The 144179-nt window shown below is 46.3% G+C and overlaps 2 protein-coding genes across 2 annotated transcripts; both read left to right on the top strand.

The window, feature by feature from the left end:
* Nucleotides 1–9391: 9391 nt before the first annotated feature.
* On the top strand, nucleotides 9392–92846 carry DYRK4 (dual specificity tyrosine phosphorylation regulated kinase 4). Its single transcript, XM_030214822.1, is given in 15 exon segments — nucleotides 9392–9501; nucleotides 31153–31237; nucleotides 33519–33671; nucleotides 35430–35543; nucleotides 35545–35572; nucleotides 42585–42748; nucleotides 48418–48554; nucleotides 49234–49374; nucleotides 63418–63556; nucleotides 68698–68779; nucleotides 75701–75873; nucleotides 78317–78377; nucleotides 87015–87144; nucleotides 90049–90221; nucleotides 91373–92846. Coding segments are annotated over 15 exon segments (1959 nt in total). The 3' UTR covers nucleotides 91642–92846.
* A 3029-nt stretch (nucleotides 92847–95875) lies between these two features.
* NDUFA9 (NADH:ubiquinone oxidoreductase subunit A9) lies at nucleotides 95876–135656 on the top strand. The gene is made up of 11 exons (XM_030214580.1): nucleotides 95876–95982; nucleotides 103826–103987; nucleotides 109887–109984; nucleotides 113765–113856; nucleotides 114808–114949; nucleotides 116614–116716; nucleotides 119326–119393; nucleotides 119478–119554; nucleotides 123320–123415; nucleotides 129045–129111; nucleotides 135361–135656. Exons 1-11 carry the CDS (start codon nucleotides 95931–95933, stop codon nucleotides 135529–135531), a joined length of 1128 nt encoding a protein of 375 aa, XP_030070440.1. The 5' UTR covers nucleotides 95876–95930; the 3' UTR covers nucleotides 135532–135656.
* Nucleotides 135657–144179: the final 8523 nt, after the last annotated feature.

Below are 144179 nucleotides of genomic sequence, written 5' to 3' on the forward strand. Positions count from 1 at the left end.
ACATGCATCTCTGTGATACCTGCAAGAGGATTCTCACGAAGATCCATTCTTCTACTATCTGTGCTGTATTTCTGCTTTATGTATGTCAGTGTGATGTTTGAATTGAGGGAATGGGGGGGGGGGGTGGAGGGAGGGCTCTGATGTCAATCAGTACAGTAGCACCCCAAGTTAAGTATGTTGATTATGTAGGGAGAAGTTATGGTGGGTGAGGGAATGTTTCAAAACCTAAATGCTGTTATCTCTTTATCGAGGAAAAATCAGAATTATAAAAGATCTTAAGGGTTTGGATTCACTGGCAGCTGAATTATCTAAATCTGTTCTCTCTTTTTTTTTCTTTACCTAGATGTTATAGATTGTACAAAGATTAGGGGCTGCCTTGCAGTACTTTTTAAGGGTAATTTTAATAAAGTCATTGTAGTGTGTATGTAGAAATATATTTGCACTTAAAATAGCTCTGATAAAGATTTCAGCAGCTGTAAAAGTACACATGATAGCATGAACACATGTACTTTGGATGAATTACTGGGGGTGTGGTTTGGGCAGAGCATGTGCAGAGAGTCATGAAATATACTGTACATAGTAACATAGTAACATAGTAGATGACAGCAGAAAAAGACCTGCATGGTCCATCCAGTCTGCCCAAGACAAACTCATATGTGTATACCTTGCCTTGAATTTGTACCTGTTCTTTTCAGGGCACAGACCATTTAAGTCTGCCCAGCAGTATTTCCCGCCTCCCAACCACCAGTCCCGCCTCCCATCACCGGCTCTGGTACAGACCGTATAAGTCTGCCCTCCCCTATCCTCACCTCCCAACCACCACCCCCTCTTCCCCCCACCTGCTCTGCCACCCAATTTCAGCTAAGCTTCTGAGGATCCATTCCTTCTGCACAGGATTCCTCTATGCATATCCCACGCATGTTTGAACTTCGTTACCGTTTTCATCTCCACCACCTCCCGCGGGAGGGCATTCCAAGCATCCACCACCCTCTCCGTGAAAAAATACTTCCTGACATCTTTCCTGAGTCTGCCCCCCTTCAATCTCATTTCATGTCCTCTCGTTCTACCGCCTTCCCATCTCCGGAAAAGATTCGTTTGCGGATTAATACCTTTCAAATATTTGAACGTCTGTATCATATCACCCCTGTTCCTCCTTTCCTCCAGGGTGTACATGTTCAGGTCAGCAGGTGGGGGCATGAGTGATGGCATGAACGTGTACTTTTACTGTACGAATTTCTGAGCATGTGGTCTGGTTGAACACCAAAAACAGCGAAGGTGATGGACATAAACTGGAACAAAATCAAGGTGTAGTGCAGCTTTTATTAGCTGGCAAATCAAGACTCGACGCGAATTGTGCTTCGGCCGCAAGGCCTTCCATCAGAAGTCTAAAATAAAAACAAAATGCTTAAATAAATATGATACACACAAATAAATAAATAAAACCTCTGAATAAAATAAACACATCTGAATTAAAACAAACTATCAAAAACAAAACATAATCATACCGAATGTCCAAAAAAAGATTAAAATACAGACCTATAGGGTGAAATGACAACTAAAATATATATGACACTCAGAATATCAAAATATCAAAGTGTATAATGTGCTAACAAATGCCACAGGAATTCAAAACAAGTTAAAACCAGAAATTTTTATTTATTTATTTGTTACATTTGTATCCCACATTTTCCCACCTATTTGCAGGCTCATTGTGGCTTACATAGTACTGGAGATGCGATTGCAGACTCCGGTGTAGACAAATACAGAGTGATGTAGAGATAAGATAAAGTTCACGTGGTATTGCCACGTGAGATAAGGGTACGGTTCATGTGGTATAGCCATATAGGGGCGTCATACATGGAAGAGTTGTGTTGTGGCCATACCGTATTTTGGTTTTGTTGTGTTCCAGCGGTCAGGCATTTTAAAGAGGATGCTGAAACATGTACAAAACATATATAAATAGATGTATAGAAAACTTATGTATAAAACACATATAAATAGATTTATAAAAAAGGATCATGTTGTATTGTAGATCCATAAAATATCTATACTAATAAATATATATACATATAAACACTAGTAAAACATGCCTGTTTCTGACACAAATGAAACGGGCGCTAGCAAGGTTATCCTCCGAGTTCCAGCTTGGCACCCTCCCCCCCCCTCCTGTCCTCCGAGTTCCAGGCCCCCCTCCCTCCCTCCTTCTCCTCCCATCCCCACCCCTCTGAGTTCCATGCCCCCCTCTCCACTGGCTTCCAGACCCCCGTGCCTCCCTCCCTCTCTCTCTCTCCCCTCTGAGTGGCAGCCCGACCTGCGTTGCCCGCCCTCTTCTCCCAGTCCTCCACCTGCCCCTCGCCTTCCTGCGTGCCGCCCAGAATTTAAAAGTTCTTACCTCGTGGTCCGGCGGCAGCAGTGAAAGGCGAGTAGGCATGGCGCTTCAGCCTGGCTTCCCTTCTGTCTCAGCTCTGCCTCTGGTCCTGCCCTCATTTCCTGTTTCCAGAAGCCAAAATGTGACTATATAAGTTAAGATTATTTTAAAGTGGTTAGATTTGAGCTTGTGACATACGCGACTAACCTAACTTACCTAGTACTGGGAATGAACAATAGCTGGCTATGTCAGAAGCCTGTCCTAACTATACCTTCATGGGCACCAGTTTTTTTTTTGGCTGGATAAATTTAGGGCTTCTTTTACTAAGTCGCATTAGCGATTCTTGTGCGGCAAATGAGAGGAAGCCTTCCTCTCATTTGCTTCACGGGATTTGCTAGTCAGGCTTTATAAAAGAAGCCCTTAGTGTTGACAATTTTCTTTGAATTTAGGATCCAGCCCCAAAACATAGGAGCTAGCAGGTAAGAGCTGTCTTGCTGCCCCGTCCTCTGAAGTTTGTGGGGTGGCAAGAGAGGCATCTCCTCTGAGGTCTTCTGCAGCTCATTAGGGCCTGATTTAGGGCCTGTTTTATCAAAGCCGTGCTAACGTTTCCCACATGACAGTGCAGACAAAGCCCATTCAAAGCAGATGAGCTATGTTGGGATTACCACCCCAACCCCCGCCAGCCGAGGTCCTCTTCTTCCTTCGTTCTGTTTCTGAGTCTGACGTCGGACGTCAGACTCACAGAAACAGAACGAAGCCTTGCAGGACGTCAGACTCAGAAACAGAACGAAGGAAGAAGAGGACCTCGGCTGGCAGGGATTGGGGTCCCCCGCCAGCAAAGGTAGGCGGCGGGGGAGGGTTGGCGGCGGGAGGGGGAGTTGAGAGGGTCGTCGGCAGGGGGGAGTCAAAGTTGGTGATGGTGGTGGCGGCAGCGGCGAGGGGGGGGATCGGCAATGGCGGGAGGGGTCGGCGGTGCTGGGGGGGGGCTAAAATGTGCCCCCTCACCTCGGGCTCTGGACCCCCCTTCCTGCCGAAGTCTGGCTACGCCCCAGCTGTACAGCATTGGCAGAAACCAACAGTGGCTCAGACTCAGTCTGTCTGGGGGACATGAGAGAGAGAAAATGGCTGTCCTCAATTAATCTGCCCCTCTCTCACTATCTCCCTCTCCCAACCCTCAGCCAACTTACCTCTCTCTCTCTCTCTCTGCCTAGATTTTTTTTCCAGAAAATAATATGCATGGATATGAAAATCCAGTCTAAGTCACGGCCTCCTCCCTGCAAATGTCTCCCCCCCAAAACAGCTAGAAGCCTGCATATTGTTCTGCACAGCGAACTGATGCAAGAATTTGATTTAAGAAAATCCATTTTATTTCCTGATAGTGTAGCGGGTAATTTGCCAGATCCTTAGGTATAAGTTGATCTTTGCCCATATCAAATTGACTTCTCACAACGCTGTAGCTCTGAAATTGAATTGGTCTGTTGTCATTTGGAGCGGCTTCTTGGACTAAGGGGGGGGGGGGGGGGGGCGGGCTTGCGTTAACTTCTGGTCTCAGTGCAGAAATTGCTATAGGACCATTTTTGGTATTTCACAGAACCGTGGAAACGTGGAGGAGCAGGTTGTGGCATTCGGGTCCTTTGTTATTATTTGATTTTGTGTGGCATTGTCACTGTCCTTTGCTCTGAGAAAATGATTGTTTAGAAGCAAGCAATAACTGAGAGAAATAAGTAATCAGGTCGCTATTCCAGAGTTTTGTTTGGTAAACTTTGGGAGTTAGACAAAACTTGCTGTTTCATTCTTCCTGTCTGCTGACCAGCTACATCTCATCTAAATAAATCAAGCTGCACAAAATTTAAATGGACAGAGAGAGGTCACCCTGGCAGCATTCAGAGGAGAGAGTTAAACCAGGGCTGATATAAACCTACTTGTAGTTAACTCAGGCCAAATAGCAGGCCTAATGTTAACAGGTTAGCCCTTCTACCAGTGTTTATAAACCACAGCTGGCCAGCAGGGGAATTTGCCCTCCTACGTCAATGTCTGGGGAAAATAAAAAGGTATCCCAAGTCCCTTCCCTTCCCCTTCCTTAACAGCCTGTAGAAAACTGATTAAAACTAGCTGATTGTTTAACCCACTCAAGTGTTTTCAGTATTTGCCTCAGAATAAATATATCTTGAGCATGTTCTGTCCATTTTTCTGCCTGTAGTTCAATCCTTTAGTGGGTCATTACGATTATACTTGGGTTGACTTTCATGTGTATTAAGTCTGTCTCTACTGTCATAAACCAGATTGTATATCTGTGATGGGTTGAGGCACTTCAGCCCAGCCCACTGGAAAAATAATCTTGGTTGAAATGCTGGCTATGTGTGTGTAAGGTTAAAATTGAGGTCTCCCCATCATCAGATGCAGAAAATGGCATAAGTTAGTATTATTTTCTCTGTAATGTGGGGCTTTTTGCACACCAAGAGAACATTTATCTCCTCCCCAGCAATGCTACCACTTATGATCAAGTATAGGAGGAAATGTTTCCATGTATTACTGCCCAATGAAAGAAAAATATTTAACCCTATGATCAGTGGCATTCCTGGCCTGGATGGCACCCGGGGCGGAGCGCCAATGCGCCCCCCCCCCCCCCCCCGCTAAATGACACCTTCGCCCCCCTCCGGCGAAATGACACCCCCCTGGGTGCCCGCCGCTGGGGGGGGGGGTGCCGCAGCACGCGCCTGCTCCGAATTCGCTAAACTTCGCTTCGCTGCAGCTCCCTCTGCCCCGGAACAGGAAGTAACCTGTTTCAGGGCAGAGGGAGCTGCAGCGAACTAGCGACGAAATTTAGCGAACTCTGAGCAGGCGCGCGCCGCGGCACCCCCCCAGCGGTGTGCACCCGGGGCAGACCGCCCCCACCGCCCCCCCCTTGGTACGCCACTGCCTATGATCTGTGTCCCTATCCCTGACACTCTCTCAACTTAACCACTGTTCTTTCTGTTCCCAATACTCTCTCTGCTCTCTAAAGCCATCCCCACTTTTCTCTCTTCCAAGCTGTCCTCTCCAGTCTTCCCTCATCACTTCCCCACCATGCTTATCCCCCTCTTTCCTCACCAGAAGCAAGAGGAGTAGCCTAATGGTTAGTGCAGTGGCCTGATAACCCTGGTGAACTGGATTCAATTCCCACTGCAGCTCCTTGTGACTCTGGGCAAGTCACTTGACCCTCCATTGCTCCGGGTACAAAATAAGTACCTGAATATATGTAAACCGCTTTGAATGTAGTTGCAAAAACCTCAGAAAGGCAGTATATCAAGTCCCATTTCCCTTTCCCCCTTTCCCTTATGACATCACAATATCAGAAGTGAGCCAACTATCGGGCAATCAAGCCATTGTGACATCACAGATGAGGTTGGCTCTTATTGGTGGAATGAGTGGAGGCGTAGCCTAATGGTTAGTGCAGCAGACTCTGATTCTGGGGAACTGGGTTCGATTCCCACTGCAGCTCCTTGTGACTCTGGGCAAGTCACTTAACCCTCCATTGCCCCAGGTACAAAATAAATACATGAATATATGTAAACTGCTTTGAAATTAGTTGCAAAATACCACAGAAAGGCGGTATATCTTGGGGAACTGAGTTCAATTCCCACTGCAGCTCCTTGTGACTCTGGGCAAATCACTTAACCCTCCATTGCCCCTGGTACAAAATAAGTACCTGAATATATGTAAACCGCTTTGAATGTAGTTGCAAAAACCTCAGAAAGGCGGTATATCAAGTCCCATTTCCCTTTCCCTTATGACATCACAATATCAGAAGTGAGCCAAGTATCGGGCAATCAAGCCATTGTGACATCACTGATGACATTGGCTCTTATTAGTGGAATGAGTGGAGGAGTAGCCTAGTGGTTAGTGCAATGGACTTTAAGCCATTGTGACATCACTGATGAGGTTGGCTCTTATTGGTGGAATGAGTGGAGGAGTAGCCTAGTGGTTAGTGCAGTGGACTTTGATCCTGGGGAACTGAGTTCAATTCCCACTGCAGCTCCTTGTGACTCTGGGTAAGTCACTTAACCCTCCATTGCCCCTGGTACAAAATAAGTACCTGAATATATGTAAACCGCTTTGAATGTAGTTGCAAAAACCTCAGAAAGGTGGAATATCAAGTCCCATTTCCCTTCCCCCCTTTCCCTTATGACATCACAATATTAGAAGTGAGCCAACTATCGGGCAATCAAGCCATTGTGACATCACAGATGAGGTTGGCTCTTATTGGTGGAATGAGTTGAGTAGCCTAGTGGTTAGTGAAGTGGACTTTGATCCTAGGGAACTGGGTTCAATTCCCACTGCAGCTCCTTGTGCCTCTGGGCAAGTCACTTAACCCTCCATTGCCCCTGGTACAAAATAAGTACCTGAATATATGTAAACCGCTTTGAATGTAGTTGCAAAAACCTCAGAAAGGCTGTATATCAAGTCCCATTTCCCCCTTTCCCTTATGACATCACAATATCAGAAGTGAGCCAAGTATCGGGCAATCAAGCCATTGTGACATCACTGATGAGGTTGGCTCTTATTGGTGGAATGAGTGGAGGCGTAGCCTAATGGTTAGTGCAGCAGACTCTGATTCTGGGGAACTGGGTTCGATTCCCACTGCAGCTCCTTGTGACTCTGGGCAAGTCACTTAACCCTCCATTGCCCCAGGTACAAAATAAATACATGAATATATGTAAACTGCTTTGAAATTAGTTGCAAAATACCACAGAAAGGCGGTATATCTTGGGGAACTGAGTTCAATTCCCACTGCAGCTCCTTGTGACTCTGGGCAAGTCACTTAACCCTCCATTGCCCCTGGTACAAAATAAGTACCTGAATATATGTAAACTGCTTTGATTGTAAGCCCAGAAAGGCAGTATATCAAAATCTCAACCCCTTACCCTGCTCGTTTCCTTTCTCCAGAGACCCCCCCCCCCCCCCCCCCCCCCCCCCCCCCCCCCCGTTTCATGGAAAAATGTCAGATAAAGATCAGTCTGGCTCAGTGCTTTCTCCAGTACTCCATGCTGCTGCCTCTGATACATCTGTCACTTCTTTAATCTGGCTCTAGGCTGTCTCAGTACGGATGAGCCTTGCAATACCCATACCTCCTCTTGATGCCAGCACAAGCCCCCCCCAAAACAGCCCGGGAATGCTGGATTTACTGCTTTGTGGAGCCAGGTTAAAAACATCACTGTATACGTACCATAGGTGGCAGTGGAAACAGGAATGTGTGACCTGGTTCAGCTATTATTGGGTCACAAACCTAAGTTAGAAAGCCATGTGGTCAGTACTAGAGAGCAAGCCCTAGAATTACAGAGAGAAGAACATGCAATTCAGATCAGTGGCGTAGCTACGTGGGGCCTGAGGGGGCCCGCCCCCCCCCATGGATTTGGCCCTGGCCCCGGCCCCCTGCCCCACGATCCCCTTCAACCCCCCTCCCGCCACCAACTCTCCCCCACCGTCGCCGCAAATGATGCCTTTTTTGAAGAGAGACTTCCTTCCGCGCTCCAGTAGCGCCTTTCTTCAACGAAGTTCCGGGAATCAGCTGTTTCGACAACTGGTCGCCGGAACTTCGTTGAAGAAAGGCGCTACTCGAGCGCGGAAGGAAGTCTCTCTTCAAAAAAGGTATCATTTGCGGCGACGTAGCGGGCGGCGACGGCGGGGGAGAGATGATGGCGGGAGGGGGGTTGAAGGGGATTGTGGGCAGGCCGGCAGGGGGGATCCGATGTGGCGGCAGCGGCTTGGGGGGGCGGCTAAACAGTGCCACCCCACCTCGGGCTCTGGCCCCCCCCCCCCTCTCCTGGCAAGGTCTGGCTACGCCCCTGATTCAGATATTATTATTTTCTTATTCCTGCCCTTGGCAAATTCCCCTCTCAGCCACTATCCCTCTCCCTGATCCCCAGGAAAGGCTGCAGGGTGGTTGTCCTCCCCTACTGCCTCTTGGAAGAACTGTATTTAATCATTGTTGCCTGAGAGGGAGACTTCTCATTTCACTCTTAAAAGATCTGTGGCCATTGTGGGCCACCAGAGTAAGGTGTGGGGTGGAGAAGGGTGAGGGAAAGCAGGAAGAGAGGGGAGGAGAGAGATGACGAGATCAAAGGAGAATGAAAAGTGAGAATAGAAAGATGTTCGAAGGAGGGGGAGAACTGAAGAGTGAGTGAAAAGGGAGCAGAGAGGAAGAAGTGACTGATGAGAGAGGGAGAGAGAAAATGGGGAAAAAACAGAGGAAGGGGGGATTAGTGAGAAATAGGAGGTAATAGGGATTAGAAGAAGGGCAGCAGAGGAGAGAATATGAGAAGTGGGGAAGAACAGTGGGTCTAAGAACAGAGGAAGAAAAGGCAAATTACAGAAGGGCTGTGAGGTAGGAGGGGTTGGGGAGAAGATTAAAAGAAAGGGGGAGAGAGCTTTGGTGGAGGTTTTACAGATAGCCTGAAATTGCTGAAGGTTCCTATAAAGTTCAGTGGCGTACCAAGGTGGGGTGGTCTGCCCGGGGTGCACGCCGCTGGGGGGTGCCGCGGCACGCGCCTGCTCCGAGTTTGCTAACTTTGCTCATTCGCTGCAGCTCCATCTACCCCGGAACAGGTTACTTCCTGTTCCGGAGCTGAGGGAGCTGCAGCGAACGAGTGAAGTTAGCGAACTCAGAGAAGGTGCGCGCCGCGGCACCCCCCCCCAGTGGCGTGCACCCGGGGGGGGGTGTCATTTCGCCGGAGGGGGGGAGGTGTCATTTAGCGGGGGGGTGCGCGCTGCACCGGGGGGGGGGTGTCATTTTGCCGGAGGGGGGGAGGTGTCATTTAGCGGGGGGGGTGCGCGCTGCACCGGGGGGGGGGGGGCGCATCGGCGATCCGCCCCGGGTGCCATCCAGGCCAGGAACGCCACTGCTATAAAGTAGCCTTGGCTGCTGAGTATGCCAGAGACTGGAGCAGAACCGAGACAGTAGAAGTGTCAGAGACTTTAGCAAGGCTCAGGAGACTTGAAGGGCAGAGGGAGAAGGCTTCAGGGGGCAGAGAGAAAGCAAAAAGAATGAATAGCCAATACACTGCTGTAGGAAGGAGAGACAAAGAAGAGGCAGGACTGAAGCGGAAATGGAAGCGTGAGGAAGACGACCAGATACAGCTGAGCGAGAGAAAGAGGTGAAAGGGGATGGCAGCGAAACTGAACCAGAGAACAAGAAAAACCAGAGACACCTGGAACAAGAGAATAAAGGCAGATACAGCAAAGGTTGGAAAGTTATTTTAATTCTATAAAAGAGAATATTGCGTAACTGAGTAATGCAAAATATCATGGGAGCCTGCTCAATCTACCATGGCCCTCACTTGTCTCCCACGTGCTGAGTAAAGCTGAATATCATGGGCTGCTCCAACTTTAGTGCCTGATTCCCCTCTCTAGAGAAGAGACCTGTCATCCTTGATAGCTTGATTAGGTTCCCTAATATATATGATAATAAAATGTGCAGAATAAGGGACTTAGAGATTGCATGCTTTGATACTGAATTGCTAAGGTGATCTCTTGGCAATAATATCTCAGATCTTGTGTGTCCGGCCTTGCTGTCTACACATGTGTAAAATCTGGCATCCTTTTACATGTACAGTTATATTTTAGCTTATCTTTCATTCATTGGCGTAGCTAGGTGGGGCCACGGGGGCCTGGGCCCCCCAAATTTACTCTGGGCCCCTGATTGGCTGGTGGGGGTCCTCAGCCCCTGCCAGCTGAAGTCTTCAGCTGGTCTGCAGCGGCGCTGCCGCATTGCCTGCCCTGCTGTCTCTTCCCCTCAACGTTGGGCACGCTCCTTTTAATGAAATTGACAGTTTCTCTAAAAGGAGCGTGCCAGACATGAGGGGAAGAGAGAGCAGGGCAGGCAATGCGGCAGCACCGGAGACCAGCACTAGAAGAAGTCTTCAGCTGGCGGGGGCTGGTGACCCCCCACCAGCCAAGGTATTTGCGGCAGTTATGCATCAGCAGGTTGGGGCAGCGGCGGCGGGGGTCGGCGGCCATGGGGCGGTGCCCCCCCCCCACCTTGGGCTCTGACCCCCTCCCAGCTCAAGGTCTGGCTACGCTCCTGCTTTCATCTTCATTCACTCTGGGGCTTTCCTTATATCCTGATGTTCTTTCCTCCACATCTGATTTTCCTGCTCTGTCAGAACCTGCCGTAATCTCATTCACTATTGTCATTTTTGAATGGGGGGGGGGGGGGGGGAAGAGAGGCAGAAAAAGTTAGAAGCTTAGGTCCCAGAGGCCTACATTTTATATTTTTCCCTGATTAATCTGCAGCCCCCTTATGAACCTGGTGCACATTTTCCCTGAATCCTGTCTCTAGGGTCACACATCTGTAAGGAATAGGATTTCTTCCCCTCAAAGCTTTTGCTAGCCCAAAGAGGAGAAGATGCTAGCTTCAAGGGTTTGATCCATACTACAGTGCATGAAACCTCAAAATTAGATTCTATTCTATTCTGTTTTCAGCATTTATGTCCCGCTTGTATCAACAAGAAGTCTAACCAGCTTATTTTCAAAAGAGAAAAACGCCTATAGTTCGACCTAAATCGGGAGATAGACGTTTGTCTCGCAAAGGCGCCCAAATCGGTATAATCGAAAGCCGATTTTGGGCATTTCCAACTGCATTCCGTCGCGGAAACGAATAAAGTTGATGGGGGCGTGTCGGAGGCGTGGGGGGGGGCGGAACTGGGGCGTGGTTATAAGCTGAGGAGAGATGGGCGTCTTTAGCTGATAATCGAAAAAAAAAAGGCCTTTTTACCGCGATTTTGGGTCACTTTTTTTGGACCCTTTTTTTTTCACGAACAAGTCACAAAAAAGTGCTCCAACTGCCCAGATGACCACTGGAGGGAATCGGGGATGACCTCCCCGGACACCCCCAGTGGTCACTAACCCCCTCCCACCAAAAAAAACCCACTTTAAAAACTTTTTTTCCAGCCTCTATGCCAGCCTCAAATGCCGTACCCACCTCCATGACAGCAGAATGTGTTCAATCCTGTCACAGCCTTTCCCTGGGTCAGATGTGGCTCTCGGGTGCACTACAGGGTCACATCAGCATTGCATTGTGGTGGGTGTAGGGTATTGGGCTCCGTGATTTCATTAGCTTGTGTTACAGTCTCACGATGTTGGTAGTTGGTAGGCTCTTCTCCCATGGTGCTTTTCCCCCTGCCTACTGGGTCAGAGTGTGCCCTGTTGTGTTTCCGGTAGTCCATGTGGTAGTGGCCATTTTTGTTAGCCAGTTTTAGATCCCTTCCATGTGTTAGCCACGTTAGGGAACTTAGTTCTTACCTTGAATGTGGCTGAAAGAGGGCATTGTACAGCATTCTGCCAGCTCTGACCTGCTAATCTCACTACCAGGGAGACTCGTTGCCAGTGGTGGGGCACAACCTCTGATCTGCAGTTAACTGTGAGTAAGCGTGCTTATTCCAATAAAGGACGTTTTCGGAGAGATTAGTCTTCAGGTGTCAACTGGTGTGCCAATGGTATATAGGAGCAACCAGTCCTAGAGGCCTGCGTGTATGCAGGTCCCTGGAACACTTATAGTGGGTACCGCAGTGCACTTCAGCCAGGTGGCCCCAGGCCCATCCCCCCCCCCCACCTGTAACACTTGTGCTGGTAAATGGGAGGACTCCAAAACCCACTGTACCCACATGTAGGTGCCCCCTTCACCCCTAAGAGCTATGGTAGTGTTGTACATTTGTGGGTGGTGGGTTTTGGGGGAGGGGGGTTGGGAGCTCAGCACCCGTGGTAAGGGAGCTATGCATGTGGGAGCTTTTTCTGAAGTCCACCGCACTGACCTAGGTTGGCCAGTTGGTGTCCTGGCATATCAGGGGGGCGAGTGTACTACAAATCGTGGCCCCTCCCACGACCAAATGGCTCGGATTAGGACGTTTTTGAGCTGGGCGTTTTTAGTTTCCATTATCGCTAAAAAAAACAAACGCCCAGCTCAAAAACGTCAATTTTTTCGAAAATACGGTTCGGCCCGCCCCTTCACGGACCCGTTCTCGGAGATAAACGCCCATGGAGATAGGCGTTTCCATTCGATTATGCCCCTCCACGTGGATTACAAAGAAATTGAATATACAAAATCATAACATTAAATCACTAAATCACAAATTAAAACATTTGTTAAAAAGATAACGTTTTTAAGGCTTTTCGAAAAAGTAAATCTGTTGACGTCCGTATTTGGATTGGAATAGAGTTCCAGGTTTTGTCTGATTGATAAATAAACTATCATGAAAGCTTTTGTAGCGATAGTGAGATTTCTTAGGCTGTTAGATTGGAAAGATCCCAATATTCTTGAAGATGTCTCTGCCGGGAAAGCAGACGACATTCCCAGAAAGAGAAATGTTAATGCTTCTTCCCTCGATTCAGACACATCAGAGACACAGAGAGGTCTGATACGTCCTTTGTTTTCCAGGAATCGCCCAAGGATTCTGATGATGAATTGAATTAGCCATCCTCAGAAAGGTTCAACTCCAAAGGAAAGCCACCATGACCTAGTATGGATAGTGCTGAAGACTGATGGTCTTAAGGAGTCTGTCCTTAGTATGGAGGCTAAGAACAACAGTGAATTTGCCAGTAATAGACGAGTCACAAAGAATTTGAATAAGACCAAACTTCCAGTTTCAGCCTAACCTGGAGGACAAAGATCCTTTGGTCTTGTGAATGACCAGGTTCAGTCTAGGTGTCGGGTCCTCTGTGCAAGTTGTTCAATAAAACGTCCTCAATATCATCTCCCGAGTTGGTTTGTCCATCAGGCAGCCTCTACTCTCTTTAGTTTTGTCTTTTGGGCCTTAGCAGGTTTTTAAGACCAGTGTGTGAGGATGAGATTAATCAATGTGGCGATGGCAAGAAGATGTCACAGGAAGAGTCAAGATGCGGCATGGGTGAAAGAAAATATTGTCAAAGTGTAAGATCATAGGACCTGAGCAGGATCAGAGTTCAATACAGAGATCTTTAAGCATCTCTGTTCAGAGTTTAACCCTCTTGGATTTAGCCAGAAATAAGTCAGGCCACAACACAACGGTGCCGACAGATTTTCGGTCTCTTCAAGGATGACGGGTCGGTGGGCTTTGCGTTTGCCCAAGAACAGAGAGAAAAGATAAAATCTTGTAAAATAGGGGTAATCCTGGAGCTATGACATACGGAGATGACGTTTCTGAATACGGAAGAACCCCTCAGAAGTTAAAAGATTGAGGATTGTTATTTTGTTCTCTTGTTTGAATAACATTTTTGTAGTTACGTATGAAGTATGGATGCTTGCAGTTCAATTGTTATTATTATCGTTACAATTCGTTAGCTGCTTTCATGAAGAGATTTACCCAAGGCAGGCATATGGGTGGAGTGGGACATACATGTGTAGAGATCATGCAATATGGTAATGTACATGCATACTGGAAATGTCCATGCCTGCAAATGTAAGCAGGATTTCTGCCACTTGAGCTGGTATTTTATAAAGACAAGAAGGCGCCTGAAAAACTTGTTTTATGCTCACTTCTAAATAGCATTTCCGCACATATGTGCCAATATATGCATGTAAAATATCTCTTATAAGATAGGTAACTTTAATGTAGGCATTGTTCTTGGGCGGAATCACAATTTATACAACTTCTATACCTGCTTCTAAGCAGGGGTGTAGCCGGACCTCGATGGGAGGGGGGGCCAGAGCCCAAGTTGGGGGGGCACATTTTGGCCCGCTTCCCCCTCCCATTGCTACTGCTGCTTCCACCCCCTACTGCCACTGGAAGGTACCTTGGCTGGCGGGGCTCCCCAACCCCCGCCAGCTAAAGCATTTGTCCCGCTCTGGTCTCACATTGCCTGGCGTCCTGTCCTGTTTTCAGTGCCGTGCGTGCTCGTTTTAATGAAACCGAGCATGCGCGGGCATTCTCAGTTTCATTAAAACGAGCGTGCACGGAGCTGAAAACAGGACAGGACGCCAGGCATTGTAAGACCAGCGCGAGACAAACGCCTTAGCTGGTGGGGATTGGGGGTCCCGGAGCCAATTTGGGGGGGCCCAGGCCCCTGTGCCCCCCCCCCCCCCCCCCCCCCCCCCCGTAGCTACACCACTGCTTCTAAGCAGACATCCATGTCCATAGCTTCATTTTAGGCATGATTGCTGCAGGATTCATGGTGGTATTTTATAAAAGCACAAAGGTACCTATGCGTCCAGGGCAGGATAAAGAGACGTAAACAAATTAGGCATTTGCCTAGGGACAAGTGGTTCCCAAACCTGGCCCTGGAGGCACCCCAGCCTGTCTGGTTTTCAGGATACCCACCATGAATATTCATAAGCGAGATTTGCACGCACTGCCTCCACTGCTTGCAAATCTCTCTCATGAATATTCATTGTGGATATACTGAAAACCTGACTGGCTGGGGTGCCTCCAGGACCAGGTTTGGGAACCACTGGCCTAGAGCACAGAGGTATAGGAGGGTCCCTCTTACCTGTGCCAGTTCAGTGATACCCGTAGTAATTCAGCTTCTAGTAGAAAGAAGAATGCGTGGGAGAAGATAGGCCTCTCCATTCTCCCCAGCCCCCGTGCGTTGTCTTCAGCTAGCAGCTCTCCTTACCTGCTGCTTCCTCTTTCGCCATTCTTCCTCTGTAGTTAGAACCATGTGGCATCCCGTTTGTGGGTGTTTTTAAAATGTATTGTTTATTTATTTGGATTTATTTACAGCCAGGGCTTTTTTTTTTTAAGGAGGTTGTCAGGGTTACTGAGTACCTGGCACCTTTCCCATTACCTGCCAAAATTGACCCATGGTCCCCAAGTATTAATGAAAGAGCCCAGGTTCTGCACACCCGTGCTTCCTTTTTTATATATTCTGTAGCTGGTTGCAGGGTCCCTCTGTGATCACCCCACCCCTGATGAACGACCTGACATTTGAATACCATCACCGTTTTTGCTAGAAAGAAAAATGCATTGTTTACAGCCTTTATGAAGAGATTCACCCAAAGTGGGGTACAATTTTAGCTTCACATGGCTTATGTTGTTCTAACTGTGTGTTATGCTCACATTTGGTCATTTTATTATTGTCAATGTTGTTAATACAATCAAGTAAAACTAGGCAAATTAAATCCTAGTAATAGCAATAATGTGCACATTAATTTCCAAGTTCCGTTTATTATTTCATATACCACAAATCAGTGCAAAAATGTCTAAGCAGTTTACAGAATTAACCACAAAAAGAAAGGCACAGTAGAACATTCATGTAACAGAAATGTGATACATGACAGCAGAGTACAAATGATACACCATAATAGGTAAAACATTCATATAAACAGAGATATTTTCACAATATTAACATAATACAATGAAATATCTTAATAGGCACAGAGGTGACACGAGCAGTTTGGACATATGGACAACCAAGATGGTTAAGACAAAGGTAATTGGAATAAATAACTGGGTGGCTAGATTTACGGCAAAACTGTATGTGTAGTTAAAGAAGGGGTTGTGGAACTGATCTTAGTTACTGGCTGTGCCGTAAACTAGTCCAGCAGCGCAGTGAGTGGATAGTCAGTCGCCATAAACTTTCACTTGCTTCATGAAGGTAGAGGGTTGTTCTGGAGGTAGGCTTAGTCCTTCTTGGAGTGAGTTCCAAAGAGTGGGGGGCCACTCCTGAGAAGGCTTTGCTGGTGGGTGTCACGTTGCATGGTTTCCTTTGATGAGGGTGTAATTAGGGATGCTTCTTGAGAAGGCCTTAGAGGCCTGTGGTAACGTGGTTGAGGGCGTGGCCTGGAGCTGTCACAAGCATAGTCATACACACACAGGGTTTGCAAGCCAAAGGAAGTACTTCATTGCCCTAATTCAGCATTTGCATACCTATTACTTCACAGGCTTTAATCCAGCACTTCCTCTCGTAATATAGTCCCAGTCAATACCCTTCATGAAGCTGGCTCTTAGCCAGGCCCAAACACTGTGGCAATTAATACGGTCTCAGGTACCTTCTGGACACACACCAAATTCACATACTTCAGGAAATTTTGCAAGGTCTTTTCCTGCCTTGGTAGTCTTCTGTCCATGTGTAATCAACTTCTGGAGGTTGAAAATTAAACACAGTTTGCCACCCCAGGAAAACTACTGGGCTCTGGCTAGTTCTCTTCCCTGGCACTTCCCTCAGGTACTGTAGCCTCAGATGTCACTGTCTTGGAGACTTCTTGATTCAGGGCCTCCCTGATCTGCTCTATCTCGGGGCATTTAGCTACCTCCATGCGTGAGCCCCCGCCCTGTGACTCTGCAGGTGTAACGCCACCTACCCTAAAGTGGCTCCAAGGAAGTTTGAGAAAAAACAGAAGATGACAGGAGTGTGCTTCGTCCATTATCTGGGCTGAAGCCAGTAGGCAGAGCTTGTTGCCCTATCAGTTTCAATGTTTTGGGTGTACCAAGATGGCAGCAGCTGCATTGGGGAGAATGAAAACCTCACTGGGCTTCAGCTTGGTGATGCCACTCCATCTCCTGTTCTTTCTCCAACCTTCTTGGGTAACTCACTTTGTCTCAGTAAGGGAGTGATCTTATGGGAACCTGGCCATATACCATCCGCTCTCTCACAAGAACTAATCTGTTCTTTAGGTACTGTGGCCCATTTTGTCCGAAGGCCTTGAAAACCATAGATAGATAGAGTTGAGCCTGTAGGGCACTAGTAACCAGCACCGTTTATGCAGGAGAGATGTGATGTGGTCATGCCGCTTGCTTCAAATCCCCCCTCCCCCCCCCCAAAAAAAAAAAATCAGTCATACTGCAGAATTCTGAATGAATTGGAGCTGATGCAAACTCTTTGAGGTCTGACCAATATACACAGCATTACAGTAGTCTAGCTATTATGTTATTACAGCTTGAACCACTGTGATCAGACTTGTCTTAGTGATGCATGGAGAGAGATTTTGTAATTGCCGTTGGTGATAGCAATAGTTTTTAAAGATTGCCTGAATTGGCAGGATTCAAAGTAAGTGATGAATCCAGAAGGATCCGAAGATTCTTGACCTATGGTTTTAGAGGGAGTTCATAGTTCCCAAAAGGGGTTTTGAAGTCTGTGTTAGGAACCCACAAAATCTTTATTTCACTTGGGTTCAGGTACTTTGGGATTTTTATTTATTTATTTGCCCATTCCTGAGTTGCTGTTAGACAGGTGAGATAGGTTTGGTGGGTTTCAAGGTGGGGAGGTCAGGCGAGGGGCAGTGTTGAGGAACTGTATGTGATGAACATGAGAATGGGAGGGGGAAGGAGAAATTGAGTCTTACATGGGCTTGTATTATGCTTTTTCATTACCAGGAGGACAGGGGGTGGGGGGAGGGGGCGATTATGGGGTTGTTTTTTAACGTTTATGTACTGCTGGGAGGAAGATCACAGGTTGAGATCGTTTTGTTTTTAAGTTTATTCCTTGTCAGGAGAGAAATGAGACAGAGGAGAAATTGTGGGTGTTGCAGGTTCTTAACGCTTGTGAAATGCCAGCAGGGAGGGGCAAGGAGGGTTGTGGATCTAGCGGATTTTTTTTTAAGGCTTATCAGGTGCCAGGAGGGGATACCTCTTACCTCTATCAGTGTTCCTACTGACTTATCTGATCATCTGTCGTCTGCCGACCAGGGGCGTAGCTTTGGAGGGCTCTGGGCCCCCACAAATTTCATCCGGTCCCTGGTTTGGCTGGCGGGGTTCCCCAACCCCGCCAGCAAAGTATTTGTGTGTGAGGGGAAGCGGCGAGGTGGTGGGGGCGTGAGGTGCCCGGTTAACTTTAGCCCATAAAGTTAGAGCAGTCCTTTTGCTGTCCTAACTTTATTCAGTTCATTAGCCAGTTAGCGGATTGAAAATCATTGCTATTTGGCTAAGTAAGTGCTGCACTCACAGTCCATCCCCGGCTCACCTTTAACCTAACCGGTTAGGAGATGGCCGATTAGTGGCAATATTCAGTTGCTGTCCTGCCCGATTAAACCCATTTTGAATACCGTGCGGTTTATTTTTGGGGAGTTTACTGCTGCATTCTCTAGCAGATACGCTTCAGTCCAGTAAGTGCCGCAGCATGACACCATGTTGCACGGCAGCGTATGAAAGGACCGTATTACAATCTGCACGGCTTCAAACCGCTCGGACTCCATCTTGATAACATGGCAGTAAAGCGAAAACAGAGCCGTGATCCCCGTTTCAGCCCGTATTTCCCACAGAATTTTTCTTCTGATTATATAATTAGATTTTGGGTTTGCTGTTTGGGCACTCGGTCTCCGAAAGGTTCGCCATCACTGCCTTAAGTGCTACATCACATTCTTCTGTTCATCCATAATTGCACCTTTCCCACGCCAGCTTACATGTAGGATCTGAGGATCCCTTCTGAAGGAAGGGATCCTCAGAAGTTTAGCGGAGATTGGGTGGCAGAGCCGGTGGTGGGGGGGCGGGGCTAGTGCTGGGCAGACTTCTACGGTCTGTGCCGTGAGGATGGCAGATACTAATCAAGGTCAGGCATACACAAAAGGTAGCACATATGAGTTTATCTTGTTGGGCAGACTGGATGGACCGTGCGGGTCTTTCTCTGCCGTCATCTACTATGTTACTATGAGGCGTATTTTCAAAGCACTTAGACTTACAAAGTTACATAGGAACTTATGAAAGTTTGTAAGCCTACATGCTTTGAAAATGAGTACCTATGTATTTCTCATGCAGCCTGACTAATTTCACTTCCACCCTGTGACCACCTTGAATTTTCCAAGCAGCAGTATCCAAATCTGATGCTTTGTGCAGGGATACTGGCTCCAGCTGTCGGGGTCAGTAGAATTTCTGCTCTGCACTCTATAGCTTTCTGTTCATCTCTTGCACCAGGACACTAGCAGCACATTTGAGTTAATCACCGACCTTGAAGCTTCATATACCCTGCAGATGAAGAACATTTCTTTACTAGCTGCTTCAGCGGACTTGTGAAAGAAGAATCGGTGATTTGAAAAAACTCTGGAGATCCGTCTGTCAGTGTTAAAAGCTGGGGCTGACTCAATGGTGTGACTGTCTTTGATGCTAGTCTCCTGAGCTCCCCACTTAGTAGCTTCGCCGTGGTAGGCAGCCTTCAATTCTTCCTGACATCATGTGTGTCAGGATCAAACAGTTTTTGTCCCACAGATGTGATGGAATGATGACCTCACAAAGCCATTGTTGCCCTGGGCAGCATCACAATAGTGACTGGAGGAAGATTCTCATATGGCCCTTAATGCCACCATATGGGAACAAGTTTAAAGGGACACCAGCAAGTCTTGTCTGATAAGAAAGTTCTGAACAGGGTGGAGAACTGGAGTTGTGGTTTGGTGGAATCAGCCTCTCCAATTTTTATTGTGACTCGAGTCACAATTATTTAGCAACTGGAGAGTGCTAAAAATGATGCCAAAACACCCCCAAATAAGTGCGGTCCACTAAGCCTCAAGGACCATGTAGTCCAGTAGGCGAACACCCTCATTGGAAATGTAGGCCTTGGAACTACATTTCCCATGAGGCGAGCGGGAAACTTGATGAAGCACCAGGAATGCCTGGGATCCCGGCCCAGCCAGAAATGTTGCTGCCGACGATGCTGTTCCTTGTGTGAGGTGATACCATCAATCCCAAAACCATTGGATGTGCCACACCCTTCGTGGCTGCAGACTTCCAGGGGCCGACGCACCAAGCCCCGCCGAGCGGAACGTACGTTTGCCAGTCTCGCTCGTGGTGCCGGGCCGGGGCACCAAGATCACTCCAACTCTACCTGCTTTTACTGCGATCGACTGCCACAGCTCCCAGGGATTCAGGTAGAGAGAGGGGAAGGGGGGAAGGGAAGGAGCCAGTGATACAGGGAGGAAAGAGGAGAAGAGTAGGAAGTCATGAGAGAGAGAAAGGAAGAGGGATTGGAAACCAGTGAGAGAGAAGTAGGTAATGGAAGCCAGAAACACAGAAAGGTGTTGGCTGACTATAGTCGGGGGGGGGGGGGGGTAGGATGGAAACCAGGGTAAGAAGGGGGGTTATGAGAGCCAGGGAGAGGGAGATGATAATGCAGGGAGGAGAAGGGAGGAAAGTAGGCAATGATGCAGAAGGTCTGAGGAAGGAGAGTGACCTTTGGACAAGCCAATGCATATGGGAAGAATGGGTTGGCCGTTTGGGGTTGTGATAGACTGTACTAGTATGTATGTCTGAGTGTGTGTGTGTGTGTGCAGAGATAAATGCACGCAGGTGTTTATTTTACCAATTTATATGTGCCAGATGTGTGTGTGAGGGAGCCAGAAACAAAAATTGCTAATTTCCTTCACCCAAAGTCAGAGACAACCTCTGAAAACAGTTCAGATATTTGAGTATGATATGGTGACAGTTATTGAAAAGGAACTTTTTAAACCTTTTCCTTCTGTGCTGATTAAACAGCATAGCCTAAAAAAATGCCAATAATTAACATGATAAAATAATCTCCTTGTGTATTAGTGGACTTGTACATTTTTAAATCTACTTTATTCCGAGATTACAGACTCCATCATGCCCATCCTCCTACGACTCTTTCTATTGCTGTTTCTGTGTTCAGGATATGTGTGTGATACACACATTCAACAATATATACATTTCCAGATCTCGTGGTCCCAGGGCTTAGAGCCCTCTGTCTTCCCTTTGGATTGGCATAAGAGAGTGTTGAGAGAGTAAGGGTTCAGAAGGGAGAAGGGAAAAGATGGATGAATAAGACAATCTTGCCTCACCAATCTATTACATTTCTTTGAAGGGGTGAACGAACATGTGGATAAAGGTGAGGCAGTCGATATTGTGTATCTGGATTTTCAGAAGACATGAAAGACTCCAGAAGAAATTGGAGAGTCATGAGATAGGAGGTAGTGTCCTATTGTGGATTAAAAACTGGTTAAAAGACAGAAAACAGAGAGTAGGGTTAAATGGTCAGTATTCTCAATGGAGAAGGGTAGATAATGGGGTTCCCCAGTGAGGGGTCTGTGCTGGGACCGCTGCATTTTAATATATTTTTATAAATGATCTAGAGATGGGAGTAACTAGTAAAGTAATTAAATTTGCTGTTGACACCAAGTAATTCAAAGTTATTAAATCGCAAGAGGATTGTGAAAAATTGCAAGAAGACCTTACAAGACTGGGAGACTTGACGTCTGAATGGCAGATGACGTTTAATGTGAGCAAGTGCAAAGTGATGCATGTGGGAAAGAGGAACCCGAATTATAGCTGTGTCATGCAAGGTTCCACGTTAGGAGTCACGGACCAAGAAAGGGATCTAGGTGTCATCGTTGATGATACGTTGAAACCTTCTGCTGCGGCTAAGAAAGCAAATAGAATGTTAGGTATTATTAGGAAAGGAATGGAAAACAAAATGAGGATGTTATAATGCCTTTGTATTGCTCCATGGTGCCACCGCACCTTGAATATTGTGTTCAGTTCTGATCACCGCATCTCAAAAAAGATATAGCGGAATTAGAAAAGGTACAGAGAAGGGCGACGAAAATGATAAAAGGGATGGGACTACTTCCCTATGAGGAAAGGCTAAAGTGGCTAGGGCTCTTCAGCTTGGAGAAAAGATGGTTGAGGGCAGATATGATAGCGGTCTATAAAATACTGGGTGGAGTGGATCAGGTAGACGTGAATCTCTTGTTTACTCTTTCCAAAAATACTAGGACTAGGGGGCATGCAATGAAGCTACAAAGTAGTAAATTTAAAACGAATCAGAGAAAATATTTCTTCTTTCAACGTGTAATTAAACTCTGCGATTTGTTGCCAGAGAATGTGATAAAGCAGTTAGCTTAGCGGGTTTTAAAAAATGTTTGGATGGATGTATTAAAGTGGACTTGGGGAAAATCCACTGCTTATTTCTAGGATAAGCAGCATCAAATGTATTGTACTGTTTTGGGACCTTGCCAGGTATTTGTGACCTGGATTGACTACTGCTGGAAACAGGATGCTGGGCTTGATGGACCTTCGGTCTGTCCCAGTATGGCAACACTTATGTACCTGGGATTCTGAATGGAATGTTGCTACACTTTGAAATTCTGCATGGAATCTTGTTATTCTTTAGAATTCTGGAATCTTGCTACTCTTTGGGGTTCTACATGGAACGTTGCCACTATTTGGGTTTCTGCCAGGTATTTGTGACCTGGATTGGCCACTGTTGGAAACAGGATGCTGGGCTTGATGGACCTTCGGTCTGTCCCCGTATGGCAACACTTATGTACTTATGGAGGGAATCCCAGTAGCTGGAAGGAGTTGTGGTGTCTCCTAGGAACAGGGAAGGCAATAGGAGAAGGTTCCAGTTACTCCAAACCCTCTAACCACCAGTCAAAGGTTGAAGGGCCCCAAGGGATGCTGTGGACACAAAAGGCTCGCAGGGGTAGGTGGGTTATGTAGCCCAGGGCGAGTAGGACCCCAAAATAGATGCTTAACCAGGAAGCGGTGGAACAGGATATTGTAAGCCTCGGGAAGAAAGGGGGCCTGAGACAAACGGTGAGCAAAGAGCAGCCCAGAAGCTGAGGAGGAACTCGGCAAAGAAGCTAAGCTTGAATTGGACCTTTGGAAACCACCCTTATCCAGAAGGCAAGAACTGTATGTGTTTTGTTGATAAGGCAGCAGTGGGAGGGGACAGTGTGTGAAAGAAAACACGGAAAGGGAGGAGGCTGCCCCAGCCTTACGGCTGAAATGTAGAAGAGCCAGTGCGGCGGTTTGAGGGATTTGTTTTGGGACTTTTTGATAAGTGTGAAGAAGACTGGAGGGAACAACCTTGCTTCAGAACTGTGAGAGAGAAAAAGAAGAGGGTGTGTGGGTAGGGGGGAGAGCGAGGGCCCCAAAACCCTGATGGTGTCAGGCCTGGTGACCCAGGGCTTGCCTAAAGGAGAGGAAGCCCAAAGGTGTAAACTTGACTTGTATCCACTTCAGTTGGTATACTGTAAGGTTAATAGGGCAGGGGAAGCTAAGGCTGTGTTTGCATATTTGAAGCCCTAATAAAAGCCTAGTTACTCATAATATGGAGTGGCTCTTGAGAACTGTGTTTTATAGACGAAACAAAGGATGTTGAAGAGGTGGTCAATGGTGAAAGGCTGCTAATCGGCGTCAAAAGCACCCTTCCCAAAATGAATAGGCACTAAAGTCCCCAGTTTTTCACATTCCTAAGAATACCAGGTCCAGTATTCAAAGCTATTTATCTTGATAATGGCAACAGATAAATTCTGGAAAAATGCGTTAGCTGGTGCTGGCCCTGGGTAATCAGTGGCTCTATCTGGTGCATGAGTGGGACAGGATGGAGCTGATTGTTATCTGAAAAGTGGTAATATTCAGACAAAGTTAGAATCCAGCAAGATTGATGCTGTATTTATTCGGTTTGAATATTGTTGCTGTCTGGATAGTTGTGGCCTTTCCTGCCCTGCTCAGATATTCAGTTATTTATACCACAGTTTCTATAACGCTCTGTCTTGTATTCTAGGCAGTTTACAGCATATCACATCCATAAATGTAGAAATAAAATCTCACAACAACATAATTGAAAACCTTTCCTGCTCTGCTCAGGTTCAGAGCCACATGTTATCTGGATAGCTGTGGCCATGGGCAGACCTGACCGTTCGGGCAACCGGACAGTGCCTGATGGCCCAGAGGCTCTGCCCGGATGCCTGCAACACACTACAGCCCTCCCCGGCCCTACCTTTAAAGGTCTGCCGTTGGTGATCTAGTGACCTCTGCGGGAGGGGGAACATGTTCTGCCTGTCGTGCTGCCGCTATTCCCGTGCCCGGCACCGCTGTACTTTCAAAATGGCAGCCGAGTCTCCCTGTGAAGTCTCGCTGTTGAGACCCACAAGACTACCGTGGGAAGTCTTGGCCGCCATTTTGAAAACATGGTGGCGCTGGCAGGCAGGGGAATAGCGGCAGCGGAGCGGGCAGGAAACGTATTCCCCCCTCTACCCCCATGCAGAGACCACTAGACCACCAGGACTCTTCAGGTATGACTGGGGCAGAGGGGGTATCGGCTGTGGTGATGGTGGGTAAGGGGTGTGTCAGGCAGTGGCCGAGTAGGGGGCCCAGATCACTCTGCTCGGATTTTCAGTTCAACTTGTACTTTGGTTAGCTTTTGATAGTGACATAATGTGTGTGATTAGAACAGGCTGTCATAAAATGTATCATTTTTCTTTCTTTGTGACAACCGGTGCTATGGAGAAGGGGGAGGCCATTTTGAGGAGCCCTAGAAGCTTTGGATTAAAAATGGCCGCCGTGATTTCTAGTGGTAGTCTTGCAGGATCATTTGGAGGGGGGGGGGGGTGGTTCCCTTCTCCTCTTGGGGGCAAGAGAGGGACTATATTGCATGGAGGGTGGATCGGAGGGGGAATTGATTATTTTGCAGGGGAAGGGGCGGGCAGAGGACCAGCTTTGAATTATGTTGGTTCATCAGATGCTTTTAGCGTTTGACAGTCAGGTTTTCGGGAAGATCATGATGCAGAGACAGTTTTGGTCTCCCGTTTCAATGGGGTTTTTTTTAGCTTAATTTGACGGCTGCGTTTGACACTGTAAATCAGTGTTTCCCAAGTGCAGTCCTGGAGGTACCCCTTGCCATTCAGGTTTTCAGGATATCCACAATGAATATGCATGAAAGAGATTTGCATATAATGGAGGCAGTATATGCAAATCAAGTTCATGCATATTTATTTTGTGGATATCCTGAAAACCTGACTGGCAAAGGGGTACCTCCTGGACTAGGCTTGGGAAACATTGCTTAAATCATGCTGTTGTTGCAAAGACTGGTTGAATTAGGTTTTGGGGGAACTGTCGTTAGATGGATTCAGTCATTCCTTTCAGGAAGAACTCAACATGTCTTTTGGAATGGGCAAAAATCTGATGTTTGCCTGAAGCTGGAGTACTGTCACGGTTGTTCTTTAATTTGTGGCCTTGAATCCGTGCATAGCAGGATGTAGCCTGGTTGGGCCATCCCTTTGGAATGCCCTCCCACTGTACCTAGAGCTTTCCGAGCAGCCATTCCCATTCCATTCCTTGAAGCACACCTAGTCCTTTTGGGTTTTCAGGATAGCCACAATGAATATTCATGAGTAAGATTTACATACAGTTGAGGCAGTGCGTGGAAATCTATTTCATACATAAATGGACATCTGAAACCCCAATGGGACTAGGGGGCTCATTTTCAAAGTACTTAGACTTACAGAGTTCCATAGGTTAATATGTAACTTTGTAAATCTAAGTGCTTTGAAAATACGCTTCTAGATCTGCCCCAAGGACTGGGTTGGGATTGGCTGGCTTAAAGCACCGCCTTTCAAGCCTAAATACAACCTTCGCCTTGCCTTCGCTGGCTGGTTGTTGATTGAGTTCTGGGTATTTACTGGTCAATATTTTATCAGATGTCGTTTACATGTATGAAGGACTTGAGCAGGGACTTTCTTTTTGTGTTTGGTGTACAGCACTGCGTATGCCTTGTAGCGCTATAGAAATGATAAATATTAGTAGTAGTATTTAGCGCTGGTTGAGTTTGGATGTTTGTATGTGTTGTAGTTCCTTTGTTTTATCTTTTGGTTTTATTGTTTAATTTTTGGCATTCCTTTCTTAATGTCTATTTTTATTATTATGTTTTGTAAAACGCTCAGGTGCTCATTCCAATGGGCAGTATATCAAACCTAAAATAAACTTGGAAACTTGAGAAACTCTGTCCCTGGAACACCCCCTCTCCTACCTGGTTTTTAGATGTTCAGTTAGTGCAATATTGAACAGCACGGCCTGGTTAAATGCTCCTAATCTGTACCCTTCTCCTCCACTGCCAACTCCAGACTCCGTTCCTTTTATCTTGCTGCACTATATGACCAGAATAGACTTCTTGAGTCAGTACGTCAAGCTCCAGCTTTGGCCGTCTTCAAATCTAGTCTAAAAGGACTGCTTTGAACTCCTAACCCCTATTCACTTTTTCAGTACCCCTGTCTGTTTATCATTCCCACCTTAAATAATTCCCTTATCCTTTATTTGTCCTGTTTGTCTGTCCTGATTAGATTGTAAGCTCGTTGAGCACGGACTGTCTCTTCATGTTCAAGTGTACAGCGCTGCGTACGTCTAGTAGCGCTACAGAAATGATAAGTAGTAGTAGTAGTCTTTGGGATTCCGGAATCTTGCTACTCTTTGGGATTCCGGAATCTTGATATTCTTTGGGACTCCGGAATAGAGTTTTAAATTTAGCCCTGTATTGTACTGGTAGCCAATGAAGTTTTGGCAAAAATGGTGTGATGTGGTCATGTCGCTTGCAACCTTCTATGAGTCTTGCTGCTGCATTCTGAATCAACTGGAGCTGGTGCAGACCCTTTGTAGTCAGACCATTGTATAGTGCATTGCAGTAATCCAGTCTTGATGTTATCATGACATGCACAACTGGGGTAAGATTTACCTTCTCAATGTAAGGAGAGAGGCAGTGTAGCTGTCGCAAATAGTAGAAGCAGCTCTTGAAGGTTGCTTGGATTTGGGGAATCAGAGTAAGTGTTGAATCTAACTGTATTCCAAGGTTCCTGACTTGTGATTTGAGGGGGAGTTCATACTTTCCAAAAGGGATTTTGATGTCAGGTATGTATCCACTTGTGTTGGGGACCCAGAGAAGCTCGGTTTTACTTGGGTTCAGGCAAAGATTGTTGTGTTTAGCCCATTCCTGAATTGATGTTAGACAAGTAATCAGTTTATTCAAGGCTGTAGGTAAGTCAGGTTCAATGGGTATGAGTAGCTGCACATCATCCGGATTGATGTAGAACTGAGTGTCCATTGACCGAATCAGCTCAGCTGCTCTTGCTACTCTTTGGGATTCTGCACAGAATCTTGCTACTCTTTGGGATTTTGGAATCTTGCTACCCTTTGGGATCCCAGAATGTTGGTACTCTTTGGATTCCGGAATCTTGCTACCCTTTGGGATTCCAGAATGTTGTTACTCTTTGGATTCCGGAATCTTGCTACTCTTTGGGATTCCGCAATCTTGCTACACGTTATCCTTATCCTTTATTTGTCCTGTTTGACTTCCTGGTTAGATTGTAAGGTCTTTCGAGCAGGGACTGTCTCTTCATGTTCAAGTGTACAGCACTGCGTACGTCTAGTAGCACTTTAGAAATGATAAATAGTAGTAGTAGTGGTAAATATTGGTAGCCAGCTGAGCCTGATTGATAATGCAGGAATCTCTCCTCCCTGCTTAGAGTGCTTTGAATATTGGGCCCATTATCTATAAAAGCCAACCATACTTACATCGGAAGAAACTCCACAGTTAAAGGACCCACCAGTTCTGGTCTCTTTCAGCCATAAAGCTACCAAGGACGTAAATAAAAGCAGCAGTGCTGATTTCTCAGTGCTGCACAGCTCAGTTTGAATTAATGTATGCAAAAACGGCCGCAGCCATCTTAAAAATCCCAAGGAAAAGTAAAACTTAGATATGTAAACAGGGTCAGCTATAGAGCAGTATAAAATTAACTTTTTCGAAATCTTCTGCAACTAAAAATTGCTCTGGGAACAAAAGTAAAAACGCTTGCAGGGACTCTTTACAACACTGAAATTCCTCTTGATAGAGAGGTGGTTGACAGATGACCCCAAAACAGGGTCAACTACAAAAATGTTTAAAAATTGCTAGTTTTAACCTTTAAAATGCTCAATTAAAAAAAAAACACACACACAACGTGTGTACTGCACTTGTGCTGCACAAGAGAGATGCCGTCTGGACCTTAAGGAATCTGAGGATTAAACCTTTGCCCAATTCTTTTGAAGAAAGGCCAAAATCGTTTAAAAGGCGAATTCTTCTCAGCACTGTGATTCAAATCGTTGCCGCACTCCCTCTAATTCTGCATAGGTCTCTCAAATTTGGGTGTGCAAGTTTGAGCGTGAATCAGAGATCCATGCACAAATTAATTAGTCAGTTAGGTGATAAATCAATTATTGGCATTAGCAAGCACTTGTTTGGCAGTAATGAGCGGATCTGTCTTACGCCCTGTTCTTTAACATGCACTCTTAAATTTCATAGCACACAAGTCCAAAGGGGCTGTGACTGTGGGAGGGGCATAGGCAGGGCAGGGGCATTCCCAAAACTAGGCTTGATGTTATAGAATGCCTGCATTTGCACGAGCCTTTGGCAGGCGTAAATGCCCACGCCCAAAGTTAGGCGTGAAATGCGCACGCTAAGCTAATATTTTGTAAAGGTCATTTCGGGTACAGCATCCTTTACAGAATACTCAGAGAGCTGAATAATTGTATTCGGATCATGTGGGGGATACAAGTATCAAATAAATTACTTAAATAATACTAGCTTAGTGGGCATCAGAGCCACTGAGAGGAGGGGGCGGGGGGGGGGGGGAAATTCCCTGGGCCCAGGACTCCAAGGAGGACCCTGCACTGGGGTCTTTTGCCCTCTCCTGCTCCCAGGCCGCTGGCGCCGCAGTCTCCACCTACCTACCCTCAGCTCCCTTCTGTCTGCCATCCGATCACCTCATTTAAAAAAAAAAAATCTCAGCGCCTTCTGAGTGAAAACGGCAGGTCGCCTCGGGCGGGCCTTCCGGAGGGCGGGACACAGTGAGGGAAGGCTCGCCCGAGGCGATCTGCCGCTTTTACACAGAAGGCGCTGCCGATTTCAAGATTTTTTGTTTGTTTTTTTTAAATGAAGTTGGTTGGATGGCAGACAGAAGGGAGCTGAAGGTAGGTAGGTGGAGTCTGGGACTGCGGCGCTGGTGGCCTGGGAGCAGGAGAGGGACGGTGACAGCATTAGCGATTGGGGCGAGGCGGGGGAAGGGTGGCGGCGATCCTTGGGGGGGGGGGACTGGGGGCAGCCTTGCTCCAGGCCTGGCCTAGGCTCTCGGCGGCCCTGGTGGGCATCATTTTGGGGCTATTTACAGAGTCTAGCTCCCGAAGTAAAGAGCTTTCAGACCTTCAGCTCCGTGTCGCTGACATCTAGTAGTGGAAGACCTGATTTTGGAATTTACCTCTCTCATGGACCGAGCCATCAGATAGAGTGGAGATATGTCTTCCGTGAGTTTCAGACCCCAAAGTAACAATCCTCTGGGGATGCAAGAGTTTTCCTGCTCGAAGCCTCACAACTAGAGGCATCTGGGCCTTGGAAAAATTCCGCATTTTTAGGTATAACTTGTCTGGAATGTTTTTACGTTTGGGGAGCGTGCCAGGTGCCCTTGACCTGGATTGGCCACTGTCGGTGACAGGATGCTGGGCTAGATGGACCTTTGGTCTTTCCCAGTATGGCACTACTTATGTACTTATGTACTGGGCAGCAGAGGCAGTGCAGAATGTACAACACACACACACACACCCTTCCCAGAGCGCCTGAGACCAAAAGTAAGCCCAGCCCCCCCCCCCCCCCCCCCCCACACCACTCCATCAGTCAGGAAATACAGGAGTGTAGCCAGCAGCCCATTTGGGGGGACTCTGGGGCTCTGCTCTCTCTCTTCTCTCTGACTCCATTCCCCTTTCATTAAAAATGTTATCTTTCTTGGCGGGGATGCTCCTGCCCCGCCAAGCCAAATAGCTCCCGGCCCAACTTTCCCCGGTTTGAGGAAGTCGGCAGCATGCTTTCTAAGCACTGATGCTAGCGCTTCTCGCACATACTTAGTTCATGTGCGTGAACCGAGCATGCGTGGAACGCCGGCTGCTAGAAAGCATGTGCTGACTTCCTTACGCCAGGGAAGGTTCAGTCTTTGGAGGTGTTTGGCTGGCGGGGGCTTGGGCATCCCCACCAGCCATTCAAAGTACTGCAGCCGGGCAGGCCTGAGCCTAAAGTGGAGAGTCCTAGGCCCTCCATGCCACTTGGTCAGCTGGGCCCCCCCTTTGAGCCCAGGTCCATGAATCTTGCCCCCAACCCCTCCCCGGCAGGCCTGACTCTTCCTCTCGCTCTGTGTCTACCCTACAACAAGAAAGGGACAGCAGTGGACGTGCTGAAGGGCCAGGACCAGCTGAAGGGTTGCAGTGTCCCGAGACAACTTCTGTGTTTTCTTTTGACCAGTGTTGTGGTACGAGCCTCACAGATACGGGCAAATTTTCAGCCAGTGTGGTCACCAGCTCGAGTTAAACCTTGGTGCCCGAATAGGAATAGCAGAAGCAATGCAGCCCTCCCCACCCCTTCTGTCTGTCTGTCCTCTGTCCCACCACAGAATTGGGACTACAGAGGGTAGTGCAAGCTTCCCTCACACATTCTCGGCCAAGCTGCCTTGCCATGTTTTGGAGGGATCACCTGTAGTGAGCAACAGGATGATTGCGTGATTGCTCCTTCTCTTCCTGTTATTTATATAGTGCTACAAGAGGCGTGCGGCACTGTACTGACAGATGTAAGAGGCTGTCCTGCTCCGTGGAGCTTACAGTCTAGTTGAGACATACAGCATAGCATCTGGAAAAATGTTTTATTAAGACTGTTAAATTAAGGCGACCCTGATCAGGAGTGCTGGGGTTCAGTTATTAAAAGGTTGGAAGATAATGTATCGCTTCAGGAAGGCCATTCCAGGCATTGGATGCAGTGAAAGTGAAAAGCACAGAGTTGAGAGCTGGCTGTGGCAGAGAAGGACACAGATAAATTTGCTTGAAAGGGGTAACGGGGGCTGTAGAGTAAAAGCACAAAGTGTATTTTCCATACGGCTTGTGTTTGAAACCCACAAGCGAAATCACTGGATGTTGGGAAGTTTTTGTGTTCATCTGTTTCCAGTAGCACCAGCCTTGGTGGGTGTTTCAGAGCAACATGGGGCAGACTGGGGATGGAGTAGCCCATTAGCGTGGAATCCCGAGGGTGAATGTGATTTGAATAGAGTTGAATAATCCTTCTGCATAATCCCTGAAATTTAATCTGTTCTCTTTTTTTTTCTTTTTCAGCCTGTTCACACTGACGCCCTTTACTCATTCCCGACTGCCTCATCAGGAAAATGGTCACCAGGGCTTAACCAAATTCTATCGTCAGGTAGAGATGCTTTTTTTATCTGTTGAATCTGGCTCCTTTTGCCCTAGAACCCCGATACACCTTCTCTTCTGAGGTGCGGATTGGAAAAGAGAAACTATAGGATTTACCATAGATCCCTACACAGAAACCACATGCAGAACACAGACCATGACTGGATGGATCGAACAGGTCTTATCTGCCGTCATCTACTACTACTACTACTTAACATTTCTAGAGCGCTACTTGGGTTACGCAGCGCTGTACAGTTTAACAAAGAAGGACAGTCCCTGCTCAAAGGCACTTACAATCTAAAGGACGAAAGGTCAAGTTGGGGCAGTCTAGATTTCCTGAATAGAGGTATAGTGGTTAGGTGCCGAAGGTGACATTGAAGAGGTGGGCTTTGAGCAAGGATTTAATGATGAGCAGGGAGGGGGAACTGGCGTATGGGCTCAGGGAGTTTATTCCAAGCATGGGTTGAGGCGAGGCAGAAAGGGCGGAGTCTGGAGTTGGCGGTGGTGGAGAAGGGTACTGAAAGGAGGGATTTGTCTTGAGAGCGGAGGTTACGGGTAGGAACGTAAGGGGAGATGAGGGTAGAGAGGTAAGGAGGGGCTGCAGATCGAGTGCATTTGAAGGTTAGTAGGAGAAGCTTGAACTGTATGCGGTACCTGATCGGAAGCCAGTGAAGTGACTGATCATCTACTATGTTACTGGACGTGTTCACAGACTAGGAAATGTTTAGCCGATTGGGTTCAGCTATATATTCTCCTAAAGGTAACTACCTAAGTATCTACCCTCTCGGTGGGTCTTTCATTGTTGGCCTCTAGATTTTCGTAGTAAGGGGGGAAGTTATCAACATGGGCTACTATGAAGATGTGTTATTTTATTGTTAACCCCAGTTATAGTAATTAGGTCTCATGGTATAAAATGGAGCCTGTGCTAAAATAGTACAAGTTATTTGTACAATAAAACATCTTAACTATAGCCCATGTGGATAACTGCGCTCCTGAAAGAGGACAGATGAAGATCAAAATGGCCCATCCAGAGTGCTTAGTTGGAATTCATCCATTTTTTGGATAGATGCATATCTGAATTTCCATGTGCAACCTAACACCAGCTCCCCCTTCCCCCTATGCCCCACCCCTTCCCCCTATGCCCGCCCCTTCCTCCTATGCCCCACCCAGTGTTGCCAGGTGGGCGGTTTTACCGCCCAATTGGGCGGTTTTCCGCGACCCGCCGCGGGAAATTTTTGCCCGCGGCGGGTTGCGGTTTTTTGGGCTGCTTTTGGGTCGTTTGGGCGTTTTTTGGGCAGCTTTTTGCCTTTTTTTCGGCCGCGGGGGGCGGGGTTAGTGACGTTTTTGGGCGGGGTTAGTGACGTTTTGGGCGGGCCGATGACGTCGGAGGCGGGGCCGATGACATGGGAGGCGGGGCCGATGACGGGGAGGCGGGGGCCGGTGACGGGGGAGGGGGGCCGCGGGGACGGGGTTGATGACGGCGGGGGCGGGGGTGATGACGCGGGGGGGGGGGTGTCAGGGGCGGGGTTTGTGTTAGGGCGGGTTTTGGGCTGTTTTTTGGGCTGGATTGGGCGAGGAAAAAAATTTTCCACCTGGCAACCCTGGCCCCACCCCTTCCCTTTTCTCTTGAGCATTCTCAAATCTTTTCAAGTGCTGGCCTTCACCACCTCTGCCAGTAGACCGTCTTACACCTTGCCGTCTTCAAATTTGATTCTTAACAATCAATACATAAACCAGCAGCCAAGTAGATTCCCTTCCATGTCTTCCCACCAGGTTTTGCAGTGAACCTAACAGTTTCCAAAAACAGTGAGGCTGTTGTCCCAGAAGCTGTGGAATTGACCCTGCCTTGCTCTTAATCATGGTCCCTCTATGCAGGTTACCCCAGTTACTTTTTGGAAGTCTAATCCAGTCATACCACTGCTGTTAGGAGTACAAGCCTGACTCTTTTAAGTGGCTGTGTTTGGTTAAAGTGAAGCATAAATAAGTCACACGAGCTTCTCAAGGTCGCCTAGAAGGTCAGTGGCAGATCATGCGTTTAGAACTTACAAATCTATGGTGTTCTTTTGACTTGCACTTTTGTGTCCTCGTGCATTTGTGACTGGGCAGAGTCTCTTCCTCACAGTCACCTTAAGGGTGTTGAAATCTGCTGTCAGCCACTGGTCTCTCTTTCTTGTTTGTTATGCTTAACCAGCGGCCTTTTCTTATTGTCTGAAGGGCGTTGTCTGTTCCTGCTGTACCAGGTCGGAAGCAGTGTGTCGCACTACTGATTTCATGTACCAATTTTTCTTTAGAAATTCAATTCTACTGTTAAATCGCTTCCTCACCTGGAGGCTCCTTCCAAGCCCAATCTGGTCACCAATACGAAACCTCATGCTCATGAGAACATCTTCCCTCACATAACTAATCGGAATTTGCAGAATGTGTACGGACATGTAGTGACACAGGTAAGATAACTTTCATGCTTCTTGTTCCTCACAGTCTTAGATAGTAGAAATCCTTGAAACTCAAAAATGGGTGCAGAGAATTGGAGAGACCCCACTATTTATTATTTATTTTCTTAGGATTATTTAGCGCCTTTTTGAAGGAATTCACTCACTAGAGATGTAAAGTCACATGCAAACTGTCCCTGGTCATTAACCCAGCTGTTACACACCTGCTGAGTTGGGGTTTTGGAAAGGATTTCGTAATGCACGCTGCATTTCTTAATTAAATTTCATCCTGACCTTGTTTTTTCTGGTCCTTTGAGCTTCCAGCTGGATTGCAGGGTTGCCCCTCTTTTTTTTCTCCTCTTTCCAGTTACTGCAGTGACAGCCCTCAGCCCGTGCACCAGGGGCTTTCTCTGATACTCTGCCGTTGTGCATATTGACTAAAACTTCCCCTCCATTTCCCCCCCCCCCCCACTCAGGGGCTGTGAATGTGGCTACTGGAAAGTGAAAGCTGAGCCCACAAATCAAACCTGAGCCCTCCCGCTGATCCACTGGGCCAGCCTACAATGTTCGTTTTCTGCGGCCGAGCTGCCAGGTGTTGATGAAGTCCACTCTGTCACCGCTAATCTGTGCCCCTGTTCCTTTTTCAAGGATCATGTTGGCTCTGCCTTTTGAAGGCAGTTCAGACCAGCAGGAAACTAGTAGAACCTCAAATCCACATTTGAATATAGCAAAGAGGAAGAATCATTTTGTCTCCAGAGGTTTTTAATGCCATATCTTCAAACTGCGTGCATCAACAAAGCACCTTTTTTTCAAGTGTCACCTAAGAAGTGAATCTTCTAAAGAGTTTCAATTCAGTTGCATTTGGCAGTACCAGAAAACATAAACACAGAGAAAATCCCTACGGTGTGCTACAGAAAGCAGGAGTAGGGATGGGATGCTGAGCAACCGAAAAAAACATGTGTAAAAACCAGTGGTGTAGCTACGGGTGGGCCTGGGTGGGCACATGCCCACCCACCCTTTGCTCTGGTCTCCAAAATAGTTCAGCAGTGGCTGCCTCACTCCCCTCTCTCCCTCTCCCTCTCCTCCGGCCCCGGATCTGGCATTTGCTTCCCGCTTGCAACTCCACAGCATCTGCGTTCTCTGTTCTTCCTCAGCAGCAGCCGCGATGTATGTTTCTGTCACATTTAGATGCTTTCTTTTGCCCTTCCCTCACTTCCTACCTGTTAGGACGCGGCAGAGGGAAGCCTGCGGGGCTGGCCAGGCAGTGCATGTACATTGCTGTTGTCGAAAGTACTGAGGTATGAGGGTAGGTTCAGAGAGGGGGAAATGCTGGGCCTCGGGGAGGGGGGAATGCAGGATCTGGGAGTGGAGGAGAGGGAGAAAGATGCACGACAATGGAGGGGGGGGGGGGGGTTTGGAAGGCCCACCCAAAATGAAAGGTCTGGCTATGCCCCTGGTAAATACATGTGGTTTTTAGGTTGGCCAGCGTTCCATCCCTACTATTCCTGCTTTCAGTTCCAGAAAACACTATATAGAAAATCAGTTGAGGGTTAAAGTGTCTAGGATTTCTGTTTACATTAGTTGTGTCTTTGCGCTGAGGGTGAAAGGGAAAAGCAAAAATCCCAAACAAACATTCTTTCTGTATCCCATATTTGCTGATTCTTGTGCACTGATAAGATTGAATGGGATGTACATTCTGCAGCCGCTGTAATTATGCCTTTGATAAGGAATACAAAATCAAATGCACTTTTTTTTTTAAATTTGGGTTGGCAGGATAACAGACTCCCAGCCCAGCAACATCCTTTCCATCTGAATTCTTCAGACAATCTGCCAGAATCCAGCGCCAAAGTCCAGCCCGGCAGAACAGAGAGAGAGAAGACACTAGAAGGGGCATAAGCTGCCACTGACAGCTTCAGGTAGCCGCTGTGTACTGTGCCTAAGAGCAGAGTTTGCAGGGCGTCTCAGAGCCACAAGCCAGCAGCCCCGCTCTCAGTGGTGTTCCTAGGGGGGGCTGACACCCGGGGCGGATCGCCGATGCACCCCCCCCCCCCCCCCGCCGGGTGCAGCGCGACCCCCCCCCCCCCCCGCCGGGTGGCAGCGCGACCCCCCCCCCCCCCCCGGCGAAACACGACTATCCCCCCTCCCCTTACTCTGCTATCCCTGGTGGTCTAGAGGTACCTTTTCGTCTTCGGGGCAGGAAAGAGCCCCCTCTTTCCTGCCCGGAGCACTGCTGCTAGCTGCCCTGCATCCTGTCCTGTGGTGAGTCCAGCTCTCGGCGTTTCAAAATGGCCGCCGAGAGTTGAAGCAGCCTTGCGAGACTTCACCTCTCGGCGGCCATTTTGAAACGCCGAGAGCTGGACTCACCACAGGACAGGAGGATGCAGGGCAGCTAGCAGCTCCGGGCAGGAAAGAGGGGGCTCTTTCCTGCCCCAAAGAGGTACCTCTAGACCACCAGGGATAGCAGAGTAAGGGGAAGGGAGGAGAGAGATGACATGGGGGAGGTGAGGGCGTGGAAGGGGCGGGGCAGGGGATGTGAAAGGGGCAACTCCCCCCAGCGAAACGACACCCCCCCCCCCCCCGTGCATCTTTACCTGCTGGGGGGGGGGGGGGGTGGCGCGCGTCTGTCAGCAACGCTCGTTCCCTGCTCCCTCTGCCCCGTTACAGGAAATAATCCGTTCAGGGGCCAGAGGGAGCAGAGAACGAGCGTTGCCGACAGACACGCGGCACCCCCCCAGCGGCGTGCACCCGGGGCGGACCGCCCACCACCGCCCCCCCCCCCTTAGTACGCCACTGCCTGCTCTCATTATCAAGCTGTTCTGCAGGCAGTTTTTGTGTTAAAAAAAAAAAAGCCATTGACAGGGCCAGGGGCGTATCTGCGTGGGGCCACAGGGGCCTGGGCCCCCGCAGATTTCGCCCTGGCCCCCCTCCCCCGCCGTCACCCTCCCCGCTGCTTACTTTTGCTGGCGGGGGGCCCCAATGCGTGTATAACGTGCTGCGACGTCAGACTCCGAACTGGATTCAACGAATCAGCACTGCAGCGTTACTTCCTTGCAGCATGGCCACGGAGGAAGACGAAATATGGAGACTGCGGGTTGGACCTCGGTTGGCGGGGGTTGGGGCCCCCCGCCAGCAAAAGTAAGCAGCGGGGGAGGGTTGACGGCGGGGGGGGGGGGGAGGCAAAATGTGCCCCCCCTCTCTGGCTCCGGCCCCCCCTACCGCCGGATTCCAGATACGCCCCTGGACAGGGCTTGTCTAAATGCTTCTGAAACTCACCAGAACAGGAAGTATATTTTGAGGAACATTGCTCTTTCACTGTTATAACTTCGGCAGGTTTCCAATGCAGTGCTTGTATATCCACCTTAATCTGTAAATCACATTCAAATCGTGGTTATCCTGCTCCTTTGTAGAGGAATGCATTTTATTTATTAATTCAGATTTACATGGTTGCTTGTTTCTAAGAGAACTGCATGCAAGATGCAGCATAAAATTAATCAGATCAATATAAACTGCAGAGACCAGCATCTCTTGTAACCTCCCACCTGGACCACTGAATCATCTCTTCACCGCCGTCTGTTCCAAAATTGGTTGCACAACTTAACCTTCCTCTAGTGCTGTTCATAACCTTTGACCTCCTCTTTTCACATCATTACATCAGTTCCCCATCCACAGCTCAAGCACAGTGTTGCCAGGTGGGCGGTTTTCCGCGACCCGCCAGGGGAAATTTTTGCCCGCGGCGGGTTGCGTTTTTTTGGGCTTGTTTTGGGGTCTTTCGCGGGTTTTTTGCAGTTTTTCGGGCCGCGGGGACGGGGCTAGTGGCGTTTTGGGCGGGGTTAGTGACGTTTTGGGCGGGGTTAGTGATGTTCTGGGCGGGGCCGATGACGGGGAGGCGGGGCGGTTGACGGAGAGGTGGGGGCCGATGACAGCGGGGGGCGGGGTTGATGACGGCGGAGGTGGGGGTGTCAGGTGCGGGGTTTGACTTTAGGCGGGTTTTGGGCTGGTTTTGCGCTCGTTTGGGTGGGAAAAAAAATTTCCACCTGGCAACCCTGCTCAAGCATCTCCTACTCAACACAAGTACATTTATTCTGCAGCACCTCAGTACCTGCCTCTCTGATTCCCCCTCCCCCCTACACACCACCTAGTCATCTCCAGTCATCACACAAGCTGTACCTTTCTTCCATTCTCAGCACTGGGGGGCTCTGTGCTTCCCACTTTCTGCACCATGTGCTTGGAACAGCATTCCTGGTTTTATTCAGATCCCGTCTAAAAATCTACTGTTTGAGACCACTTTTAAATCTTGATCCTTAGCTCTCCCCTGACTACATCCCTGTGAACCATGTTTTCTAATAAACACAGAGGTAATATTCTGCCCTGGGGGGTGACCATTTTTTTAAACCCAGATACTCATGCTGGGCTCTGTCCAGACACCGCCATTGACTATCCAGATGAGTGGTAGTACCTGGAAGCTACGCGGGGTATAAGGCAGTATTCAGTGCCCTACCTGCATGGCTTACTGGGCAAAGTTAGGACTGATGTTTATGGTCCTTTTAGCTGTGCAGGGCACAGGCAGTATCTCAGCTCTGCCCCCAGAATGCCTCTCACCTGGCTGTTTTCAACATGGCCAGTTAGAGCCAGTATTCAGTGGAGTGGCCCGGTTAAGTGCCGCGGAAATCTGCGGATGGCCAGCTCAGTGGGGTTTAACCGAGCCTCTCCTGCCTAATTACGCCTATTTCAATATTGGCCCCTAGATTTCCAGAAAACTCCTATTTATCTTGACTAGACTGTAAGCTTTATGGGACAGGGACTTTCTCTAGCGGTAAAAGCGATATATCAAGAACCAAAAGTAAACATCAATGTACTATTCAGTGTTCCTGCCAAGGTGAGTGGGAGACTACAGATACCTTTATTCCTATCGGGCATGCTCCAACCATCCTAGTTGTATTAAGAAATAAAACATTTACATTACAGATAAGACGTAGAGAGTAACTTAAAAAGAATTAAACAGATAAACCAGGAGAGAATAGAAAACATCAAATGAAAACAGTCTATCCAGAACAAAGCTGCACGTTCCAACCTGAAAATCAGCAGGCCTCTGTAATCTCATACCATTCACCAAGATTAGTATGCCTATATTCAGTTATTATTTATCGGTGCCCTCCAAAATATTCCAGGCAAGAAACCATAGTAAACATAGTAACATAGTAGATAACGGCAGAAAAAGACCTGCACGGTCCATCCAGTCTGCCCAAGAAGATAAATTCATATGTGCTACTTTTTTATTTGTACTGTCCTCTTCAGTGCACAGACCGTATAAGTCTGGGCCAGCCCTCTCCCCGCCTCCCAACCACCAGCTCTGGCACAGACCCTATAGGTCTGCCCAGCACTATCCCCGCCTCCCAACCACCAGCCTCGCCTCCCACCACCAGCTCTGGCACAGACTGTATAAGTCTGCCCAGCACTATCCCCGCCTCCCAACTACCAGTCCCGCCTCCCACCACCAGCTCTGGCACAGACCGTATCCGTCTGCCCAGCACTAGTCCTAAGTTTTCTAGTTGCTAAGAACCCCTTTTATGGACATTACAAATCTCTTGGAGACATCAGATACTGAACAAGCCACTGCCGCAGCGTTAGTAGCCACGGTGGCCTTATTGCCAGACAAGCAATGGTTGTTGAAAATGTTTTTTTTTTTTTAAACACAAGGACAAACCATTTCTGGGTGTAAAGATACTTTTGTTCCCAGATGTCTCAAAAGAAACGCAAACAATTTTTGATACTGAAACCTGAAGTATTGCGACTAGGCGGAACATTTTATCTTCGGTTTCCTTGCAAATGTATAGTATCTTATAAAAATTGTAAATGTGTTTTCATGGATCCATCTCATTTAACAACATTTGTGGCAGGGGCGTAGCCAGACAACAGATTTTGGGTGGGCCTAGGCAAGAATTGGGTGGGCACCAATTGTTCTCCCTCTCCCCCCCCCCCCCCCCCCCCCCCCAAAAAAAAAATTTTAACTCAGCTGGTGGGAAAACGCTTCTTTCCACCTTGGCAGCAGGCATGCACTGAAAACTGAGCAGGTGCCGGTGTCATGGAGAGAAGCGTTTTCATTACCATCAGGGGAAAAAAATTCAGCTGGCGGAGCTTGGGATTCCCACTAAACATGTGCTACTGTTGGGTGGGCCTGAGCCATAAATGGGTGGGCCCTGACCCACCCAAGCCCACCTGTGGCTACGCCACTGATTTGTGGCTTCTAAGAAAGTTGAAGGAACGAAATAATATTAACCTTGCTAATTTCTCCTAGATGTTAAATATCCTTAAAAGTATATTTTTCTTCTAAACCCTCTTGTTTAACGGAAATCTCTCCAGTATAATGTGGACTTGAGTGTTTTGAAATACTTCGTATATATATATATTTTTTCTCTTCTTCTATTATATTAATATTTCCTAAACTAACACTTTCCAATCAAGTGTAATTTCTTGAAATAAATGTATATGTATACAAAAATTTTTTAAAAAAAACCCCTTTTGATTACCAGAGATAGTAGGAGATTTGCCAGGGCCCAATCTTTAGATGTTAAATGTTTGCACAAGACTTTTATCACATACAAAAAATCTGGGAAGATTCTTACAGTCACAGTGTAAAATATCTGTTACTAGCCGTTGAGCCCGTTAAAACGGGCTACTATTGGAATGGGGGCTTTCCAAGGCCCCCTCCCCCCCGAGGTCGCCGCTACTGGTACCCCCCCCCCCCCCCTGGAGTCACCGCCACCCCTCCACCCGGCCCGGGCCCTCTGTTCGCTATTAAGTCAACTTACATCGCCGCAGCACGCAGATCAGCTGAGCTCCCGTCGGCCTGGCCTTCCTTCTCTGCCTGTGTCCCGCCCTCGTGTGACGTACCGTCGGCAAGGGCGGGACACAGGCAGAGAAGGAAGGCCGACCGGCACTCAGCTGATCTATGTGCTGCAGCGATGTAAGTTGAATTAATTGTGATCAGAGGGCCCGGGCCGGGTGGAGGGTGGCGGCGGCGGCGGCGACTTGTGTGGGGGGGGGGGAGGCACAGTTTCCCTCTCTGTCCCGCCCCCGTCATCACGTATTGACGCGGGGGCGGGACAGAGAGGGAAGTTTCTACTGCGCATTTGCGAGTGAGTTCGGTCACTCGCCGTTTATATGTTTGATTGCTTTCCACACTTGTTGCAAGAAAACTTGGAAATTATTACAGTCAAAGAGCGTGTTCAAAATGTACAAGACCAGCATTGATCTGTTTTAACAGTTCCCGCCTTAAGTAACTTTAGGGGAGTCCAAAGTGCTGCAGGTGCAAACAGAAAACATTGGATTGGGGTTGTAGGAGCCAGTTCAACCCATGTGGCATCTCACAGTGTGCAGGAGTTGCTAGCCCTGAAAAGGTTAAACATCAAGACAGCTGGAATTTGTTTGCCAGGAAGCTGGTATCAGCAGCCTCATGGCAGAACATTGGTATTAGCAGGGCCGCCGAGAGGGGGGAGCAAATTCCCCGGGCCTGGGCCTCCAAGGGGGGCCCGGAGCCGGGGTCAGGCCGCTGGCGCTGCAGTCCCCGGTCTCACCTGCCTGCCTCCTCGGCTCCGGGCCCCCTTCATTCAAAGCGGCAGTCGAAGATTGCGTCTCTTCTAGCCTTCCCTCCCTGTGGTCCACCCTCGCGGAAACTGGAAGTTACATCAGATGAAGGGGGCCCGGAGCCGTGGAGGCAGGCAGGTAGGTGAGACCGCGGACTGCAGTGGCGGGGGTAGCAGTGGGGGGCGGCGGGGGGGGGGGGGGGGGGAGGCAGGGCGGCCTGGGCCCGGCCTAGTCTCTCGGCGGCCCTGGGTATTTGTAGTCTGGTCCAGTGAAGTCTGTGCAATTCCAGGTTGCAGTTCTTAAAGAAAACAGTTTTCTTTACATATTTCCCTGGTAAATGATCTGAAAGTGGCCCAGCTTGTACTTATAAGGATAATTAATACACATACTTTTCACCCAGGCGAAAAAGAAATAGGGTTACCATATGTCTGGATTTACCCGGACATGCCCTCTTTTTGAGGGCATGTCCGGGCAACCGGACGGGTTTTGCCAATCTGCCCGTTTGTCCGGATTTCTGGACAAACGGGCAGATTGCTAGCTTCCCCTCCCTTTACTTACTAGTGGTGGTCTAGTGACCTCTTCCGCCTTCGGGACAGGAAAGAGCCCCCTCTTTCCTGCCCGGAGCGCTGCCCTGCATGCATCCTTCCTGTTCGTGATCTCGGCGCCGATACAAAATGGCCACCGAGAGTTGAAGTGACCTTGCAAAACTTTAACTCTCGGCGGCCATTTTGACTCAGCGCCGAGGATCAGCAAGAGGAAGGATGCAAGCAGGGCAGCGCTCCGGGCAGGAAAGAGGGGTTCTCTTTCCTGCCCCAAAGAGGTCACTAGACCACCAGGGCAGTAGTAAGGTAAGGGGAGGGGGGGCGACGGGGTATGTGACAGGGGGGAGGGGAAAATGTGACAGGGGCGGAGCGAGGGTGTGACAGGGGGTGGAGTGAGGGTGTGACTGGGTGGGGCATGTGTCCTTCTTTTTGGGGGACAAAACATGGTAACCCTAAAAAGAAGGCAAGCCAGGGAGTGAAACTAAAACATCCATGTGTTATATTTATATGCATGCTATTTTCAAAGAAAACATTACCTTCAGAAAAAGCAGGGCACCTGCTCTCTGTGGATACTTAGTTTGCAAAGGAAGAGTCTGCTCATGTGTGTCCTGTGAGAACTGGTGTAAGGCCTCCAGGTGACATGTGCCTACAGATCTTGCATCAGGTACAGACACCTTTCGCACTTATCCCCAAAGAGTGTCTCTTAGTATGAACTGGGGCTTTTCAAAGATTTATGAGTAGTTGATGTTCTGTGTTTTTCCTTTTATCACCACTGCTTTTTTTTTTTTTAAATTCAATTCAGAGGCCCTGAAACATTTTAAAAACCGTCTTACTGCCTATGAGCAAGATGAAATTCTGAACTATTCGGAACTTTGGTTTCTGGGTCTTGATGCCAAGAAGATCGAAGGGATCCCTGGAACACAGAACAATAGCAGTTACGATGATGAACACGGAACCTACATAAAGGTGAGAGGAAAGAGACCCCTGTCGACATGCACAGGAAACCTACGTGCAAGCGAGAGGCGCTCTGACTGATCATTTCAGGTTAACAGGTCAGAGGAGAGGGACCCTACCGCAAGGGGAGGGGAGAGGGACATATCACAAGAAGCCTATATACAGGTGAGGGGCACTCTGATCATTTCAGATTAACAGGTCAGAGGAGAAGGAAGGGGAGGGGAGAGAGACCTGCCGTTGTGCGTAAGAAACCTACATAAAGGTGAGAGGAAAGAGACCCCTGTCGACATGCACAGGAAACCTACGTGCAAGCGAGAGGCGCTCTGACTGATCATTTCAGGTTAACAGGTCAGAGGAGAGGGACCCTACCGCAAGGGGAGGGGAGAGGGACATATCACAAGAAGCCTATATACAGGTGAGGGGCACTGCTTTTGCCTCCACACTCTTCATCAATATGCATGGATTTAAAAATTCAAAAGCAACCTTCTTTCCCTGTAAGGTAGTGTCTCCCAACTTGGGGTCCATGTTTGCTTAAATACTTTCCAAAAGGGAAAACAGAAAGGAAAAAGTAGAGGCAGACAATCTTCTTTCACACATCAAAGCAGTGGCGTAGCAAGGAGGGCTGCCACCCGGGGCGGTTCGCCGTTACACCCCCCCCCCCCCCCCGCCGGGTGCAGCACGATGACACCCCCCTCGGCGCATCAACACCCCCCCCCTCGACCCAGTGCCTACCCTCCTCAACTCCCTCCAACCAGCTCCCACACCCTACCTTTAAAGAAATTTCGGAAGCCATGGAGAGGCGAGGCGCAGCGCCTCGCGCCTGCGTGTAAAAAAAGCGTGGATCGTCATCGGGCCTTCCCTCACGCTGTCTGTCCCGCCCTCCGCTGACACAACTTCCTATTTCCGCAAGGGAGGGACAGACAGCATGAGGGAAGGCCCGATGACGATCCACGCTTTTTTTTACATGCAGGCGCGAGGCGCTGCGCCTCGCCTCTCCACGGCTTCCGAAATTTCTTTAAAGGTAGGATGCGGGAGCCGGAGGGAGCTGAGGAGGGTAGGCACTGGTCGGTGGGGAGTGTTGATGCGCCGAGGGGGGGGGAGCTGGCAGGGAGCACCCCCCCCCCCCGAGCTGACACCCAGGACGGACCGCCTCTCCCGCCCCCCCCTTGCTACGCCACTGCATCAAAGAAAGTTTATTCTAAAACCAGTTATGGTAAATGCACTACTGTGTCTTGCTGGTAAGAGACAATTGAAATACAAACGTAAATACAAAAAAGTAAAATCATGTATATAATTAATTAAATAAATAATTAAATTGTGTGTTTTTTGTGGGGGGGGCATTTTTCGTTTACAGGAACACACATATAAATAAATAAGCAATTACATTTAAAAGTCTAGATTGCAAGAACACACGTATGAATAAATAAATAGATAAGACCCTGAATTGGCAAAAACATGAACTGACGGATACCTATTATGTGTGTAAAATACATAATTATATAAAACATGCATAAAAAGTAAAAAAAATATATGTATATTAGCAAAATTAAAAACTTAGGGGTCCTTTTACAAAGCTGCGCTGAAAAATGGCTTGCGGTAGTGTAGGCGCGGGTTTTGGGCGCGCACCGATCCATTTTTTAGCGCACCTATAAAAAAAAGCCTTTTTAAATTTTTTTCCGAAAGTGGACGTGCAGCAAAATGAAAATTACCGCGTGTCCATTTTGGGTCTGAGACCTTACCGCCAGCCATTGACCTAGTGGTAAAGAGTCTTTAAACAACCATGAAAAATAATAATACAATCTTGTATTAAGGAATGGTTTCGTGGAATCTTAGCAGAGATTGGGTGGCAACGCCGGTAATTGGAAACAAAATGGGAGCTGGGCAGACTTCTACAGTCTACGCCTTGATCGTGACTGAATAGATAGGGATGGGCTGGAGTGTAAATTTTAAGGGGCTTCGACGTTAGCTTCAGAACTTAGTACAAGAACAGTACAGTACTTGGGAGACTTCTACGGTCTGTGCCCTGAGAATGGCAAGGACAAATCAAAGTCGGGTATGAAGTATCACATACCGTGTAAATGAGTTTATCTTGTTGGGCAGACTGGATGGACCATACAGTTATCTACCATCATTTACTATCCTACATAATAATTTGCACCTCCAACGTTGCATGTCTGGCTGCCTGGGTTCGTAACATCTCCTGAAGTCAGCCAGCCTCCAGCGTTCCATTCCCCCTCACTGTCCCGCCCTTGCGTCAAGATGTAATGACGTCAGAGGGCGGAACAGTGAGAGGGAAGGGAATGCTGGAGGCGATCTGACATCAGGAGGGATGTTACGAACGGAAGCCAGCTAGCCAGAGAACGTTCGGGTACAGATCGAGGGGAGGAGAGAATCGCGAGGCATTGAGGCGAAGGAGGGAGGAAGGGGAGGGGAGGGCAGATGAGAATTGATGGACATGGATGGGATGGGAGGACAGTAGAGGAGAGAATCGCGGGACACGGATGGGAGGGCAGGGAAGAGGAGAATTGCTGGACATGGAGGGGAGGGGAGGGAAGAATTGCTGGACATGGAAGGGAGGGGAGGGAAGAATTGCTGGACATGGAGGGGAGGGGAGGGAAGAATTGCTGGACATGGAGGGGAGGGCAGGGGAGCGAGAAAAAAGAGCTTACATGACAGCCTTCCTAGGGCCCGTTTCATTGTCTAATCTGCTCGTTTGGTCTCTTTCCTGTCGAGAATTGCAGTTCCGTTTCAGATTTTATGTTGATTCGTGTTTGTTTTATTGTAAACCGCTGTGATCAATTAATCTTGCAGTGGCGGTGTATCAAGTTCTCAGTGAACTATAAGCTGTAATATTGTGCTATATGGTTTAAACTTAACTGAGAAAAGCAATTCTAAAGACCTGAGACCTGGATGATATGATCAGAAGATTTAATAAAGTAGCTGAGGGATGATCAGCTCCTTTGCCAGCTAAATCGTAATACTAAATAGGTAGAGTTGTGCATTTTAGACTGAAATCAATATTCTGGTCTTATACAGGCAACCAGGGGCGTATCTGCGTGGGGCCTCAGGGGCCTGGGCCCCCGCAGATTTTGCCCTGGACCCCCCTACCGCCATCAACCCTCCCCCGCTGCCGTTCTTACTTTTGCTAGCGGGGGACCCCAGCCCCCGCCAGCCGAGGTCTGCTTCCACCTGCCGCTGCCGTAAAAACTTCTTCTTCAGCCGGCGGGGGACCCCAAACCCCCGCCAGCCGCCCCGCGGTGTTTAAAATTCATCTTCGGCCTCCGTGGCCGTGCTGCTGTGATAGGCGCTGTTGAAATCCACTTCGGAAGCAGACCTCGGCTGGCGGGGGTTGGGGTCCCCCGCCAGCAAAAGTAAGAACGGCAGCGGGGGAGGGTTGGCGGCGGGAGGGGGGTGGAGAGAGTCATTGGTGGCGGTGGGGGCTCGGCGGTGGGGGCTCGGCGGCGGCGGGGGGGGGGGGGCGCTAAAATGTGCCCCCTCCCTCTGGCTCTGGCCCCCCCTACCGCCGGAGTCCAGATACGCCCCTGCAGGCAACGATGCATTGACTGTATTGAAGAATACTGGCCATGTCCAAAAATAGTAGTGCTTTGGAACAAGTTTTTAGCAAGCATGAATACCAAATGAAATGCCATAAGAGTAAAATAATTTAAACAGAACTTCAACTGTAACCGCACTGCCTTGGTGTGCATGAAGGTGTGCAAACAGATGTGGCCTGCCCTTCAGGAGCAGTGTTACCTTTCTGTGTCCATCAGAGATGATGTCATCCACAAGCACCAGGAAATGAAGCACAACACCAGCGTCACAGGCAAGTTGACTGCAGAGTAGGCAGATAAACCAGGTTAGGGTTACCATATGTCCGGGCAACCGGGCGGGTTTTGCCAGTCTGCCCGTTTCTCCGGATTTCCGGACAAACGGGCAGGCTGGCGGGCGGGCCTAATGGTGTCCTATCCTAGTCCCCTCCCCTTACCTTTACTGCCCTGGTGGTCTAGTGACCTCTTCGGGGCAGGAAAGAGCACTGTTCCCCTTGCTGACGGTCCCGGCGCCAATTCAAAATGGCCGCCGAGAGTGCCCATTTTGAATCGAGCCTGGGACCGTCAGCAAGGGGAACGGTATGCAGGCGATCCGGGCAGGAAAGAGGGGTCTCTTTCCTGCCCCGAAGAGGTCACTAGACCACCAGGGCAGTAGAGTAAGGTAAGGGGAGGGGAGGATAGGACACCCTTAGGGGGGTGTGATGGGGGGCCGGGTGTGTGTGAAAGGGGTGGAGCAATATGTGACAGGGTGGGGTGTGTGAAAGGGGGCGGGTTGGGTTGTGATAGGGGGCAGGGGCGGGGCATGTTTCCTCTTTTTGGGGGGACCAAATATGGTAACCCTAAACCAAGTTACAAGATGGTACTGAGCTCGGCAGCTTTTCACAGGCAGTGGCCCCTAAAGAAGGCTGGTCTCATCTATATCTGAGCATACATGCTCCAGATTTATTTATTTACTTATTTATTTAAAATATTTATTAACCACATTATCTTACAACCCTAGGCAGTGCACAAGACAACAAAAAAAACCCCCAAATCATTGTTATATTACTTATTAAAATAGAACAATCAGCAAAACAGTGAATGAATAAATAAACTGCCATGATTAAGTGAAGAAATGTGCTTTCAGCTGTTTTCTAAACTGTAGCATTGAATTAACACTTCGCAGCTCGTTTGGAAAGACATTACTGCGCAAGTGTGAAATCTGTTTTGGTGAAAAGGAAGTTCTAGTACAAGGGGCACAATATGAAGAAGCTATGAGGGAGCAATTTTAGGTGGGTCTGTTTGACAGGTGGCACATGCCTTGAGTCAATGCATTTTGCTGGTGCTGGTTCTGGTGCTGGTGGAGTGCCATGGGAAAGACCATAGTGTCCGGAGAAGACTGCATGTTTAGCTAACCTGTGTGCTGGTTTTGATGACTGTTTGGATTATTGTGGGAACCAGGAATGGCAAGCAAAGGGGGTCCACACCTTCCAGAAAACAACAAAAGCACAACACAGGGGTGGAAGCGAATGGGTGCCAAGTGACCAGCCCAAACGGGTAGTAAGAGCGTCAAAAGGAATTTTATTAGGACCCTACACTGTCTGTGTTTCGGCAAACAAGCCTTCCTCGGGTCAGAATACTTAAAAGTGCAAAAGCAATGCAGGAAACATATGAGCCTTTAAAAAGGCACAAAGATACGCACTGCATCAGTAAGATAACCGGTTCTATCATTGGTAGCTCGGACGTATTCATAAGAACGTAAGTGTTGTCATACTAGGACAGACCGAAGATCCATCAAGCCCAGCATCCTGTTTCCAACAGTGGCCAATCCAGGTTACACGTATCTGGCAAGATCCCAGAACAATATATCTTATGCTTCTTATCCTAGAAATAAGCAGTGGATTTTCCCCAAGTCCATCTTAATAATGGCTTATGGACTTTTCTTTTAGGAAGCTACCCAACCCTTTTTTAAACCCCGCTAAGCTAACTGCTTTTACTACATTCTCTGATAACGAATTCCAGAGTTTAATTCATACTCTACAGACAGAAATTATTGGGCATACTGGATGGATCACCTGGTCTTTTCTACCATCATATACTATTGTACTAGTTCCATATACTAATTTCTAACTGTTGTTGTGATTCCATTTGTAGGTACTTCACGATCACATAGCATACCGGTACGAAGTCTTGGAAATAATAGGTAAAGGATCCTTCGGACAAGTAGCAAAATGTTTGGACCATAAGACTAACGAGCTAGTAGCAATTAAAATAATACAGAACAAAAAGAGGTAAGGCAAGATGGATGTTGATTGAGTACCTGGGTAGTATGGTGGCATGAGTAGGCTTTTGTAGAGTCTGTACTCACAGTTACATGCCAGTTACATGCATGTTTCATTAGAATAGTGGCATATATGCACAGATGTGTACATGTATGTCCGCTTATGCACCAAGACATACACACGCCAGCGCTATGGCAGGTGTTACTGCTCAAGCCTAACTTATAGACACATAAATTCATGGTTACACTAACATTTTAGAAAGGAAAATTATGAAATAGGATCTCATTTTTTGGGTGCCCAGTTGTGCCCCCCGTGGCCCACATAGCTACACCACTGAGAGTGGTAGGAGAAAAAGTACACTGTTTGTAGCACTTCATTCGCTGCTAATCTGGTTAACAGCCCTGAAACCCACGTTTTAGTATGAAATCCTAGCCTTCTAATTGATCCAGTCCCAGCATTACCCAGTGACTGCAAGGACCTGATTTCCCCAAGACAAATCAAAATACATTTCAAGGCACCCGGGATCAGCCAGACCTGAAAGGGTTGTGCAAGTACATGCAATTCAGTCTGGTATCCTGGTTCAGGAGTGACCTCTTCTGGAAATGAATAGGGACCTGACAGTTGTGTTTAGCCTTTAAGCAGAGGAGGCGTTGACCCATGACATTGCTAATACTCTTGTTCTGCTCAGATTTCATCACCAGGCCTTAGTGGAACTGAAGATTTTAGATTTGCTTCGCAGAAAAGACAGAGACGGCACCAACAACATCGTGCACATGAAGGAGTATTTCTACTTCCGGAACCATCTGTGCATTTCCTTTGAGCTACTGGGGTAAGAGGCTATTGTACCAGTGAACATTGTCACTAATACTCAGTTTAGCAGAGCTTTCAAGTTATCCAGTTTCAGGAACTTCTGTCCCAAAGCAGTGGGTTATTTGTACTTCATGACATGAAATCAGTGTTATCGATCCCATGATGCATCAAGATGGGGATGTTATGAATCTAGGACTGGAAAACTGACTCCTGGATCTGGGTAGCTTGGTAGTTCTGCTTTGCACAAAACTCCAGGAGCAGCTGCATTCAGAGCTGTGCTATAATCTGCATCACGCAGTCTTGATTTGGTTGGATTTTGGGAGCATCTGCGTGATGTCATCACTGTATAGATCAAGCAGATTATTTCTTCTACATACAACTGCTTCCTGGGGTTATGTGGAGCTTCCAGGAAGCATTTCAAACAACATAAAAACTAACATCACAGGGCCCAATATTCAGAAAATGCTGAGCTTCTAAATTTTTTTTTTCTTTTTTGAAGCCCTGCTCCGCCGAACAAACCGCTAAAATTAAAACTGACCAAAATAAACGGAGGGAAGAGCAATAACCAGCCAAGAAAACTCCTCCAAATTACTGCTGCCTCTTTTTTTTTTTTTTTTTTAAACAGCTAGATAATATAGACACCCAAAACAGCAACCAGAACTGCCTGCTCGTTAAAGTAATGGGGAAAAACTCCGCTGAAGTGTAATAGAACAGAGAGGCGCAGTGCCCCCTTGGGTGCACGGAGCCGAAGATAACATGGCGCCGTGCACCGAGGGGGCATGCGCGCTCAGGCCAGCGGGGTGCCCAGGACAGGTACTAGGTGTTCGCGTGCCTGACGTGAAAAGGGCACCCCGCTGGGAGAAGGAGGAGAGAAAAACGGGGTATAAAAGCCCCAGGGAGGAGCCCGGACACCCTCTTTCGTGTCCAGGCTCCAGGTGCATCCAGGGCTCCGGCTCACCTGCATCGCGACCCTGCGACCAGGCTCTCCAACGATCCAGGCTCTCCTGCAGGTAGGGGAGCCGGCGACGACTACATTAAACAGCCGGCGACGACGAATAACACAGAGCTGCCTGCTCGTTAGAAGCCGGGGGATTTAGCTTGCTCTTTTAAATGCTTATAAGTTTTAACTTTCTATAGTGGCTGCCTCTCCCAAAGACATACACCTTTCTAAACAAAGGGTAGTCCTTCCCAGCTACGTATGGGAGATGGGGAGGAAGGGGGGAGGGACTCGGGGACACCCGAGTTTAACGCCCCCAGAGGCTGTAAAAAAAGAAACAAGAAAGGAAAAGAAATCCTATCAGTCCAATCCTGGTCCGGTCCGGAGGGACTAAAGGAAAGCAAATTAGCAGGTAAGATCTAATTTCTCCTTATGACCTGTTTTCAACCAAACTTAGAAGCATAACTTTTCAGCTGAAAATTCATCTTAATTTAGGAGCTTAAAAGTTTGTTTGCCTAAGTTATGAAGCTAGTGCTGAAAATCATGGCTAAGCTCCTAAATTCTTTTTTTTTTCCTGACCTAAATCCACCCCTGTTGCCTTCCACTTCTTATGCTCCTAAATTTAAGGGTTTAGTGAAATTTTGAGTACAACTTTATGCACTCAACGATAGTAAGTTTTCAAAGAGATCAATTTTATAAGCATAACTCTCAAAGTTAGGAGCATAAATCCTTTGAATAGCCCACAGGTTTTATGCAGGTAAATGTTTATTTAACTGCAGCAGAGAACCATGGAATGTAAGTAAAGAGCATGGACTCATTGTCAGCTGCATAAAAAAGTGGGTGTAGTTAGCACATGGGGCATTTATAAAGTACGTGGGTACTTTTGTGCTCAAGGTTGTGTTGCACCAGCCACAGTCCCATAAGTGCAACACACAAAGTGGCCGTGAGTCTCTTACGTTCTGTGAAGAAAAAGAAAATTACCCTCCTGAGCGTTAAAGGTAAAACTGTTTCTGACAGCACTGCAGAGTTGCCAAGTTACCCATTCCAGGAGGGAGACTTTTTGGCCAGTGTTTGGTATTTGTAATCCATGATTCTTTTTTTATATATATATATTTTTTTTTTATTAATTTCCATAAAGAACAAAATAACAGCAAGATCATCTCAACGACTGTAAGCTTCTTATACAAAACTTAATTCACTCTATTACAATTCCTTACCTCACCTCCCCCCTCTTCCTCCCATCTACGCTCCCAGCCCTCCCCCCATTTACCCTCCGATGACTCAGTTTTCAAGTTCAGTTACAGATGTGATATATCAGGAACAGTTCAAGCAGAGGACCACTTCTCATACAGTTCCTACATTTTATAATGCTGTATCAAATGTGTAATCCATAATTCTACCCATGTAATCAGTGCTGCAGGTCCCATAATGCACCAGGATGAGGTTGGCAGAAATCCAGGACTAGCCAAAAGGTCTCCCTCCTGGAATGGGTAACTTGGCAGCTCGCAGTGCCTAGCACAGACTCTTCTAGGGACACTGGGATGCGCTGTGTGCTGGACAGTGGTATAGCAAGGGGGGCTGCCACCCGGGGCGGTTCGCCGTTGCACCCCCCCCCCCCGGGTGCAGCACGATGACCTCCCCCCCCGGCACATCAACACCCCCCCCCCCCGACCCAGTGCCTACCCTCCTCAACTCTGTCCAACCAGCTCCCACACCCTACCTTTGAAGAAATCTCAAAAGCCATGGCGAGGGGAGGCGCAGCGCCTCGCGCCTGCATGTAAAAGAATTGTGGATCGTCTCATTGGGCCTTCCCTCACTCTGTCTGTCCCGCCCTTGCGGAAATAGGAAGTTGCGTCAGCAGAGGGCGGGACAGACAGAGTGAGGGAAGGCCCAATGAGACGATCCACAATTCTTTTAAATGCAGGCGCGAGGCGCTGCGCCTCGCCTCGCCACGGCTTCCAAGATTTCTTTAAAGGTAGGGTGTGGGAGCTGGTTGGACAGAGTTGAGGAGGGTAGGCACTGGGTCGGGGGGGATGTCATCATACTGCACCTGGGGGGGGGGGGGTGCAACGGCGAACCGCCCCGGGTGGCAGCTCCCCTTGCTATGCCACTGTCCAGCACACAGCGCATCCCAGTATCCCTAGAAGAGTCTGTGCTAGGCACTGCGAGCTGCCAAGTTACCCATTCCAGGAGGGAGACATTTTGGCCAGTCCTGGATTTCTGCCAACCTCATGCTGGTTGGATGGAGCTGAGGGTAGGCACTGGGTCTGGGAGTGTTGATGTGCCGAGGGGGGGAGGGGGTGTCATCGTGCTGAACCGGGGGGGGGGGGGGAGCTGGCAGGGAGCACCCCCTTGAGCTGACACCCGGGGTGGACCACCCCCCCACCCCCCTTGCTACGCCACTGGTGCTGGATTCATATCACCAGGAACCAGAATGGTGTGTTGGCTCCACAGCTTCTCCAGGCTCTTCCTGTGCATAGAGTCCTCAGCAGGCTGCAGATTCTGGTATCCTATCCAGACTGCCCCAACTTGACATTTCGTTCTTTAGATTGTAAGCTCCTTTGAGCAGGGACTGTCCTTTAGTAGCACTCTAGAAATGTTAAGTAGTAGTAGTAAGGCAGAATTGGTGTGTAGAGCCTGAGCTCTTTCATTAAAACTTGGGGTCCATAGGTCAATTTTAGCAGACAATGGAAAAGGTGCCGGTACTCAGTACCCCCAAGTACCCCGCTCAAAAAAAGCCCTGGTGCTGGCTGGCTGGTAACAGGGCACGGCTGAGGGTAGTGTTCCCGCAGGGCCTGAAGGGAAAGGAAGATAAACAGTAGCAGGGAATCCCGGGAGAGTCCAGCTAACAGTGTTCCATGGTTTGCGAAATTCCCTGTCCTGGAAACCAACTTGAACCAGAGAGAGAGAGGAAAGTATCACTGAATCTGAGGTGTCAAACTCTTCTCAATGTTGGGCTGCATTACAAAAAAATTGTGCTTCATTCAGGTTGTCCAATGTTGCAGCCAAACAGAAGTCCGGGATATGTGCATGTATTGGCATGTTAAGTTATGTAGATTTTAAATATACTTTTAAAATGGTGTTTTTCCGGCATTTCTTATATGTCTAATTTACTTCACTTGGCCCCTCTTTTGGGTGGAAAAATGACCAGTACTGTGAAGGAAGAAGGAAGATGTAGTCTATGGGAAGGGGAGGGGGGACTTAAAAGGAAGAGAGTGCAGAAACAGAAGAAGGAAAGGAAAAGGATTGGAGGAGGGGGAAGAGAAAAGGGAAGTCCTGGGTTGTGGGGGGGAGATCTGGGACCAGGGAAAAAAGGCCAGTTCACTCAAATCACACCTGTTATGTGATCCCCTCATTTATACCTTACAGCACTTCTAATCTTCTCAGTTACTCTCTCCCCATCCCCCCCACCCCCCGCAAAAAAAAGAAACAACTGCCCATCTGGTCCCCTCCACTCACCTCATTCATTGTCTTAGCCCCCACCCTCATTCTGCCCCGATACAAGGAAGACGGAGAACAGGGACAGCACAGACCCCTCCTCTCAGCTTCCCAGGGGCAGTATTGTGATTTGCCCCACATGAGACATCACAGTACTTTGTGATTCTAAGCGTGACACTTCGGACCTGACAGCAGAGAAGGATGCAGCCAGAGCCCGAGGTGGGAGAAGGGGCAATTTTGGTCTGCTGCCCCGCCCTGCCATCTCAACACGCCACCACCTCGCCTCTCCACACCCACTGCTGCAGCAAATACCTTGGCTCGCGAGGGTCTCCAACCCCCGCCACCTGAAGCCTTTTCCAGCGTCGGTCTCCGGCGCCACCGCATCGCCTGCCCTGCTCTCTCTTTTCCCCCTCATGTACTGATGTACTCACTAAAAGGAGCGTGCGGGATGTGAGAGGGAAGAAAGAGCAGGGCAGGCAACGCAGTGGTGCCAGACACCAGCATCAAAACCAGGGGCCCAGAGGAAATCTGAGGGGGCCCGGCCCCCGTGGCCCCACATAGCTGTGCCACTGATAGAGCCTGAGACACTGCAGCGCCTCTCTCCCCCTAAGAAAGCAAGATTGACAGGGTGAAGAGGCGGAAGAGGACTGCCATGCTTCCAGCCTCTGGGACCCAGCAAGAACGATTTGTGCTTCTGCTGTCGGAACGGACACAGGGTGAGAAGGACAACTGTGGCCTCTGACCTTGTGGGTCTGATGGAGGGACTTGATCTAGAAGCAGGCCCAGAGCCATTTGTTTGAATTGGGAATCTTAAGCCAGGTTTAGCTGTGTCTGTTGTCTGTGTCCTTGTATCAGAATTGTATTTAACAGCAGAAATATACTGGCGCTTACTCTGAGTGTTAGGAAAACTCCCAGCGGAAGACTAAATACCACCAGGAACCCGGAAGTGGGTTCGCTTCATTCACCATGTGCGGCCATGCTGGAGATGGGCTCTTCTGCACCTCAAGCCATTAGGGCAGGGGATGTGGCAGAGGGAATGCCAGCCATTGTGCTGTGGTGACATCTGCTGGTCAGACTTGTGTGCGCATGAGGGCTGGATTTCTGAGAGAGCAGCAGTTTCTGGCACTCTGCCTAGTGATGACTTGGGAAGGGGGAGTGGAGGAGTAGTTTAATGGTTAATGCAGTTCCTTGTGACCCTCCATTGCCCTAGGGACAAAACTTAGATTGTGAGCCCACTAGGGACAGAGGAAGTGCCTGCGTGTAATGTGTACAGTGCTGTGTACGTCTAGGGAGATTTAAATATAAAGGCTCCCAGGTAATTGCAGTGTAGGGGTTGGTTATGGGTGAGCTGAAGAGAACTTCTGGAGCCTGGAGTGTTTTATGACATTTTAAATTAAAAACTTTTTAAATTGCAGCGTGTTTGATATAAAGGCTCATTGTCTTCATGTAATCTTAATTTAAGTCCTTTAAAGTTTGATTCGGATCCTGGCAGATGATTCTGCTGCCCCAGACGGCGTATGCTTTGACCGCTGGGGGGGGGGGGGTGGGGACTGTTCAGAAGGGCGCAGTGCATCTCTCACATGTGACCCTGCGTGTCTCTGCAGGACTAAATTCTCTGAGCTCGGTGGGGGGACGTGCAGTCTTCTGCATACACTCTCTGTCCTGAGGTAAGCAAGAGCCCCCCTGGGGCCCATTAGAGGCAGAGACCAGGTCCTTGGAATGCCTGCAACATTGTTCGACTAAGGCTCGTGGCCATGGAGCACGTGCAGTGTTCACATCTTTCTGGAAAAATAATCTCTGGGTCTGCTGAGGAGGCAGTCCGTGTACAGCAGAAATCAGATCCATTCACACAACCTCCTTTTTCCCACAGAACCAGAAAAAGCACATTTTGGCAGTTTTACAGATTGTAGTGAAGAGGAAGAATTAACTCTTGCTGTCCACAGCGCCTTTAATGCAAACTGTTCTGTAAAAGAGCTGTACAGGCTGTATGTCAGGGCAGGAGAGAGGGCTTAGTAGAGGTTAAGCACAGTTTGTTTCTCCCCAAATGATGTCTTTAGGGGAATAGAGAAGGACTCAGTAGATGTGCCCAGTATGTTTTTCTCAGACACTGAGGGGTGATTTTCAAGCTTCAGGTCCCATCCTCCAGCTCTTCAGTAAACAAGATTACCTTTAATATACAGTGAAACCTCGGTTTTCGTTGACGTCGGATTTTGTCGTTTTCGGTTATCGTCGATCTTTTTCGCAAAATTTTTGTCTCGGTTTTCGTCGGTCGCCTCGGAATTCGTCGGTAAATGCCATGTTAAATGTTCATTTATTGCTAGTGATTTGAGGGCGTGCGCAGGAGGTGGGTGTGTTTTACATCATGTGCGTTAATTGCATTGGCTGGCTGTTGGTGTGGAAGGCGTGGGATATTTCTAGTGCCACTCCCCCCTTCCCCTTGTTCCTGTTTACATTTGTTTAGCGTTATTGAAGGGCAGTAGCAGGAGGTGGGTGTGTTTAAGTGTGTGGGATCGTTAGAGAGAGGCTGGTGGAGGAGGTGTGTGTTGGAGATCTGTGAGGGCGGGACGGGATAGCGATTTGCGGATGTGGTGCGTTGTAAGTAGTTGCTGGTTGGGGACATGCACTGGGGGGTAGGCGGAGGTAAGCGGGGCAGGGGAATCTGGAGTCCTCTTGATCGGGGCGCTGATTTGCCCTTAGTAGCTTGTTGGCGCTGTTGCAGCCTGTTATAATATCTGAAGCGTTGTGTGACGTGCCGCATCATTTATTTATTTTATTTATTTATTTATTGCATTTGTATCCCACATTTTCCCACCTTTTTGCGGGTTCAGTGTGGCTTACAATATGAGTTGAATGTTGGAAATACAATTTGTTACAGATAGTTAGGGATTATATTATGCAGGGTTAAGCGAAACAATTGAGGTGTCGTTAAGGGATGTAATAATGGAACATAGGTATTGCAACTTTGGAAGGAAACAATGGTAGCTTAGGGGCGATAAAAAGACATGAAGTCATATGGTATATAACTTTCTATGAGTAAAGGTATGAGTGATGTGATAATACGGGAGTGGGAGTTCTGAGATGAATGTACGATGCATTAGTGAACAGTAAGTATGGACTTTATGTGTTTTGTTTTTTTCCGTAGACTTGTTCGAAAAGATGGGTCTTCAATAATCTGCGGAAGGAAGCTTGCTCGTTGGCTTTATATAGTAGGATTAGTCTTTTTATTCATTTAAAAGAATTTAAAATAAATTGCCTCGGTTTTCGTTGATTATTTTCGGACGAATTATCGACAAAAACCGAGGTTTCACTGTATAGGAAATATGATAGAAACAGAGAAAAATGTAGGCAGCTAAAGACCGAATGGTCTATCCAGTCTGCCCCTCCATGCCACCCACTCGCCCTATCACTCCCTTAGAGATCCTATCCACCTTATAATTGAAAGAGAAAAACGCCTAGATTTCGACCCAAATCGGGAGATAGACGTTGTATCTCACAAAAACGAATAAATCGGTATAATGGAAAGCCGATTTTGGACGTTTTCAACTGCACTCCATCGCGGAAGCGTACAAAGTTGACGGGGGCGTGTCGGAGGCGTGGCAAAGGTGGAACTGGGGCGTGGTTATCGGCCGAGGAGAGATGGGCGCCTTTCGCCGATAATGGAAAAAAAGTATGCGTTTGTAGCTAGAATTTAGGGCACTTTTCCTGGACCCTGTTTTTTCACAAATAAGGCCCCAAAAAGTGCCCTAAATGACCAGATTACCACCAGAGGGAATCGGGGATGACCTCCCCTGACTCCCCCAGTGGTCACTAACCCCCTCCCACCACAAAACATGATGTTTCACAACTTTTTATTTTCACCCTCAAATGTCATACCCACCTCCCTGGCAGCAGTATGCAGGTCCCTGGAGCAGTTGTTAGGGGGTGCAGTGGACTTCAGGCAGGTGGACCCAGGCCCATCCCCCCTACCTGTTACAATTGTGCTGCTTAATGCTTATTAGTCGTCCAACCCCCCCAAACCCACTGTACCCACATGTAGGTGCCCCCCTTCACCCCTTAGGGCTATAGTAATGGTGTAGACTTGTGGGCAGTGGGTTTTGAGGGGGTGCCCGGTTGGTGTCCTGGCATGTGAGGGGGACCAGTGCACTACGACTCCTGGCCCCTCCCACGAACAAATGCCTTGGATTTATTCGTTTTTGAGCTGGGCGCTTTCATTTTCCATTATCACTGAAAAACAAAAACGCCCAGCTCACAAATTGTCGAATAAAACATGGACGTCTATTTTTTTCGAAAATACGGTTCAGTCCGCCCCTTCACGGACCCGTTCTCGGAGATAAATGCCCATGGAGATAGATGTTTTGGTTCAATTATGCCCCTCCACGTACTTTGTCCCAAACTCTCTTGAATTCAGATACTGTTTTTGTCTCCACCACTTCCACTGGAAAGACCATTCCACAAATTCACCACCCTTTCCGTGAAGACGTATTTCCTCAGGTTACTTCTGAGTCTTTTCCCTTTCCCCTTCATCCTATGCCCTCTCGTTCCAGAGTTTCCTTTCAATTGAAAGAGACTGGCTTCCTGTGCGTTTATGCAATGTGGAGGTATTTAAATGTCTCTATCAAATCTCCCCTCTCCCACTTTTCTTTCAGTGTATACATATTCAGATTTTTAAGTCTGTCCCTATACGCTTTATGACAAAGACCACTAACCATTTTAGTAACTGACCTCTGGACCAACTCCATCCTGTTTATATCTTTTTGAAGGTGTCAGTCTCCGAAATTGTACACAATATTCTAAATGAGATCTCACCAGAGTCTTATACAGGAGTATCATCACCTCCTTTTTCCTTCTGGCCATTCCTCTGCCTAATCACCCAGGCAATCCTTCTAGCTTTCTCCTTTGCTACCTGTTTGGCCACTTTAAGATCATCACATGCAGTCACTCCCAAGTTCCGCGTCTCTTTCCGCACAGTATGATTAGTGGTTTCTTTTTCTTTCCTCTGAGAGGAGCAGATTAAAAATAAAATACAAAGGACCTGTGTGATGAAACAGTGAGCTTTCAGGCCTGTGAACTGTAAATAAATAATTTCATGAAATTGTATTTCTTTTAATTGGCCAGCAGATGGCACTTGTTCTCAGTTTTAAAGCTGTTGCAGGACAGATTACTTTCTCTTTTCCAATTTAGCCTTGAGAAAAGGAGAACTTGCAGTACCATTGTCCAGATACTTTCAAAGGCTGGTGCTCTGGGCTATAATTGGTTCTGGATTTCAAATCTAGCCTGGAGGTACTGGATTTTTCTTTAGTCTCAGTGTGAGGGTACAGAGGAGAAACATCTCTGACCTGAGATCCTTTTCAAGGTTTGTGAACAGTTAAGTTCCTGAAATCCCCAAGTGCAACCCAGGTAGTAACAAATGTTTAGATAGTTTTATAGTTGATCCATATTCAGTTACCTGTTATTGTTTGCTGATTTCACCCTTTTCTATTCACTGTTCAAGTTCTGTGATAATAAACCTATGCTTTATTAGTTCTGCTGTCCTGGACTGACTAAGAATCCTGGTTTGTGTATTTTGGGTCTGTGGGTGCTTTCTAGCAGCTGTGAGACCTTCTGGAGTGTGGTCCCAGTATCCTAGAAATCATCGGGCAATAACCTGAGAGTGGGAGACTAGCCCAGAGGCAAGTGGAACCCCAGTTGGTGGGAGGAGGGTGCTAGTATAGAACATATGCCCAGGTGCAGGTGGGCCTGAGCAGTGCTACTACTACTACTATTTAGCATTTCTACAGCGCTACAAGGCGTACGCAGCGCTGCACAAACATAGAAGAAAGACAGTCCCTGCTCAAAGAGCTTACAATCTAATAGAACAGACCCTCCAGGTGGCTGCAGGGTTAACCCCAGGCAGGTGCTAGGCGTTCTGTGACAACCTGATTTTCAAAAATTACGTGTTTGTTGAGTGATTAGGTAAAGTGGTGTGGTGGCCATGTTAGTCCACTTCTAAAGGTAATAAATAGAAACAAAACAGAAAAGAAAAGAAAATAAGATGAAACATTTTTGATTGGACTAACATAATACAAATGTCTGTTCTGAAGAAGTTGTTACCTTCAAAAATTAATCAAAAAATGTATTAAGTTAGTCCAGTAAATCTTGGTCAGCAGTTCCTATTATTATTATTACTTTTGGGGGGGGGGGGGAGTGGGGATTGAGCATATTTTCCAGTGCCTAGGTTATTTGTAATATTGTACCAAAGAGTGATGGTATGATTTTTGTTTTAAATGGCACGTTTAAGTGTTATTTGTTGAAACTGCTGTGTTGTTCTGGTTTTTTTTTAAAAAGTCCGATAAAAAAGGTATCATCTTATTTTCTTTTCTCTGTTTTCTTTCATTTATATTTATTACCTTGATTGCTTTTGAAACTCTTTTGATATGAGCCTGGTGGTTCCACTCTGACAGTATACGATTAGCAGATTGGGAGCAGGCGCACCCAAAATTGATGCACTCATGATGTGACTGGCGGGGATCATCAAGCCCAACCAGCTGAAGACTACCACCTCCAGCGGCCAGAACTGCTTCCAAGCGGCAGTGCCAGCACCGGGCCTCCCTGCACATGCTCAGTTTCCATGCATGTTTGGTGGTGGCAGCCCAGGGGTCTTGCTGCTGACTTTCGAGGTTGGAAAGAGTTCTGGACACCAGAGGAGGTTTTCTTGCGTGGCGGAGCTTAGAGATCACACCCCCTGCTCAGGTATTTATAGTCTGAGTTGGAAGGGGGCGGTAGAGAGTCTACCCGTTCCACTGCACTCGTTTTATAGACTTCTATCAAATCTCTCCTCTCGCGTCTTTTGCCCAAGCTGAAGAGCTCCAGCCGCTTTAGCCTTTCCTCATAAGGAAATCGTCCCATCCCCTTTCTCATTTTCGTCGCCCTTCTCTGCACCTTTTCTAATTCCACTATATCTTTTTTGAGATGCGGCGACCAGAATTGAACACAATTGGAGACGCGATACAAAGGCATTATAACGTCCTCATTTTTGTTTTCCATTCCTTTCCTAATAATACCTAACATTCTATTTGCTTTCTTAGCCGCCGCCGCACACTGAGCAGAGTGATGAAATCCCCCTAATTTTATCAGGCAGAGAACACTAGGAAAAAGAATCAGATCTCAAAATGGGCTAAATGATGAAGATTAATTGAAGCAGAGACCACTTTGGGCTTGACTTTTATATCCGATGCTGATGTCAGAAGTCCACAGAGATGCCTATTTTTATGCCTAGATTATAAAGTTATATAGGCACTTTTGTGCCTTTATAAAAAATAGACTCCCAGAACCAACCCCCAACCGTTTGCGCAAATGCCGTCTCCTGTTCTCATTCTGATCTCCTTGGGTTTTCTTGGGGGAAGGTAAACAGCTGTAGTGCGGCAGACAGACACCACCTGCTGGCCAAACAGGGAAAATGTGTCATCAAGCAACATTACAAATCACAAGCATGAAAGTCCCCTGTTTTACCACAAAAAATGTTCAGATTGGCCTGCAAGGCCGTTTTTATCAATTGGAGAGAATTGGAGGCCCCCCCCCCTCCCCAATTTGACTCAGTGGTATAGTTTGTTATATACCATGAAGGTAATGGAATATTTGCGAGTGGGTCGCAGTCAGCTTGCAAGATTAAAAAGATGTCAGGCAATATGGGAGTCACTTTGATTGGCTATACCCCCTAGGGCAGTGATGGCGAACCTTTCAGAGACCGAGTGCCCAAACAGCAACCCAAAATCTAATTATTTATCGCAAAGTGCCAACAGGGCAATTTAACAGGTGGTGCATTCTCCCCTCCCTCTCCCCCCTGTCCCCCTCCCTCCGCCTCCGAGTTCCAGGCTCCCCTCCCTCCCTCTGCCTCTGAGTTCCAGGGCCCTCCTTCCCAGTTCCAGGGTCCCTCCTCCCTCCCTTCCAGTTCCAGGCCCCCTCCCTCCAAATTTTAAAAGTCATCTATCTTACCTCGTCGGGGTTAGGGCGGCAGCAGCGGTAAAAAGCATGCAGGAAACAGGAAATGAGGGCGGGACCAGAGCTGAGAGAGAGAAGGGAAAACGGAACTAAGCACCGACAAGGTAAAATAGATGACTTTTAAAATTTGGAGGGGGGGCCTGGAACTCGAAGGGAGGAGGGAATGAACTTCCGGTGGGTGAGGCGACGGCGCGCGTGCCAACAGAGAGGGCTCTGCTTGCTCTCTCTGGCATGCGTGCCATAGGTTCGCCATTGCTGCCCTAGGGCTTGTAGTTGGGTTCTCAATGTGAATCCATAAGTAACCTAACAACCCCTGGTGCCCATTTTCTGTTATTGCTTTGCCTGCTGTTTATATTCCTGGTTTGGGTGTAATTGACCACACCGAACTGGGATGTGGTAGTTAATTGCTCACTCACTTGAAGGTAAAGCACAGAGGGAGGGACAGAGTTGAAGGGGGAGTGGGGGATGGGGTACATAAAATAAAAGATACTTAAATTCAGTGTTGCCAGGTGGAAAATTTTTTTCCCACCCAAACGAGCCCAAATCCAGCCCAAAACCCGCCCAAACTCAAACCCCACCCCTGACACCCCCACCCCCGCGTCATCACCCCCGCCCCCGCCGTCATCAACCCCGCCCCCGCCGTCACCGGCCCCGCCCAACACGTCACTAACCCCGCCCAAAACGTCACTAACCTCGCCCCCCGCAGCCGAAAAAACCGCCCGAAAAACCGCGGAAAAGAAAAAAAAGAAGCCCAAAAAACCGCGACCCGCCGCGGGCAAAAATTTCCCGCGGCGGGTCGCGGAAAACTGCCCAATTGGGCGGTAAAACCGCCCACCTGGCAACACTGCTTAAATTGTTGTTTTCTACCCAGCTGTAAGTGCTGTTCTTAGCTGACACTGACATGATGTGGCTTTTTTTTTTAACATTGTACCTTATTTTCAATAAAAATAAAAATGTGTGGAGGAATAGTCTAATGGTTACTGTGGTGGCCTGAGAACCTGGGGACCTGGGTTCAATTCCCACTGGGGAAGGGGGTAGCCTAGTGGCTAATGCAGCGGACCTTGATCCTGGGGAACTGGGTTCAATTCCCACTGCAGCTCCCTGTGATTCTGGGCAAGTCACTTAACCTCCATTGCCCCAGGTACAGATAAGTACCTGTGTATACTATGTAAACTGCTTTGAATGTAGTTGCAAAAACCACAAAAAGGTGGTATATCAAGTCCCATTTCCCTTTCCCTATTTGAGATTCTACACAGAATGCTGTTAATGGAGGAGTAGCCTAGTGGTTAGTGCAGCTGACCCTGATCCTGGGGAACTGGGTTCAATTCCCACTGCAGCTCCCTGTGATCCTGGGCAAGTCACTTAACCACCATTGCCCCAGGTACACAAACAGATTGTGAGCCCAGTAGGGACAGAGAAAGTAACTGCATAGAATATGTAAACCAATGTGGTTGTACCACAGAAAGTCAGTATAATCCTTTAAAATGAAAAGAAAATGATCGCTGTAAAGATGTATTTATTGTTACCACATAAGGTGGAGTAGAAATTTTATAAAGAAATGAAGGAATGTTAACTTCCAGGAATGCAAAGACCCCCTTCTGCAGTATTTTCTTGCTCACACAGTTCTGGGTTAAACTCCCGAGATCTTTGAAATGCTAACAGCTCTCTCTCTCTCTCTCTGTCTCTCTCTTTCTTCCTGTGTTTCTGCAGCTTAAATCTGTATGAATTGATCAAAAAGAACAACTTCCAGGGTTTCAGCCTAGCGCTGGTTCGCAGATTCACCTACTCAATACTGAAGTGCTTACAACTGCTGTATCGAGAAAGAATCATCCACTGTGACCTGAAACCTGTGAGTTCAGTGTCTTGTGTGCCCCGCTGTGTGCTGGTCTTCCAACTTGCGCTCTCACATAAACCTGACAGAAACACCGTGTGGGACCTACATTTTTTTTTACTGTGCTATGTCTCAAGCAGTGCCTTCCTGAGGGTACTGTGGTGGCAGGTGCATCATCCTGTTGAATAGCCATAATTTGCTAGGGCTCACTTCAGTTGCAGTCCCGTTGACACAGTCATGCACTCCAGATTGTTGGGTTATGCTCGTCTACAGGCAGAAGGAGACTGGAATGGATCAAATTGGGGGGGGGGGGTGCGCTATATTTTAAAGAGAGAATTGAGTCAAACAAAATAAACATTCTGTATGAAACAAATTGCAGCTTAGAATCCTTATGGATAGAAATTCCATGTGTGAAGGGAAGGAGTATTCTGGTAGGGCTCTACTACCATCCGCCAAGACAGAACGAACAGACAAATGAAGAAATGTTTGCAGAAATTAGAAAAGCTGGCAGATTGGGCAACAGTATAATAATGGGTGATTATTGACTGGATAAATGTTACATCAGGGAGTGCTAGGGAGGTAAATATTCCTAGGCGTAATAGATGACTGCTTCTTGGAGCAACTGGTCCGGGAACCGACAAGTGGGGGGGGGGGGGGAGCTATTTTAGATCTAGTCCTTAGTAGAATGCAGGGCATAGTACGAGAGGTAATGGTGTTGGCTCTGCTGAGAAAACAGTGATCATGACATGATCAAATTTGAGCTGATATCTGGAGTGGTCACAAAGGAAATCTTCTGTAGCACCACTGAATTTTCGAAAGTGTGACTGTGATAAAAATGAGGAAAATGGTTAAAAAGAAGCTAAAAGGATCAGCTGCTAAGGTTAGGACTTTAAATCAGGCATGGAAGTTGTTTAAAACAGGGGCATAGTTACGTGGGGCCCAGGCCCCCCATTCACTGCTCAGGCCCCCTGCACCCATGCCTCAGGTATCGCTAGTTGCTTTGCCGGCAAGCAACCCCTCCTCCACATGCACTCCGGCACTTCTCTCCCTTCCCTCTCGCGATCTGGTTTCTGAAACCTTCCTGTGCCCACCCCCAGCACTGCAATCCTCTGACTTTTAGCAGGGATGGAGATCAAAGCAGCCTCCTATCCATCCTGCCAGCCCTAGAAGCTTTCCCTCTGTGTAACGTCCTGTTCCTGAGGTGGGGCTCTACTGAGGAAAACCTTCTGGGGCTGGCTGAAGGGAAGGCTGCTTTGATTGTCGACATCCGCTGCTAAAAGGCAGAGGATTGCAGAGAGGGGGCGGGCAGAGCATGGGAAAGGATGTCGGACCACAGGGTAGGGATTGAAAAGAATTGCCAGGCTTCTTCACTCCCTCTCTCTCCCCTACCCATCCTCCACCATGCAGCACCTTTCCTTTCTCTTGGTGCTTCTTCCGTAGGGCGGTGGTACTAAAGTGAGAGAGTAAGCGTGTGTTGCCTTGCCTCCCACCTTTAATGTAATAGAAGCCTTGAGACCCCTCCCCCACTGACGGTGGCTGCCAGTATTTTCACTTGTGCTGACTTTAACACCCCCTCTCTTCCTTGCAGCTCCTTTTGAACCCTGGTGGTGGTCTGGTCACATCAATCAAGTGAAGGGGCTGGGCTGGGAGGAGCTCTGTAGAAACCTTTGCTTTCTTTCAAGGTTCCTGACAGGAAAGTTAAAGACGCGCGGCATGCGCTACTTCCTCAGGAAGCTCCACCCCCTCAGAGAGCGAGAGAGAGAGGACCAAGGAGGTTTATATTTGAGGGGGTGGAAGTGCCAGAGAAAGTAGCAGTATGTAGAGTCAGGGTCTCACCGAATGGAGAAGGCACCAAGAGAAAGGAAAGATACTGCATGATGGGGGGTGGGAAGGGGAGAGACAGAGTAGGATATGTCCGGATTTGCCCGGACATGTCCTCTTTTTGAGGACATGTCTGGGCAACCGGGCGGGTTTTGCCAATTTGCCCGTGTGTCCATAGGATAAACGGGCAGATTACTAGCCCTCCCCTCCCCTTACCTACTACTGCCCTGGTGGTCTAGTGACCTCTTCCGCCTTTAGGGGCAGGAAAGAGCCCCCTCTTTCCTGCCCGGAGCGCTGCCCTGCATGCTTCCTTCCTGTTGCTGATTGCGGCGCCAATTCAAAATGGCCGCCAAGAGTTGAAGTGACCTCACAAGACTTCAACTCTCAGTGGCAGCGCTCCGGGCAGGAAAGAGGGGGCTCTTTCCTGCCCTGAATAGGTCACTAGATGGGGGTGACGGGGAGGGGGGGTGACGGGGTGTGTGACAGGGGGAGAGGAAAATGTGACAGGGGCGGAGCGAGGGCGTGAAAGGGGGTGGGGTGGGGTGTGTGGTGGGGCATGTGTCCTCCTTTTTGGGGGACAAAATATGGGAACCCTAAGACAGAGGGGTGAGAGAGGTAAAAGGGTTATAGATGAGGGAAGGAACGTTGGACTGGAGAGACTCAAAATAACGGCAATACTTGATTGGGGTGAGAAAGAGACAGAGGTGGACTGGTGCAAGAGATGGCTGGGATGGAAGAGAGAGAGACAGAGGCAATACTGAATGAGGGATGGGAGAGAGACAGTAAATGATGGGTGGGGGAGAGAGAGAGAGATAGGTGCTTACTGCATAAGAGAGAAGGGAGAGATGGGAGGAGAGAGAAAGAAAGGCAGTGCTGGGTGGGATAGAGAGAGAAAGGAGAGCAATCATGCATAGGAAGGAGAGAGAGAGATGCTGGTGTGGAGGGAGAGACAGTGGCATTGCTGCATGCCAGAAGCAGAGACAGGGGCAATGGTGGATGGCAGGGGTAGAGAGAGAGAGAAAATGCTGGATGTTGGGGCATGGCGGTAGAAAGAGCCTGAATATCGGGGGGTGGAAAGTAAGGAGAGATTAGCTGGCAGGGGGGGGAGAGAGGAAAGAGTAAAAAAAACTGGGGAATAAGGAATGGGAATGGGGGGCTGGGATGAAGGGACAGTTGAGTCCTTTTCATCACACGAAGACAAAGAACACAGCAAGGCTATGGTCGGGCCCAAGAATGGGTGTCTGTGCCAGAGATCGTCTGATTGCACCAGGTACAGCTCTTAAAGCCATTGGGAGCTTTAGAGAACATGGACGGAAGAACTTCTGATGCTAAATGAAAAGACGCGACGGCGCCTGAAAAGAGCAAGGCACCAGGGAAAAAAGACGGGAAAGACCCGACCAGAGACCAGGCCTAAACGCGGCCTAGTGGACGGAAAATAAAGGAAAAATTGGACAAATTAAACTAAAAAGATACGAGAAGAGAGGAAAAAACAAACGCCTGAAAAGGTACAGTGAAAAAAAAACAAAACATTGAAAACACACCGAAAGGCACAAAAAACAGACCGGACGTGAAGAGAAGTCGCAAACACAGTCTTCTCACCACGGTAAGAAAAAGAACTGCGGTAAGTAACTGTGCCTGAGCGGTGGGTGGGAAAGCACCCATGCATGCGCTACGCTCCACAAAAGCTCTTTTGGCTTGTCATAAAGCCCGGACTGGGCAGTGCTGCGCTGCGTTATCCGCTTGTGAGAATATAAGCCCTGCTGTCCTCTGAAAATACCTGCTACAGATAAGTAACTTCGCTTTATTCTCCCAATTTTCAGCTCTCCTTGCTGTTGTATTTAATGTATCAGTGCGATATTTGCACATGGCTCTCTTCCTGATTCACTTTGACTGAAAATAAGGGGTGTGTTTAAGTAAAAGACACTTGGAAAACATATCGCCATCGTCCCAGGTGTTAAGGAAAAGCCATACCAAGAGAGGGGCTCATAATGATTATATTAATATGATAGGAAGCAGAGGGTAGGATTGAATGGTCAGTATTCTCAATGGAGAAGGGTAGTTAGTGGGGTCCCTCAGGGGTCTGTGCTGGGACCGCTGATTTTTAACATATTTATAAATGGCCTAGAGATGGGAGTAACTAGTGAGGTAATTAAATTCACAGATGACACAAAGTTATTCAGGGTCATCAAGTCGCTGGAGGAGTGTGAAAGATTACAGGAGAACCTCGCGAGACTGGGGGATTGGGCGTCCAAGTGGCCAATGAAGGTCAGTGTTGACAAGTGCAAAGTGATGCAAGTGAATTACAGCTATGTCATGCAAGGTTCCACGTTAGGAGTTACAGACCTAGAAAGGGATCTGGGAGTCTATCGCTCCATGGTGCGACCGCACCTCGAATATTGTGTCCAAGTCTGGTCGCCGCATCTCAAAAAAGATATAAAGGAATTGGAGAAGGTGCAGAGAAGGGCGACAAAAATGATAAAAGGGATGGAATGACTTCCCTATGAGGAAAGGCTGAGAAGGTTAGGGCTCTTCAGCTTGGAGAAAAGGCGGCTGAGGGGTGATATGATAGAAGTCTACAAGATAATGAGCGGAGTAGAGCGGACAGATGTGAAGCGTTTGTTTACACTTTCAAACAATAATAGAACCAGGGGGCACAAGATGAAGCTAGAATATGGTAGATTTAAAACAAATAGGAGAACGTTTTTCTTTACTCAGCGTGTAGTTGGACTCTGGAACTCGTTGCCGGAGAATGTGGTGGCAGCAGCTGGCCTTACAGAGTTTAAAGGGGGTTTGGACAGATTCCTGAAGGAAAAGTCCATTGAACATTATTAAAAACATTTAAAAAAAAATTTTTTTTTTTTTTGGAGGGGGGGGGGGGGGGGGGGGGGGGGGGGGGGGGGGGGGGGGGGGGGGGGGGGGGGTTGCCGGGTTCTTGAAGCCTGGATTGACCGCTGTCGGAGACAGGATGCTGGGCTTGATGGACCCTTGGTCTTTTCCCAATATGGCGGTGCTTATGTGCTTATAGCAAGCAGAGTGGTCTACATTTTTGTCTCCTTTAAGTCTATCCCCCCCCCTGATTACTAAGCTGGGTGACAATGTGTTGGTATTAGCGCACAACAGGCGCTAGCACAGCGTAGTAAACAAGAGGGTTATGTTTGTGCTCTGTCGCCCTCTTGTGGCAGTGATGTCTAGAGGTGACTGTCACTGGCAGGTTACGCCTTGAGTGATTGCAGGCTTCTGTCGAGTTCTCCCTCTTGTGCAATGGCTGGAGCATCAGTTATCTTTTTCCATGTGGTGTTTTACAAATTTCTTCCTCTCTTTTTTTTTTCTTTTTCCAGGAAAACATTTTACTCTCCCAGAAGGGTCAAGTTGCGTTGAAAGTTATTGACTTTGGATCCAGCTGCTACGAACACCAAAGAGGTCTGCAATGCTTAAAAAAGAATGAGATAACTCATGTTGCCTTCGCTGTTCCTTAATGTGCTTTACTTGTGTTGCTCTGAATTGGAAGGACACATAGAGGGGCATAATCGAACGGGGCGCCCAAGTTTTCCTGGGGCCGTCCTCGCAGGATGGCACCGTGAAGGGGCGGGGAACCCCGTATTATCGAAACAAGATGGCCGTCCACCTTTCCTTTCGATAATACGGTCGGAGGCGCCCAAATCTTGACATTTAGGTCGTCCCTAGAGATGGTCGTCCTTAGACTTGGTCATTTCTGATTTTCGGCGATAAGGGAAACTAAGGACGCCCATCTCAGAATCGACCAAATGCAAGCCCTTTGGTCATGGGAGGAGCCAGCATTCGTAGTGCACTGGTCCCCCTGGCATGCCAGGACACCAACCGGGCACCCTAGGGGGCACTGCAATGGACTTCATAAAAAGCTCCCAGGTACATAGCTCCCTTACCTTGTGTGCTGAGCCCCCCAACCCCCCCCCCAAAACCCACTACCCACAACTGTATACCACTACCATAGCCCCTACGGGTGAAGAGCACCTAGATGTGGATACAGTGGGTTTGTGGTGGGTTTTGGAGGGTTCATAATTACCACCACAAGTATAACAGGTGTGTGGGGGGGGGGGGGGGGGGGGGGATGGGCCTGGGTCCGCCTGCCTGAATTGCACTGCACTCACTAAAACTGCTCCAGGTACCTGCATACTGCTTCGATGGACCTGAATATGACATTTGAGGCTGGCACAAAATATTTTTACTCACTATAATAAACTTGGATTCAAAATAATATTTTTTTTTTATATATGCACTTTAAAATGCTATAAATATTATGAAGTGTTTTAAATGTGCTCAGACCATAATAAATTACAAAAAATCAGGAAGAACATTTTTAAACTATTTTTTTTGAGGATGGGAGGGGGTTAGTGACCACTGGGGGAATAAGGGGAGGTCATCCCCAATTCCCTGCGGTGGTTATCTGGTCAGTTTGGGCACCTTTTCGTGGTTTGGTCGTAACAAAAAAAAGGACCAAGTAACGTCGTCCAAGTGCTCGTCAGGGACGCCCTTTTGTTTTCGATTATAGGTCGAGGACGCCCATGTGTTAGCCATGCCCAGGTCCCGCCTTCGCTACGCCCCCGGGAACTTTGGTCATCCCCGTGACAGAAAGCAGTTGGGGACGCCCAAAATCGGCTTTCAATTATGCCGATTTGGGTGACCCTGGGAGAAGGACGCCCATCTTCCGATTTGTATCGAAAGATGGGTGTCCTTGTCTTTCGAAAATAAGCCTGATAGTCCCTTTGATTTCTACTATTGTAGTTTCTTTGGTATCCCTCCCATCCAGCTCTGTGGCATTTGCCTGAAGTTGGCAGGTACCTGAGTCTCTGTTTCACATTTAATGGATCAATATTCAAAAGAGTAACTGAGCAGCAGAAGCTCCTGCTGGGTTAAATGTTTATGTTTATTAAAGCTGTTACTTAAGATCAGAGCAGTTTACAATAGAATAATAAGCAAATAAGATGCAATGAAATGAAGCATAAATAATATTAAATAAAATTAAAGTAAATAAAGGAACACCATTCATTGATAAGAAAGAAAAGTTACACTGAAACTAAAGAAACATAAACTATTTAACTAGATACAGTAACAATAAAATTAAAAATAAAATAAATACTACTACTACGACTTAACATTTCTAGAGCGCTACTAGGGTTACGCAGCGCTGTACAATTTAACAAAGAGAGACAGTCCCTGCTCAAAGAGCTTACAATCTAATAGACAAGTGAACGGTCGGTCCGATAGGGGCAGTCAAATTGGGGCAGTCTGGATTCACTGAACGGTAAGGGTTAGGTGCCGAACGCAGCATTGAAGAGGTGGGCTTTAAGCAAAGACAAGTATAGCAAGTATAGGACAGTTGAGCCATTGTGACATCACTGATGAGGTTGACTCTTAGACATTGGTAGAATGAGGCATTATGACATCACAATCTCAGCTCTGGATACCAGAGACTGAAACTCTTCACACTAAGGGGGGAAGTGGGCCAAGTATAGGACAGTTGAGCCATTGTGACATCACTGATGAGGTTGACTCTTAGACATTGGTGGAATGAGGCATTATGACATCAAAATCTCAGCTCTGGATACCAGAGACTGAAACTCTTCACACTAAGGGGGGGCCAAGTATAGGACAGTCGAGCCATTGTGACATCACTGATGAGGTTGGCTCTTAGGCATTGGTGGAATGAGGCATTATGACATCACAAGCTCAGCTCTGGTTACCAAAGACTGAACCTCTTCACACTAAGGGGGGAAAGTGAGCCAAGTACTACTACTACTTAACATTTCTAGAGCGCTACTAGGGTTACGCAGCGCTGTACAATTTAACAAAGAGAGACAGTCCCTGCTCAAAGAGCTTACAATCTAATAGATAAGAGTGAGACAAATATAGGACAATCAAGCCATTGTGACATCACTGATGAGGTTGGCTCTTAGGCATTGGTGGAATGAGGCATTATGACATCACAGTATCAGCTCTGGTTACCAAAGACTGAACCTCTTCACACTAAGGGGGGAAAGTGAGCCAAGTACTACTACTTAACATTTCTAGAGTGCTACTAGGGTTACGCAGCACTGTACAATTTAACAAAGAGAGACAGTCCCTGCTCAAAGAGCTTACAATCTAATAGACAAGTGAACGGTCGGTCCGATAGGGGCAGTCAAATTGGGGCAGTCTGGATTCACTGAACGGTAAGGGTTAGGTGCCGAACGCAGCATTGAAGAGGTGGGCTTTAAGCAAAGACAAGTATAGCAAGTATAGGACAATCAAGCCATTGTGACATCACTGATGAGGTTGGCTCTTAGACATTGGTGGAATGAGGCATTATGACATCACAGTATCAGCTCTGGTTACCAAAGACTGAACCTCTTCACACTAAGGGGGGAAAGTGAGCCAAGTACTACTACTACTTAACATTTCTAGAGCGCTACTAGGGTTACGCAGCGCTGTACAATTTAACAAAGAGAGACAGTCCCTGCTCAAAGAGCTTGCAATCTAATAGACAAGTGAACGGTCGGTCCGATAGGAGCAGTCAAATTGGGGCAGTCTGGATTCACTGAACGGTAAGGGTTAGGCGCCGAACGCAGACACTCAAAACCTGCCCCTGGAACCCCTACAGCATTATGGCCCAAAAGCCAATTGATAGAAGTGAGTTTTTAATTTGCTTTTAAAACTGGGTAAAGATTGTCCAGATCGAATATCCGAGGGGAGACAGAAAGAAAAAGGCAGACGGCCAAGTCGATTCCAAGTAGGTGTATCTTATATTTGATTTCTTCTTACTGTTCACCGCCTTAAGTGAATTCTTTCAAAAAGGGGCTGAATAAATCCTAATAAATGTCTAGTCAGCTAGCTGGCTGCCAATAATTCAACAGCACTCGGGGCCCCTTTTACCAAGCTGCGGCAAAAGAGAGCCGGCGCTGGCCTCGGCGCATGTTTTACACGCGCACCGAGGCCCCCTTTTACTGCAGCTGGTAAAAGGGAAGTCTGGCTTTCCTACAGGAGATGGCCGCGCGGCCATTTCAGGGGCAAGCCCTTACCGCCGCCCATTGAGGTGACGATAAGGGCTCCCGTGTTAACCCAGCGGTAACCGGGCAGCGTGCGCCACTGCCCGATTACTGCCGGGTACACTCTGCGCTACAAAAATAAATACATTTTTGTAGCGCCGGAAATGACTGTGCGCTGGGGGTGGGAAGCACCACCGGGCTGCTGCGGTAGCCCGGCAGTACTTCCTGTATAGAGAGCAGTAAGCCTGCGTTGGGCTTTCCGCTGCTTAATAAAAGGAGCCCTTAACAACATCACTACTAACCAGGGGGACTTCGGCGGGAGGGGGGTCCAGAGCCCGAGGTGATGGGGCACATTTTAGCCCCCCCCCCCCCGGCACCGCTGACCCCACCCCCCGCCGTTGCCGACAACTCCCGTCGCCGCCGCCGCCACCACCACCTTTGACCCCCCTCCCGCCGACAACCCCCCCCCCACCATTGCCAACACCCTCCCCCCCCCGCCATTGCCGCTGCTGCCACTACCGCCACCACCACCACCACCACCAACTTTGACCCCCCCCACCCCTGCCAACAACCCTCTCAACCCCCCCTTCTGCCGCCAACCCTCCCCCGCTGTCGCCTACCTTTGCTGGCGGGGGACCCCAACCCCCGCCAGCCGAGGTCCTCTTCTTCCTTTGTTCTGTTTCTGAGTGTGAGACTCATAGAAACAGAACGAAGCCTTGCGCCGGAAGAAGAGGACCTCGCTGGCTGATCTGCAAGGCTTCATTCTATTTCTGTGAGTCTGACGTCCTGCACGTTGTACGTGCAGGACATCAGACTCAGAAACAGAACGAAGGAAGAAGAGGACCTCGGCTGGCAGGGGTTGGGGTCCCCCGCCAGCAAAGGTAGCAGACGAAGACAGCGGGTTGGCAGTGGGAGAGGGGGTCGAAAGGGTCGTCGGCAGGGGGTCTAGGGCCAAATCTACGGGGGCCCAGGCCCCCGTAGCCCCACGTAGCTACGACCCTGCTACTAACCAGCCATTCCATGACCAGCCAGATTAGAGGCAGGTTGAGGGCGGAGTTGCAGTGAAGCACTAACGTAGCCGGTTAGCAGAGATATTCAGGGGCCTTTTACATCAAAGGTCAACTTGGGTACATATGTGTGTTGTTATGAAATAGCGGAGTAGAAGAAAAGTTGGGATGTTTGACCACGGAAACCAAAGACTGGAGTGATGGATTCTTCAAGAAACAAACATTTATTAAATTAAAAGACTCGACACAAGCGCTGTGTTTCGGCCGCTAGGCCTGCATCAGGAGTCTACAAAAAAAGGCCACATATATATATATATATATATATATATATATTTACGGTTTGAAAAACAATGACAACAATATGTATAAAATGACAAAGAGGATAAAAAAGAACAAGGATATTAAGACATTAAAAAAATGTATTTAAACATAACCTAAAATAAAGACAAATATTTTAAAAGATACATATAAGATATGTATAAAAACTATCCACCTTATAATTGAAAGAGAAAAGCGCCTAGATTTCGACCCAAATCGGGAGATAGACGTTTATCTCACAAAAACGAATAAATCGGTATAATGGAAAGCCGATTTTGGACGTTTTCAACTGCACTCCATCGAGGAAGCGTACAAAGTTGACGGGGGCGTGTCGGAGGCATGGCGAAGGTGGAACTGGGGCGTGGTTATCGGCCGAGGAGAGATGGGCGCCTTTCGCCGATAATGGAAAAAAAGTATGCGTTTATAGCTAGAATTTAGGAAACTTTTCCTGGACCCTGTTTTTTCACGAATAAGGCCCCAAAAAGTGCCCTAAATGACCAGATTACCCCCAGAGGGAATCGGGGATGACCTCCCCTGACTCCCCCAGTGGTCACTAACCCCCCTCCTACCACAAAAAATGATGTTTCACAACTTTTTATTTTCACCCTCAAATGTCATACCCACCTCCCTGGCAGCAGTATGCAGGTCCCTGGAGCAGTTGTTAGGGGGTGCAGTGGACTTCAAGCAGGTGGACCCAGGCCCATCTCCCCCCTACCTGTTACAAATGTGCTGCTTAATGCTTAGTCGTCCAATCCCCCCAAACCCACTGTACCCACATGTAGGTGCCCCCCTTCACCCCTTAGGGCTATAGTAATGGTGTAGACTTGTGGGCAGTGGGTTTTGAGGGGGATTTGGGGGGCTCAACACACAAGGGAAGGGTGCTATGCACCTGGGAGCTCTTTTACCTTTTTTTTTTGGTTTTGTAAAAGTGCCCCCTAGGGTGCCCGGTTGGTGTCCTGGCATGTGAGGGGGACCAGTGCACTATGAATCCTGGCCCCTCCCACGAACAAATGCCTTGGATTTATTCGTTTTTGAGCTGGGCGCTTTCATTTTCCATTATCACTGAAAAACAAAAACGCCCAGCTCACAAATTGTCGAATAAAACATGGACGTCTATTTTTTTTCGAAAATACGGTTCGGTCCGCCCCTTCTCGGACCCGTTCTAGGAGATAAACGCCCATGGAGATAGACGTTTTCGTTCAATTATGCCCCTCCACATGTATTGGGAATGGGAAAAATATATACATAAATATCTCTCATAACAATATTTGTGTGCATGAATAAAAGATGTATATATTTCCAAAAGTATAATTAGAATATATAAGATACAATTATATTAAAGAATGAAGATAAAAAAGAATAAAAGTTATATAATAATAATAATAAGAAGAAGTATAGTAAGATTGTGTGCTTAATGCAAATCATCTGGTCCAAACAAAACGAATGATAAAAAACCATAATGATAAAATTGTGCCTTGTATATAACATAAAGTAAAGGCAAGTATTTTAAAAGATACATATGAAATATGTATAGAAAAGCATATGTGTATAGGGACTGACCACGAATATATCCATAAATATCTCTCATGACAATATTTGTGTACATGAATAAAAGGTTATGAAATAGCAACACAAACGCTTACGTCAGACATTTTAGGCAAACATTTATTTTTCCCCGAAGCTGTCACAGAGCCCTGTGTCCCTCCCCAGTTACACTTTCAGTGTACATCAGCTATTGGAGGATTAAGGGAGCGACTTCTCCTAATCTCTCCAGTCTGTTTTCACATTCCCCACATCTCTCCATCCGTCACTGGGGTAGAAGAGATTCAGCTCAATCTGACCAAGCACATGTGTTGTCTTTCTGCCCCCCCTGAAACAACTGCTGCAGCCCTGTTGTGAATTTTTCAGATCTGATAACACATTCCGGAGGCTGAAGTATTTCGTGCTGAGTCACTTGAGATGCATGGGACGTTTCCTTAAATATTAACATGTTTGATTGCATTTTTGTCATGTAGTGTACACGTATGTTCAAAGCCGCTTCTATCGGTCTCCAGAAGTGATTCTAGGCTACCCCTATGGCCTGGCTATCGATATGTGGAGCCTGGGCTGCATCATGGCAGAGCTGTACACTGGCTTCCCCCTGTTCCCTGGAGAAAATGAAGTGGAGCAACTCGCCTGTATCATGGAGGTATTGCAGTGATGCTTGTGGACAATTTTTACACATAGCTATACCTCACAGGACCACAGGTGGTATGGAGGTTTTGTAAATCCAGGGCTGGCTCACCCTGTCCTGGAAGCACGCGTTGCTAGTCACGTTTTCAGGATCAGCGCAATGAATATGCATGAGAGAGATTTGCATTTAATGGGTCTCGTGCATTGTACCAATTCTGAAAACCCTATGGGCTAGGTGTGCTTCCAGGAGAGGGTTGAGAATCAGTGCTTAGGGATGACTAACCTCAGCCCTTGCCAGGTTGGGTTTTCAGGATTTCCCCCAATGAATATGGATGAGATCTATTTGCATACAGTAGCGGCAGTGCATGCAGATAGATCTCATGCATATTCATTGGGGAGATCCTGAAAACCTGACTGGATTGTGGCCTTCGAGGACCGAGGTTGGACAACCCTTCTGTATGATAATAGAACTTGGTTATGCAGAGATTCCAAGTAACTCAGATCCATGCTGGAGAGTTTTGGGACAGTCCTGGATTTCTGACCTTCCCTATCCTTATGCATTATGGCATTTGAATAGCACTGATTTCAATGGGCAGGATCAGGGCTGCTGAGAGACTGGGCCGGGCCCGAGGCAAGGCCGCCCCCGGGGCCCCGCCCCTGCCGCCCTCGCCACCCTTCCCCCCAAGGTCACCGCCACTGCTCCACCTCCATCTCCCCGAGGTCGCCACCGCTCCCCCACCGGACATCGCTGCAGCCACTGCTCCCCCTGCACCCCCCCCCCAAGGTTGCCGCCGCCGCTCCCCCCTCTGTCCGCCACCGGGCCGGGCCCCCTGCATTGAAATTGCAGTCTCCGTGAAAGCAGCGCTGCAGGCAGCAGAACGCCTCCCTTCGGCCCTCCTTTCCTCCTTGTGTCCCACCCTCATGGAAGTTACGTCAGACAAGGGCGGGACACAAGGAGGAAAGGAGGGCCGAAGGGAGGCGTTCTGCTGCCTGCAGCGCTGCTTTCAAGGAGGTGAGACTGCGATTTCAATGCAGGGGGCAGACGGTCGATGACAGAGGGCGGGTGGGACTGTGCCGCCGGGCCCTCTTTAGAGGCTCGGGCCCGGGGAATTTTGTCCCCCCTGCACCCCCCTCTCAGCGGCTATGGGGCAGGATCAGGTACTTCAAATCCCACATTGCTTTGGGATGTAAGTTCAAAACCAGGACTCACCAAAAAAAGTCTGTAGCCTGGAACTGGGTAATTTAGCACAGGGCCACTGAGAGACACAGCCAAGCCTGGGGCAGGGCTGGACAGCTGTGCGCCCCCCCCCCCCCCCTGGGCCGTTGCTGTCCCACACTTGGGCTGCCACCACCGCACCTTTCCGTCTGCTCCCTTGCTCTGTCCTCCCCTGTGCTGCTCCTCTCCGTGCTGGGAGTCAGGATCCGGATGGTTGCATTAATGCGATATCACAATGCAATCATCCTGGTCCTGGGTGGAACACGGGAGCAGGAGAGGACAGACCCGGAAGCAAGCAGGAAGAAGCCCTCCCCCCTCTCGGTGGCCCTGACTTAAGCATCTCTGGATTATGCGAAATAAAGGCCTGTTCTTCAGAATTCAGCATTTGTTACAGTGGTTTAATTCTGTTGGTGCTATGAGAAACAGATATGGGCTTCCAGTCTGGGATTTCTATTGGTCAGTGGCGTAGCTACTGGTGGGCCTGGGTGGGCTGTGGCCCACCCAATTTGTACTCTGGCCCACCCAATATTGTGGCTCTCTTGCTGTGGTTGGTGGGAATCCCCAAACCCCACCAGCTAAAGATTTCCTCCTCCTCAGGCAGCCAATGCCTTTCAAAACGGGAGCTGGCACCACACACCGGCCCCTCTTTGCACATGCTCAGTTTTCACCAGGCGGAAGCACTGAGCAAGTACGGACTACTGTCAGTGGCGTCAGCTCAAGTCAAGTGCTGCCATCTGCTGTTTGGAAGAGCACCGGCTACCCGAGGAGCAGGAAATGATCAGCTGGTGCAGTTTTCGGATCCCCACCAGCTCAGGTGTTTAATATTTTGCGTTTGAGGGTAGGGAGAGAGGCAGAATGTGGCGAGCACAGTGGGGGTGGGGGGGCAGGATGGGCTGAATTCTGTGCCCATCCATTTGGGGCTCAGGCCCACCCCAAAATCGGCTGTCTGGCTACGCCCCTGCCATTGGTATGTGCTGGCCAGCATGGTTTGGGAGGATCCCTAAGGGTTCACCTGTAACCAGTGCTTCGTATTTGGATCCGTTTCCAGGGAGAAACTTTGTTATCCCACTTAAGAGTAGCTTCCTGTGTTACTTTGTAATGCTGTGTGTAACTCTCACTGGCAATTAATGATACAGTAGTTATAAAGTCACTACAGCAGGGTAGGAATCTATAGCTTGGTCCATGAGAGACAAAGAGAAAAAGTATTCCATGGGATTAACTCATTTTACTGGTCTTTTTTAAGGTGTTGGGTCTTCCACCTGCAAGCTTTATTCAGGCAGCCTCCAGGAAAAGAACGTTTTTTGGTAAGCATAGCTTCTGCGGCCCCCCCTTGTGCCTTATTTCTGCAATGAGGGGGGTGTAGGAAGGGCACCTAATGGCATAGGAAGGCCCTGTTCGACAAGGACACTGTAGCCATTAACAGAAATCCCAAACTTCGACACTCTCCTAATTCTCCTACAGCATTTTTAGCCTAAACTAAAGATGACAGAATTTATTTATTGCATTTGTACCCCACATTTCCCCACCTATTTGCAGGCTCAATGTGGCTTACATAGCCCAGTCAGTTAATAGCAGATACAAGGTTGTATATTGATCGTATGAGTTGTAAGTGGAGGGTCGCAAGGGGTTGAAGATTGCACGTTGTCCATTCCGATTATAGTCATGTTGTGTTGCTTGGGTGAAGAGGTTTACGTGGGGCCGTTGGGGTAGGCCGTTTTGAAGAGGTTGGTTTTTTAGTGATTTCCTGAAGTGCAGACGGTCATGTATTGTTTTCAGAGCTTTTGGGAGGCCATTCCATAGTTTTGCGCTGATGTAGGAGAAGCCGGATGCGTAAGTTGTTTTCAGTCCTTTACAGTTTGGGTAGTGTAGGTTTAGGTAGGATCTTGACGATCTGACTATGTTTCTTATCGGCAGGTCTATAAGGTCTATCGTGTATCCTAGGACTACGCCGTATATGATTTTGTGGACTAAGGTGCAGATTTTGAAGGTGATCCGTTCTTTGATTGGGAGCCAGTGTAACTTTTCTCGGAGGGGTTTGGCACTTTCGAAGCGCATTCTAGTACATAAGTACATATAAGTACATAAGCAATGCCACACTGGGAAAAGACCAAGAGTCCATCGAGCCCAGCATCCTGTCCACGACAGCGGCCAATCCAGGCCAAGGGCACCTGGCAAGCTTCCCAAACGTACAAACATTCCACACATGTTATTCCTGGAATCTTGGATCTTTCCAAGTCCGTTTAGTAGCGGTTTATGGACTTGTCCTTCAGGAAACCGTCCAACCCCTTTTTAAACTCTGCTAAGCTAACCGCCTTCCCACTTCTGTTGAATATTAGCCTGGCTGCTGTATTTTGGGCGGTCTGGAGTTTTTTTTAATGAGTTGTTCTTCAATTTTTAGTGAGTTGTTTTAATGAATGGTGTTCTTTAGTTGTGAAATAGCTGTTGTTTTTGCACAGGCAGTGGGATGAGAGTTGTAAATACTTCAGAGTTACTTTCCTGTCTTTTAGGCTAGTCCAGGGAAGCTTTTGGAGTACATCATTTGTGGTATGTCATTCTGTTTTTTTTTTTTTGGGGGGGGGGGGGGGGAGATGCCATTTCAGTTACATAAGGTACCCAGCTACCCCCATCGGTCATGATTTTGTGTCAAAAACTCTGTCCATGTTATCTAGAGGTTTTCAATAATGAAAATAAGTGTCTCCTCACGGGCTATGGTAATGAGAGCTATGCACCTCCTCAGCTACATTTCTTGTGCCAGCATACTTGGGAAAATACCAGAAGCCTTTTTAGCAAGGCTTCTAAGGAGCATTGTAGATTAATAAATATTCAGTGTTCTGCATTGGTTTTATTTTTGCATGCCTGTTTCTTTTACTGTGGATTTTTAATATTTCATATATCGCTATTGCGGTATGTTAGGTATTGTATAAAATTGATGGAATATGAATTTAAAAAAAAATAAAATTAATAATTTGGGTAACTGCCATATTCCGTGTGCCCTTAATAGAAGACTTGGGGATTTTGGATGCTGTCAGAGCTTGTGAGGAGAAGATTTATCCGCCTGGAAGTGGTGACTTTAAGCAGTCTCAGTGTCCAGTGCTGGTACTGCTGGTGACCACCAGGGGACGTTCAGTCTTCCCCGCAATGTCCTTGTTTCACTCATCACCCACGCTCTGTAAAGCATGAGAGGAGGAATTTTTGTATCTTATTCCCTACCTTCTGGGTTTTAAGTTGTACTGCATTGGCCCGCATTCAAGACTGTAACATGATGTGAAGCGTACGTGCAGGACGTCAGACTCACAGAAGCAGAAGCCTGCGCGGCCACATTGGTGATCTGCAAGGGCCGACTTCTAGTGGAATAGCAACATTCCATGTAGAATCTCAAATAGTAGCAACAGTGGAGGAGTGGCCTAGTGGTTAGGGTGGTGGACTTTGGTCCTGAGGAACTGGGTTTGATTCCCACTGCAGGCACAGGCAGCTCCTTGTGACTCTGGGCAAGTCACTTAACCCTCCATTGCCCCATGTAAGCCGCATTGAGCCTGCCATTAGTGGGGAAAGCACGGGTACAAATGTAACAAAAATAAAATTGGAGGGACTCTGCTGGCCTGGTGGTTAATATATGTAACTCTTGTAAGATGAAATAGATGAATTTGTGTACTTTGATTTGAGGGGATCTTGTGTTCTGTGAGACATCAAAGATCTTTCTTGCCCAATGTGGATTTGGTGTGTGTTGAGTTTAGTTGAATTGGCAGACAGTTGCATCACTGGATGACCAGTGATCCTGCTTCCTGAGCTGCCCAAAATAGTGTGGCAGCGGGGGATTCTTTTGCCAATGCACGTGGTTAAAAACAAGACCCAAGGTTTACGGAGCCCTTTGGAAGATGTAATTAGTATTTTAAATAGGTGTCGTGTTCAGAGTCTCTTTTTCTATTCCTGGCCATAGCTGTGGGCCAGGAATAGAAAGACCGCATTGCGATAAGGAGCTGATCCACGATGTGTAACTTTAAAGACAAGTGACCCTTTGCACAGATTAACATTTTTTTTTTTTGCTGCAGAAAGAGTTGTCTTGAGTTGTTCTAAAGAATTACAGGCTACAGATCCCAGAGAGATATTGGAACTTTAAAGCAATAAAGGGGAGGTTTTTCAGCCAACGATTGAGTTTGATTCCCACTTCAGGCACAGGCAGCTCCTTGTGACTCTGGGCAAGTCACTTAACCCTCCATTGCCCCATGTAAGCCGCATTGAGCCTGCCATGAGTGGGAAAGCGCAGGGTACAAATGTAACAAAAATAAAATAGATACTATTGGAGATTCTAGATGGCATGTTGCTACTATTGGAGATTCTACATGGAATGTTGCTATTCTACATGGAATGTTGCTATTCCACTAGCAACATTCCATGTAGAAGGCTGCGCAGGCTTCTGTTTCTGTGAGTACGTGCAGGACGTCAGACTCACAGAAGCAGAAGCCTGCGCGGCCACATTGGTGATCTGCAAGGGCCGACTTCTACATGGAATGTTGTGCTAGTGAATCTCAAATAGTAGCAACAGTGGAGGAGTGGCCTAGTGGTTAGGGTGGTGGACTTTGGTCCTCAGGAACTGAGTTTGATTCCCACTTCAGGAACAGGCAGCTCCTTGTGACTCTGGGCAAGTCACTTAACCCTCCATTGCCCCATGTAAGCCGCATTGAGCCTGCCATGAGTGGGAAAGCGCGGGGTACAAATGTAACAAAAATAAAATAGATACTATTGGAGATTCTACATGGAATGTTGCTACTATTGGAGATTCCACATGGAATGTTGCTACTCTTGGAGATTCTACATGGAATGTTGCTACTATTGGAGATTCTACATGGAATGTTGCTATTCCACTAGCAACATTCCATGTAGAAGCCTGCGCGGCCACATTGGTGATCTGCAAGGGCCGACTTCTACATGGAATGTTGCTAGTGGAATAGCAACATTCCATGTAGAATCTCAAATAGTAGCAACAGTGGAGGAGTGGTCTAGTGGTTAGTCTGGTGGACTCTGGTCCTGAGGAACTGAGTTCGATTCCCACTTCAGGCACAGGCAGCTCCTTGTGACTCTGGGCAAGTCACTTAACCCTCCATTGCCCCATGTAAGCCGCATTGAGCCTGCCATGAGTGGGAAAGTGCGGGGTACAAATGTAACAAAAAAAATGGGAGTGGATATGCTGTAAATACAGCAATTCCTACAGCTTTAGCTACCCGAGTTTTCCGAGGCATTTTCTATCTTGATAAAGAAGAAATAAAGAAAAAAAATAAAAGTAAAAAAGACAACATTGTTACATGGTATGAATGATATTATGAATGAATCTGGGATATTTCAGGTTATATGTTGCTACATTGGGATACCATGACAAAACTGTTTGGCTCCCTACATTTACTCCCACAATGGTACCTGGAAAGGCTTATTTAATAAGAGAGAGAGGATATAGCTTGGATTAATTTCTGCATCTGTATAATCCCTTCTTAAAACCTCTTTCTTACTTACCCTGTTTCCCCGAAAATAAGACACTGTCTTATATTAATTTTTGCTCCCAAAGATGCGCTAGGTCTTATTTTCAGGGGATGTCTTATTTTTTCATGAAGAAGAATTCACATTTATTGTTGAACAAAAAAAAAATGAACATTTATTGTATACTATACAGTAGTTGTCATCACAAACCAGCATAACCAGACAAACTGTGAATCCTATCAAGAATTTCTTATTACTACCATTATTTGCGGAGCTACTGTTAGAAATATGCAATCTGTCCCTAAAATCGAGTGTAGTACCGGAAGACTGGAGGGTAGCCAATGTTACTCCGATTTTTAAGAAGGGTTCCAGAGGAGATCCGGGAAATTATAGACCGGTGAGTCTGACGTCGGTGCCGGGCAAGATGGTGGAGGCTATTATTAAGAATAAAATTGCAGAGCATATACAAAAACATGGACTGATGAGACAAAGTCAGCACGGATTTAGTGAAGGGAAGTCTTGCCTCACCAATCTAATGCATTTTTTTGAGGGGGTAAGCAAACATGTGGACAATGGGGAGCCGGTTGATATTGTATATCTGGATTTTCAGAAGGCGTTTGACAAAGTGCCGCACGAAAGACTCCTGAAGAAATTGCAGAGTCATGGAATCGGAGGTAGGGTATTATTATGGATTAAGAACTGGTTGAAAGATAGGAAGCAGAGAGTAGGATTGCGTGGCCAGTATTCTCAGTGGAGGAGGGTAGTTAGTGGGGTCCCGCAGGGGTCTGTGCTGGGTCCGTTGCTTTTTAATGTATTTATAAATGACCTAGAGATGGGAATAACTAGTGAGGTAATTAAATTCGCCAATGACACAAAATTATTCAGGGTCGTCAAGTCGCAGGAGGAATGTGAACCATTACAGGAGGACCTTGCGAGACTGGGAGAATGGGCGTGCAAGTGGCAGATGAAGTTCAATGTTGACAAGTGCAAAGTGATGCATGTGGGTAAGAGGAACCCGAATTATAGCTACGTCTTGCAAGGTTCCGCGTTAGGAGTTACGGATCAAGAAAGGGATCTGGGTGTCGTCGTCGATGATACGCTGAAACCTTCTGCTCAGTGTGCTGCTGCGGCTAGGAAAGCGAATAGAATGTTGGGTGTTATTAGGAAGGGTATGGAGTCCAGGTGTGCGGATGTTATAATGCCGTTGTATCGCTCCATGGTGCGACCGCACCTGGAGTATTGTGTTCAGTACTGGTCTCCGTATCTCAAAAAAGATATAGTAGAATTGGAAAAGGTACAGCGAAGGGCGACGAAATGATAGTGGGGATGGGACGACTTTCCTATGAAGAGAGGCTGAGAAGGCTAGGGCTTTTCAGCTTGGAGAAGAGACGGCTGAGGGGAGATATGTTAGAAGTGTATAAAATAATGAGTGGAAGGGATCGGGTGGATGTGAAGCGACTGTTCACGCTATCCAAAAATACTAGGACTAGAGGGCATGAGTTGAAGCTACAGTGTGGTAAATTTAAAACGAATCGGAGAAAATTTTTCTTCACCCAACGTGTAATTAGACTCTGGAATTCGTTGCCGGAGAACGTGGTACGGGCGGTTAGCTTGACGGAGTTTAAAAAGGGGTTAGATAGATTCCTAAAGGACAAGTCCATAGACCGCTATTAAATGGACTTGGAAAAATTCCGCATTTTTAGGTATAACTTGTCTGGAATGTTTTTACGTTTGGGGAGCGTGCCAGGTGCCCTTGACCTGGATTGGCCACTGTCGGTGACAGGATGCTGGGCTAGATGGACCTTTGGTCTTTCCCAGTATGGCACTACTTATGTACTTATGTATTTCCATGTACAACAATCTATGGTACATTTACCGATCCTGATATTTATGAACACAAAGCAAGATTTATTCAATGACAATCCAAACCCTGAATTTCTTGTGACTCCATTTCTTTCAGAATCATTGGCCCAAATCTCTCATGTCTAGCAATAGTACTGTCCTTAAATGAGTACTTCTTGTCAAGGTAGCCTGCTCGTAGTGCATTTGCAATGCAACTGTCAGTGATTTTCTCCCATGAATTCTTCACCCAAGTCACAACCTCTTGCAGTTTAGGCCTCACAAAGTTTCCACGCTGATTTCTCTCCATTCTGTTTTCAATGTAGTCATTAATTTCCATGCGCAAATTGTCCTTGAATGGCTTGTTTATTGCAATATCAAGAGTCTGGAGATAGGCCGTCATTCCTGTGGGAATCATTATTTGATCTATTTTTCTTTCGTGAAGAAATTTCTTCGTGTCTTTCGCGCAGTGTGTGCTGGCTGCCAGGGCCGGTCTTAGGCAGAGGCGACCGAGGCGGCCGCATAGGGCCCCGCGCCTAAGGGGGCCCCGCGCGGCCCGCCTCAAGTCTGCCTCGCCTCTCCTACCACCGCCAATGCTCGCCTGCCCTCCATGTCCAACGACGCGACTCTCCAGTCCTCGTTCCCCTGCTCCCCCTCCCTCCAGCCGTCTGAGCCCCTCCCCCGTCTGAGCCCCCCTTGCCCGACCCGCCAAACGACCCTCGTCTACCACCCGACCCGCCGGCACCTCACCTGACCCAGCATTTAAAAAAAAAACTCCAAGCGGCAGTGCCTCCTCGCGTCTGTGAAAGAATGATTGGGGGTGCTGAACACAAACCAATATTCTCCCTCTTCCTGCCACTACAAAAAAAGAAATCTTAGTTTGCATTCAAGGATCTCCTGTCCCTCTCCCCCTCCATGTATTATCTCCCCTCTCTCTCTCTCTTGGGCTGGCCATGCAACATCTCCTCTCTGTTTTTACCCCCATCCAACATCATCCATCTGTCTTTCCCAGGATATCTTTTCTATCTCTCTCCGCCCCAATCCAACATCAGCACTTGACCCCACCCGATAGCAGACCAAAGGAGGGAAAAGTAAAAGTTACCTTCTTGACTTCTTCAGCTTTTTAACGCTGGGTTGCAACCTTTCCTTGGCTTGTTGTACCTCTCTCTGGGCTGGCTCGCTCTCTGAAACGTCTCTGCCCTTTTTCAGTTCTGTTCTATTCTGATCGGGGGCAGGGCCGCCCACCGGTAAGCACACCGACCGTCTGTGACCACCACCTTCGCCTTCGGCGCTCTCCCTCTGCAGATTCCCGCCTATGCGGGACAGGAAAAAGAAACTGTAGCTTGCCCTGCACAGCTTCCGGGTCTGGAACAATGAAGTGTGCAGGGCGGTCCAGGGAGCATGCAGGGACTGCAGCGGGAGCCAGCCTGGGAGGGTCAGGAGTCGGACAGACATGCACGCACGGCCCACTGCTACGGTAAGTTCGGGCTCCTGAAAGCTCCTCTGTGCTCTGCCTCGGCTCTGACTGTGCCTGTGCAGTATGATGATCACCATCCCGCCTATGCGGGAGCGGAACGAGCAGCCAGAGCCAGAGGGAAAGCTTCACGGAAACGAAGACCGAGTCAATCCGGATTCCGGAACGTTGAAGGAGGAGGCTGAGCGGATGGACAGCACAGCGGTGCAGCAAGGCAAGGACGGACTCGGGTCAGAACAATGCAGGGAGCAGGAGCGGGAGTTGAGTGCGGGCTCAGCCAGGGGGCAGAAGATACAATTTGGAGGAGAAAGGTGGGGAAGGTCACAGTTTATACGGGGCTCTGGTGTTCTGTTCGGCGGGCATGCTAGGTCTTACTTTTGGGGGAGGCCTTATATTTCGCAATTCAGCAAAACCTCTACTAGGCCTTACTTTCGGAGGATGTCTTATTTTCGGGGAAACACGGTAGTAACTTGTAAAAAAAGGCCCGTTTCTGTCACAAATGAAATGGGCACTAGCAAGGTTTTCCTTGGAGTGTGTATGTTTGAGAGAGTGTATGTGAGAGTGACTGTGTGTGAGAGAGAGAGTGTATGTGAGAGTGACTGTGTGTGAGAGAGAGAGTGAATGTGTGTGTGCTCCTCGGAAGGAACAAAAAACGTCTGTGTGCTTGGTTTTGAGTGTATGGGAATGACGGCTGTGTTGGGGAGTGGAAACAGAGATTAACCAATGGACTTCCTTGCTCGTGTGTAGTAATCGTCGTGCACCATGGCCGGAGTCGGAGAGGAGAGGGAGGGCGGTGGAACGGTGAGCGAGCGGCTGCGGGAGGGTGGGTGAGGGGGACTGTGGGCGGGGGGACGGGGTCCAGCGCTGATGTTGGTTGGTTTGAGTGTATGGGAATGACGGCTGCATTGGGGAGTGGAAACAGAGATTACCCAATGACAATCCGATTTGTTGAGTGTCATTGCTCCGCCCTCAACGTCATCACGTTGTGACGCAGGGGCGGGGCAGACACTCATGGGATCTTGCAACTACAAATTTAGAACGTTGGAGGTGCCTTTTACATAGAGGTATGAAGCTTGCCTTCCCTCCCTACCCCATCCCCCGTTTTACAATTTCAGTTGTTGCTAGAAGCTAACTTACACTGTTCTGTGATATTTTAAAGATTCTAAAGGTTATCCCAGGAACATTACGAACAGCAGGGGGAAGAAGAGAAGGCCGAACACGAAGGACTTAGCTCTAGTGCTGAAAACCAGCGACACAGCTTTCCTGGACTTCTTGAAAGGATGCTTAATGTAAGTGGCTGATCCCTGCCTTTCAACCGTAAAAAAAGGTCCAAAATTTCCACAAAAGTTCAACACAAAAGAGAAACAGGTGGAAACACAACTTCAATCCAGGACAAGAGGTGAGGTGCTCCAAAACAAACTTTATTGAGGGTCCTCAATAAAGTTTGTTTTGGAGCACCTCACCTCTTGTCCTGGATTGATCTCTTGAAGTTGTGTTTCCACCTGTTTCTCTTTTGTGGTGATCCCTGCCTTTGCAATTTTCAAACTCTGGTGCTATTCTGTGTCCTTTAGAACTGGCTTAGTGCACACTTAAGACGGTTGGCGGGGTGGGGGCGTGCGGAAGACAATTACAGCAAACAGTTCTCTTTTTTAGCATATCCAAAAATGGTATTTATTTACTAATATTTATATACACTAATCTGTAATTGTCAGTGGTTCACAATTAACATAAGAAATACTCTGAAAAATGCTAAACTAAATTATATAACACAACATAGAGCAGCATTTTAGAAAGGATGAAAATAAGTAGAGATAAAATGATACCTTTTTGTTGGACTAACTTAATAATGTGTAATGTTTAAAACAGCATTTGATACGCAGCCTTTCCATTAGAATAATAAAAGCAGAGTACAGTAGGTCACTAGCGAAAAAAACCCCAGAAAAGAACTGGAAATATTATCGATAGAACAGAGAGAAAAGAAAAAGAGAATCTCTCTATATAAAAGGCAACACCAACGTTCTATGAAGCCTCCAGCCGGAAGTGTGAAGGGGGAGAGATATCCGGTTTCCCCATGAGTGTCTGCCCCGCCCTCTCTGTAACACAAACAGTCAGTGAAGGAAAACACAGCAAAGCAGTGAAGGACTCAGAGGGGGGAGGGGGAGAGAGGGCAGAGGGCAGGGACACACACACTCCCACATGCACACAGAAGAAAACCTTGGTAGCCCCCGTTTCATTTGCATCAGAAACGGGGCTTTTTTACTAGTAAATAAATAAATAGATAAAAGCAGGAGACTAGCTTTCAAAGGGATAGAAACGAGCAGCATGTGACAGATATCAGAATATGTAAGTTAAACATAAAAGCATTCCAATACTATTCTCGGGGCAGGAGGAAAGGTGGCGTGGGTTGGCAGTTTGCTTTTCACTGATTTTTGCTTCAGGTTAGGTGGCTGTCAGAAGGCCAGAATTGGTGGAGCTGGGAAAAACAGGGAGAGATGGATAGGTGATCAGAAGGTGACAAAGCAGTGTAATTTTATGGTTTATAATGTGATAGGAGACTCAGGGGCCTTTTTACTGCCGTGGCCTGGCAGTTGGCAGCACTTTACATGTGCGTGTGAAAACGGAGCATGCACAGAGGGGCCTAAAGTGGCTGTATTGGTCCTAAATGCCACTGGTTGAAGACCACTTCCACTGGCAGGGCTTTGGAGACCTCCGTCAGCCTAGCAGCAGACATTAACACAATTTGGGGGAGCCTGAACTCAAAGTCTACACCACTTGTTTGGTTTTCTTTGTACTGCAGTGGGTTTTCCCTGGGTATTTTAAGGGAAGAGGCAATCTTCTTGCAGATTATTTTGGGGGTTCTAGTCTTTTTGTTTGAAGGATTCAGTCAGGATTTTGTCCTAACTCCCAAACTTAATTCCACACCACTAGTATCACCCAAACTCCAATCCTTTCCCCACATCTATTACTAATGTCTTACTCTATGTAATTATTAGTCATCTCTGAGATACTCTGTACCATACTTTGTAAGCCGCACTGAACCTGCTATCGAGCGAGGTATAAATGCCACAAATAAATAAATCTCTGTCGTGACAGTCTGAGCATGTACGATGGTATCAAGTGGCTTGACAGTATATAATGGAATTTTTTGTATGTGAAAGGTGGAAGCTGGAATTGTGGAGGTAGCTGCACCTGTCGGTTTCCTATATATAGACGTTTATTTAGATTTTGCTCACACCTTTTTCAGTAGTAGCTCAAGGTGAGTTACATTCAGGTACTCTGGATATTTCTCTGTCCCAGGAGGGCTCACAATCTAAGTTTGTACCTGAGGCAATGGAGGGTTAAGTGACTTGCCCAAGATCACAAGGAGCAGCAGTGGGATTTGAACCGGCCACTTCTGGATTGCAAGACTGGTGCTCTAACCACTAGACCGTTCCTCCACTCCACTGTTTGTATATAGCTATTGTTAATAGACATTGTGGTATCTAGAACGTTGATCTTTTCCTGAGGAATAAACAATTTTGAATTTGACTGAGGGATGGTATGCATTGAAAGAACTATAAAATTGTTTGAGAGTTTCTTCTCCCTCTGTCCAAATCATAAAAATGTCATCAATATATCTGTAATATTTAAGTGGTTTAGTCTAATTATGTATTAAAAAATGCGTGTTCCAGTTCTGCGATGGAAAAAGTTCACATATTGTGTTGCCATCCTGGCGCCCATAGCAATGATCTTGGTTTGCAGAGAGATATTATCCTTAATTCTATATTGCTATCCATGTACTCCAAGCAACTCCAATGTATCACTTACTCCAGAATGGCGAGTGCCATAACGGAACTTTGTAAGCTAATTCGATATTGTCATCCATGTATTTCATGTATCACCAATTGTTTCTTTCACTCTGGAATGGCGAATGCCATAACGGAATATTGTAAGCCACATTGAGCCTGCAAATAGGTGGGAAAATGTGGGATACAAATAACAACAAATAAAATTATTGAAACAGAAATAGTTGTGAGTTAGAATGAATTTGATTCATTTTGTAATGGCTTCCAGTGTGATTGTTCAAGCTGCCTTCCACTTTTGATGCATTGAGTTTTATTCCCCAACACTACTTCAGTGTTTTTTCTTTCCCATGTCACCATGGCATGAACGCACAACTGGATTCTTCCCCCGGCTACTTGTCCTGGGAGCAGATGGGACCCTGTGGGCCGCATGACTCCCGATGAGGCGATGCAACATGGCTGGATCCAGGACGCCAGGACACAGAAACTAAGGCAGAGGGCAAATCCTACGAGGAGACAAAGTGAAGTATCAGTCATCACCGTAGACAAAAGCAAAGACATTACACATAATATAATTAGAACAGGTAAGGATAAACGCAATAAATGTAACGTGTTGTAGATTCAGAAAGAACTTTTACCTTCTTTGCTTTGGGGAGGCTGTCAGAATAGGGTTTAATTTGGGAGTTTTCAAAACAGTCCCTGGGACACACCTAGCCAGTCCGGTTTTCAGAATAGTCCCAATTAATATGCATGAGATAGATTTTGCATGTACTCTTTTCATTATAGGCAAATCTATCTCATGCATATTCATTGTCTTTTGACTAATGATAACAGTTCTAAGAATTTAACAACTGCTTTCTAAATATAAGCAAAACATGGGCGGGGCAAGTGTCCTCTTTTTTTTAAGGACAAAAAATGTTAATCCTATGCTCAGGTATTTAATATTTTGGACTTGCAGGTGGAGCAGTGAGCGAAGCAAAGCAGAGCAGATGGGGGCTAGGGACAGGGGGGGGCATGAATTCCATGCCCACCCACCTTGGACTCAGGCCCACCCAAAATTGTCTGTCTGGCTACGCCCCTGCTCTGGTGGGATACCTGCTTCCCTGCTGTGACTCCTCTAACCATGAGCTTGAGCCGCACGGGCATTGGTAATTTGGGTTGATCTGCAGTTTCAATTCTCACGAGACTTTGATACCACAAGACATACCTGAGCATCCAGTGCTGTGCAGCTCAAACTCGTGATTAGAGATGTCACAGCACGGAGCTATGAAACTTTGTTAGTCTAAGTGCTTTGAAAAGGAGCCTCATTGTCTCCTTCAAGTACAATGATGCAGGCAAGTAAAGAGGCTTGATGTACAAGGCATAACACCGTTTATTGCACCCATAACCCTGACCTCCTTCTCCCCCCCCCCCCCCCCCCCCCCCACCCACCCCCCATTGCACTGAGGATATCTCCCATAGAATCCTGACTGTCTACAGGATATTGCTGATCCCTCCTAGCTAGTTGGCCAATAGCCTTGCTAGGAAACTTGCTGCTTCCCGTAAATCTATCTAGATACCATTACAAGTAAGGTTGGTAGCACAGACATAAAATCACAGAGAACCAACAGGAAGTACAATAATAAGGGAGAATGAACAGAGCCCGGAAGGACAGGGAGCAGCAGTGCGCAGTTAGGTCTCTGGTACCCTTACTGGCTATACCTTTCCTGTTTCTTTTTTTTTTTTTTTTTTACAGATGATACGTTCCAAAGTAGTGTTGAAAAGGCAAGGACAGAAACAGCTGAGAAAGGCGTCTCAAACCTTGACAATGAACGACTAAGGGTGGTAGCTGCCGCCGTGGTGGAAGAGGAGGCAGACAACGCATTACAGTCTGTGGATAGTCAGAATATGGAGAGAGTCGCGCTCGAGAACCATAGGGACATAGTGATGAGGACAGGAACGCCAGAGGAGAACGAACAGGCCACCTTTCAGAACAACGCCACGTTTCTGCCGCCCATCGTGTGACATGGCACCTAAGCGGCTGGTTCTTCCAGTTCACCTTGCTGTTGTGTTCCATTGGCGACTTTTTATACCATATTGGAGGATGTCGTTTTTATTGAAATCTGATTCATAAAATGACAATAAATATGCACGGCTCCGTGGCTGTTATCCTTTCAGCCTGCAGGAGGATGCATACCAAACCAACACGTGTTAGATCTTGTTATCACAGTTGTTACTGCTGTCCTCTCCTCGGGACAGTGCCAGCCTGGCCAGTGATGTCTAATGGGTGGTAGCTGATTAGTGGGGCTGTTCTGATGCCATCAGAATGAATTTGTGTGTGAGCAAGTTTGTATTGGGTCCCATTCCTTGAATGTGTTGGCACTCGAGAGCTCCACCCCTTGAGCTGAAAGGACAGTCCGTGCATCTCTGAAAATAGTCTGGGCTTCAGTTTCTAAAGGGAACAGAGGCTCAGCCTGTTAGCGGAGCTGTGCATTTCTCTTGGTGATCTGAATACACACTGTGATAAGTGCACAAATAACTACAGGCAGATTTCTATTTATCATTTTAATTACTGACTAAGATTTATTTGCTGTCATTTTGAAGAATTTCACCCCAAAGTGGTGATAGGCACACGATAATTAAATTATTCCTTCCGCAATAAATAAGCGTGAAAATGCAATTTTCCCAGTTTCTTAGATATGTTTTGCTCCATTTTGCACCCATTACTCCCGAGGTTTACCGATACCTGTTGCTCATGAAGGCCACAGAAATCTCTTATTTGAGCACTCCCTGCAGCCTGAAAGCCAGAAGAGGGTGAATTGGTAGATGGGGGAAGGAGGTGCTGCTTGAGTTGGGAGATGTTAAGTTCTCCTGTGATCTTGCAACTCTGTATAACACTTCACTGCATGGAAATCAGCTTCTGGCCTAAGCATTAGATTGGGGTAAAGCAAGAAGACCATGCTAAGCAGATGGGCCAATGGGCGGAATGACTGCTACATAAAAAGTGACAAAAAAAATATCTCACAATTTTTCCCCTTCAGAGAGTGTCCCCTATGTATAAAGAAAGTCTGAAGATTTCAATTAACAGCTTTCTAGTGCTTAGTGCAAGGACCTGATGCTCTCCAGTCAGGATTAAATAGTTGTCTAGTGTGGTTCTTCCTCCGTTTATTCAAGATGTCTAGGCGGTGTGTTTGATTCCACCATCTCTAATAAGACGTTTTCAGGTCACAATCCTCAGGCACCACCTTTGGTATTTTCATACACTGGTGTTCCTACTCCCCCCCCCCCCCCCCCCCCCCCCCGGCCAATCCAAACAGAAAGGTAGCGGCAAATTCCTGGCAGTGATGGGTTGTGCAGAATACAGAAGGGTGGGATGGAGTAGCCGCAGGTTTCAAAAAGGGGAAAATAATGTCCTTAGCGCATAAACAAGAATCAAGGTGCTTACGCAGCTGAACAATTTAAATTAGACTGGCCTGTTTTTAACTTGTGTTTACTAACCATTTATCAGAAAAGCTGCAGCGTGTGTGGCTTTCCTGGTGAAATGGGTCCCATCTTGTGGACCCTGTATATGTAGCTAGCAGCTGCTGTATTTCCTTGGAAATGTAATTTAAAGGGCCAGTAAATAAAGCTTTTAATAGCCCAACCCTACTTTAGTTTTTCAGTAGGCCTGTGACGACACAAGAGAAGCCTGGATTCTACTCACAGAAGAAAAAAAACAAAGCAAGTCCCATGGCCCTGGCTTTCATTCTCAACCTACCATGAATGAAACAAGGAAACTGGGCCAGTCTAACCAGTAGGCAAACCAGGCAAGTGACCTATAGTATCCTGCAGCCAAAACAATAGGTCCTGACAATCCCCCACAAACTCAAATAATCAAGTGTGCATTTTTATGGAATCATTCTGGGAGGACTGGTTTTGGAGTGAACATGATTTTTAAATTTACTTATCAAAATCTCAGGATGGGGGGGAGGGCACTAGGTACATAAAAGCCAATTGAGGCTGGTATAAGGCTGAAGGTTGACACAGGGCATCTAATACCCTCTCACTGGCTCTGCAGGGAAAATATCCAGGCTACTAATTTGGTGTATTTGTACCTTCCTGTAAACAATGTTTCTAAATTAAATGGAACAATAAATAGAAATCTTGCAATGGCCTTGAGTGGCTTGTTTTTTTGTTTTGTTTTTTTGTTGAATACCCAGGATAAAAGAGACTGAACGGCAGGGCTTTTCAACGCTGTTCTGCTAAATTCATAGGCAGTTGGTACTTCAGGATATTAACAATGAATATTTATTTATTTCTAGCATTTGTATCCCACATTTTCCCACCAATTTGCAGGCTCAATGTGGCTTACATTTGCCGTAATGGCTGTTGCCATTTCCGGGTAACAGAATTACTAATGGTATTGTGTTAAGGTGCATACATACATGGTAATATACACGGAACGCAACATACATGGAACAGATCATAATATATGTATATAACACATGCATACATACATGGCAAAGAAGAATAAATTATGGTAGAGAAAGAAGGTTCCTGAATGGTATATTGGATTGTAACATATGTTGGGTCTTCGACTATAGATATCATAGTCAATATAGGGATTGAATTATTGATGGTTGTTCATTAGTAGCGAAGAGGATAATCAGTCAAGTGTTAAGATTTCGTTATTATCTGAATCGTGTAGAGTCTTATTATATAGTAAACATAGTAGATGACGGCAGAAAAAGACCTGCACGGTCCATCCAGTCTGCCCAAGACGATAAATTCATATGTGCTACTTTTTTTATTTGTACTGTCCTCTTCAGTGCACAGACCGTATAAGTCTGGCCAGCCCTATCCCCGCCTCCCAACCACCAACCCTGCCTCCCAACCACCAGCTCTGGCACAGACCGTATAAGTCTGCCCAGCACTATCCCTGCCACCTACCACCGGCTCTGGCACAGACCGTATAAGTCTGCCCAGCACTATCCCCGCCTCCCAACCACCAACCTCGCCTCCCAACCACCAGCTCTGGCACAGACCGTATAAGTCTGCCCAGCACCATCCCCGCCTCCCGCCACCGGGTCTGCCATCAAGATTTCCCTACGATGGGCAGAGTACAACCAGGACTGGATTGACCCTGTAATATACCTTCATGTATTTAAAAAGTTCAGTCTGGAGTTGAGACATACATGATAGAGGTCTGTAAAAATCATGAGTGAGTGGAACAGATAAATAAGTACCAGGATACTAGGGTTACATAGCGCTGTACAATTTAACATGGAAGGACAGTCCCTGCTCGAAGAGCTTACAATCTATATATATATTGGGGCTGGTGGTTGGGAGGCGGGGATAGTGCTGGACAGACTTATACGGTCTGTGCCCTGAAGAGGACAGGTACAAATCAAAGTAGGGTATACACAAAAAGTAGCACATATGAGTTTGTCTTGTTGGGCAGACTGGATGGACCATGCAGGTCTTTTTCTGCCGTCATTTACTATGCTACTATGTTCCGGGGCAGAGGAAGCATGGAACGAACGACAGACAGGCGCGCACGGCACCCCCCCAGCGGTGTGCACCCGGAGCGGACCACCCCCCCCCCCCCTTGGTACGCCACTGCCCCCCCCCCCCCCCCCCCCCCCCAGTGATCTATGCATTACTGTTTTTTTTAATAAATAGGAATGAGGTTTGCAGAATGAGACAAAAAACTAACGACTGTCAAGATTACATAGGTTTATTTATTTTATTGCACTTGTTGTATCCCACATTTTCCCACCTATTTGCACGCTGAATGTGGCTTTCAAAGACCTCTTATGGCATCACCATTTCAGGGTACAAAAAAATACAATTGGTGTTACAGAGATATTAAGGATAGTAAGAATAACAAGTCGATCTAATCAAGCAATTATAAAAAAAGAGACAGTCATAATAAGGGAGGTGATGTGTTGTAGTTAATTAAGGGTTCTCGTTGTGCTGCATTTCTAGTTTGAGCCTTTTGCTTAGAAATAAAAGGCATGCACACACTGTTCAGTTTAGTCACACAGCAGCAGCCCTTATAGAGCCGGCAAACAAACCCCCTCCTCCTGCGCCTGCGCAATAGCACAACACTCTTTCGGGTCCGATTCGTCAAGCCTCTTTAATCCAACCTCCTTGTCGCGGTCCACCTGCTGCGCTTGCGCGTTGGCCGCAGTCCCGCCCCCCCTCCTCCTCCGTGGGCCGCGCGAGGAGGCCGAACTGCGGCTGCGTGCGCATCAACACGGCCCCTCTGCCTGCCGCTAGACCGGACTACTGCACCTGCGCGCGCTCGCCGTGCATTCTGGGAATTGGGCAAGATGGCGTCGGTGACCCGCTGCTGGCGGGCGGCCGGTGTCCTGTCAATGTCAAGTAAGTGAGAGGCAGCTTCTGTTGCTTGTGGCTCAGTGGAGAAAAGCTGCAGGAAGTTCAGTATATGATAGAGAAAAATAAGTCAAGTGTTACAGAATAATGAAAGAGGTAGGTAGGAAGGTAGAGAAAGAAGGGAGGTAAGAGCAAAGGGTAGGTGAGCACAGGGGGGGGAGGGGGAATGGGACATGGGATAGTAACATAGTAACATAGTAGATGACGGCAGAAAAAGACCTGCACGGTCCATCTAGTCTGCCCAACAAGACAAACTCATATGTGCTACTTTTTTTTATTTGTACTGTCCTCTTCAGTGCACAGACCGTATAAGTCTGGCCAGCCCTATCCCCGCCTCCCAACCACCAGCTCTGGCACAGACCGTATAAGTCTGCCCAGCACTATCCCCGCCTCCCAACCACCAGCTCTGGCACAGACCGTATAAGTCTGCCCAGCACTATCCCCGCCTCCCAACCACCAGCTCTGGCACAGACCCTATAAGTCTGCCCAGCACTATCCCCGCCTCCCAACCACCAGCCTCGCCTCCCACCACCAGCTCTGGCACAGACTGTATAAGTCTGCCCAGCACTATCCCCGCCTCCCAACTACCAGTCCCGCCTCCCACCACCAGCTCTGGCACAGACCGTATCCATCTGCCCAGCACTAGTCCTAAGTTTTCTAGTTGCTAAGAACCCCTTTTATGGACATTACAAATCTCTTGGAGACATCAGATACTGAACAAGCCACTGCCGCAGCGTTAGTAGCCACGGTGGCCTTATTGCCAGACAAGCAATGGTTGTTGAAAATGGTTTTTTTTTTTTTAAACACAAGGACAAACCATTTCTGGGTGTAAAGATACTTTTGTTCCCAGATGTCTCAAAAGAAACGCAAACAATTTTTGATACTGAAACCTGAAGTATTGCGACTAGGCGGAACATTTTATCTTCGGTTTTCTTGCAAATGTATAGTATCTTATAAAAATTGTAAATGTGTTTTCATGGATCCATCTCATTTAACAACATTTGTAGCAGGGGCGTAGCCAGACAACAGATTTTGGGTGGGCCTAGGCAAGAATTGGGTGGGCACCAATTGTTCTCCCTCTCCCCCCCCCCCAAAAAAAAAAAAAATTAACTCAGCTGGTGGGAAAACGCTTCTTTCCACCTTGGCAGCAGGCATGCACTGAAAACTCATGTGTATACCTTACCTTGATTTGTACCTGTCTTTTTCAGGGCACAGACCGTATAAGTCTGCCCAGCACTTTCCCCGCCTCCCAGCCACCAGCCCCGCCTCCCACTACTGGTTCTGGCACAGACCGTATAAGTCTGCCCAGCACATTCCCCGCCTCCCAGCCACCAGCCCCGCCTCCCACCACCGACTCTGGCACAGACCGTATAAGTCTGCCCAGCACTAGCCCCGCCTCCCAACCACCAGCCCCGCCTCCCACCACCGGCTCTGGCACAGACCGTATAAGTCTGCCCAGCAGGATTCCCCGCCTCCCAACCACCAGTCCCGCCTCCCATCACCAGCTCTGGCATAGACCGTATAAGTCTGCCCAGCACATTCCCCACCTCCCAACCACCAGTCCCGCCTCCCATCACCAGCTCTGGCACAGACCGTATAAGTCTGCCCAGCACATTCCCCGCCTCCCAACCACCAGTCCCGCCTCCCATCACCAGCTCTGGCACAGACCGTATAAGTCTGCCCTCCACTATCCTCGCCTCCCAACCACCAACCCCTCTTCCTCCCACCTGCTCCGCCACCCAATTTTGGCTAAGCTTCTGAGGATCCATTCCTACTGCACAGGATTCCTTTAAACACATCCCACGCATGTTTGAATTCCGTTACCGTTTTCATCTCCACCACCTCCTGCGGGAGGGCATTCCAAGCGTCTACCACCCTCTCTGTGAAAAAATACTTCCTGACATCTTTCCTGAGTCTGCCCCCCTTCAATCTCATTTCATGTCCTCTCGTTCTACCGCCTTCCCATCTCCGGAAAAGATTCGTTTGCGGATTAAAGATTCGTGTTTGTAATTTTTTCGAGAAAAGGCGGCTGAGGGGAGATATGATAGAGGTCTATAAAATAATGAGTGGAGTTGGAACGGGTAGATGTGAAGCATCTGTTCATGCTTTCCAAAAATACTAGGACTAGGGGGCATGCGATGAAGCTACAATGTAATAAATTTAAAACAAATCGGAGAAAATTTTTCTTCACTCACACGTGTAATTAAACTCTGGAATTCGTTGCCAGAGAATATATATAAACATAGGGAAATATGGTGGGGGGGGGGGGGGGGGGATGTAATCTGGGTCATTGTCGTTGTTCCTGGATGTGTGTTGGGTAGATACCGTGTTTCCCCGAAAATAGGGCATCCCCATAAAATAAGACCTACCGAGGTTTTTGGTGCCCTTGGAAAATATAAGGCCTCCCCCGAAAGTAAGGCCTAGCAAAGTTTTTCTTTTACCGGTAAGTAGGGTCGCCCCCCCCCCCCCCCCCCCCCGAGATCGCCGGGCCCCCCCTCTGTCGCTCCGAAACTAACCCCCCACCCGAAGTCGCCGGAAATCACCCCCCTCCGTCGTTCCGAAACTAACCTGAACTTAAGTCTCCTTTCACTTTCCTTCCAGTTGACAGCAAGCAGCAGGAGGGCAGGCCACTCCTTCCTTCCATGTCCCGCCCTCGCCTGACGTAACGTAACGCCAGGCGAGGGTGGGGCATGGAAGGAAGGAGAGGCCTGCCCTGCTGCTCCTGCGAACTGGAAGGAAAGTGAAAGGAGGCTTTAGTTCAGGTTAGTTTCGGAGCGACGGAGGGGGGTGGGGTCCGGCGACTTCGGGTGGGAGCGCCATCTCGGGTGGGGGGTTACCGGTAGTTGCAGGAACGACGGAGGGAAGGTGGGCGGGCCAACCGTGTTTCCCCGAAATACTAACACCTCCCCTGAAAATAAGACCTAGCGCCTTTTTGGGCGCAAAAATTAATATAAGACAGTGTCTTATATTTGGGGAAACACGGTAGGTTCATAAAGTTAGCTTGGGTTATTTGGATAGGCTTGTTTGAATAGATAAGTTTTTAGTGATTTCCAGAAGGGTAGATGGTCACTGCAGTGCCGTAGCAAGGGCGGCTGCCACCTGGGGCGATTCGCCACTGTGCACCCCCCCCCCCCCAGGTGCAGCACGGCGCACCCTCCCCCCCCCTCCCGGAGTGCATTCTTACCAGTGGAGTAGGAAAGAGGACGGGAGGTAGGGCCGGTCCGCCCCGAGTGCACGTCGCTGGGAGCTGCGTCAGCTCCGCTGGTTCCCTGCTTTCTCGGCCCCGGAACAGGAAGTAACCTGTTCCGGGGCAGAGGGAGCAGGGAACCAGCGGAGCCGACACCCCCCCCCCCCCCCCCCTTCCTACACCACTGGGTCACTGATTGATCGGATAGGTCTGGGTAGGGCATTCCAAAGTTGGCTGCCTAAGAAGGAGAAGTTGGATCCATAATAGGTTTTGTTGTACTTGAGTCCTGTACAATTGGGCTAATGTAGGTTGAGGTAAGTTCGCAAAGTATCAGACGTGTTTCTGGTGGGAAGGTCAATCAGATTGAGCATATAGCCTGGAGATTCACCGGGGATAATCTTGTGGATTAATGTGTGGATCGTAAAGTTGACTCGTTCTCTAATAGGGAGCCAGTGAAGTTTTTCACGAAGAGGTGTTGCGCTCTCAAATCGTGACTTGCCAAAAATAAGTCTTGCTGCTGTATTTTATATGGAACATGTAAAATGGTCCAAAACTTACGCAGACACCAGACTTTTTCTGTGCATGGGCCTCGATTGCATGAAACCTTACGAATTCGGCCTGTCTGCTATGCTGTTTAAGCTTAAAACTCCAAAAAGGTCCACGAATTTTTAGTATCAGAAAAATCAACATGAGGAAACGTTTTCACATGCTGGTTTTTATGACTCAGAAAACTGCACCTCTGTTTCCAGGAGCAAAACAATTCATACTTAAGTTTACTACTCGTGTGAATTTGCTGGTTAGCAAAGCTCATGCAGTTGAGGCCACTTACCTGTGGGTAGAAAGCTTGAAGTGTTAATACACTTGAGTCTGGAAAAAGGTGAGCCCCCCCCCCCCCCCCAAACATTTTGCAATAACGATCGCAAACCTGCACTGAATTGGTTAAAATTTTATGTGCACAAAGTGACATCTATTTCAAACAATGTGTGGTTTTGTGCAATTTCATCGTAATGATACTGAGATGTCAAATTTTAAATAGTATTACCCAAAAGTTTGAGTTTCTAACACAGTTAATGTCAACCTGAACAGTTCAAATGTTTATCAACACACAATGACTTCACGGATGATATCGGTAAGTAAGTAATTAACTCATGTTGGAAACTCAGATTTGTGACAGCAATTTGTAGAAATTAAAAATCTCTTAAATGGAATGAGGGGTTTCCTATGTAATTTGGCGTAGGTGACGCAAATAGATGTCACTCTGTGCACATAAAATTTTAATTCGGTGCAGGTTCAAAATTGTTATTGCAAAATGTGTAGGGAGCTCACTTTTTTCTGGACACAGTTTACAATGGAATGATAAAGAACCAAGAGGTGAGGTGTTAAGATAGATTTAGACAACGAGTAAACTTCTGTAGATTATCAAGCTTTTACAGCCTACAGTTTGGACACAACCATAGCGTACACATAAGCTAGGAGAAAGAAGGATTCCATGCAGGCTGGGATAACCATCATGGAGTAGGCATGGTTACAACCTTCTATGAAGCAAAAACAGCGATGACTCAGATAATGGATGAAAACTGTTTATTAGGGATGATGGAGATCCGACATATTTGTGTTTCGGCCGACTAGGCCTACATCAATGAATATGAGGTAGTTGAATATTCAGAGAAGCCTTGCAAGTTTTAGTAGCTGTTTGGACTATTATAAAGTTGGTGATAGGCAGTGGGCCTGGATTCTAACTTTACATGTACATATAAGAAGCAAGAGGAAGATGTCAATGCCTGTAATAACCTATCAGGAGAGATGGTGGAGGCCAACATTGTAATGGTATTTAAACATCTTTGGGACGGATACACAGAACAATGGTGCAAACTGGGTTGAGAAGTGAGGCAAAATACTTTGGAGGAACATTTTTGTTAGTTTACGTGGTAAAGAAAACTAGATAGGAAGATAGCTGAGCATATCAAGTGAACTGGTTGGGCTTTATCTGACATCATACACTAGCCGTCAGATTCTATATATCATGCCGAAATCTGCGTATTCTATAACAATGCGCATAACCTAATTGGCTTAACAAGCCAATCGATGTTTTTTAACAGCACTCAACAAACAGTAATGACCACTAATTGACAATAATTAGAATTTACATGCATAACTCACTAAGCGTATTCTGTAACACAGAGCGCCTAAATTCTAATGTGCAGAGACAAAAAGGGGTGTGGTTATGGGCGGGGAAATTATTGTATTTTTGAGTTCTGCAATAGAAGAATAAATATTATTAAGAAATTAGAACTAATTGGCTGTGTTAAGTGGCAGTTTATAAAATATTGTAACATAAGCAGCCTGTATTTAATGAAAAATGTTAATTTCAACCAAATTTTTTATGACCCTATTTGGAGTAAGTAATTCCATGACCCTATTTGTCTAAATGATCTATTGTATTGTCTCTGGTAGGGGATGCACTTCTCAGCAATTAGATAGGCTTTTTGGAAAAAAATAACCCGTTACATTTCCTTAGAACTGTAAATACTGTTGGGCGTCTGTATGTTGTCTGGTTTTAGCCATCTTCTTCAAAACAACATTCCAAGAATTTGAGATTTCAGGGTCTGAGACAGTGCAAGAGTGTGAAAACTTAACCAGTTTCAATAAAGTCTGGCATATATCATCCTGAACAATTTGCAATAAGCCTACACTAATGCTGGCCATCTCACCTAACCAATGTCACTGCCACCTAGTGAATATCATCGTGATTTCCACAGATACCATTTTGCTTTAAACATAAACATTTTTCAGTCAGGAGGATCTGATCCTTATTAAAAATTTGTTTTTGGAGAAAGGTTATGGTTCTTATAGACTGGTGCAAGAGGTTCCATGAAAGAGATGGAAGTGGGTAAGCATAGACTGTGTTTTGAAGAAATTACGAGAAATGGGCCCAACTGATTGCCAGTATAGTAGCGTTGGGGCTGGATCAGTTCGTAGTGAAGAAAACATCAAGACATTTGAAGAACCAGATAGTGTAGTGATGAAATTTCATTTTGGTGAGGTGGCTGGTGTTGAGTGTAGGATTTCTGCAGATTTATTCAGGATGATATATGCCAAATTTTATTGAATTCAGTCAAGTTTTGACATATGCAGAAAACAAGCTTTGTATAGTTTTTTTTCTTTTGAAACAGTGTGTTTATATAGATGTAGATAGATATAGATATATTGCGCTGCATTATTTTATATTGTACCTCTCAAGTTTACGTTCTCAGTCATGATTTTAGATTGTGCTTTCTAGTGATTGTTTTATTTTGTTTTAAAACAGTGTGTGTGTATGTATATAATATATATATATATATATATATATATATATATATATATATATATATATATATATATATATATATATGAAGTGTTTGTAATGCTGCATACAGATAGAACCTGTCTAGAACAGTGTTTTTCAACCAGTGTGCCGCAGCTGCTAACCCAGGTATGCTGCAGCAGCTGGGCCAGCTTAATTTGTGCCAGTATGGAGTAAGTTTTCTAGTTTTCTTGTCTCTAGCAGTTGGTGGCAGGGAGCAGCAATTCATATAGCCTGCTTGTGCCAACCCCGGAGCCTTCTCTCTGATGTAACTTCCTGTTTCTACAAAGGTGGGAAGCATCCGAGAAAAGGCTCTGGGGTTGGCACGAGCAGGCTGCATGAAATAGCTGCGTGCTGCTGTCAGTTGCTAGAGACAAGAAAACTTTTAAAAGATATCGTGGGGAGGGGGCGGGAATCAAGAGAGACAAGGGGGAGATGCTGGACTATTTGTGGTTGTAGGGGGAAGAAAAGATAAATGCTGGACTATTTGTGAGGGTGGGTGGGGGGAAGAGATAGTAAATACTGGACTGTTTGTGAGGGTGGGGGGAAGAGAAGGTAAATGGTGGACTCTTTGTGAGGGGGTGATAGAAGGTAAAATGCTGGACAATGAGTGAGAGGGGAAGAAGGTCAAATGCTGGACCATGTGTGGAGGTGTGGGTGGGAAAGAAGGTAAAATGTTTGACCATGTGTAGGGGTGTGCCTTGACAGTTTTTACCATGTTTGGCAATATGCCAGCAGGCTGATTGATGACAAATGTTAGGGGACTTCCTTGAAAAGCATTTAGCGAAACACGTGCCGTGTCAGAGAAGAGTGCATCTAAGCCGACTAGATCAAGAGCCCTTATTTTAAGATGTGAAGTAACAGGGGCGCACATGTTGAGTGAAACAGTAAATTTCCATTTTTCTTGCAAACCCTGTGTGTTTGAGTTTGCCTGATCCAAATCAAACCCTTGACCACATTATCACATGTTGTCTAAAAAATGTAAATCTTTTAGCAGTGTTCAGTTCCTACCAATGGAGAGACTTGAGGAGACTTCTTTCTTTGCAAACACTGCAGGGGATAATTTAAATTGGTTCCCTACGTTATAAACCAAACATTTACATAGGATTAATATTTCTAAGCTAAAAATAAATAAAACTTCCATATAATAGGATTTTGAAGTCAACCCTGAATGAATTGGTGTGTTACTAGATCTTTGAGAATCCACAGCCTTGGAAGGAAGGGTGAAGGACTGGAGCACCATAATCCTGTATTTTCTGTACAGTACACAAGCTGGGTCTTAAGTATTCTTTTATTTTTAGAGTCTGGTATTACGTCCTTGGTGCCCATCACTTTGCAAGCACGAAAGATTCACCATGCAGTTATTCCAAAGGGCAAAGGTGGACGCTCCTCGTTCAGTGGCATCGTTGCCACCGTCTTTGGATCCACAGGATTTCTGGGTCGCTATGTTGTCAATAGACTGGGTAATGCCAACTGTCTAAGAATAATGTTATGTCACTGTCACATTTTGTCCAGAAACACTGATCAGTATCTAATAAAATAACCTACCACAAACAGATTTCTGTAGGAAAATATAGTTTTTCATTTGATTTCTTTATGTAAAGTATTCATTCTATTTGAGAGACTAAGTAGGATGTATGGTTTCCCTTTTCATTTTACTTTTCTTAAAGATTTTCTCTTTAAATGTTAGACAGGTTCTTCTCACAGTGTGGGTATGTGTATGTATATTTCTGCTACAGTAGTTATTTTATAAGTGATCCGAGCATGTACAGCAGCATTTAATGTGCTCAAATAAGTACTTAGAAAATTGCCTTGCCACATGTATGCATTAAAATAGCACTTAAAAAACATAAGGGGTCTTTTACTAAAGATTAGCTGGAGTCATCTGCAGCAGGGTCCATAAGAATAAAATGGGACCTGCTACAGATAACTCGAGCTAACCTTTAGTAAAGACCCTCGCACTGCTTATTTCCATTACGTAGCTTTCCACTATTCCAGAACCTGTGGTGATAGTTGTATCCATCAACCAACAGGTGGAGATTGAGAACTGAAAACTGAACGGAGACATCTCTCTTGGCATCCAATCCAGCTCCTCAGTATTTTCTGTGTCCAGCAGCTGGATGGGCACACTTTTCATCCTCTGCTTCTGAGTGATTTGCTCCTGTTCCAGTTGGTCAACTGGTCCCCAGTTGAACTTTGCAGGTGGCCTAAGTCTGCAGAGTCATATCTGGAGGTCTTTAGATCCTTGTCTGTAGTGCCCTTCGAATTTACTTCTTCCCTTTCCTCCCTTCACCTCTACCCTGTTTCCTGTGGCTCTCTCCTTTTCCAGCACAACAACCTTAAAGGGAAAAAAAAAGAAGGAGAAGGAAAGAGGTTTTCTGGAGAGTGTGGGACAGAGTATCAGTCCTGAGCATTTCTCATCTGTGGTAAGATTTGTTCATACTGTGAGCTTGGGGGAAGCAGCCAACAGTGGTAAGTCCGACTGACGTTTGACTCAGAACCGCTTGGGATGAACAGCAACAGTTAATCTGTGTTCCTGCAGTGGGACATGCCAGCCAGTATTGGGGCGTTGTATTGCGTGCAAGCTGGGAATCCCATGATATGCGGCGGAAATGGTCATTGGCAGCGCATCTTCAGATTCAGTGCAGCATCAGAATATGCCAGGGTCTTCGGCCTCTCCGACTGGACCAGTTGGCAGTTTGATGCAGGACAGCACAGGAACGGGTGCCATTTTGTCCAAGCCGACTGGCAGTGAGAAGCAGCCTCCTCTCTGTTAGGGCTCGACTGAGCGTTCAGCTGCATTGGGAGCTTTGTTTGTTTTCTCTGGAGTTTATATTGCTCTTACACCAGGCCTGTTTACTGAAGCGGGGACAGCCCAAGTTACTGCATGATGCTTCAGTTTCTCTCTTCGCTGACCCTCCGGCTTCTAAGAGATCTCATTTAGACCTCCAGGAGTGTGCAGATATTTGCTTCTCCCTCCTTATCTGATGTGGCCGTCATTGAAGGAGCCATTAGAGGGGGGAGAGCTCCCTCCTGAGTTGGAGGATAACCTGAAAGTACTGAGGTTGTTTCATAAAGATTAGCTTAGTACTCTTATTTCTGAGGCACTGGCAGTGCTTCTATTGAGGGACCTTCTGCTTTGATGTCAGGAGTTCCATCCTCGATGATCATCAGGAGATTTAGAGGTTCTTCTAAGGCCTTCCCAATGCATCCAGACATTCAGGACCTGATTATAGCAGAATGGGTCTTGCTGGATGCGGGGCTGAGAGTGGGAAGAGCTATGGCTTGCCTCTACCCGTTAGTTCCGGAGGAGAAAGATAAATTACAGCTTCCCAGGGTGGGCTCCCTGGTTATGGCGGTGACTAATTAGACCACCTTGCCAGTGGAAGAGGGCATTTCCCTAAAAGACCTACAGGATAGGAAGCTAGAAGGTTTGCTGAAACAGGCCTTGGAAGTGGCTTCAAGCAACAGTGTGTAGCTCATTCCTGATCTCCTTTCTCTGCACATCCTAGCGTTTTTCCAGGCAGGTCTTCAGAAAGGATTAGTGTTGTTCTTTAAAAGTATAGGTTGTGGCTTTGGCCTGTTTCAGGAACTGACTACAGAAGACATCTCCTGCTGCTCACCCCTATATCATTTGATTGAACCTTAATTTTGTCCTTTGCGCTCTTCAGAAGCCTCCTTTTGAGCCAGTCCAGAAGGCCTCCTTTAAAGATCTTACACTAATGACAGCATTCTTGATGGCTGTTGTGTCAGCAAGTAGGGTTTAGAGCTTCAGGTTGTCTCTTTTTGGGATTGCTTTTTGGAGGTGGAGGTCTCCCTGTGCACAGTTTCTTCTTTTCTTCTCAAAGTGTTATCAGCAGTTCATCTCAAACCAGTCTGTGGAGCATCCATCATTTCGCACAGAGATTAAAGAGGCTCAGTATTCTTCCTTGAAGCTTCTCGATGGGCATATAGTCCCCTCCATTAGATATCTGGAAGTCATGAACACGTTTCACAAATTGGGCAGACTGCTTGTGCATTTTGGTAAATAGAAGTTTGGCCTCGTAGTCTCTTTCAGCCTTCTAGCAATTATGGGCTTGGAAGCCATCACTTCAGCTTATTTGCTTGCAGGGAAGTAGGCTCCTTACGCCTTGTGGGCTCATTCTATGAGGTGCACAGCAACAACCTTGGCGGAGACTACCTTACTGTCTCCGGTGTATATTTGCACGGCAGTGATGTGGTCAACGCTACATGCCTTTTGCCAGGCACTTCTGGGTAGATATTGTGGCATGCTCGGAAGCCAGTTTTTGTGCTTTGGTCCTCAGGGCAGTGGCGCAAGGATCCCATCCGCACTAGAGCTTGCTTTTGAACGTCCCACAGTTTCTGTAATAGTGGGAAGCTATATAATGGAAGGAGAAATTCTTTCCATTAGGCCTTCCCACTATTCCAGAGGTCCGCATGAGATTTCTGAGATGTTTAGTTGGTGCAAAGTAATGGGTCAAATAATGACTGTAACCTTGCTTGGTGCTTCCTGTTTATCTCTTGTTCTCGTCAAGCTGTCAAGAGATGAGAGAGATCCACACATTTGCTGATCTGGTCAGTGTTAAGTTAGCGAGTTGTTTAAGGTTGTTGTGTTTGTTCTAGGGCTGTACATAAGTACATAAGTACATAAGTAGTGCCATACTGGGAAAGACCAAAGGTCCATCTAGCCCAGCATCCTGTCACCGACAGTGGCCAATCCAGGTCAAGGGCACCTGGCACGCTCCCCAAACGTAAAAACATTCCAGACAAGTTATACCTAAAAATGCGGAATTTTTCCAAGTCCATTTAATAGCGGTCTATGGACTTGTCCTTTAGGAACCTATCTAACCCCTTTTTAAACTCCGTCAAGCTAACCGCCCGTACCACGTTCTCCGGCAACGAATTCCAGAGTCTAATTACACGTTGGGTGAAGAAAAATTTTCTCCGATTCGTTTTAAATTTACCACACTGTAGCTTCAACTCATGCCCTCTAGTCCTATTATTTTTGGATAGCGTGAACAGTCGCTTCACATCCACCCGATCCATTCCACTCATTATTTTATACACTTCTATCATATCTCCCCTCAGCCGTCTCTTCTCCAAGCTGAAAAGCCCTAGCCTTCTCAGCCTCTCTTCATAGGAAAGTCGTCCCATCCCCACTATCATTTTCGTCGCCCTTCGCTGTACCTTTTCCAATTCTACTATATCTTTTTTGAGATACGGAGACCAGTACTGAACACAATACTCCAGGTGCGGTCGCACCATGGAGCGATACAACGGCATTATAACATCCGCACACCTGGACTCCATACCCTTCCTAATAACACCCAACATTCTATTCGCTTTCCTAGCCGCAGCAGCACACTGAGCAGAAGGTTTCAGCGTATCATCGACGACGACACCCAGATCCCTTTCTTGATCCGTAACTCCTAACGCGGAACCTTGCAAGACGTAGCTATAATTCGGGTTCCTCTTACCCACATGCATCACTTTGCACTTGTCAACATTGAACTTCATCTGCCACTTGCACGCCCATTCTCCCAGTCTCGCAAGGTCCTCCTGTAATCGTTCACATTCCTCCTGCGACTTGACGACCCTGAATAATTTTGTGTCATCGGCGAATTTAATTACCTCACTAGTTATTCCCATCTCTAGGTCATTTATAAATACATTAAAAAGCAACGGACCCAGCACAGACCCCTGCGGGACCCCACTAACTACCCTCCTCCACTGAGAATACTGGCCACGCAATCCTACTCTCTGCTTCCTATCTTTCAACCAGTTCTTAATCCATAATAATACCCTACCTCCGATTCCATGACTCTGCAATTTCTTCAGGAGTCTTTTGTGCGGCACTTTGTCAAACGCCTTCTGAAAATCCAGATATACAATATCAACCGGCTCCCCATTGTCCACATGTTTGCTTACCCCCTCAAAAAAATGCATTAGATTGGTGAGGCAAGACTTCCCTTCACTAAATCCGTGCTGACTTTGTCTCATCAGTCCATGTTTTTGTATATGCTCTGCAATTTTATTCTTAATAATAGCCTCCACCATCTTGCCCGGCACCGACGTCAGACTCACCGGTCTATAATTTCCCGGATCTCCTCTGGAACCCTTCTTAAAAATCGGAGTAACATTGGCTACCCTCCAGTCTGCACGATTGCTCGCTTGATCCAAATGTAAATTGGAAACAACTATGTGTACATGCTAAATTTTCCAACTCACTTCTTTTCTCTCCCCTCCATGGGCACCATCTCTTCCCTTCCTTCCTGCCATCCATTTCTTTCCTCCTCTCCTTTCTATGGGCACCATCTCCCTTTTTTCATTCTTCCATCCCCATTTCCAGTACCAGTCCATCCCTCTAACACCCCCCCCCCCCCGTATCTTTCTCCCATTGCTGCCTCATCCCCACATCTCTCTCTTTTCCTTTTTTTCCTGTCGCTGCATCTTCCCCTGCATCTCTTTCTTTTTCTCCCATTACCTCCCTGCATCTCTTTCCCTCTTTCTCTCCCCCCCCCCCCCCAATGGTCCACATATCTCCATTTTTTTTCTCTCAGCACCTCTTCTTACCTCTCCTGGCACTCCGGCAGCCCCTTCTCCCTTCTGCTCATGGCCCTCGGCCTTGACTACTGTAGGGAAAGCGTGCTGCATCTCACCCAGCCCCAATCCTCCCTCTGTAACAGCAGCCCTAGTTCTTAGTTTCTCCTTACTGCTTATCTATGTAAATTCTGAGGAGCTGGACTGGATGCCAAGAGATATGTCTCAGCTCAGTTTTCAGTTCTCTATATCCACCTGCTGGTTGATGGACACAACAATCCCACAGGTTGTGTGGGAAAGACTTATGGAAAGAAACTGTCAGGTGAGACCTAATTTCTCCTTTTGTACAGAGCATACATAGGCATTCCTGGGGACAAAGAATGATTGGCAAGGGATCGGCACTTGTACTGTATAAAAATTTCTACTTGCATATTCGTGTGCTTACATTTGCCTCATAGCAGCTTTAACTTTGTGCGGGAGCTTTTTCCTAGGCAATTTTATAAACGTCCATAGACACATTTTGCTTTTGTGAAATGGGTGTGGAAGAGTGGCCTAATGGTTAGTGCAGCGGGTTGCGGACCTGGGGAACTGGGTTTGATTCCCACTGCTGACAGAAGCAGTGGGTTGAGGTCCCAGGGAAACAGGTTCAGTTCCCTCTGCAGCTCCTTGTGACCCTGGGCAAGTGACTTTACTTTCCATTGCCCCAGGTACAACAGTAGTACAATGTACTACTTAGATTTCCTGCTTTTATAACATTTAGAAATTGGATAAATAGTCAGTATTTTGCAATTGTTTTTTTTTTTTTTTGTTATGGTAATCCAGGCCGGATCGGATCACAGGTAGTTATACCTTACCGTTGTGATCAGTATGACATCATGTATCTTCGACCTATGGGTGACCTCGGACAACTTATATTCCTGGTAAGTCTCCCTTTTCATTTCCTGCCAGATTAAATCATGATCATTCTGATGGGCACATACCTAAGAAGATTGCAGACCTGATGGTCAGCAATGGATTGAGATCCTGGGGAACCAGGTTCAATTCCCTCTGCAGCTCCATGTTACCCTGGGCAAGTCACTTAACCCTCCATTTCCCCAGGTAGAACAGAGTAGTACAATATACTACCTGGACTGTGAGTTCAGTAAGGACAGACCTAGTACCTGTAAAATGAAACTGTAAACTGCTTAGGTCTAAGCGGTATATAAATACTCAAATGAATGAATGATTCATGGAAGAGGGCTTTTGATTTATTAAGACCTGGGCAGCATTTTGTGGAAGGAGGAGCCTGTTCCCAAAGAATAAACTCCACGTTAACTGTGGTGGATCATGTGTTCTGGCACTAACGGTTAAAATGGAGCTAGATCTTACCATGTGTTAGGGTAAGGTATCTTCAAATGATAGTGGAAAAACAGTGCAGTTAGAATATACCAGAATAGAGGTTGTGGGGCTGAAGTACTACTACTACTACTATTTAGCATTTCTATAGCGCTACAGGGCGTACACAGCGCTGCACAAACATAGAAGAAAGACAGTCCCTGCTCAAAGAGCTTACAATCTAATAGACAAGAAATAAAGTAAGCAAATCAAATCAATTAATGTGTACAGGAAGCAGGAGAGGAGGGTAGGTGGAGGCGAGTGGTTACGAGTCAAAAGCAATGTTAAAGAGGTGGGCTTTCAGTCTAGATTTAAAGGTGGCCAAGGATGGGGCAAGACGTAGGGGCTCAGGAAGTTTATTCCAGGCGTAGGGTGCAGCGAGACAGAAGGCGCGAAGTCTGGAGTTGGCAGTAGTGGAGAAGGGAACAGATAAGAAGGATTTATCCATGGAGCGGAGTGCACGGGAAGGGGTGTAGGGAAGGACGAGTGTGGAGAGATACTGGGGAGCAGCAGAGTGAGTACATTTATAGGTTAGTAGAAGAAGTTTGAACAGGATGCGAAGTAGTCCTGGTGCGTTTTAAACAGAAAACAAACAGATAAATGCTTTCAGATTATTCCAGTCAATTCTATGTGTAAATAAATAATACTTTCAAACTGTATGTGAATTCCGGAAGTCTAAAAAAAATAAGACGGGAGATTTCGAATGTGTGGTACTAAAGATATTGACATAGTAGGCATCTCAGAGGTCCTGCTGGAAGAAGAGTGAGAAGCCGTGATACCAGGATACAAACTATATCAAAATAAGGTGGATTAAATTGGTGGAGAGGTGGTACTATTTGTTAAGGATGGCATAGACTCACACACAGTAAAAGACCTGCAGGAAACAAAATGCTACATGGGATGGGGAAGAGTGTAATGATGGGAGTATATTACCGTTCACCTAGACAGGGTTTGGACGGTTTCCTAAAGGACAAGTCCATAGACCGCTACTAAATGGACTTGGGAAAAATCCACAATTTCGGGAATAACTTGTATAAAATGTTTGTATGTTTGGGTAGCTTGCCAGGTGCCCTTGACCTGGATTGGCCGCTGTCGGGGACAGGATGCTGGGCTTGATGGGCCTTTGGTCTTTTCCCAGTATGGCATTACTTATGTACTTATAAGAGTCAAACAGTGAAATGTTAACAGGAATTAGCCACCAAAAAATTAAAACAGTGTGCTACAAAAAGAAAAAAAAAAATCCACTCTTCATGTCCTTATCGATCAGGACTGAAAAACCACAGTCAGTTGCAGCCACTTTGATTGAGGAAGACAGCATAGGTAGGAGCAGGTCAGGATCACTCCTGCCCTGAGTCTTCACTAGACCACCAGGGCAATATTTATTTATTTGGATTTTGCTCACAATATGAGACGCTGCTGCTTTACGGGCTGTCCAAAGACTTCAAGTTAATGGCATGTGGTGGCTTATAGATTACTAGCCGTTGAGCCCGTTAAAACGGGCTGGTGGGTCGCCACTGTCCGCTCCCCCCCACCCGCCGCCGGTACCCCTCCACCCCGAGTTCGCCGCCCCGTCTCATCGCTATTCAACTTACATCTCCGCAGCAGGCAGATCAGCTGAGCTGCCATTGGCCTTTGATCTCTGCCTGTGTCCCGCCCTCGTGTGATGTAACGTCGGTGAGGGCGGGACACAGGCAGGGAAGGAAGGCCAACGGTAGCTCAGCTGATCTGCCTGCTGCGGAGATGTAAGTTGAATAGCGATGAGAGGGGGCGGGTGGAGGGGTGGCGGCAGCGGCGACTCCGGGTGGGGGTGGGGCACCAGTGGCGGCGACCTCAGGTGGAGGGGTGGCGGCGGTGGCGACTCGAGGTGGGGGGGGTTACCGGTGGCGGCGACCTCGGGGGGGGGGGCAGCGCAGTTTCCCTCTCTGTCCCGCCCCCGTCATCACGTATTGACGCGGGGGCGGGACAGAGAGGGAAGTCTACTGTGCATTTGCGAGTGAGTACGGTCACTCGCCATTTATATGTTTGACTAGCCGTTGAGCCCGTAAAAACGGGCTAGTAAAGGAAGGGGGGGATTGAAAGCCCCCCCCCCGGATAGGTCACCGCCGCCCCTCCCCCCCCGGAGTCAGCGCCGTCCCCCCCCCCCCCCACCCGGAGTCCCCTCCGCCACCCGAGCCGGGTACCTGGCTTCACTATTCAAACCGCCGGAACGCAGCACACAGCTCATCTGAGCTGCCGTCGGCCTTCCTTCTTCTCTGCGTGTGTTCCGCCCTCGTGTGACGTAACGTCGGCAAGGGCGGGACACAGGCAGGTAAGGAAGGTCAATGGCAGCTCAGATGAGCTGTGTGCTGCATTCCGGCGGTTTGAATAGTGAAGCCAGGTACCCGGGCCGGGTGGAGGGTGGGTGGCGGCGGCAACTCCGGGTGGGTGGAGGAAGCGGTAGCGGAAACCCTGGGGGGGGGGGGAGTGATGGCGACGGCAGTTCCCTCACTCGCAGGTGTGCAGGTTCCCTCTCTGTCACACCCCCGTCATCACGTATTGACGCGGGGGCGGGACAGAGAGGGAAGTCTCTACTGCGCATTTGCGAGTGAGTACGGTCACTCGCCGTTTATATGTTTGATGGTTCCTGAAGATGCAAATGACAAAATGGGGCTCTATGGAACCAGAGATATTGTCTGCTCCAGATACGTTTGTTCTTTCATAGCATTCCAAACTCACAGTTGATTGTGGTTTTTCAGCCCTGGTTGATTCCATTAATTATTTTTGCAGCACATTGTTTAATTTTTTGGTGGTGTTTTAGATGCTTGATTTTTTCAAATTATGTGGCACTAGAAATTCACACATTCATATAATCAATTTGGGACACTTAAGGGCCCTTTTACTAAGGTGCGCTAAATGCTGTCAGTCCATAGCTATAAAATGTGCTTTTTTCGTTATTACAGCTCTGTAGACCACTCTTTATGAGTTGGCTCTTTTACCGATATCTCCCTACTTCAATCATTGCTGTATTTGTGGGTTTCTCTCACTATTTCAGTAGTGTCTAAAATGTGATTGTTTGTGCTGTGTTTTTTATGGAATGATACTTTTGCATTTTGGCTAATTTCTAACTCGCAACATTTCTGTTTTTGACTGATTTTAATTTGTTTCTGAAAGGCTCCCATGCAGCTTCCAAAGGCTGTTTCATTTTTGTTGTTAAAGCAAAGCCTGCCTAGAAAGTCACATTTCTGGCTTAAAAGGGAGATGCTGCAGGAGCTAAGACTTCTTGTCTCCACACCTTTTTCAACCATGGCTGTGCTTGTGTTGTGTCCCTGTCTTTGTATCGGTTACAGGAGTGGGACCCCCGAAACAAAGATAGTATCCGAAGAGCCTTGGAGCACTCCAGTGTTGTGATCAATCTAGTTGGAAGGGAATGGGAAACAAGGTAATAATGAGTTTATTTTATGTAATATACTTTTTGCACCTTACTGGCTTCATGACGACAGGTGAATCCAACCTTCCCAAATAAGAGGTAGAACTAATAATGAAATATTTTAAAGTCAATAAAAGGGCTAGAGTAGGTTTGCTAGTCTATCGAGACTCCCACTCCTACCTTATGCCATTCCGTGTTCTGTAACAGTGCAACTCTGGTTTGCTTTCATGGAACCTATTTTTACCTTACATATGTATTAGTTTAAAGCAGTGGGTTCTCAACCTTTCTTCTGTAGTGACACACCTGATAAACAATCTTTATGTGTGAGACACATTGAACACTAAAATTCCTACCTGAACAAAAACAAATTTTGTATTGTTTCTCAAAGAAGTTTAATCTTCACTTGCTTTATCATTGAGAAATCTAGGACTGATGTGTTGCTTACAGTTTTAGATATGGGGTTGAATGATAGCCAAATTCACACAAAACTTAATGTCAGCATCGAACTTTTATCCATTCTAGAATCGATACAGAGCTTATCATACAAAACAAATATATTTTCACATTCTGGCTTCGACTCCGTATCGGCAACACAGAATCAATCCCCGTCTACTGCCAGATACTGTGAAGTTAGACAAAACCCTTCAGATGTAGCTGCGTCATTTCCACTTGAGGCTGGTGGCAGCAATCATCATTGGGAGTAGAGGGGGACCAGTAATGGGGGTTTCAGGTACCTGACTCTGGAATTTCCCCAGCCTTCAGGCACAGATGGTTGTTCAGGAAAGCACAGGCTTGGTGTATGTGCCAGAGTTTTGATGGAACACATCAGTGAACCCAAAATTCTGGTTGAAAGCCCCTCAACACTAAGAAACAAGCACATTAAAAGAGAGCTTAAAAGCAGCCAGTGCATTAGAGGGTGCTCTTTTTGAAAATACCTTTTTTTTTTTCTTATTTTTATTCAAGGAATTTCAGTTTTGAGGATATTTATGTGAATATTCCTAAAGACATTGCCCAGTTGTCCCGGGAAGCTGGAGTCGGTACGTTGATCCACATGTCTCATCTGAATGCAGATATGAAGAGTCCCTCCAAGTACCTTCGGAATAAGGTGCGAGATGCGCATTGGAGGGGGGGGGTTATAGTGATAAAATACTGATGCTTCCTGACCATAGATTACAAACATCAAAGATGCTGTGCTCCCAATGGTCAAAGGTCAAATAAAAGCTCCAATCCTGCGAAGGGCAGCAGAGGACTGGCATACAGATTCCTCTCCCCTGAGCAAGGAGACTGATGTTTGCATTCAGCTTTCGTCCTCTGCTGTTGTGCCCACTGTCCTCTCCTTTCTGTCACAGCAGAAGTTTGTTTTAAAATTCCTGCTTCCTTTTCTCAGGCCTGGTGCAGTCTGACTGAGGTGTTTCCTTGGGTTTTCTATCTGTGTTTGCTGCACTTGTGCCCTCTGTTGAGATTTGTATGTGCTTGTGTACACGTTTTTCCAAGTTTAAAGATGGGAGGTAGATTATCAGTTTTTCTCGTAGCAGACTCCTGAAATCTGTTAGGAGCTGAGAACACTTCCTATTAGTCAATACAATATTTGTTTCTGACACATACAAGTAATAATAATAGATTACCAGTGTACCGAACACATCAATGCTATGCCTCTATCACTTTTTTAATTACCTCTCTGTCTAGAGCAGCAGCCTTACGTCTAGGCTACAGAGAAGATGAATCTGAGGCTCAGCCTTCAAAGGTGCTTTTTCCTGGAATTTTTGAAAAGCCGTGTTTCATATTTCAAATTAATTTGATATGCCACTCATCAATTAAGTTGCCTAAGCAGTTTCCATACTCTGCTGGGGGGGGGGGGGGGGGGGGGGGGGAGGGTAGGGGGGTGTTGGGACAGAAATGACATGTGGGATGTGTTTATGCTGGTTCCTGGTATATGTGTGGTGAAGGAACTTGGTAAAGGGTTTGTCGTTGTTGCAGTTCTTTACAAGTTGTCCAGAGATGAGAGAGGTCCACACATTTTTGCTCATCTGGTTAATGTTAGGTTAGTGAGGTTTTTTTTTTTAAATGTGTTTATTCTAAGTTTCTCCTTACTGCTTCTCTACGTAAATACTGAGGAACTGGACTGGATGCCAAGAGAGATATGTCTTAGCTCAGTTTTCAGTTCTCTATCTCCACCTGCTGGTTAATGGACTTAACTATCCCATAGGTTCTGGAATAGTGGTAAGGACTAATGGAAAGAAAATGATCAGGTAAGACCTAATTTCTCCTTTTTGGAGAGGGGGGTTCTGAATGAAGCTTTGGGGAGGCCTGTTTCCTTTCAGAATTTTCAGTTCTGCTACTTTGCCACTTAGCTTGATTGTGTGGACCATTTTTTTTTAGCTTCAAAGAAGAATTTTGAGACTATAGTCTTTGAGAAGGAATATTTGAAAAAGTATTCTCTCTTGTTTATTTGTAACTATTATCCTAGCACTTTCTTCTCCAGAACACAGACACATCAAGAGTTGGGAAGCTCACATGGTTCCTTAAGATGTGAACTCATGCTGGAGGTTGTTGACAGGATTTTCCTTTTTTTTTTTTTTTTTTTTTTACTGTTTGGTATGTCTTTCATGGTGGACGTAGCCAACTTGAAAATGTGATTATATCAACTCAGTGTTGCATCACTAATCTAACACATTTGGGTTCCAGCAGTTGTATTTCTCTCTAGGTCTAGCTCAGTTCATTAATCTGTGTAATTTAAATGGATGTTTGATGTGCTGATATATTTCACAGGCTGTTGGAGAGAGGGTAGTAAGGGAGGAGTTTCCTGATGCCATCATTATGAAGCCCTCCGAGATGTTTGGAAGAGAAGACAGATTCTTCAATCATTTTGCAAGTATGAGTTTATTGGATGATAATTCAGCTGAACACACCTCTTAGGATAGTGGACAGACAGTAATCTGGCAGTTTCCTCCTGATTATTTGGCCCCTCCTGGGTCTATGGTGCCATGAGCCATTATTCATAGCTACGCAGTGTTTTATCACTCCCCCCTCCCCTTCATTAGCTAAGCCATTGCAGTAAGGGTCCCTAGCCAAGATGCTCAGAGGGCAGGTTCCTTTGAAACTTGGAATGATGCACCGAGTCTACTCATTTTGAGATTATCTTCCCGCCACTGGAGCTATGAATGGCTAGCGCTGCAGCATGCTTAGCCGTCCTGGGAATTAAATTTTTCTGCATACGCTGCTGTTGAGCTACTGGGCCAATAAAGTTATGGTAAACAATGATGAGTGCTTTTAAGACTAGGGATATGAATTTTTTTGGATGTTTGTAGTGACTTGCAATAGTATATTTCACAACTTAATAGTTTGTGATATGTGACCATCTCTGGGAAAAGGTGACTAAATTCACCAGAAACAAAAAATGAGGTTTTAATAAATTCTCTTAGAGCAAACAATTTGTGATACAGTAGTCATCTCCAACCTTTTATGTATGTGTGTTGGGGGGGGGGGGGGGAATAAAAAAGATACAGAAATTCAAACATGAGTAACTTTTGCAGACTGCTTATGGACCCATGACATGAAAAATTGGCCATTCTCAACATTTTGGATCTGCTACTTTTTGTCACCTTTTCCCAGACATTGTCACATATATCCTTTAGTGCAGGATGGTTGTCACGAAACACCTAGCACCCCCCCCCCCCCCCCCCCCCCCACAGCCACCTAGAAGGTCTGTCTCCAGCACTTCTCAGGCCTGCCTGCACCTGGGCACATGGTCCATACTAGCCAACCCTCCACCCCACGTGCTAGGTTCCACTTGCCTCTGGGTGAGTCTTCCACCCACAGGTTATTTCCTGGTGATTTCTAGGATACTGAGGCCACACTCCCAGGAGTCCCACAGTTCCTAGAAAGCATTCGCAGACCCAAAACACAGACCACCAGGATTCTTAGTCCAAGACATTAGAGCTAATAAACTAATGGGTTTATTATCACAATAATAGAACAGTGGACGATATAAAACAGGTGGAAAGACAACATTCAATAACAGGTAACTGAATAAGGATCAATATTAAAACTAAACACTTTTTCACAACCTGGGTAGCACATGGGGAGTTTCAGAAAAATAACTGCTCACAGTTCTTGAACAGGGCCTCAGGATAGAGATGTTTACTCTCTGTACTCCGTATCTGAGACTGGGGAAAATCCAGTATCTCCTGGCTGGATTTGAACTCCATGGCCAATCAGAGCGCAGAGCACCAACTTAGAAAGCATCTGTTCAGTGGCACTGCAGATTGCCTTCCTATAGGGCTTAAACTGAAAAGAAAACGATCTTTTCTGCAACAGCTTTAAAACAGAAAACCATCACCACCTGCTGGCCAAACAAGAGAAATACACTGCATGGAAACAATAATACAATTCACATACTTGAAAACCCCATGTTTCACCACAATGGTATTCACACGTGGTCCTCCAGATCAGTTGAACAGTGACAGCACTTAGGGCCAGCTTTGGGTGTTGATGGTCTTGACCTGTTGGAATAAACCTGAATTGACCAATTTGAGAGGCTGATGTGGTCATCTCCAGTGTAAGGGAAGAGGTGGGACACTTTTGGATTGAGCACCTTGACTTTTCCCATAAATATCTCATGATAGAAGTACTGTGTCAAGCTGAGTGTGGTGAAGACATGTCTGTGACAGTCACAGTTTTTTATTCACTTCACCGTGTGCTATTTATTCAGATCCTGTATACCACACATTGTCCAAGTATCTTGCAGTGGCTGGAGAGGGGTTTCCCTAGTGCATCCAAGCCCAATTTTCCCCAAGAAATGTGAGGAAACTAAATCTGGATCTTTCAGTGTTCCTTTTTTTTTTTAATAGTTTGAACTTCTGTGTGAAGTCCTAACCATAGGTGTCTGTAAAAAAAAAAAATGCATTGTGTGTACTATGTGATTTCATCTTGGTATTAGTGCATGCCTGCAGTAGTGGTGACCACATTGCTCATCAGACACCATGCTTCCAGCATGTGTTCATTTTCTTTGCAGCTGCGTCTTACAGAGCTGCAGCAACACCTTCCATAGTGATGCTAGACCTGCCTAGGCCATGATGTATCAGTTGCATTTGTGAGTCAGAAAACCCAGCAATTATTGGCAGGAGATTCTTAGCTACAGCCTTTAGGTGTGATGTCAGCTGGGACCTGAGGAAATGGATGTTTATTCAGAAGGATATTGATCTTGGTCCGTCCACTGGAAGTTTTGCACGTGGCTAATCTGGGTGGAAGGAGGAAACCCGGGGTAGCTGTCAATGAATGCTTATCATTCTGAAGTTCCAGTGTTAAGTCAGACGATGGGGTGAGTGTAATGGTTACTTCATGTTGACAGAGTAAAGAATGTGAAAACATGAATCACTAGCTTAAAATGTGATGGTGAGTTTTGTGTGTTGACCGTTATTCTTTGCCACTGGATGTGTTTACATGTTGTGTACTTTAATTTTGACTCTTTTGTTTCCCTAGACATGCGTTGGTTTGGGGGTGTGCCACTCATTTCCCTGGGAAAGAAAACGGTGAAACAACCTATTTATGTAGGTATCAGTACAGAAAGAGAGCTGATACATCTAATCTAGCTTACAGCATGGAGAGCTCATAAGAACTTTGTGTCGTTCTAGGTAGTTGACGTTGCTAAGGCTATTATAAATGCTATCGGTGACCCTGACTCAAAAGGAAAGACCTATGTTTTGGCTGGGTAAGCTCTCATTATTTGTTTAAAAAATTTATAAACCTCACAATTTTAGGTGGCTGACATAAAGTCGTACATAATAAAATAGAACAAACTTTACTTAAAAGCCAAACAAATTGTATTATGGAGGTGATCTTACACAGATCCAATGGAAGGGACATCGAAAGAACAGCACCCTCCACATAAAAGATTGAAAATCCATATTCATTCATCCTGATTTAATGAAAAGACGGGATATCAAGCATCAACTTTTCTGCAGATATTAAGGCTCATAATGGCCTGTAATATTTTAGGGTTCCTTTTACAAAGCTGCGCTACCAATTAGCATGCGCTGAATGCGAAGAAGCCCATGGGAATTGAAGGGGCTTCTTCGCATTCAGCGCACCGCTAATCAGCACCGATTTGTAAAAGGAACCCTTAAAGAATTAGCACTTGCTAAAGGTCCACTGTCATTCAAGGCTTTCTGGATTAGAGTTAAAATCTTCACTCCACTCTCCAGAGTATAGGTAGCCAATGGTTCTTTCAAAATTAGGGATATGTGAATAAACCGGGACACATTTGCTAAAAGATGAGCCGCAGCATTTTGGGCTACTTGCTGAGCAAGTAATTTTCAAGCTGGCAATCCTAGGTACAATGAATTAACAATAATCCTATAGTGGGGTAATTAAACATTGCACAACTGTTCTAAAATTTGAATGTGATAGCATTACTGTTGTTCCACTCTTGTACTGCTTTTGCCATATACCCAGTCTCTCTCTTGTGCGCAAACTCAGTGCAGAACCTTGCTGCAGGAGGCAAGTATCGCTGACCAGTCAGAGGCAAGATCATGCAGGCATTACTTTGCCAGTACTTCTGAGCTGGGTATTACTAGCAGGTGCAAATCGTAGAAGATTTTATTGTAATATAACACTTCAGACGTGAACTTGTCCTAGGAAGGGAACTGACTATGTGATCTGGAATATTATCCACAGAACAACACAGAGAAGGCCTGAACCATAGAACACGATCCAAAACACAAAAAAGTACCAAGAGCCTTCAAGAACGGGATTTATTTATTTTATTTTTTGTTACATTTGTACCTCGCGCTATCCCACTCATGGCAGGCTCAATGCGGCTTACATGGGGCAATGGAGGGTTGAGTGACTTGCCCAGAGTCACAAGGAGCTGCCTGTGCCGGGAATCGAACTCGGTTCCTCAGTTCCCCAGGACCAAAGTCCACCACCCTAACCACTAGGCCACTCCTCCACTCCATGTCCAAGTCTTTTTATTTCACAATGTAGATCAATCTTGTACATCAAAGACTCAATCTTGTACATCAGTGACCCGACACGAGCCGTGTTTCGGCGCACAACACCTGCATCCAGTCATTTGATTTCAAAAACTCCAGTGTAAACTTGCCCAGCATTCAGGTTGAAGGCAAGCAATAAGAACCTTGTCCCAACACTGTTCATAATCTGCTTGTGTACTTGTGAGGCTACGCCACCCTGGGATATTCTGAACAGTGTTGGGACAAGGTTCTTGCCTTCAGCTTGGATGTTGGGCAAGTTCACATAGGACTTTTTGAAATAAAACAACCCCTGACGCAGGTGCTGTGCTCCAAAACACAGCCCGTGACGGGTCATTGATCTACAAGAAACATAGAAACATGACGGCAGATAAAGGCCATATGACCCATCCAGTCTGCCCATCCTCTGTAACCCCTAATTCTTCCTGTTCCTAAGCGATCCCACATGCTTATCCCATGCCTTTTTAAATTCTGGAACAGTCCTGACCTCCACAACCTCCACCGGGAGGCCATTCCACGCCTCCACCACCCTTTCTGTGAAATAGTACTTCCTTAGATTACTTCTAAGCCTATTCCCTCTTTGTCATATGCCCCCTTATTCCAGAGCGCTCCTTCATTTGAAAAAGGCTCTCTTCCTGTACATAAATACCCTTGAGATATTTAAACGTCTCTACCATGTCTCCTCTCTCCCTCCTCTCTATGCTGTGGAATAAAAGGACTTGTCCCATTCTTGAAGGCTTTTGTGTTCTGGAATATTATCCAGCAGCTGGCTGATGCCCCCATGGTTGGGTATTGTACTTAACTGTTTAGCAACTACAAGAAAACAAAACGATGGCACTTAACTATAAAATATTAAAACATCAACTCTTTCTTACACTACAGTATTTTATTGCAGATGGATTCCTAGTGATAAGAGCTATTACAGATGGCCCAGTGTACTGTTCACACTGTCAGTTTCCCACTTATTTATGACTAGTAAAAAAGGCCCGTTTCTGACACAAGTGAAACGGGCGCTAGCAAGGTTTTCCTCGGAGTGTGTATGTTTGGGAGAGTGTATGTGAGAGTGACTGTTTGAGAGTCAGAGTGAAAGTGTGAGTGTGTGTGTGTGAGAGAGAGAGTGAGTCTGGGTGTGAGTGTGTTTGTGTGAGAATGAGAGTGTGTGCAAGTGTGTATGTGAGACACAGTGTGAGAGAGAGTGTGTGTGTGTGGGCGAGAGAGAGAGTGTGTGTGAGACACAGATTCTCTGTGAGAGTGAGTGTATGAGACCAAGCGAGTGTGTGAGTGACTGTGTGGCACATAGAGAGTGAATGTGATACAGTGTGAGACAGAGTGTGTGAGAGTGAGAGTCAGAAAGACATTGTATATGAGAGAGAGAGTGTGAGCCCTGCCCTCCCAATCCATGCCCATCTGTCTCCTGCCCCCTCCATTCATCCTTTTCCAGCAATTCCCCTCTCCCTGAGCCCTGCCCTCCCAATCCATGCCCATCCATGCTCCTCTGTCACCTGTCCCCTCCATTCATCCCTATCCAGCAATTCCCCTCTCTCCCTGAGCCCTGCCCTCCCAATCCATGCCCACCCATGCTCCTCTGTCCCCTGCCCCCTCCATTCATCCCTTTCCAGCAATTCCCCTCTCTCCCTGAGCCCTGCCCTCCCAATCCATGCCCATCCATGCTCCTCTGTCCCCTGCCGCCTCCATTCATCCTTTTCCAGCAAGTCCCCTCTCTCCCTTCCATGACCCCCCCTCGCATCCATGCTCCTCTCTCTCCCATGTCCCAGCCTGGCCCGCCCTCTTCTCCCCCCCCCCCTTCGCATCCATGCCCCCCCCCTTCGCATCCATGCTGTTGTTTCTCCCCTGCCCTCCCGCTCCCATTGTTCAACTTTACTGCCCACCCTCTTCTCTCCCCCCAACATCCCTTCTTTTTTTTTCTTTTTTTTAAATTTACCTCCGTGGCGGTTCCGGCAGCGCAGTGTCAGGGAAGGAGGCGGCGTTCCCGACGTCTAGCCTTCCCTTCGCTGTGTTCCGCCTTCTTCTGACGTCATCCTTGACGTCAGTAGAAGGCGGAACACAGCGAAGGGAAGGCTAGGGACGTCGGGAGCGCCGCCGCCTTCCCTGACGCTGCGCTGCCGGAATTGTTTTTTTTTTTTTTTTTCCGCCCTCGACGTCATGACGTTTGACGCGAGGGCGGGGCAGAGACGGCTGGCTGGCTTCACACCATGAATCCATGAACCCTACAGCCAGGGAGTGTTTGAGTGGCTTCAGAACGTTCACGGTGCGTTTTATTATATTAGATGATTTCAGGGGCAAAAATACACCTTTTTTTAACCTCCAGAAATATCATCATATTAGCAGACCATGAATGTGGTTTCTGAGCTAAGTGAACTTTTTTAAATTATTTACAAATGTTAAAATATATTTTAACTGTAGTGCTGTGTGAGGCTTAATGAGTATGATGATAGGGAATGTTCTTCCTTACTGTTATTTTGTAGGCCGAATCGATACCTGCTTTATGATGTAGCGAAATACATCTTTGCTGTTGCCCATCGGCCCTTCATTACTTATCCACTCCCTCGGCCTCTCTATCAGTAAGTAGAACCTTTACATTTTTGTGTAATGCAGGTTTGGTCCATCTTTCTGTTGGTAAGGTGTAAGAAATGAGTTGTGGAGAATAAACTGAGAGAAAAGGATGGAACTTTGAGAAGCTCTGCAGCAGGGAGTAGAACAGCCAGCATTGAGCTACGATGATTAATGAATTGGTAGAGGACTAGATTGTGGTCCTCCTTATGTGTAGGTATGGTCAGTTAAACCAAGTAGAAGGAATGAAACGGTGCATTTATGGAAGGTCTCAGTTCACTTTTAAATAACCTAGAGTCTACAGCTTCTGTTGTCTACCAAGACATGCTGTCCCACAGGAAGCCATGTTTAGGAGAAGCCTTGGATCCCCCGTGAACTTGCCTGATAAGGTTGCAGAGGTGACACGGTTTGTCTATAGGGCAGGTCAAAGCAGCACCATTACAATAATGGAGTTAATGAAAGACTGATAAAGAGATTGTCAGATCATTCTGTGGACTGGACGCAAAGCAGATACTCTCTGTTTTGGGAGTGTTATTGGGGTACCTTACACTTTGTATAAATTCTGGAGAAATAGGTCCCAACCAGACTAGCATTGGTTAGGGAAGTGCCAGAAGTAAAAGTATCACCCCTTGTCCTTAGATCCAAGCCTACTGTGCCAAAATAATAAAAAGAAACTAACTCCACACCCAAATATTATAAAAATAGAGTTTTATTTTATTTACAGTAGCAGCAAATGATATAGAGTAAACAGGAATGAAGACAGACAATCCTATTACAGAAATACCTTGTAAGTAAAGGTATGTAAGTCCCTAGCTAGCCTCTAAAGTATACAGAGTCACTCTAACCCCAGGGCACTATGCAAGGATGCATGGCACACACACAACCTGATGTAGTCCTTCAGATGCCAATCTGGTCCAACACAGATCTTGCTCCTCAGATGTGGTGTGGACACAAGGCAGCTAGCCCTGGCAAGAGCTCCCTTTTATGGAGAAATCGGGAGCTTTATCTCTTGCTGACATATGTTCTATCCTTGAACATAATCAGGTAGTTCCAAGTGTTCTGCATTGATTGTCCTGGAACATCGTGACCTTAGCAGCAGCTTCCAAGTGCGGTAAACAAATGATGTTATACGTCCGTTAGACTTGATGTCTCCACAATGTCTTAGAATCTTTATAGAGGAAGTGTCTGAATTTGCATACAATAATCAGGTTCTTAATGCTGGATTGTGCCATGTATGTCATGTAGATCCATATAGTCACGTGGATGGCTGGGCATAGGTTCATAATGCTAGCCCTTGCATTGCTCCTGCATTTCTGTTACTAGATGTCGAAGGAGACATCCAGGTATATTTACATGCGGGAGAATGTAAGCTCTGCATGCTTACTCACTCTTGTTAGGCCTTGGTCATTAGCAGGAATGTCAGGTTGCTCTTATCACAGTCCTGCATTAAAACCAGATTTCTCCCCAGGTTAGTATTCCCAGATGTTTGTTTTGCACATGCCATGCCAGATTAGAACCTTACTCTTTAGCTAGGGTATGTTGGATATCAGTCTTTTACATATCTTTCTCCTGGGCCTGCTACAGTGTTTATATCTGTATAGTCACACATTTAGAGGTATAGATACACACAGGAAATATGTCAGTGTGCACTTAGTCGCTAAGCTGATACTGCTCAAAATAATTGGAAGTTGTGTGCTGAATATTTGGTAGTTCCAGGCCTGGGAAGGGCTTGTTTGAGCAGAGAAATGTTCCTTTTGTATAATATTACACTTGATTCTCAATTGTTAGAAAATTAAAAGTACACTGAATGTATTTACTTCATTTTCATGTGGGACCGACTTACTTGAAATATCTCCTCTGTAAACTGGTTACTTTACTTTTTGATTAACGAGAAAGGGAGAACAGGTTAAGTTTAGAAATTAACTTCCTTTTCGTCCCTCCAGACTATCCCAGATGTGTGGGTTTATGCTCTCCTGCCAGCAGATGGAGACTAAGAACCACTAGTTTGATGGGGCCACCCTGAAAAGAGACTTGTGCACTAGGGAATGACACTGGGACAAGGACCCGTGGTTAACTGTGGGGATGGAGACAGAGCTCATGGGGATGGGGCGGGGACGGAGTCAGAGCCCACGGGGATAGGGACAAACTTTGTCCCCGTCCCCATGTCATTCTCTAATATACATAATGTTTTGATTTTTTTTTTTTTTTTTGGAAAAACAAGCAAATGTGCTTGCCAAAACTGGCAGAACTTGCATGGAGGCACTTGTGCATTCCTGCTACCAGCACGTTTTCAGAAAGGACATTTGCACAAGTGACACCTGCTCATAAGCAACTACACTGGCTTCCAGTGGCACAAAGGATTCATTTTAAGGTGCTGACAATTGTTCATCAGACATTGTTTGCTTCTGCTCCGCTTTATCTGAAGCAAGCACTGCAGATGTACCATCCCAGATGTACGTTAAGATCAGAATGTACTATGCACATTTCTGTTGATGCAGTAATGCAATTGCAATATGCTGACACGAGCTTCGGCATTTGTGTCACCTGGAATCTCCTTGTAGAATGAACCATCTGGCCAACTTCGTCAATGCTCTGACCTTAAGCAGTTTAAAAAGCTTTTGAAAACAAAACTGTTTGTTTCTGCATGTTGGTAATTATATATGAGTCTGCTGAGTAATGTTTTTGTATTATGGTTGATTATGAATGTTTTTATGGAAACCACTTAGTTATAGGTGGTAGATAAGTTTTTTTTAATAAATATTGTGGGAAGGACTGTGGAAGACAGGAGAGCTAGACTGAATCCTGAGATTGTTGATTTATTATTCATCCACAGATTAAAAAATCAAAGCAATGCTTCACAGGGCATATTTCTCCCTTGCTAGGGTATAAAGGGTGGATTAGGGTTCCTTGGGTTAGTCGAAGTCAGCTATTGTTAGGGTTGGAAGGGTAAAGGGTGATAGTGGGGTTTTATAGCTGCTCGTTGTTCTTGTTTTCTATTTGTGATTTATAAACAGTTGTACAGAATATTGTTCCTTTTTATCCTATATAATAGAACTCACCCTCAACGTTCTGAGGACACTGACGTCACTGTCAGGTCCTACGGGCACTTCCTTCCGGTTCGAAGCCTTCGTGGTGGTGAAGCCACCGAAAACACTGTGTTGGGGCCCCGCCCTCGCGTCAAACGTGATGACATCGAGGGCGGAGCAATGGCGTCACTGGCTTCATAACCAACAACGCAGCAGATTGAAGGTGGCGTGCCGAGGTCCGCAACACAATGGCAGTCAGTGCCTTCAGAGCGCCGAAGGGGTGAGTAGGGAGGGGGGGGAGGTTCGGAAGGAAAACTGTGCTAGCGCCCGTTTAATTTCCGCAAGAAACGGGCATGTTTTACTAGTACTTTAATAAAAAGATTTAAATATAAATCTTAACAGTTCGAGGATGAGGAGAGAACCAGTTTGTCCCTGTGTCATTCTCTGTTGTTCACATCCACAGCCAGTCAGTATTTGTAAGACTCCAGCAGATGGCCTGTGCAGTTTGGATCTGTTCTGAAGGAGCTGCAGCCATTGATACTAGTATTTTTCTATTATTAAACAAGGAAAGAAAAAGAAAAAAAAAATCAAAAGTAGGAGTAACAAGGGCTGGAATCGTCTGTGTAGTAAGACAGCTCAAGGGTATTAAACTCGATGAAGTCTCCAGCAATGAGCCTGGAGGCACAGAAGCACACGGGGCCATGGATGGAGTAATTTTAATGGGATGTGCCACCATTTTGACTGCCTCAGATGTGGGGCACAACCAAGTTGATGGCCCTCCAGTACTGAGCAAAGTGAGGAATCACAGGGAGTGTTTCTCACAGTATTTGGGCATGGAGCACTAGAGCATGACAGATGTGGACTTACATTAGAATCTGTCCTCATGCATCAAGCTTTTTGTCTTTGGAAGGGGCTTGTGTTGAGTTTTCTTTATGGCACAGCTTCAAGATGGGCTATCTTCACATAGGGGGGGCCCAGAGGAGAAGCTAGATGAGATGGCCTCTCAGATGTTGGCAGAATTACTAGATTTCCTGAACAGGGGATTAGGGGCCCTGGTGGAACACACCTGGGGAGATTCTGGCAGAGGAGGGACATATCAGTGATCAGGATTTTTCACCAGGATGACTTGGCATCCCAAATTACAGTGGTAAAGATCTTGGAAGAATGATCCTCTGATACTGGATCAATGGAGGACCCTTTGTTGGAAATCATTGGGAAACCCACCAAGGCATTCCTAATCCATAAGGCAGTTAAGGATATGATCGCAGCAGAATGGGACATGCTGGATGAAGGCCTGAAGGTGGGTAGATTCATGGCCAGGTTATACCTGGTGCCTATAGGGTAGATTGTAGCTTTTCAAGGATGCAGCGGACCATGGTATCATGATGACCCTGAATTTGTTTCATATTTGGTGAGTTGTGGTCCTACTTACACATCTGAGGAGTTCCCTAAGGCAGACTACCTCTTTGTGTTTTTCAGTGGGCCCATGATGGGGGAGGTGACATCTAAGACGATGGTGGCTGGGTGGATTAAGGAAGCAATCATGTCAGCATACATAGTGCATGGATGTGTGGGACCCTCAAGGTTAAGGACACATTCAACTAGGGTGCAGCATATTGCCTTGGAAAGAGCATAGATTGGTGCCACTGCAGGAAATGTATAGAGCAGCCACTTGGATGTCTTGCACTTCTTCACCCAACCTTGTAAACTAGATGTTCAGGCTCGGCAGGAAGCAGCCTTTGGGGAAGCTGTGTTGGAAGCTGACTCACTAGTTACTGCTTTGGTACATTAGACATCAAGACTTTTCTGGAGGGATGAAGAGGAAGGAGGAATTAAGCCTTAACCGTTAATTTCCTTTCCTTGAGTTCCTCCAGACCAGTCCAGAAGCCAGCCCTTGGTTATCCTGCAATGCTCTATGTTGGGTAGTGGTCCAGATTGAAGAATATGGCAGAAGAATTTGGAGGTTCAACTAGGTGGGGGAAAACTCCCCTTGTTTGGTTTACATCTGTAATCCGTTTTCTTGTTCAGTTTGTAGTTATGTTCTTTACCTTCTTGTTCCTTGGAGGACATATTTTTTTCTAATTGTTACAGAAATAGTGGCTGGATGTGGATTGCATAGGTCCCCCATATAGGAGTACATCTTCAAACCAATGGTTCAGTCTGTGTCTGCTGGCAGGAAAGTTGAAAACCACTGGTCTGGAGGAACTCAAGAAAAGGAAATTAGCAGGTAAGACCAAATTTTTCCATTTGTAACATAAAAGTACACAGGGAAATGCGAAGGCATTCTCCTTGAACTGTTTTGCTTCATCTGTCTTTCAGGACTTAGGTGAGCCATACAGACTAACTGTCATATCTTGGAATAATTATATAAAGACAGGGCTTGGAAGTATCCTGAGCAGGTCACCTACTCTCACCCCCTGCCTTCAGGCAGGATCTTCTGTACCTAAACCAGCCCAGACAGATGTATGTCTAATCTGCTCTTTAAATTTTTCAACCATAGAGATCATTCAAGTAAATTAGCGGTCAGTGATTGAAATCTTTGGTGTTTGTTGTATAAAATATTCCGCACAATTCAGCTTGCTAATGGGATTGTACTGTGTTTTAATAACTACAGCCTAGTTGCAAGATTCTTTGAAATAAGCCCCTTTGAGCCCTGGACGACACGTGACAAAGTGGATCGGGTATGTGCGGTAGATTTCTCTGTTACCTACATTGAATTTCTCCCCCCCATCCCCCCCCCCCCAAAAAAAAAAACTGTTTTCACAGCTCCTCTGTCTTAACACAATTGATACCTACTGTTGTTTAAAATTACTGGCCTAGAACATGGTGGCCGACCTGCCTAACCTGCTTTCTATGAGTTCCGTCACATACTGTGCCTTGTAAAAGTCTTCACACCCTTGCACATTTTTCTCATGCTTCTGTGTAAAAAAATGCAATTCAAAATGCATGAAAGAGTTTGTTTTTCTGATTGATACAACAGGCTCTAAACTTTCAATGTGAAAGAACAAATAGAGAATCAAGACTTTTCTTAGTAACTGAATATTTCCATAAGTCATCACACCCTTTGTCATCGAAACCCAAATTAGCTGCGTTTCCAAAAATTGTCATAAGAAAGTCTGAGTAAAGAGAGGCAAGGTCTTACAAGATAATATCAAAGCTAAAGGCGTAAAACCATAATAATAAAAACTTTTAATATCATAGGGGACAGTAAAATCTGATGTGTTCATGTTTTGGCTCACGCCTGCGTCAGGAATATGTAATGTCGAAATATGGCCACGTTGGATTTTACTATCGATTTTATGATATTAAAGTTTTGGTCTTAAGAAGGTCTGAAATCATTTAAATAGAGCCCAGCTGTGTCATGTCACTGTAGTTGATTTAAAATATTTCTGGATAAAGAAAAGATTGTTTCTTGTGTATAAATTGAATTCGAGGCAAAGGTCTAAACATGCCTAAAACTTCAGGTTAAAATTATTCAAAGGTACAGATTGAAAGAAGACTAAGAAAATGTTAGTGTGTTTGAATATCCCTTAGGGGCCTGTCTGGTTCATCATTGTAGAATGAAAACAATTTGGCACAACCAAGATACTGCTTTGTTCAGCAGCTAAGAGATGCTTTCACCTCAATGCTCAGCAATGCAAATGGTGTAAAAGAAACATACCACCCTGTTAACACCATGATTCAATCACTAGGGGTCACTGTACAGAGCAACCATTAAAGGTCTAAGGTTTATTCACTAGGCTTTACAGACTTATGAACAACAAAGGAAATTAAAGCACATCAGAATCACTAAGAGGTACAGGGTGGAGAAAGCATGCGAAACATGTCTCATTGATTAATTTTCAGTTCCCTCCGCTTTTGTGTTTCTGTCCATATGTATGTGTATGTCATTGGGTGTTTCTTTGTATATGGGTGTATCTGTGTGTGTATGTTTTGTTGTGGGTTGTGTGTTGTGTATGACCAGAAAAGGATTGGGGGGGGGGGGGCAGTTTGAAAGGACCAATCCCATAGTGGCCTTGCTTCAGTGTGCCAATGTTTCTATGCTGCAGGAGCTGATAGGCACAGAGCTAGGGTTTCTAATGCCCCCTGCAACTTTAAAATCTCAGCTGTCCCACCCCCTCTAGTCCTGCTTTTGCAGCCATCCTATATCTGTCTGGGCCCAGAAGAAACTTGTGTGGTGCAGGGCCTTCTACCACATCCTGCCCACTCTGATGACTTCCTGATGCCACCATGGTACGCAATGTAAGCGTGGCGCCCCCAAAGGCGCCCTCCTGCCATGCTTACCATGCTTTTCCATGTTTCACCAGCCCTAGGAGCTAGAAGTCCCTCTTTCATAGAAATGCATTGGGGATTTATTTTAACCTTGAACCCTTGTCTCTCCCATTTTCAAACCTGATGTGTTTTCCATAGCTTTTCCCCCCACACCAAATGTGGTCTTGTTTGATTACGTTGTTGAAGAGCTCTGTTGCCTCCACATAGACAGGCAAGCATTTTTTACCCTCTCTATATAATTTCTTTCCAACATTCCAGGGGGTTGGAAAAAATAAAAAAGGAGCTTTTCCATTATGTAGCTTCCCACTATTCCTGAACCTGTGAGATAGTTGTGTCTATCAGCCAGCAAGTGGTGACAGAGAACTGAAAACTGAGCTGAGATATATCTCTCTAGGCATCCTGTCCAGCTCCTCAGTATTTTCTGTCTCCAGCAGGTGGATGGATACACTTTTCAGCCTCTGGTTGTGCGTGATTTGCTCCTGATCCAGTTGGTCAACTGGTCCCCAGTTGAGCTTTGCGGGTGGCTTGAGTCTACAGAATCATATCTGGAGGTCTTCAGATCCCTATCTCTGATGCCCTGAGAATTTACTTCTTCCCTCCATTCACCTCTCCCCTGTTTCCTGTGCAGCTCTCCTTTTCCAACACAACAATCTTAAAAAGCAAAAAAGGAGAAGGAAAGAGGTTTTCTGGAGAATGTGGGACAGAGTATCAGTCCTCAGCTTTTCTCATCTCAGGTAAGACTGGTGGAGACTACGAGCTTGGGGGGAGCAGCCGGCAGTGGTAAGTCCAACTGATGTTTGACTCGGAAGCGCTTGGAGGGGCTGCAAGTTCTAGTTGGTGAAGGGAAGGGATCCTGGCTTGCTGCTTGGGACACGTTGTGCTGTGACGGTGTGAATGGCAAGTTCTGTGGAGACAGATGTTCTTGCTGTGGGACCTGCCGTGCAAGTCGGGAATCCCATGGGATGTGGAGGAATTGATTGGCAACAGCACATCTTCAGATTTGGCTGCAGTCGTTGGGTTGGGTGATCAGTTTTGAGAAGAGCAGACAAACTCCTTTACAGATGCTGGAACTTGATGTACCATCTTTTTGTGGTTTTTGCAACTAAATTCGAAGTGGTTTGCACTGAGTTGTTTAGTCGGTGTGACATAATGGGCCAAATAATGACTGTCACCTTGCATGGTGCCTCCTGCACCTCTCTTGTTCTCTACAAGTTGTCCAGAGATGAGAGAGGTCCACGTTTGCTCGTCTGGTTAGTGTTAGGTTAGCAAGTTGTTTAAGGTGGTTGTGTTTATTCTGAGTTTTTTTCTTACTGCTTTTCTACGTAAATACTGAGGAGCTGAACTGGATGCTAAGAGAGAGATGCCTAGGCTCAGTTTTCAGTTCTGTATCTCCACCTGCTAGTTGACGGACACAACTATCCCACAGGTTCTAAAATAGTGGGAAAGACTAATGGAAAGAAATTTATCAGGTAAGACCTAATTTCTCCTTATATTGGCAAGACAGTGAACATTTTAACTGGCAGCAGAAGCTGAATCTTCCCTTTGCAGCCCAGGACATTACACTCAGCATGGAAAATCTCACTGCTGATAACTTTTCTTTAAGCCTTCACTATACAGTTGTCATGATCTATGCTGCACCGGCTGGCTGCTTTGTTTGCATTCACTGTCAGGAGTGACATATGGGCCAGAGCTGGCCTGAAGTATTAGGGATTGATTATGTGTAGGAGTTTCCTACATGTCTGTTGTGTCTTTTGCTTAGTTGATCCTTATTTTGAAGGGTCAGAGCTGCGGATGACTCTCTCTTGCAGGAAGAGCAAAGTTTATACAGAGGCATGTCTCACTCCCAGACTCGCAGAAAGAGAATCTCTGCACTAATTTAGAAAAACCGAGAATTTCAGACACATTGCAGTGTTTTAGGGCTTCCTTTCCCCTTTGCTTTGCAAGGAAATGAGACCTCTTTTTAGGACTTTCTTTCCATTGACCTAAAGTGATTGGGAGAGTAGGAGTGCAAATTCTAATGTGAACCACAGCTGACTCCCTTCCTTAAATGACTCATTATTCAATCTGTAATTGGATACTGAAAGATTGCTTTGCTGAAGCCAAAATAACTTTGGGACAGAACTAGATAGATGGATAAATCTGACTGGGGGCAACACAACTAGCCACATCTTTGTGCAGTCCTGGATGCTGAGAAACTAGTATTTATTTATTCATTTGTAGCCCACAGGTTACAATAAACACAAAATAATATACAACAAGAACAAAAAAAATTTACAAACAATAAATCCCATTACTTAAAAAGTACAAAATTTATACATAGTAGCACAGTCATCCAGCCTACCAGCGCTGTATGTACAATCCGCCTGATACTCAAAGCAATGTAAACAGCCCAGAGAGACTCCTGGCCACTTAATTTGATTCACTATAACAAACTTGGATTCAAAGTAAATTTATCTTTTCTATTTATACACTTAAAAGTGTTATAAAATATTTTAAAGTGTTTAGAATGAGCTCAGACCATACCGTTTACACCATTCATTGGATGGTAATAGAAAAATGCACCATTTTTTATGGGTAGAGGCTTGAGCTTAAGCTTAATAGCATCCAATTTGAGTAGTTTATGATTTATATACATCACTAGTAAAAAAGCCCCGTTTCTGATGCAAATGAAACGGGGGCTAGCAATGTTTTCTTCTGTGTGCATGTGGGAGTGTGTGTGTCCCTGCCCTCTGGCCTCTCCCCCCTCTGAGTCCTTCAGTGTTACAGAGCCAGCGATTTGATTTCGTGCTCTGCTGTTTTCCTTCATTGACTGTGTTACAGAGAGGGCGGGGCAGACACTCATAGGGAAACCGGATATCTCGCCCCCTTCACACTTCCGGCTGGAGGCTTCATAGAACGTTGGTTTTGCCTTTTATATAGAGAGATAGTAAAAAAAGCCCCGTTTCTGATGCAAATGAAACGGGGGCTAGCAATGTTTTCTTCTGTGTGCATGTGGGAGTGTGTGTGTCCCTGCCCTCTGGCCTCTCTCCCCTCCCCCCTCTGAGTCCTTCACTGTTACAGAGCCAGGGATTTGATTTCGTGCTCTGCTGTTTTCCTTCATTGACTGTGTTACAGAGAGGGCGGGGCAGACACTCATAGGGAAACCGGATATCTCGCCCCCTTCACACTTCCGGCTGGAGGCTTCATAGAACGTTGGTTTTGTCTTTTATATAGAGAGATAGTAAAAAAAGCCCCGTTTCTGATGCAAATGAAACGGGGGCTAGCAATGTTTTCTTCTGTGTGCATGTGGGAGTGTGTGTGTCCCTGCCCTCTGGCCTCTCTCCCCTCCCCCCTCTGAGTCCTTCACTGTTACAGAGCCAGGGATTTGATTTCGTGCTCTGCTGTTTTCCTTCACTGACTGTGTTACAGAGAGGGCGGGGCAGACACTCATAGGGAAACCGGATATCTCACCCCCTTCACACTTCCGGCTGGAGGCTTCATAGAACGTTGGTGTTGCCTTTTATATAGAGAGATGTTATAGATATATGTATATATTGGTGGTGAAGATCTATTTAGGCTCAGCTGTATGTGCATACACAATTAGGAGGTGGGACATGGTATGTGCAATGATGGTTCCATTGTGACACCAGCACATATTCCTCTTGGGGATATAATGGGTGTAAACGGTATGGTCTGAGCACATTCTAAACACTTTAAAATATTTTATAACACTTTTAAGTGTATAAATAGAAAAGATAAATTTACTTCGAATCCAAGTTTGTTTTAGTGAGTTTATGGTTTAACTTGGTTTGTTGGTTTCGATCTTCCTGATTTTTCGTCACTTAATTTGATTGTCTGTGGCCAACTGTGAATATTCAATGGCAACTTATTCAGCAGCATTAACTGGTTATTCGTGGCTAGCGCCTGAGACGAAACTGGCTGACTTGTGGCCATTCCAGGGGCAAGTATCAATATTTGGCCCTTAACCACATAAGATACCGCTTAAATTGGGCCACATAAATAATAGTCCTTTAAGTGGTTCAGCTTATGTAGTAAAGGGCTGAATGGCATAATTTGATTGGCCAACCTATATCAGGATATTCCACGCCAGTGCCTGGACATGGGAATGTAGTCAGTGGCAGATATAAAAACGCTGAGCATCGTCTGGATTGTGTTCAGTACCAAAAACTTCCTCTATGGAACGCTAGCTATAGGAAATAATAAATACTCCCAAATTAGAGTGCCTTTTTATACTTTCAGTTGTGCTGGGTTCTGCACCATCAGCTGATCAGAGGCTGTCTAATGACCAGCTTTCTGGTTTGTAGGTTTGTACGCGAATGGGAAAATAGTTCATTTTTATATACTTATTTATTTAGATGTTTACAGAACACCTTGAACCCGGGCTCTTTAGAGCAAATGGCAGAAAGCTAACTTGATTACTTCTTAAATATACCTGTGTAATTTTTTTTGTGTGTGTGTACAACTGATATTTCAGATAAGATTTGTGTAACATTTCATAATATTTGCAGCACTGTATGAGTTAATGCTGGATACTATGAAACCTTTGTGTATTGTGTAGAGGTGGGCCCCATAGCTGAGGTGTTAACCTTTCCTAAAAAGCTTGCAGTTTAAGTGCACGGACTTCGCTTACATTTAGTGTTCTGAATTTTCTTTGCTAGTTCCACACCACTGATATGAAGTTCCCTGACCTGCCTGGTTTAGAAGACCTAGGCATCATGCCAACCCCAATGGAACAAAAAGCCATCGAAGTCCTGCGTCGCCATCGCAGATACCGCTGGTTGGAAGCTGAGCTGGAGGACGCTAAACCCGCAAAACCAGTCAATTTCTAAGAGCTCATCGATAGGCTGACCGTGCACTCACAGATCAGCTTCTCCATGTCATGTGGTAATGCACGTGCGATAATGCACAAACTGTAAATAGGCAATTATATTAAAGATGAAAAGATTCCTAAATATCAGTGTGTCGTCTGGTTGATGTTGAAGCTAGCTGATTTTACAGTTAACTTTGAAGGAATGGTTGGGGGGGGGGCGGGGGATTGTTTTGTTTGTTTTTCCTGTGAGAGAGTTTTTTGGTTATATCTGTCACACATGGGATGAAATCAGAAAGGAGACTGTTAAAATAACTTTGAGGCCCTTTTTACTAAACCTAAACACATGCTAAGTGTCTTGTTTATCCCTGTGGGCTACTTGGCACTTAACACACTCTGTCTGTTAGTGTATGCTAACCCATATTAAAAGAGTGTTGTCTGATTTGTAAGTGAGTGCACACAAGGTGGATTTCCTTCAGAGCAAGGAGACTTGTGAATCGTGTGGAGCACATAATCCTGTGTCCTACAGCTACTGTTCTTGGAGGTTGACGATAGAGATGAAAAGTACACTTGAAAACCAAGGAAGGATACCCTACAAGTGAAGTCCATCCAATGAAGGTAGGGAAGGGGGACGTAGGTCATCCAGACGGGTAGGAACTCCAGAGGTGGATCAGTATCAAATCTTTGTTGTCAAAATATGGATACACTGGACTCGACACTGTCCCGTGTTTGGGAATGATGTTCCTTCTTCAGGAGTACTTTATGATAGGACTCCGAAAAGGTATAGTGTATTCTGGGCCTGCTTTAACTTAAAGAGCATTTTCAACATGTCTGAAGGGGTCAACAGCCACAGTAGGTTTTAAATAGCGTTCAGACTGTGAAGTTCAGCTGCTTGGGAAAGATGCGGAGCTTTACCAGACGCCTATTGAGTCATTTCCTTCCCGATCTTGAAGACAAAAATGAAAAGTGCTACCAAAGCACATGCATGATTTTGAGTGTCACAAATTTTTTTTCTAGGCGTTTGACAAGGTACCTCATGAAAGGCTACAGAGGAAATTGGAGGGTCATGGGATAGGAGGAAATGTCCTATTGTGGATTAAAAACTGGTTGAAGGATAGGAAACGGAGAGTGGGGTTAAATGGGCAGTATTCACAATGGAGAAGGGTAGTTAGTAGGGTTCCTCGGGGGTCTGTGCTAGGACCGCTGCTTTTTAATATATTTATAAATGATTTAGAGATGGAAGTAACTAGCGAGGTAATTAAATTTGCTGATGACACAAAGTTATTCAAAGTCGTTAACTCGCGACAGAATTGTGAACAATTACATAAGGACCTTACGAGACTGGGAGACTGGGCGGCTAAATGGCAGATGACATTTAATGTGAGCAAGTGCAAGGTGATGCATGTGGGAAAAAAGAACCCCAATTATAGCTACGTCATGCAAGGTTCCACGTTAGGAGTTACGGACCAAGAAAGGGATCTGGGTGTCGTCGTCGATAATACACTGAAACCTTCTGCTCAGTGTGCTGTTGCAGCTAGGAAAGCGAATAGAATGTTGGGTATTATTAGGAAAGGTATGGAAAACAGGTGTGAGGATGTTATAATGCCGTTGTATCGCTCCATGGTGCGACTGCACCTTGAGTATTGTGTTCAATTCTGGTCGCCGCATCTCAAGAAAGATATAGTAGAATTGGAAAAGGTGCAGCGAAGGGCGACTAAAATGATAGCGGGGATGGGACGACTTCCCTATGAAGAAAGACTAAGGAGGCTAGGGCTTTTCAGCTTGGAGAAGAGACGGCTGAAGGGAGACATGATAGAGGTATATAAAATAATGAGTGGAGTGGAACGGGTGGATGTGAAGCGTCTGTTCACGCTTTCCAAAAATACTAGGACTAGGGGGCATGCGATGAAACTACAGTGTAGTAAATTTAAAACAAATCAGAGAAAATTTTTCTTCACCCAACACGTAATTAAACTCTGGAATTCGTTGATGAACATGGTAAAGGCGGTTAGCTTAGCAGAGTTTAAAAAGGGGTTAGACGGTTTCCTAAAGAACAAGTCCATAAACCACTACTAGATGGACTTGGGAAAAATCCACAATTCTGGGAATAATGTGTATAGAATGTTTGTACGTTTGGGAAGCTTGCCAGGTGCCCTTGGCCTGGATTGGCCGCTGTCGTGGACAGGATGCTGGGCTCAATGGACCCTTGGTCTTTTCCCAGTGTGGCATTACTTATGTACTAAACATTGAATAATCTTCGAATGACCTTTGCAGCTGCTTCTCTAAGTTTTTACCGCTCTTCTCATGTTATCATAGTCTCCTTTTTGAAAGTTAAATGCTAACGGATTTCCTGTGTGTAAGCAACCCCAGCACTGTATCTTCTAATGCTAGGCCACCCCCGTTATCCTGTGGTGTTCCACAGGGTTCAGTTCTTTCCCCACAACTCTTTAATTTGGTTTAAGTCCTCTTGCCTCTCTTACCCAGTATACAGGTATTTCGTTTCACTTCTGTGCTGACGACATGCTCTTTATTGTTTCCTGTTAACCCTTTTTCACCTGCTCTTGGTTCTCTGCAACATTGCCTCTTTACCATCTCAAATTGGCTTATGGAACATAAACTGGTTTTAAATAAAAAAAAAAAAAAACTTGTCGCCTGCTGGTTTACAGCTGGTGCTTCCATTCCGCTTGATCTTCTTGGTACTATTATTAAACCAGCAACCTCTTTTCATTACCTTGGTGTAGTTCTTGATTCCAACCTGACCTTTGCTCCTCAGATTTCAAACCTTTGTAGCGTTGGTTTTCTCATTCTCCGTCAGTTACGTACTGTCCGCCTCTATTTTGATTAGCCTACTTTCCACACTCTTATACTGTCTCTCCATACCACCAGACTTGATTATTGCAATATTGTATATCTTGGTTGTTCCCAATCTAATCTGAAAAAAAAACTTCAAACCATTCAGAATACAGCTATAAGTAGAGGAGTGTGGTAGCCGTGTTAGTCCACTCTTAAGGTTATCAATAGAAATCAAACAAAATAAAACATGGAAAAGAAAATAAGATGATACCTTTTTTATTGGACATACTTAATACATTTCTTGATTAGCTTTCGAAGGTTGCCCTTCTTCGTCAGATCGGAAAATACAGCTATTAAACTTGTTTGTCACGCCGACAAATTTGATTGCTTTTCCCTTTTTACTTCAGAAGATGCATTGGTTACCTGTTGAACAACACACAAACTCACTCTTAACTTCTCTGCAGTTGGATCCCCTGACTGTTTGGCATCTTTAACGGAACCCTACTCTCCGGCTACATCTCTTCGCTCTTTAAATGATCACCACCTTAATTCTTCCCAGTCCCAAAGCAGCAGAGCTCGAGTTCACACGTCACCGTTCTTTCTTCTTTATGGCCCCTCACTAATGGAATTCTCGCCCTCTGTTTTGTTATTTTGCTCACACCTTTTTCAGTAGTAGCTCAAGGTGAGTCACATTCAGGTACTCTGGATATTTATCTGTCCCAGGAGGGCTCACAATCTAAGTTTGTACCTGAGGCAATGGAGGGTTAAGTGACTTGCCTGAGATAACCCTGAGATCACAAGGAGCAGCAGTGGGATTTGAACTGGCCACCTCTAGATTGCAAGACCGGTTCTCTTACCACTAGGCCACTCCTCTGCTTGTTAGTCTTTAGGGTTCTACATGGAATGTTGCTACTCTTTGAGATTCTGCATGGAATCTTGTCACTCTTTAGGATTCCAGAATCTTGATATTCTTTGGGGTTCTACATGGAATGTTGCTACTCTTTGAGATTCTGCATGGAATCTTGTCACTCTTTAGGATTCCAGAATCTTGATATTCTTTGGGGTTCTACATGGAATGTTGCTACTCTTTGAGATTCTGTATGGAATCTTGTCACTCTTTAGGATTCCAGAATCTTGATATTCTTTGGAGCTCTACATGGAATGTTGCTATTCTTTGAGATTCTGCATGAAATCTTTATTTATTTATATGTTGCTCACACCTTTTCCAGTAGTAGCTCAAGGTGAGTTACATTCAGGTACTCTGGGTGATTTCCCTGTCCCTGTAGGGTTCACAATCTAACTTTGTACCTGAGGCAATGGTTAAGTGACTTGCCTAAAGATCACAAGGAATAGCAGCAGGATTTGAGCCGGCCACCGCTGGATATCAAGACTGGTGCTCTGACCATTCCTCCACTCCTATACATTCTGAATCCTCTTTAAAGTAGCTTTAAAAACGTGGTTATTCATTGAAGCTTTTCATGTGAATACCTAGTTATCGAAGATGCTTGCGGTTGGTTCATCACCTGTTCCTTCCCCCTTTTTTTACCCTTAGTACTACTTTGTCCTGCCCTCCCCCCTCCCCCACCTTGTTGGTTTCCCTTACACTTAGGCTTCCCCATGTCTGTCTCAATAGCAGATTATGGACTTTTTTTCCAGGAACTTGTCCAAAGCTTTTTTAAACCCAGATACACTAACCGCTGTTACTACGTCCTCTGTCAAAGACTTCCAGAGTTTAACTATTTGTTGAGATAAAAAATATTTCCTCTTGTTTGTTTTAAAAGTGTTTCCATGTAACTTCATTGAGTGTCCCCTGGTCTTTGTACTTTTTGAAAGAGTAAAAAATCAGTTCACTTTTACTCCTTCTACACCACTCAGGATTTTAATTAACATCTGTTACAAAATGTCAGAATTGCAGATGTGAGTGGAGCAGTTCTTATGCTAGGAAGTGAGCACAGGAATAGATGTTTCAATATTATTCGTTTTCAACTTTTGCTTGATAGCCTAATTTGATGAAAGGAAGGAGCTGAGCTGGCGCTAAATTAAATAGTGAGGGGGGGGGGACGACACGAAACATGATCATGTCAGACAGATTATTCCCCACTTGATTTAAGCTTTGCCTAAGAAAATCTATAAAGTTATACTTCCCAAGCGCATTTGAATTAATATAAACTTAAAGAAGCGATGAAGATATAATTTGTGGGGAAATTTAAAAATTTGGAATTCAAAATAGTAAAGTACTGTTTGTAAATTGACGTTTGAACGCTTGGAGAACCAGTGAAGAGGTGGGTGCTGTAAACCCTTGCATTCAAATACTCTCTATATATGCAAGGAGCATCACTGAGGATTTCAGGGTTCTAGTAAATTTCTAGTGGGAAAACGCTGGGCATAAAAGCTATGAAGCAGGTCCGAACTTGCGCTGTCAAGCAGTGATGTCACCTGTGTGTGGCTGCCTTATCCTGCCTGTACACAAAGAACTGAGTTACACAGGAGGTGGCAGCAACAGGGCAGTGTCCAGTCATGAGTAGCTGAAACAGATAAATTAAATTCTGCTGGTAGAGCAGGATCCCTTAGCTCCCGATGCAACAGTCTTTAGGTCGTCCTGGTTGATTGGCTCCTTATCTAAGGCCAACCAGTGTTAATTTGCCAGTAGTTTTGTCACTAAAAGATGTACAGAGGTCTCGGCTTGTTTTGTGACTGGTCCATGTATTTAGAATCTATTAGCCTTTGACATTAAAGCAGAAACAAATTATTTAAAGTTTAGATAAATATTAAAAGCAAGTTTAATAACGATGGTTCTGAACCTAAGATTGTTGATTTCTGCCAGTTAAGTCTTGTTTCAAATGATTCTCAAAAATTTTGTGCATTTTGTCTGGATGTTTAATTGTAGATCGCACAGAATATTTTTGTACTAGGTGTCTTGATATAAATGGAACAAATAAATAAATCCTGCCCATATCATGCAGAATTATATATGTGTATATATATATATATATATATATATATATATATATATTTATATTTATTTATTTATTTATTTTTTTAGTCAGGAGCTGATGTAATCAGCTGCCCTAGGCTTAGTGCAGATTATTATTATTATTTTTTTGTTACATTTGTACCCTGCGCTTTCCCACTCATGGCAGGCTCAATGCGGCTTACATGGGGCAATGGAGGGTTAAGTGACTTGCCCAGAGTCACAAGGAGCTGCCTGTGCCTGAAGTGGGAATCGAACTCAGTTCCCCAGGACCAGAGTCCACCACCCTAACCACTAGGCCACTCCATTTTTAGGCCCGAGCCAGCATAGACTGGAGCGACTGGGGATCACTCCTGCCCTGAAGACCCACTAGAACATCACAAAATGTGGCAGTAGGCCTGGGGAGGGGGGGTCCTAAGAGGGCAGGTGGGGGAATAGGGGTGCTTCTGGAGGGGGCACTGGTCCTGGGGTAGTCTGGAAAGATCGTTTTTCTTGCTGGGGATGCTTCCAGAGTGGATCCTGTTCTTTGTTTTGGGGGGGGGGGGGGGGGGGGGGGAGGTAGAGGACAGGATGGGAGGGTTATAAATTGGAGATCCCCTTATATGGATCCCAGCTAATATTCATTTGGGACCTGCATAAGTCCTGGCAGCCAGCACTTGTGCAGTCAGTACCTGGACATGACCTGGCTTTAGCCAGTGACTGTCAGTGTTTAAGAATCCACTAATCACTGCAGGCTGAATATCCGTGGGTGGGGGGAGGGGGATATAATGAAAATAGCACCTTCTGGAAGGGAGTAACAGGCAGCAATGTAGATGTGTAAATACACCCACGGCCAAAGTAAAAACTGGAAAACCAACTCCCCTTTATTGACTTTACAGCAATTTTTCAAAATGTGTCCAGGCCTACATATTTTTTTCATCCTTGAACTTGGTTTTTATAATGTGAGAATGTTTTCAAAATTCATTCTGTTTGAAATTGTGATCACAGGGCTTAATGTACAGTACAATAATTGCAGTTGGCTGTAATTTTGAGTTCTTTTTATAGCTCTTCAACTTGTGTTTAATGCTTTAGGACTGTAAGGTTACAGTTTCACCACATTAATCATTACTGGCTTTTTCCATTACAGGCTTTGTTCATTAGGGAATTACGGTAGTCTGCCATAAATTCTGCTCAGGATACAGGAGCCATCTGGTTCCTAAGGATATGGGTCTGTGGAATGGAGCTCTTTGCTTTTGGCACATCTCTTTGCACCAGGGAAAATGTGATCATAATGGGTAGAACAGGGACTTTTATGGGTTCTAGTCTTGGATCTGCTTCTGACTTCTCTGTGTTTTGAAAATACCTTCACTTGTGTTTGCTCATTTGCAATTGGAAAATGAAAGTCTATTCCATTTTGTCCTAACCAGACCAGTCCAGACGTATGGGTTTATACTCCCCTACCAGCAGACAGGGAAAGGACAATGTTTTTGCAAACATCACCCTATAAAGCAGGGGAGTCCATACTCGGTCTTCGAGGGCCTAACCAAGTAGGGTTTTCTGGATTTCCCCAGTAAATATGCATGCTCCACTACGAGATCACTTTCTTCTAATCCAGGCACTGAATTATATGAATTATCAATTTCGTGACTGCATTTAAATTTTTCACAGTGATCAATTTATTAATCTTTTGTGTACATTTCAATATACTTTTTATTCTATTGTTCCTGTATCTCTATTCACATACCTCATTCATTCAGACTCGTACTCCATTTTCACTCATACACATAATCTGCGTTCAAGGTAAGTAAATGATACCCGGAAAACACAAAAAATACAAAGAAGGGCCTCCAATGAACACTTGTGGGTTGTGATGTCAGTCCTTGGGTCTCAAGCTTTCCAATAGATGTACTGAGATTTAGTTCTCTGATGGTATTATCCTAAATGTTAAATCCTCAAAAGCCCGGAATCTTCAAATTCTCCAAATGTAGCAAAATGATAACCTCTCCAGTCAAGCGTATGGTTATCATAAATGGGTTTAACGGATTCTGACACATGGATGCTGGTTACCTTTTGATCTACCATTAAAGAAAACACAGTGGAGATCTCAATGAGAGAAGACTGTTGTTCTAGGAAGATTCATGGACTTAGGAATATGAATTGGGGCTGCAATCTGTATTAAAACACCATCAGAACCGCCAAAATCAAAACTTGCGAGATGACGGCCAAACTCATTTACATGCACTAATATGAGTATGACGTCTTCGGAATGTAGGCAATTACTTGCAAGCCAAAAAAAAAAACCTAAATTAACTCTAGTAGTAATCTCTCAAACCTGTCCAATGAGATATCGAACACATTAAATACATTATCCATATGTAAAGTACAATAAGATTAATAATTACCTTATGAAATAACAAGCAACCCCTAATCTATCTTTATGTAAATATATCCCTCTCACAATTGTTCATATGGTTAATAACTTTGGATAGCTGCAGGTAATGGAAAATCTGTCTGCTGGCTTCTTTCCACATGTAGAACTGTCAGAGGAATGAACGCTGGAGGGAGCACCAGGGCTCAGACTGAAAGATAAACATATCACATTCCTTTCTCTTTTCCCTAAATGCATTTCTTTGTATCACACATGCCTAGAAAGATCAGATTTTATTTTTAAAACAGTGCAATTAGCAACCCTGTAGCCTCCTCTGTTCCTCCATCTCCACAAACAACCAAACTGATGCAAGCCTTACCACTTAGAGGCTGATGCTCAAAACTAATGCCAGCTTTAAAAAGCAATTAGTACCTAATTCATGCGCACGTTATTGTGTGCCAAATGCTTAAAGGGCTTGATCATGAGTATTAACGTGTGAGCTAAAGATGGCTGCAAATTGTATTGAAATGTATTTAAATTGTGTGAATGAGGTCAGTAA

The sequence above is a fragment of the Microcaecilia unicolor genome, chromosome 9 (genome assembly GCF_901765095.1).
Source record: "Microcaecilia unicolor chromosome 9, aMicUni1.1, whole genome shotgun sequence".
Taxonomy (NCBI): Eukaryota; Metazoa; Chordata; class Amphibia; order Gymnophiona; family Siphonopidae; genus Microcaecilia; species Microcaecilia unicolor.

Coding starts and splice junctions, on each gene's coding strand:
- NDUFA9 (XM_030214580.1), top strand. CDS start 95,931: ATGGCGTCGGTGACCCGCTGCTGGCGGGCGGCCGGTGTCCTGTCAATG. Junction 113,857..114,807: donor GGAAGGGAATGGGAAACAAG/GTAATAATGAGT, acceptor TTTTTATTCAAG/GAATTTCAGTTTTGAGGATA. Junction 119,394..119,477: donor CGGTGAAACAACCTATTTAT/GTAGGTATCAGT, acceptor GTGTCGTTCTAG/GTAGTTGACGTTGCTAAGGC.